The 116,728-nt window shown below is 41.2% G+C and overlaps 1 protein-coding gene across 1 annotated transcript; it reads right to left on the reverse strand.

The window, feature by feature from the left end:
* Positions 1-7,838: 7,838 nt before the first annotated feature.
* Positions 7,839-109,383, reverse strand: SFMBT2 (Scm like with four mbt domains 2). The gene is made up of 20 exons (XM_003201842.4): positions 109,081-109,383; positions 103,206-103,300; positions 100,741-100,981; positions 75,260-75,348; positions 72,370-72,616; positions 66,050-66,147; positions 54,072-54,173; positions 53,318-53,465; positions 47,998-48,080; positions 45,483-45,609; positions 39,676-39,789; positions 38,365-38,407; positions 38,160-38,230; positions 37,004-37,143; positions 30,120-30,229; positions 21,940-22,115; positions 20,256-20,428; positions 17,745-17,993; positions 17,472-17,600; positions 7,839-15,469 (listed from the first exon to the last, which is right to left on the reverse strand). The coding sequence occupies exons 1-20, from the start codon at positions 109,184-109,186 to the stop codon at positions 15,329-15,331; spliced, it is 2,682 nt and encodes an 893-aa protein (XP_003201890.1). The 5' UTR covers positions 109,187-109,383; the 3' UTR covers positions 7,839-15,328.
* Positions 109,384-116,728: the final 7,345 nt, after the last annotated feature.

Raw genomic sequence — 116,728 nt, forward strand, 5'->3', positions numbered from 1 at the left:
TGATAAAGCAAAAAAAAAAAAAAGAAAAAAGTACTCCTAAGAGTGGCATTAACCCAAACATCCTATTTGCAGTCTGAGAGGCAAACTGCTGCTTTTCAGAGTGGTTCCAGGAATCTTTGATGTGATGGTCACCTGGACTGAAAGCAATGAGGCTATCTATGAACGATGAGCAAATTTTAGAAGAGCCTGAGGTAAAAACAAGTCTGAATTAAGCAGAAGGGTACATCAAAACTGGTCTGCCATGGTGATTCTTGATTTCGAAGGACCTGAGGTTTAATAGGTATGTGAAAAGTACTTGGAGTGGGAATGCAGTGGAAATAAATAAATAACTCAGGCAACTAAATCAATTTTTATCCCCAGAGCACCCTTGTGGTGAGACTTCTGACTTCAGCTTTCTGAAATTTAGATACATTGATTATGTTAGTTGTCCTCTGGAGAGGTCTGTCTCTCCCTGTTAAAGAAGACAATTGATCCTGTCCTCTGTAAATGTCTTAAATAGGTGGGATAAACTGCTCTCTGGAGGTGCTTGCCTTCTTACTAGGGAAAGAATTTCCCTAAGTAAGTACTCCTGAAAAGCTAAAATTAGGAAATGCTGATGAATCCTTTTGGGAGGAAATTGGGACCCTGCAAAGGTGAGTGGAAGTGAGGAATTAAAGTATTAATTACCAAAGAAAACAACATCTCAAGGTTACAAGTGTAACAGGGTGAGAATAGTTATATCTCAGGTGGCAATTTCAGAAACATTTGTAATGTATGTACACACATCAGAATATACATAGATATCATCAGAAGCAGCAGTCACTAATAAAGCAGCTTCTTGACATAATTGGTAGTGTCAGATTCATCTAAAGACACTTTCTACTGCCCTTCAGAAAACCCCCTCCAAAATTTTAGAGTTCTGAATTTTTTGGCTGCTCAGATATAACTACATGCTTATTTTGTGATTAGATGGTTACAGCGCTGAGCTGAGGAACTTCCTATGATTTTTGGAAAGGATGAAGCAAAGATCACTTCACTGATGTTCATGCATCCAGGCAGATAGTTAGCCTGGAAAGTAAGCCAAGATGGATTTAAGATGGATTTTTAACAGGGGATAGTCTCCAGCCAGGTGACTTTTCCAACTGCGAAAATATGATGGCAGCACAGGTGAGAAAGCAGACATGACACAGATTGAATATGAGGAAAAATTTATTCTCTGAAAAGCATTGGTACAGGCTGCCCAGGGAGGTGGTGGAGTCACCATCCCTGAGGCTGTTCAATAACTATGTAGATGTGGCTCTGAGGGACATGGGTTAGTGGGCATGGTGGGGATGGGTTGATGGTTGGACTGCATGAGCTTAGTGGTCTTTCCCAACCTTAACGATTCTATGATTCTATGACACAGAGGAGGATGGGACCACTTGTTTGAGTAGAGTGTGCTAGCACTGAGGTAACAATGTGAACTTTTTTGTGGGTCAAGTAAATTTAATTACCCCACGTTTATTATGGATCAAATGCAGGAAGCTATGAGAAGTAAGCAATAGACCAAAGTTCGTGCTAACTCTGATCTAGTTGAACTTTTTTTGCATTTCTGTGCTCAGAAATTACCAGCTGTCTATATCCAGCACAGACTGAGTGACTCAGGAAGAGGTAATGTTGAATAATATTATGTCTTGCTAATGCTGATCTATGAGTGTAAGAGGTATTCTCTAATTAATCTTCTAGAAACAGGCAATTAATACCCTGAAGACTGTATTTTACATAGCTTACGTCAATTTTATCATCCAGATCAGAGGATAAAAGGTAGGAATTACAAAGATCTAAGAAGCCCACAAATATTCACTGAAAGCTCAGCAGTGAGAAAACTAACATTAAACTGCTCATCAATCTTAGAGGAGCTGTCTGGAGCTGTGTGATAATCACCCCACGCATTCTTCCAGAGACAGAACAAAAGGGATGTGGAACTTGGATGTCCCATTAAAGTTAATGGAAGCCACCATCTGTTTACAAGCATGTCTATGATTGCATCTAGTACAGTTAGTGGAATTGTCTAAACAGATATCCATATGGACTTGAACCTGTTGCCTCAACATAGGTGTCTACCGCTCCATGAGAGATCTTAAAATGACACCTCTAGCTCCAAGAGAACATGGTTTTACTGGATCAATCATCCTATTCATGTCCTGGACATCTGGGGTGATTATCTCCAGCCTTGTCTGGAGCTGGGTGAGATACCCTTTTCCCAATCACCTTAAAATTAAATACCATTAACCAGGCTTCTATTTGACTGCTCTTTTCTGATCCTAATCACGTCTTAAGTCCAGGGTGGTCATCACTTTGTGAGATTACTATGAAGCTGCAGGCTGAGGTGACCTATTCACAACCCAAGATTTCCATTAGTTTTGGGTCTGCAGTGTAAGATAGTGTCTAGGAAATGGTTTATAACCTTTTCTTTCCAGCTCTGTATCTTCTGAAATGCCATTAAATTTCATAATTATTACAAACTTTAAGCTCCCTCTCTCTCAGCTTCTAAAAATTCAGCAAGTATCTGTAGGAATATCTGAACCAAAGTAGCCTTTGCATGCCTGTCAATAATGCTAATCATAAAAAAGATGCAGAAGAAGCTTTTTTGTCTATAATGCTTTATCAGTAAAAATTAAAGATACGTTTGTCTGAAATAAGTTACAATTTAGAATGTCTTTTCCTATTGTATGTTAAGGGACTCATCTTCTAAGCAATCTGCACAAATCCTATTAACACCAATGACAGAACTTGTGTGAGTAACTCCCCAAACACCACTTTGAACATTAAGCCCTTTACTTAATTCAATATCAGATAAAAACGATCTAAGAAAATGCAAAGACTTGATATTCTGCTTTGTGTTTCACAATGGGCTGGAGAATCTCACACAGAGACATGCACACACACGTAGACACAGAAGCTTAACAATTGTAAATTGAAACAGAAAGCTGTTTCTTATTAAAGGACTTGAAGAAAAGAAAAAGAAAAAAGGAAAAAGAAAAAAAAAAAGCAGCTCCCACGGAACAATTCCAAGATGCCTGTGCAATAGCAGCTCCATTCCCAGAAGAGACATAAAGCTTTGAAACATGCTGTATTGGGTTTCAGAGGAATCACAACAGAAAATTTTATCCCCTGACATTGGATGCAGCATTCAGTGGATTGTGGTTAAATTTCCAGATTCTTCTTCACTTTCCATGCCTCTCCTTCCCCTGCAATTGATTATCCCATGGGACACCAGACAGGTTGGCTGATTCCAAGCTCCTAAATTCATAGAATCATAGAATCACAGAATGACCTTAGGTTGGAAGGGACCTTAAAGATCATACAGCTCCAACCTCTGCTCGTGGGCAGGTTTGCCACCCACCAGCTCAGGCTGCTCAGGGCCCCATCCAACCTGTCCTTGAGCACCTTAAAGATTAACACAGAATCACAGAATCATTAAGATTGGAAAAGATCTCCAAGATCATCTAGTCAAACCATCAACCCATCACCACTGTGCCCACTAACCATGTCCCTTGGTGCCACAGTTCAGATATCTGATGGTTATTCCAACTATTAACTAAAACGTAACTTATACTTACAACCTGAGATGAGTATCGCATTTTGAGGTGATATCACCCAACACACTCTTCCCTAGCAGTATGTGTTATTTCACCCTGCAGCAGTGGAAACACAGTTTCTGACTTCTGCAGGCTCTCCACATCTCAATGATGAGTCTGCAAGGGTGATAGTAACACTTTCACCTCATGAAAAAGTACTCGTCTGTTGCTGGAGATAATGCAAATTGCCTTGGAGAGAATATCTCCCTAGCACTCTCTCTGTGTGCACACTTGCCTGAGAAAGGTTATACATTCTATTCAACCTGCTGATACACATGGAAAGATCCTATGGACTCTCTGAGATGTTGTCAGCAGAAGGACAAGAATGAGGTCCTTCGTCCTTGTGTATGGGAAAGTACAGTTGTACATAAGAGAGCAATCTGCACCTAAAATAGCAGGACCTCAATAATACCCCAGTAAAATAAAGGTGTATTGCTTTGGAGTCTGAGAGCAAGAGCCACTTGTATATTTAGAGAGTGAAAAAAATGGCATTTGGGAAAATTAATTCAAATAATGCTTACACATTCATACACAGTGAGAAAGCTTCACTACCTCATAGGAATAAAATTAGAAGAAATATATGTATTATGTTTTGTGGTGAGTGGAGTCAAGGTTCCTGCTGTTGAATTCAGACCTGAGTGCTTTCTTCTTTTCCTCTACTTCTCTTTCTCCTCAGAATAAATGTCCATTACTTTGGCATTTCCATCCAGAGCAGGCTTACAAAGTACTAGCAGCTCTTGCAGGAACTAAGGGCCCTTCCCAACTCTCTCTTTAGCCCACAGAGTGAATTATCGTTTCTGGAATGAATACATGCTCAAGCACTGCCAATCCCACATCCATCACAGATATTGCCCTGAAGTGGCATGGCAGAGTGTCCAGTCAGAAACATTTGAGATGAACAGCTGATCAAGACCCTTCCTGATTTTTTGTTGCTAGAAGCTCTTGCTCGAACTACCTTCAGGCATGGCTGGACAGACCCTACTATTTGCAGCTGCCCTTACAACTTCAGATCTGCCCTTCTGTTTCATGCAGCATGACTGAGAAGAGAGCCATTGAGAGCCATTGCCTAGGTGCAGACTGGGAGTTTTGCATTACGAAACTTTATTCCAAAAGACACTTCTCCAGAGATGAGCACAATGATGCTATCACTAGATGCTATAGGGAAGCTGCCTGCAGTAACATCATCTGTTGTAACTGCCAGATCATATGCTCTATGTCTCCAACTAAAAACTCATGAAGAAAATTATTAACATAGCTGTTTGCTTGAAATTTAATCACTCTTCACTGTGAATTTTCCACTTTTACATTTATTAATTGCTACATTTATCTCCAGTCTTATTAAGCTTTTCAAAACGAGATGGCCGTTCAGCGGCGACGTCAACGTGGTAGCTGTGCCTGGGAATATTACACTTCATCATCCAAATGCCATCACTTCTTTTTTATGCTGTAGAAGTGCTGGGGATTCGCTTGTTGCTGGAGGTCTTATTTTGACGCCCATCCAGAGGTCAAGTTAAACAAATGCCAGATACAAGTAAGATTTCTCTAATTGCTCCTGCCTTGTGAAGGGGAAACAGTCAAGCTGACACCTCAAGGTGTCTTGCAGCACTATTTTCTCTACTTCTAAGATTTTATGACTTATTAGAGAAGACAGTGTAATTACATCTTCAGCTGAGATGCAGTTATAAAATCAACTTATGATAATTGAGTACAGACTGCAGCAAGAGGTGTATTGTGCTTAGGTAAATATTGTAGCAGCAGAGGGAGGGAGAATCGTCATTAAATTTCACTGAAAGGCATGAGTCTGGAAATTAAAAAAGCAATAACAATACTAACAACATTAGCAGTAGCAGCAACAATATGGTTATTATTAATTATTATTATTAGTCTTGAAAACCTGTCTAAAAATCCTGGGAATTAAGCAGAATTACCTACATTTTTGTATTAATTCTGTATTCTGTATATATATGAAAAGAAATATGGTATTTCCTCAGAGACCTGAAAATCCAACTTTAATTTTCTGTGTGTTTTTTACGGGGTGGGTAACTATGCGTTGGTGTTCACACTGCTGCTTAATTGAATGCTTGATCTTGTCCACAAATCAGGGGAAGTATCTTTTTGCATGAAAAACTGCAACACTAAAAATGGAGGCCAGCCTTCAACATCTTGGCTTATGAGGTCAGACGCAAGGCTGGTAGATATTTTTCCTGAGGGAACCACGTATGACAACTGTGTTTCATGTGTTGGAAATTAATTTCAGGAACTCAGTTGGAATATATTGCCAGTGTTTTACTAAAATCACTTTGCCTTTTATTTTTCAAAAATTAGCTCTTTGCAGAGCTCCGAGCATGTCTTCCCTAAGATGGGGCAGAAATTTAAAAACTGATGTCTGACCTTTACATTACTTTTAAATGACTGTATAATAAGCTGCAGGGAGATATATGGATTTATTTTCACCCCTGGATTCTGAAGAATATTATAAAATATCCAACCTTCTGCTCTTTTAGTTTTATGTCACTGTCTGATTTGGCTCGGAATTATTTCCTTGTATAAATCCTTCTCATTCTCTACATCACCTTTCAGTGAGGACATCTGTGATCTAGCAGGTCATGAGTCAAAACACGTCACTATCCACTGCCCAGTACTTTATTTTTAAGAGTCTTTAGACATGTCACTTCTCTGACTATCTATGGTGGTGTACTTCTCTAAGAGCTGACTGTGACTGCAGCATCATAATGAGTTGCACAGGAGGATTTTCATTTCAAGATTTGGTGACATCGTAAAGAAATCTCCTGTGGTTTCACTGCTTTCTAAATCACCCCAAACCTTGTCCATGGTTGTTATTTTTGCCTGAAAAAGAATGGTCAGTTCTGCTGAGCTAAGAGAAATAGTGGCCCATGCACAGAGACATTTTGTTTCTCTCCTCTTGCTGTATCCATGAGAGACAACTGAATGGGATTGACTGAGCAACATCAAAATGAGGGCCATCTAAATCCTTATTAGTTAATTTTGTAGGTTCTGTGCTTACTTCCTCCCAGGCATACAGCAATGTAAGATGTAGACATGTAAGAAATACGTTTTATATTGCAAAGCATGCCCACTTCAAGTTGGATATTAGGAAAGACTTCTTCTCAGAAAGAGCAGTGAGGCATTGGAACAGGCTGCCCATGGAGGTGGTGGAGTCACTGTGCCTGGAAGTGTTCAAGAACTGTGCAGCTGTGGCACTGAGAGATATCATTCATGAGCATGGTAGGGATGGGTTGACAGTTGGACTAGATGACATCAGTAGTATCCTGCAACCCTAATGATTCTGTGATGCTATGATTCTTTTTGACCATCAAATAGCTTTCTTCCAGCACTACAGAATGGCTGCTTCCATGTTCAAGAACTGCTGTGCAGCTTAAGAAATTGTGATTACTGCATTTCTGCATTTTGGGCTGTGGCCCGGCTGTAAGTCTTGTCCTGCCACCATATTCCCTTGACTGTTGCTCATGGTATTACATTTACTCCCTTTTTCCATCCTTCTCCCTGTTGCTCTCCTAAAGCATCTTTAAAAGCTGCCCTAGTTTTACCTTACCAACCCACCATTTTTCTTGTTTCATGTTCTCCTGCTATGGGGGAGAATTTGCAGGTATCTAAACCCAAACTCTACAAACAAATGCTACAGTGTGGCAGCTGTAAAAAGATGAACCAGCAAGGCTGCACTGGGCCTTCCTGGAGGTGAATGGGTTCATCAAGGGCAGGAATTAAGTCAAAGTAGATTGGACACAATCTACAAAGTAGATTGGGAAGTGTGCTGCCTGGATGCCATATTGTTTCAAGAGCATGGCATTCTGAGGGACCACAGCCAACATCTGGTTATGACCATCTGCAGAAACTGGCTCGTGGCTTAGGTTCATCCTGTTTGGTGTTAACTTAAATGAAGAATCCATCCAAAGGCAATGACAAAAGGCAACTCCTTCGGGCAACTCAATTTGGCCAGCAGAAGTCGTGCTGCTGGTGCTTCTCTCTAGAGACTATAAAGGGAACCCCCAGATGTGCCTTTAAGTGTTCAACTCTGCAAAGGACAAGTCCTGACTGTCCCTTCCTGGAAAGTGCATGGGGTCACTCGAAACAAAGCCACTGGCAGCAAAGCCAAGAGACTGTTTTCTCACCTTAACTCCTCAGGTAGAACAAATACATCAAATACATCAAAACACAACCTTACTGTCCAATGAAATAAAATACCAACCTTGAGAGAAATGTGATTTATTGTTACTTTATTAACAACGTAGCTTACAATTGCTCAAGTAAAAAGGGGATTTATTTCATTTTGAATAAAAATTAAAATATAACTCTGAATATAGATTTTCACTTATTTACATGAAAACATATATACAGAATAGAATCTTACAGCAAACTAACAACATGCCCTTTGCCCCATGAACTTTAAAAAGTAAAAACACCAGCATTGATTGGTTTATATGTATATATATATATATACACATACATATATACACACACACACACATATATATACATATATATACACACACACATATATATTTGTAACACACCAAAGGGATTATATATACACTGTTTGAATCAAATCTTCCATACAAACTGGAATGCAAAACAATTCAAAGATTTCCAACGTGCATCACCACGAATGGACTGTGACTGCTGGTTGTTGAGCTCATTTCTGCTGTTCCCTAAGTGTCAGATGGGTCTGAGTGTTTGCCTTGCCTCACCCTGGCACAAGAGAAGATTCAACTCAACCTTTCAAAGCCTGCAGTTGAGATCTTTCACCACGTTTGGACTGTATCACAGTGAATCCCTGCCTGTACATTATATCCCTGTATACATTTATAAGCAGATATAATGGTCATAAACTTCAGTGAGACTGGAGCAGCAACAAGCAGATTGGTGACTTGGGAAGGCTGATTTTGTCTTCTCACATCATAACACACAACAGTGTTTTGTAGATCCACAACCTGAACTTAAGGCAGTATCACCTATTTCTATGGGAGAGAGCTCAAGTTTCAGTGCCTGACATTTCCCTTGGAAGTCTGAAAGTTGCCTACAGAAACCAGGAGATGTACAGGAGCTCAGTACAAGGAAAAAAGACTCATCTTCCCTACTGCCCTCCTATCCACCCATCAGAGCCAAATCCCTACATCTCCATCAACAAAACAAGAAAGAAAACTTCCAGCTTTCTAGCTGTGAATATACTGCCTGCTTTCTTCTTCCCTCACACCTGGCCCCTGCAAGGGCTCAGAGCATCTTTATTTACTATGAGCAAGATAGAGATGTCATGAGGAATTTACGCTGATAGACCACAGCTGCCCTTTCCTCACATGAGAAGACCCTCAAACTCAGAACTCCAACCCCCTCTTCTTCCCTGAAAACCCTCCCTGCCTACTCCTACATCTACCTTAGGTAGATATCAAGGTCAGGAATATCTGTGGGTAGGCTGCAATTATCTTGCTGCATTAGGCTACTTGGGCAACATGGCCACGCAACAACAGCATTGCTGGAACATGTCCCTCCATGATGTGTTCTGGGGAGCATGTGCCCTCCATGTTTCACAGAGGACACTGTTAAAACAAGGTACTGAAGTGAGATCTCCTTGTCCTGTTTGAAGTATCTGCTTGTCCACAAACACCTCCACACTCACACATAGTGTGACAACAGATGCAAATGTATTCTGCTAATATGCTGGGCCATGAGCCATTACAGAAGTGGGAGTTTTAAACCAGCAACATGAAAACCTTTTTCCCATGAAAGACTAAAGCAATTAAAAGGGCATACTTAAAACGATGACCCAATATGTTTTTGTGCAGTTCATCTGTCTTCTGCAAGAGAATTCCAGTGCATGGCACCAAATCATTGTAAAATTATTATTCTCCTCCAGGACAGATGACATTTAAAGGACTACTGGTCTGTAAAACTCTCATTCTTTGATGACTGACTCATATCCTAAATGCAGACATTAAGATCATTTGCATTTGCTGCTGGAATATCGTACCAAATAATAAATGAGAACATTAAATGTTTCTGCTCCTTTCATTTGGAGTTCATGAGTACCTAAAGACATGAACCCTCTTCTCATTAAGTCTGGCAGATTTCAGCAGGATATCTGCCTGCTGGAGGAGAGTGGATTTTAAATTTTTTATTAATTAACTGCACGCTTTTTGACTTCTAAGTGAAAGAATTCGATGAAGACCCTGTCCCAAAGCCTACACATGTGAGGACATTCTACTAACCTCGGTCATTTCTGGATTAAATCCTGAGTAACAAATTCCCTTAATCATAGGCCAGCTGGTATGAGAAAATATTATCAAGGGAAAAAATAGGCATGCACTGAAATTTGTAAAGAGTTTTTAAATATACATATACATATATACTGTACAAAATTTCTCAAAAACTCACATGACTGAGGGGAAGGGAATTCATTTGTTGAGTGTATCTGAATTAAAGAACAAGAAAAAAACACAATCATACAATCTTAATATTTAAGATGTTTTTGATACAGAAAATATTTCCTGAAGAGAGGAATCAACCTAGTAATTCCAAGCAATGGAAAAATACAGCATGGCATATTCTAGCACCAAAATGGAGCCCTTGAGACTATAATTATCCACGAGTAATAAAGCTGGTTTTAATGGTGTTCAGTTGCAGCACGTTCTTCTCTTTTGGCACTTGAATTTTGAAATAGGAGGAACAGTATGAGCTGCATTATTCTTCCAGACACTGTGCAGCAGAAAACCAAAAATCATCTGAAATACCTTGACAGTGCTGAGCTTCTAAAAAGCACTGCAGTTACACTGCAGCTTCATCAAAATCAATTTTGTGCCCCAACATGATCAGGGCACAGGCAATCAGCGATTGATTGTGGCAACTCAATGGTGTCTGGCTGGCCTTTGGAGAGCTGAGATGGTGTTTGCTTCAGTCCACATCTATGGACTGCAAAAGCTTGCAAGTTAAAGCCAAGGAATGGCAACATTCCACTTTAAGGCAGATAAGCTGTTTAGCCAAGGTGAAATCTTAATGGACATTATGAATCTTCTACTGAGAACTCTGTACATCCTATCAGACATTTGAATACCTCTGTAAATGTGGATCAGGCTATTTCCACTAGGACATGAATCTGCTAGATGCTTCATCAAGGACAGGGTGTGTAAGCACTTGTCCTGATTTTAGAAGTCAACACTGCATTTATGTGTTTTCTGCACCCTGCAAAACCAAACTCTTGAGATCTATTGCATATGGCTAACACGGTGGAGCTGGAGACCTTGAAACCCTTCTCAGAGCTGCAGTCATCCTAGCACTGAGGAAAGAACAGGGGGTGTGGATAGAGCTGTTTTTTCAATCTGGAAAGGGAAGAAGAGCTCTGAAATCAGAGATCATCTTCCTTTGAGGTGGGAGAGGAGCATCCATGACAGCAGGAAGCAAGCAGGTCTACCAGCTGGGAGCTGTAAGACATTCCTGTAAGTTACTGCTTTAATCCAACCTCAGAGACCAGCATAAGATTACAGACTAGTTGGATTCTGTCCAAGGTAAATGCTGATGGAAAGGGAGCAGGTACCCTTATAAACCTGATCCTGCTCAAAAGAAGCCCAATGGAGATGGGCAGGTACTACACCCTCCTACTCATTGTGTTCCAGAGCACAAAGCTTCGGAAACGTCCATTCTTAGTCCTATGCCTGAATAGAGATCAGCAACAGCTGCCTGATCACCTTTTTTTGTAGAAGAAAGGTGGTAAGTGTGAATGTGCTGAAATTCAGCATCCAACAGCCCAAAGCAACTGTTGGGTTGCTCCTCAGCCCTTGGTAATGGCCTTGGTTAACCATGAATTCATCACTTTAACTGGTAACGTGATATACTTCAGCCCTGTGTATCAAATTCAGAATGAGAAGATGTGCCTCCATCAGTGTCACCAGTATATCTATTAAGTTGCACCAGCTCTGAACTAGACCCAGAATCTATGAAGGACCAAAAACACCTCCAGTGTTCAAGAAAAAAACACAAAAACAAACAAACAAACAAAAACTTGGAAATCAAACAGGATCACATGGAAATTGGTCTGAACAAAATGAAATAAAAGAGGGAAGAGACATAAATACAGCAATCTCTATTTCACAGGTCTTCAATGATCTACCGCCTTCATATAAATGATAACATTGCAGTGCTTAGTACCAGATGGTTTAATTGAATATTGAAGAGCTTCTAGAATTAGCTATGGGAGATTTAAATCACCTGACTGGATACAGAAAGGCTTGATCCAGAGATGGTCAGTCAGTCAAAGAGTGTGGATTCCCCAGGTCTTCCTGATGACTGTCTTGCAAAAGTGCTTCTACATAGCAAAGGTGTCATTTTACCTTAGGAAGATTGCTTTTTTGAAATAAATTACTGCAAACCCTGGCTAATTTTCAGGAATTGGAATGAAGTGCAGGAAAGAGTATGCAGTTCTCTCTGATCGCTGCCCAAGCTTCAAGTGACAATCTGAGTATAATGTTCAATTAAAGCGTGAGAAGCCCACTTCCTACTTGTTTAAGAAACTAAGCGGGCTCCAACTTCTCTGAGAAGCAATCAATTCAACAGACAACAGAAGCCCAATTCTCTTTTTCTTTCCATTCTGCATACTTAAAAAAAAAAACAAACAACACAATAAAGCATCTACCACCCACTCAATGCAAGGTAATTTTAGGATCGAGATTTCAAGCTATCATCTTCTCCAAAAGGATAGGCAGAGATAAATGAGAGGACACTGAAGAATATTAGACTGAAAGACAAATGGTGAGAAGCAAAAATCCTGAGGAAATAAAAGAGCTGGTGTGGGCTAAAATTAAACTTTTTTCTTGTTGTCTTTGCTTAACAGGTGATTTTAAAATACAATTTAACTTCCCTGAAAAATCAGTAAAGACTCCCACGTGCTAGGCTCAATGCTGTATCCATCCCCAGCCTGGCCAACACTAGGACAGGCTGCTCCTTGGCCCAGCCTCCATAATAGTTAGCTGCCATTGGAAAATGTACAGTTACTAAATTGATGGAAAAAGCCTGATTTTGTTTTTCAATGTATCCCCACAAGAATTAAATGTCTTCAACAAGTCCCCACAACCACAAAGTCCAAGGAACATTACAGCAACAAAGGATGCTCAGAAGGTGGACACAGTAAGTAAAGGACTGGTGCTAGGATGTTGTTTTGTGAACAGTCACTCTCTTTCTTTGAAACATCCTTATATGCTGCTTCTTCTGACAGTGAACTTTTGGGGGCTATCCTCTGCTGGCAGATGTGTGACTGGGCTGAAGCAGTGTGGAGCTGGGAGAAGCATTCAGGTTGGATATTAGGAAGAATTTCTTCTTCAAATGACTGGTTGGGCTCTGGAACAGTTTGCCTAGGCAGGTGGTGGAGTCATCGTCCATGGAGGTGTTCAAGGTATGTATAGATGCAGTACCTAGGGAAATGGTTTAAGTGGGGAATATTGGGGTAGCTGGATGGTAGGACTAGATGACCTTGGAGGTCTTTTCCAACCTTAACGATTCTATGATTCTATTCTCTTCTTGCTGGGTGGAATCCTTTTGTCTTCACAGATGAAAAGCAGAGCAATGTTTTTAGGGCATATTTAGAGGAATCCAAAGTAGTCGTCAAACTAGTTGCATGGACTAGTTGCATTTCCTTCTGCTACTGTCAGAAGGAAATCCGGTCTGAAGTCCAATGTCTACAATACTACGGAACCCTATTCCTAGATTTCTTAGAAACAAAAGGAAGCATTTTGGCACAGAGATGACTACGTGCTCCTTCATTTGATTAAACTTGAACAAGATCTTCAGTAGAAGAATATTTTCTGTGAAGTCTCAGGAGCTGGCAGGAATTGGCCCAGCCTGCACGCATCACACTCCTCAGTGGCAAATCAGGAATCCCCTTAAAGATGGACTAGAATGTCTTCACAATGCATAGCCATACTTTTTACCTAATCCATGCCCTGGAGCAAATCTGGACATAGTTCAGAATCTGTATTTCTGAGGCTTTCCACCTTTAAACCAAAGATTTTAAGGAGGAAACTGATGAAGGAGAAAGCAGCAGCTATCGCCTGATGTTGGTCAACAGGTTCTCTTGAGCACACTGAGGCCTGCAGGACCATGTGATCCAAGTCTGCTGTCACCATAACTGTTTGAGATGGGGTTATCTGGCCCTAAGAAATGTCTTCAGATTCATTTAGAAATGACATTTATTTTTGAAGAAATCTTAGCTGAGTAGGCTTTGGCATCACAACACTGTGATGTGATTGTACTATATTTCTAGGCTGTGTTCCCTGAGAACAGGGAACTGGGATTTGTTTCCAGTTTGTAGACAAAAGTCTACTGAAGTCAGTGGTTTCTGATGAAATCAGCACAAACTATCCCATTCACTTTTTGAGGGAAGAATTCACCTGCACCTAAGTCAGAGCAAAATTCAGACTTTGTCTGAAGAACCAGTTTGGTTCTTGCTTTCAGGAGAATTTTACACCAATGTGATGCCACCAACTACTGTTGAGGTCAACATGTGGCACTCACAGGGCCATATATCCCTGTAAAGTAAATGGAAAATACTCATCCTGTATGCACAATTGAGGCAAAACCAAGATGTCTGTCCTGCTTCTTCACCCCCTGTGGTGCTCACCCTACTTGGCATGAAGTAAGCCCCCAGGTTCACTGGCCAGTCTGTCACTGGAACATAGTTGGAGCTTTATACAGCTTGGTGACAGAAGGTGCACTGGCTTGGACGAGTCAGTTGGGCTAAAGCACCATGGTGTACATAGCCTGAAAACATTGATGATTTTTATTCCCACCTAGTAGCCAGACTGACAAAAGTGCAAGTTAAATCAGCGTGTGCTGAACAATCTTGCCATTAAATCTGGACTCCCCTCCCCCTATTTTTTCACCCCTTGAGTTGTAAAGTCTGGCCTATATTTAGTGACCTAAATATAACTGGATAGGCTTGACTTTGGAGGATTTCATATATAGTCCTTCACATGAATGCAGTACTGCACAGATCCTATCAGTGAGACGTTCAGCTCACTGTATACAGCCACCATGGCTCAGAAAGCATTATTATGCCTAAGGTCTGTCAATTGACTGCAGCTTTGTGTGATACCATTCAAAGATGGTGGGTTGAGTCCTGCTTTATAACTCACTCAATAACAAATAGCATATGACTGGTATAACACTTCTTCCTTTTGTACGACTGGAGAGAAGGTGAAAGAAAGCCCAATGATCACTAAGATCAAATTTGCAGTAAAGCCCAGGTAATGCTACAAATTCTCACTTCCATTTCAATATGAAAGAAGTGTGTCAGAGTTGACTAAAACGATTGTTCATGTCCAGAAATTGATGAAGACAAACCATCGTTACTGAAAATGTCCAACTATTCACCGTGGAAACGTATCTGCCATAGGTAGCTTTGCTTTAAAGGACAACAATCCATCTGATCCATGCTGGCCTTGCACTGCAGCAAAACATGCTGGCAAGGCTCATGAGGAGAAATACCAGCGCTCTTTCACTGTGCTTTACAACTACTGAACTGTTAGTTCAATTTGTTGCTAGATTTTTTGTTGTGTTATTTTTCCCCCTACAGATTAATTCCCAGTGCTTCCAATTACATGATTTTTTTTTTTTTAAGAAAAGAGGAAGAGGAAAAAAACTTGAACAAGTTGCAATGTTAAAAAATAGAGGGAAAGAGAAGGTGAACAGAAAGAAACAGAGAAGTGCAGTCAGTTGGCATATTGTGCATAGAATGCAACTTTTACTCGCTCGATCTGGTGGCACAGTTTGATGGCTGGACCAAGCTTCAGCTCCATGCATTCTTGCACCGTGGGTAGCGTCAGCAACAGAAGGGCTTGGCCATCAATGTCCTGAGGAAGAAAAACAGTGGTAATGGTTTTGTTTGTGGACTCTCGAAGGCAGAGAGGTTTTGAGAAACAAGAAAGGAAATCTGCTCTCAAAACTGAAGACGACTTTGTTCTCTGCCCTATTCTCACACTTCAATGCAGCTCATCTCCTTTTCTGGAATACATGACACTTCTTTAGAAGTTATCTACTGTGACCTCACAGGCTCTCATCCATCATATAAGGAAAGTCTAGCAGATCACCTTCTAAAGAAACTCTGCAGAGGACTACAGAGGTCAGACAAACTCCATTCTGTGGCTGAGGAAATGAAGCAAGAACAAGGCTGCAGAGCTGAACAGAAAAACTTAAGTCAGCTTCACAGCACCAAACAAGACCCTTTCTTCCTCTCTTTTGTTCAGCACAGGTTTATGTCTGCCTTATCCCATGCCAAGTCCCCTGAGCCACCTAGAATCTGCCCTGTTTGACATAATCTGCTGAATAATCAAGAAAAATGGACCTGGATCTCCAGGACATCTTGCCAACTCTAACATCACAGAATCTCAGAGCAATGAAGGGCCCTCTGGAGGTCATGTCCCTCCTTCAGGTGCACTCATGCACCAAACTGTCTAAACTAGCTCCCCAGACCAAAGACATTTTATTAGGGATTTCTGTTAGCTTTCTGATCCTTCTTTAATTAAGTGCTCAAGTTCTCTTTATTCTTTAATGGACTAAGAAGCAGATGACTGGGCTACAAAACTGCTTTTTAACCCTTAGGGAAGATCAGATTGGAAATGCAGAAAAAGTACAGTAACTCACAGGCAACATAAACTCCCCAGGAAAGCCCTGATTAGGTAGTGCTAAACAGAGGGAGGATTTGGACACCTTATACACTGCTTTGATCAAGACTGACCATTGCTCAGATCCTCCCTACACCAAAGCTTGATGGTATAATTTAATGGTACAGCAAATAGCAAGGAAAATCTGCAGTCATCTGTGTTTGATTACGGTTACCATAAAACTCTATGGAACAGGAGGGACAGGGTTGGCTTTCAAACCTTGGAGTTTCTCCAGGCTGATTAACAAATGGTTGTAGTGCTGTAGTGCAGCATTTGTTATGAGAGTGTTTCAGCCTTGCTCTACACACACTTCAATTTCTTCCCATCAAACCTACTGTAATCTGGAACAGAGCTATTCACAGTGAGGAATCAGAAATAATAAAATAAGCAGTTTGCCATACAACCAATGACTATGGACTAATGAACCACACTTGCTTCTTTCAAGCCACAATTTCCTAGAACTGTCCTTTACTTTTAGCAGAGGCTATTACTTATTAGCCAAGAAATGTCTGTTCTATATAAATTTTACAAGTCCACTAACTTCAGATGCAGGACATTGGCTTCTACTCCTCCAAACTTATCTATTTAATCAGAGATGTCTGGCATCTCCTAAAATTAGATCACCAAAGGGCCTGCCTACCAGATCTTTCAAGGGATGTAGATGAGAAGTGCCTACACACTTGGAGCATCCAGGTATTGGCACCAAAATTCATGCAGCCAATTTGGAGTTCAGTTGGGAAATTTCTACTCCGCAGGCCAATATTTTAAAACAAAGTGGAACCCAAGGGGCTAGGGAGAGATGACTAGCTATGTAACAAGTAACCACTATCTGCTGGTACACCAGGGTGCCTATGCAACACTGGAATTGTGCCGTGGGTCTTGCCACAGAACCAAAGGTATGAAAGGTGTAAACGTTGTGCTTTTGACAAGGACACTGACTAGGGGATGAAGAGTGGATTTCTGCTCTCTGAGTATCTGACAAGGCTTTGACTTGAATTTCTGAGGGTACTCATGCCTTGTCCAGCTGTTTGCCATAGCTTGGCCTCAGGGGATCTGAAATTTGCTTACAAGCTCTTTGTGGAAGCCCTGGGTCCAAGGCTAGCAATATGCGCTGCTTTATTTATTATTTATTTATTTTTAATGTGAATAAGCACCACAGACACAAAAAGAAGAGTTACATGAAGATCTCTACCTGCTCCTGAAATATTTTGGCAAGGGGTGCACAGTCAGTCAGTTTAATAAACCTCACAACATCAGTCACAGTCCACTCCAATGGATTACTGTCCAGGATGAGCTTCTCTTCTTCTTCGTGCTTAATTTCCTACAAAAAATAGTTATCTTAAAGAAAGCCACGTGGTGTGGAAAGCCATGCAGCTGCACAGTAGGGATGTCCTCCTCCGATGAGAAAGGTTAGGCACTGAAGGACAGTGTAGGGAAAACACTGGTAGCCTGGGGTCATACTCACCTCCTTAACCTGTGGTGACTTCTCCACCTCACTGCAAGACATGGGTTGCGGCCGGCGGCTCCGCCGGGCCCTCTCCATAGGAGGAGGTCTGTCCGACTCAGTGCTGCTGCGCAAGGTAACTGCTCTCCGGGGCCTAGCAGAAGGGACCTCAGCAGAGGAGGTATCCGTCTGATCATCACGGAGCTCTGAGCTCGTCTCCTCACTTCCCGTCTCATCCTCAACTGCATCCGGCTCGTCTTCTTCACTCTCCTGCACAAAGACCAGCAGGAAAAGGGCACCCGGGCTCAGAGACTGATACAGCAGCAGATCAAGGAACACCAGGCCAAACTGCAGGGCCCATGTCATAGAATCACAGAACCATTAAGGCTGGAAAGAACTCTAAGCTCATCTCGTCCAGCCATCAATCCATCACGATCTTGACACTAAACCACGTCCCTCAGTGCCACATCTCCACGCTTCTTGAACACCTCCAGGGATGGTGACTCAACCACCTCATTGGGCAGCCTGTTCCAATACCTCACCACTGTTTCTCAGAAGAAATTTTTCCTAATATCCAACCAAACCTCCCCTGTTGCAATTTAAGGCAATTCCTGCTTATCCTATCAGTTCCTGTGAGAAGAAGCCAACCTCCTCCTTGCTACAACCTCCTTTCAGGCAGCTGTAGAGAGCAATAAGGTCTCTCCTGAGCCTCCTCCGGACTGAACAATCCCAGTTCCCTCAGCTGCTCCCTATAAGACTTGTGTTCCATGGTGGCCTAGAGTAACATTTATTTTAACCAAATATTTCACTGTCATTGTAGTGCCAAGTTGATTAACCTTCAATTTAGATTCATAACAAAATGCAGAATTGAAAAATAGCTGGTGAACAGTTCTTTTTTTGTTTCTAACAAAAGGTCAATGGTAATAACTCATCTGGCACGAAACATTCCTCTGCTGTGTTGGCATCTCAAACCTTACGGCACTGCAGATGTGCATAAGAAGGGGAAATGGAAAATACTTAAAGCATAAAGTGAAACACAGGTTGCCTGAAACGAAGAAAAATCTTAAATAGGCTTTCAAGGAATCATGGAATCATAGAATCATTTGAGTTGGAAGGGACCCTTAAAGTACATCTATTATCTGCAATAAACAGGGGAGTTGAAAATTTTATCTTACTTCATTTCACCTTATTTCAAATGGTAATGGGTGTCACTGGTACTAAATGGAAGGAAATGCTGGTGTCTTTTAAAGATATCTAGATGTACCAATGCGTAGGACTTATTGCTCAGCTGGCATTTCTATAAAATTCAGTACAAAGGATTTCACTTAGATTTCCTGCTTTCAGCCCAACATTTAAGTATTGACAGAGCAGAGTAAATTTTCAGGTAAAGAAAACCACACTAAATTCTTGGGGTTTCTGTAACACAGAGTTTGCAAATATAAATCAACTGATGGAAACTGTGTATCTTGAACTTTATATATAAGTAGCCAAAATGGCTTTGATATCTTAGTTTTGAATGAGGCATGAGCATGCATCCAACACACATGCATAGGTTTTAGCTGAAAGAGCCACTTCAGCCCAGACGAGTTATATTGGTTGAAAGGCTGAAAAACTTGGCTAATGGTTGATTTCAGCTCAAAATGTGTTTATTTCAGCTTAAATTCCTTTCAGGCAGTATAATTTAAGGAAATAAGGCCGAACCACGTCTAAACGAGGACTGAGCCATGAAGATGTAAGCCATCAAGTGACAGTTTCTTAAGCTGCTCCCCTCCAGATGAATTAGAGGGAATTTAACTAAACCATGCTTCCTCACTGCATGAAGCAACAATAAATGGTGCTCAGCTGAGGAAAGGAAACAAAACAAAAACACGTGTTTTGTCGTACTATCACAAGAAAATCACCTGGAAAAGGGTTCACACAGAAGGTTTTTAACCACAAACTACAGGTTTCAGTTGGACACAAATCACTGCAAAATTCAGGATCCTGTATCACACCGCATCCTGAAAAGACTGAGGCCTCAGATACCACATATTTGGGACACAAACTATTTACTTGATTTCTAAGGCTACTAACACTTCTGCTGTTAGCAGTGGTGAACCAAAAATACTACAGAAGGTTAATGAAAAATTAAAAGCCCTTGAAACTATAATGCCAGAGAGTTATTATTATTTACTAGAATATTTTGAGATCTTAGATGATGCATCAAGCACTAAATTGGCCCATCTGTCTGCCCACAGGGCTATAAGGAAGCAAAAGAAAACAAAGATACAGTATTTGACAGTGCAATAGCTAGCAAACCTTATGAAGGTGGAAAGAAAAACAGTATCTTCTAATTCTAGAATGGTCAGGGATGAAAGTCCCTGAAGTGTCCCAGTATAACCAATTTAATGTTAGAAGATGAAGGTGGTAAGGAGGGTTTCAAAATGAGGGACAGAAGTGGTGGGGTTTGCTGAGAAGTCCCTCAAGAAAGAGATGAAGACAGAGGGAAAAGCACGGAGGGCACCTACTGATTTTTCCCAGTGTAATGCATACCTCTGCAGAGCCTGCAGCATTCAAATCAACAGCTGATGACCTTCTTTTCTTCTGCACAAAAATGGATTTCCGCCTTTTTCTGCGTCTGGCAGGCTTGACATGTCCACTTTTCATGTTATTATTTTCCCCAATTGGTGGCTTAATGATTTTTTTCCTCTTTCCATAATAATAAGCTGAAGGAAGGAAATCAAAACGCTTGTTAAAATCTTTAACCACCGAGGGAAGAGAATTCCAGCTTGTTTTTTGCTACTGATTCAGTGTTATATCTAGGTGCACTTTCATAAGGAACTCTAAAATAGCCTGACTTGGAAAAAAATGTCCAGTATAAATAAAAGATACCATTGCAGACTAGCACAAAGTGTTACAACTTTTATGTTTACATTTTTATTGGTGATGAGTGATGAGTTCAGAATTTAATCCCACACTGTGTACTTAGACCAAGTTGAAATGAGAGGACAGCGTGCTTCAGATTTGATCCAATGCTCTTCTGCATGAGTTAAGACACACTTTCATTTGCAAATGGTTTCAGTGGATGGTGGAAAGGGCCAGGTAACCTAAATTGTGTATGTTTCTTTGATGCACAAAGGAGTATGTTTTGCTTTTGTTTTCTAACTTTGAGTATTTTGGCCCAAGTTTAAATTAAGAATGTGAAAGTCCCCTGGCCTTACTTAGTGGATTGCTTCATGTTCTTTTTGACATGTTCTACAGCATCCTCTGGGGCTGACAAGAAGGGTGTCCTGGGAAATGTGGACTGGCACTCACATCAAAGTTTGTAACTGAACTGAGTTTTTCAGTACAGAAAGTTTAGGTCATCTTTCATCTGACCAAATATAAGCACCAACTCTGAGATAAAATAATCACAGCTGTAGATTCCCCAGCTGTACTCCAGTTCTCCATTTGCTACTAATGGGAGCTAGGTGTCCAGATCAAATATAGAATTCTAGAAACTCATATTCAGTCATATAAACCTTCTTCAGCATGTTTGTCCTTCTATCCTGGCACCAAACAGAAGCAAATCAGTTTAAATAAATTGTTTTTTTTTTTTTGCAACTTTTGTGATAGACAGTGCCCACTTCCATTTTTCCTGACATAAAATCCAACTGTAGCAGTAATGCTGACCAGTAATAAAAGTAACACTGACATTATAAAGCACCCAACACATGCTTAACTTCAGCCTTCCTGAATAGGTAAGAACAATTTTACAAACCCTGAACACAGGAGTTGAAGCTACACCAGCACCACAATACTGAGCTGGCATGTATGCTGGAAAATCTTCAATGAGCAGGACAGGATTCATCTAACCTGAAGAAAGTGTCTCAGATGTAGCAGTTTAAATCTCAGCTGACCACTGCAGGTTCCTTTTGTGTTCCTTATATTAACTTTACACACAAAGAAAAGTCAATGCTTCCAAAGAGCAGTGAGTTTCAAAGAGATGTATTAGGAATGGAGTGAAATGGACTGTTTTCTGGAGATGCCCATTTATTTGTACAGAATAACAAAGAAGCTTGCAGTGATTTGGTCAGAACCAAATAACTACAAGTACTGTACCTACTCTACTCTACCTACAAGAGGTGAGTCCCACTCAATAGTAATTACACAACTCTTTTTCCTCATAACTAGCTCACACATAGCATCCCACTGCCCTGAATCCTGGCTAGCAACAAGCCTTGCAGTCAATACTCACTGTACTTGGTTTTAGTATGAATGGAGCAGTTCTCTGGGCAGACTTCAGCCACCAGCACAGGACTGAACAAATTGGGACAGCACTCCAACTTTGCACAGACTCTTCTGCAGAAATCCGCTACCTGATCCGACGTTCGCACAATCTTAACAGTCGCCCTGTATGTCTTCCCTCTGTATCTAGAAATGAGTACAAGGAAATCCAATGTTACCAATCAAGTGTTGTCCTTTGATGCTACACAGCAGACTCTGCCCTCTTTTAGGGAGATATGTTCCCTAACAGCTTTTGGCAGTCTCTTGGGAGGCAGGCAGAATAGTTCTGCTTGCCTACATGACTCTATTTCAGATTGACTTGAAAAATGAGAAGTAGAAGTAGAGTGATCGTGGAAGACTTGAAAATAGAGAAGAAGGGTAGAATGATCCTAGAAGCTGAGGCAAGAACACGGTTTAGAGAGGAATGCATGTGCAAACTGGAAATATGGCAAAAGACAGAAAAAATTCATATTGACTTGGTGTGGATATTATACAGGATATCATCCTTTGAGCTGATGCAAAGTACTGAAGAGACAGGTGATTCTTCTCACATATGGACCTGAGAGAAACTTATATGCCTTGCAGAACTTCCTGGTCACCACCCTGTCTTTAGGATGTAGTGAAGACTATAGCCTGTTAGTCTCCACTCTACCTTTTGTCTTTTCTATTGCTGTCTTTCTCAAAGCAGTTCTCACCTCAAGTTCCATACCACAACACGCTCACATTTTTGTTGTGCCAACTTCAGTCACTGAACACATACACAAAGCAGAAGTATCAAGGTGAAACTGGATTACCTGCCATATGGAGACCAGATGACTTCACTGCTATGAGTTCTGGGTAACATACAACCTGAGGAACTAACAAGGAGTCTACTGAGTGGTTTAATAGGGCTATGAGAACAGGCCCTAAAACCAGCAATTCCTACAGGGAATGCTTAGAGCAGAAATCTGCAATGAAACGTTTGCCTGAAATTTGTTATCCATGTGCTACTAAAACATTTATTCCACTGTTTTATACAAAGTGTTTCTGAGCGATAAATGACTAAGAAAGATTCAGTTACATCCCTGCTGTAATACACTGTAGATGTGAACTCTGAAAAACCAATTATCCCCATTATTTATTGAACAGCAGCACCGAGCTATTGTAAACTGTGAGATAAGGTTTTTAAAACATCTCTTACACATCCTAAGGAGCAACACAAGAGACAATCATGCAAACGCCTGGTGCTTAGGCATTATTAATGTGCTTTAGAAGAGAAAAAAGTAACACACACAAAACTGAAAGAGGGAGAGAGAGTGAAAGACAGAGATTACTGGTTTGGAAGTCATCAGGAAAAACAAGACAAAGGATTTGTGAAAGTACTAAGATCTACAGTTCACTAGTAAGGGAGCAGCTCCTGACAGTCAAATATGAAAGGGGAGCAGAAGGAGAAGCAAAGAAGATGTGGCTGGAGAATCAAAATACACAGCATATACCCAGACCCAATTCCCTCTCTCTGAAGGTTCTACTGAGCTGTGCAAAGCAAGTGAGAAACCAACTCTTCTGGCTCTACCTCCCAACAATCCTTTCTGGAAGCACTGAGATATGGGAAAAGGGTTCAACCCCGTGTTATACAAAGTAATATAAAGGGTAATCAATCACAGAATCATAAAGGTGGGAAAAGACCACTGAAATCATCTAGTCCAACCATCAACCCATCACCACCATGCTAATTAAACTATGTCAAATAAAACTTACGTATGTAAACACCCCAACTCAACCATCTTCATGCTGCAGAAGACTTGATCCAAACTATCACCTCAACACAACACTCTCTTCCAGAATCAAAAAGAGCATCTCTGCAAGGCACCAGGCTCTGACAGCCTATCTGGTGTTCAAACAAGGATCCCAAGTTATAGAGACAATGCTGGAATGAATGCATGAATAAATTATTTTATTAGCCAACCCTTCATGCACCTTGGCAGATAGATGACATAAAATGTGCTTCTTCCAGATAGAGAGCACTGTTATTCCAGCTTCCCCGTAAAGCAGCTGGTTAGCTAAAGGAGGTTTGGCAATACCTAATATAAAAAGAACAAAGTTCACAGGCATTTAAATATATCTACTTATAAATGTTTTCTATTTCTTTTCAACATGATTGAAAAGACTTCTGCCCTTATTACTTCTCCAGGAGCCATTACGTTTAAGGACAGCTTAGACTGTTAGGTCAATAAATCTGAATCCAGTGACAGGCTTAGGAATTTCAGTTACATTCACCCGAACCCTCAACAACTTTGGTTGAACTAGAGCATCACTTCCAGCAAAGCACCAGCTTCCTCTTCATGCTGGAAGAATCCTGGAGCAGGAGCATCTGTACCTATAAGCCTGTTTCATTTTGTGTATGGAAGCACGTGGATTTAACTTACATTTAATTTGTCCTTGTTCTGACTTTTACACTAGGCTGAGAAGATTGCATCTGGTTTTGTTACCCTGCAAAAGCACTGTAATCAAATTGCTTCTTCATCTTCTTTCCTGCAAGCTAAGAGAGCTGCCTGATGGGCATTATTCAAGGATGGCTGACTTCTTCTAACCATGTACTTCCTATTGTGTTTGGCTACCCAGAAAGGACTCATTGTACTAGAGAGCCTGGTGAAAGAAAAAGATGAAACTAGGCAAATGAACAGCTGTCTGATTTCACAGTCTGGTCTGAATGCAATGCAAACAGCAATTAAGAGAACAGGCAGCAAAATGCATCTTAACGTAACTGCACTCATCAGCCTCAATAATCCAACGTGTTAGTGCTGGCAATAGTAAATTTTTTTTACAAGATTTTGGCTATGGCAGCACCTCTTTCAATCATAAAGGTTCTACTAATATTTTCCATTTTCCTTTGTAACACAAACACCACCAAATGTGGTTTAGGACAGCTATGTGGAAAGAGTGCCTCTGGATATCAGAAAATTCTTTTCCATTAGTATCACTCAAAAAATTACCTACTGCTGATATTGCTATTGATGCTCTCATACAAGGACTCCCATTTTCATTAACACTTTTAAGCACTAAGTGCACAGCATGGCAGCACTGCAGTTATGGAGAACAGCTGTGTCAAGCATCATATTTTTAGGTTTTTTGGAAGTCACCGTTCTTTATAAAAGATTTTTCAGCTACAGGTAAATGAATCTCCCTTTCCTGTCCCACTGCCCTGCCCTCAGATCCCAAAACTTGGAGAAAGTATTTTGGCTGAAGTTATTTCCAGGAAAAAATATTCTAAGGATCTTTGTTGATCCATGAGCAACAATACTGAGCTAATAGCAATTTGCTAGCTGTGTCATACTTATTCTTCTTTTGGAATTTAAGATTCATGAGAATAAACTATCTTCTAAGAGCTCCAGCTGGGGTCCATTGTGTGATATTGTGAAAAGCCTCATGCTGAAGACACATCAAACAGCAAGAGCTTTGAGACTACTCTCATTTTCAAAGGTTTCATCACAAGGATACAGCCCACAGTTCTGATAATTTTTGAGACTATTTTGAATAATTCAATGGCTAAAAGCTTCCATTTCTCTCAGGGATCAAAAACTTCTATCTCTTCTTTTGCAAGAGATTTCCAATTTGCTTTAAAAAGCCGAAGTCCACCAAAAATGAGAAATCCCCTAGGAACACTGGCTACCCACAGCAGACAACCAAAGTCTCTCTCCATCTCATCTACTTGAAGCAATTTACCATGACGGCAGCAGAAACTGTCTAACGTCCATTTCATGATGTTTGAATGAGAACCTGCCTGTAGGGAGCACTTGCCTGTAGGGAGCACTGCAACTGCCAAAGAGAAAAAAACTCCGAAGTTTTCATCAAAACTGGCACCCCAAAGCTACTTAGTGTATTCTAAATATGGGGATTTTACAAATACTCCTAATCTGGGTAAAATCAACAGAAATGTGGTAGTTTCCTTCTTCCAAAGCTATCTGATCACCCAGAGATATTTTGTAATATTGAAAATATGATTTGGAGAGGGTACTGAAATTATTCTTATTGAAAATACATGTCTTGGTAAGTTTCCTCATTATGAAAAGGTTTAAGTCACTCCACTGCTGGTAGTGTATTCTATCTCCAGTAATTGGCACAAAAGGCCAAACGATTACACTGATTCACCCTTGCAATGCCTCAAGAAGTATGTGGCAGAGCTGACGCAGAAGACAAATCACATCGTATGAGTTGTAGCTTTGTACTAACATTTGAGGACAACCATTAATAATTGGCTGCCACTTGGACTTCATATCACTGATCACAACCCTTTGGGCTCAGTTGTCCAGCCAGTTTTCCACCCACCAGGCACACATCCAATTCACATCTCCATAGCTTGGCTATAAGGACACTATGGGAGACTGTCAAAAGCCTGGCTAAATTAAACACAGATAAGTTCCATTGCTTTTCCCACAACCACCAAAGCAGTCATCTCATCACATGAGGTGCAACTTGTCCTTTTTAAGTCCACACTGGCTCCTCCCAGTCACTTTCTGGTCCTGCACGTTCTTGAAAATGGCTTCCAGGAGGACGTTGCTTAATAATCTTTCCAAAGACTGAGGTTATGCTGACCAGCCTGTAGTTACTTGGATTCTCCTTCTTGCCCTTCTTGAGGAAGGATCTGATGTTTATCTTTTTTCCAAAAATGAGGAAACTTTCCTTATCACATGAAATTTCAAATTTGCAAGTGGCCTTGCAATGACACCAAGCAAATTCCCTCAAGCAGAACTGGATGCATCCCATCTGGCTACATGCAGTTCCTTACATTCAGTTTGCTTATGTCATCCCGAGGTTATTTCTGTCTTCCACGGCTAATAAATGCTTCACTCCTTCACTCCTTCAAAGAGTGATAGGGACCTGGGAGGCTGAAGCACAACCCCTAACAGCTGTTAAGGCAAAAGCAAGGCAAAGAAAACATCAAATACCTCAACACAAGTGAAAGGCAGTTTTGTAAAGCATTCATGGTGTGAAGACTTTATTGAAAATACAGCTTCATAAATAAGTCACCGTGTCTGTGATTTGGGGTCAATATTTCTAGACTACAGCTGGTGGATTTGAGCAGGTCTCAGAATTTCATTTAATAAGGAGTCCAGGAATACCCGTCTTTCTTAGTTTGATCAAACGGACTTCAAACTAGACCCCAGATAATTTACATACACTGGTATTTTTTGTGTACTAAGTCCTAAAAGAATAGGTAAGCCCAATCAACTACACTTATAGCTCTTATAAGTAAAGGCTCTTACAAAGCATAAAGGCCCTCAAGTCTTTTTAAAATTGGGAAGCCAAATCTAGATGAGGGCACTGAAATTAAAGCATCAAAACCAGAAGGGCTGTCCATAGCTTTGTCTGTTCCTCATGGGAATTCAGGGGATTAGGCCTGACATTTCTAACTCATCATCACCAATAAATCGAGTTTGAGTATTTTCACAGAAAGCCAGTAGTGCTGATGGGAAGTGAATGCCATCACAGACTGCAGACCCATCTTTTTGGACAATCTAAATTGTTTATCTTCTTTGCAAGGTTAGCATAATTGATTCTGTCCTGGTCACTTGTGACAGCAGAGTAAACTAAATGCACCTTGCACTAGGACCGAGATAATGCCTTCCCAGCACTGAATAATTTAGCATGTGGGTCAGTGGGAAAAAATGCTGCCTTCTCACTATCCTCCTCCCTCACCATCTCTCTTCTTTACTGCAGCCATCGCTGCAAACAAACAACAACATTATCAAGATCAAGGAGTTGTCAGTTTATATCAGAAGGAAGGAAGTGACATGACATGTCACATTACAGCACAGATGCTGCAGCTGGCTGTAGAGCTGTCATCATTAGCAACAAGACACCATTGGGAGCCAGCATAGCTGGAAGTCTGCGTAGACAGGCGTTTGCTCGTTATAGGGCTCTGTTTAAGATTCTGGAGCACAACCGACTGTCATACCTGATGTAGCATGTCATGTGCTGTTTGCACATCCCAGGGTATCTGATTTCATCAGCATGTTTTCTTTCCCACTTCTGCACAACAAGAGGCAATTAAAGCCCCAGCAGGGTTGATGAAGCAGCTCAAGTAAACTCCGGAAGGAAAAGAGAAGTCCAAGGGTATTCAGGTAGGGTAAGTCTGACAACCAGTAAAAAGTATCCCAGCTACTTGCAGACAAGCTGGTTTCATTAGACAGCACCACTCCAGAAACCAGATAGATGCACCCATATAGTTTTCTCCAGTTCCATTACAGCTCAGGAGGCAGAGAACAAGGCAATACTGAATAAGAATATCTTTCAGTGCTTAGAAGTGACACCAAAACTTGATGTCCCAGAACTGAGTATGTGAAGACCCATTCTGTGGTTTGATAAAGTCGAAAGATGCTATTTGACTTGTTGAGAGCTGAGACTGCTGCCTGAAAAGATGAGTGGAAATACCATGGGGGATGGCAGAAGAGATGGAGGTGCTCACTACAGTATAGTTAGCACATCAGGTAACATGAGGGAGGATAAGTGGCTGATATGGAACAGATGGGTGATGAGCTCTGGTGGACCATATACTTCTGATTAGGTTGGTCTTCCTGGTGTAAGCATGCCCAGAGCCCACAGACTGCCTGGGATCTCAGTGGATTGGCCAACAGATATAGCTGACTCCTAAGGACAAAACAGCTCTGTGTTTTTTGTTTTGCTCTTGTAAGCAAATTAAATGTTGGTCAGGTTATCTCCTGATAGAAACAAAGGTTGCAAAAGTTACAAACTACATAACATTGCTTTTGCACAAGGCAGATACTCATACTCAAATAAGAAACCCCAACAACCCCAACAGTGTTCTATTCTGAACACTGCTTCTAGGAAAACTACCCATAAGCTTCAGTCTTTGCAGGACAGAACGTAAAGTTGGGGCACTACGACTTGACCTCACAGCTGCTTAGAACCTGCTGCAGCGCATTATCTGTCGTTTGACAGGATCCTGCAATCAGTGAAATCATTGTCCACAACTTCCATTTGTTTTTAATGGAAATCTGCAGGCACAAATACGACTTTTGGATTCCAATCCACAAAGCTTTGTTCGATGAACACAAAAGCATGACCTTCCACATGAGTGAGAGAAGCAAATGAAAACAGTGTTTTCCAGTAGCTTTTCATTTCTAATTGCAATTCTCCTTTAGAAAAAGTTTCTGACTAGGAAGGATAAAAGGTTCTCAATTCTCTCCCTCAGTAAGAGTACATATGAGATTTCTCCAGTGTCTGCATGGCCAAAGAACAAATACAATAGCAATCAATAATTCCATATTTGATGCCAATCATTGTAAATACACAAAATAAAATTGCTTTTATTCGAAAAGGAGTAAAAGTTCAGTACAAAGTGTGAAATTCACTGCATTTAGCATCAGTACTCAAAAAGTCAAAGTGATGAAGCTTGGTTAGAAACAGATTGCTACCTAGAAGAAACTATTTACTGAGTTTGTCTTAAAATGAGATGAACTGCTTTTTGGAAGTATCTGAAGAGAGCTAAAGTGCTTTTCCTGCTTTTAAACAGATAATTATTGAGATACATACTAAATACAGTGCCCACTACATAAAGAATACATAAATGGTTAAATTTTTAAGTAGGAAGGGAAAACAGAGTATTTTCTAGATAAAAAATTTTCTTAAATATTATTTAGACAAGAACTGAAGCATATATTCTGGAAAGACATTAAACCACAATGTGAAACTCAGATCTGCAAATATTTTGTCCCAGACACTCTCCTACTTAAAAATAAGTCCCTGCTATTTTGTTTGCACATTTTGGTGCCATCAATCCTTGCCAGGTTTTTCTGCATTTGCGTTGCAGGATCTATATTAAAAGTAGTAATGCCACTGTATTTAAAAAGCTGGGGATTGAGTGAAATTAGTAATAGCTGAGTTTATAGGAGCCCCTTATCGTATAAGTTAAGATTTTGCAGAATAAACATGTCATATTTCTGCAAAATTTGGATGGCTGCTTGGAGAAAGACAATAGGAATGAACCATTCAGGTGAAAATTTCACTTCTTAAGTTGCTATGGAACAAGTCAAGCAACTCAGTGAAGCAAAATGATAATTTAAGAAACTCTTAGAATACACTTATTTCTTTTCCCAGCCAGCTCCATTTCTGAAGCCTCCCATAACAAAAGGGCACAAGCTGAAGACTTACTTTGCTTTGAGCGTTTCTTCTTGGAAATTCCACTGAGGATCTTCCACTAGCTGCAGTTCTCGTAACACACTCCCTGGCTTGTAAGCTGCATTGATCACCATGCTCAGAACCTAGTAAGATAAAATAAACAACACTGATGGATTTAAAAGCAGTCCTCAACAACAACAAACATGATCTCTGGTGCTGTATAAGCAGGAGAAGCTTACAGATGCCTATTAGGTTCAAGGATGCACAAGACAAGGGCTAGATGCAACAAGAAGAGGTCCCAGATTCAATCAATATGCGAAGTACATTGTTGACAATGCCTCAGTATTGTGCCACAACTGCTTTAAGTGCTGCTGGCTAACCCCAGAGATGTCCCATTAATTGAACCTAGGTGCTGTGCCTTGAGACAGATCTTCTCGCCCAAAAAAAGATTCCATTCCCTGCACCCACAGGGCTCAATGTAATAAAAAAATGAAAATACCTCTGACGGCTCAGCCAAGGACAGTGTTACATGTATTGTTATATAATGAACACTAAAGGGGAAATTCACACATTTAAGGTTGGCAATATGCTTAAGAATCTGAGTGCTGCAAGCCCTGACAGTACTAACAGAATATTAATAAAGTATACACAAAAAGAGTTGGCAGGAGGTGAGCCTAAAAACCAGAGTGCGTCCTCTATGTACAATAAAACACATGTGCTAATCCATTTAATCCAAAGTTTTTGCGAATAAGAATAGTTCCAACAGAGAATCTAAGCTTTAATGGCCTACACTTGGCCTAAGGAGATAAATACAAGAAAAACAAATCTCTTAATAGCACCAGACCATGTGTTTGAACACTCTGCACTGTATGTCAATGAATGATCCCACAGTGAGGCTGGATTGGTTTTGGTATAATTTAGCTCTTTACCTAATGTCTGCTCTTAATTCCTTGAGGGCCTGCAGACATCTTCAAATGATTTCAGTATGATGAACATTAAGTTTCCCCAACATACCCAAGAATATCCTGCATCAGAAATGAAAATCTAACTACATCATATTGCAAAGAGCAACTAGTTTATTTTTACTTTTTACTAAGCAATGCAGCAACCATGATGATTTGATGGCTTTCTGAAAATCTTGTAGGGTGGAACATTATCTGATGAAGGCTTCACTTGATGTTGCACAGTACCAGATAAAATGGAAGTGGTTTGAGTGGCCTGGCTAGATTATTTACTAGCAGCAAAATTTGACTTATCACTGAGAGATGTGGGAGAGAGACTTGGAAATCTGCTGGAAAAAAAGTGCAATAGGAGATATTAAAAACAATGCTTATAATGACAGCATTCAATGCCTTATGCAGTTCTGATCACCTGTACATCTCAAAGCATTCCATGAAGAAGGACAAAAGCACACTCCTGACCTTACACAAGGGGAATCTAAAATACAGATTTACACACAGCTTTTGAGCTGGTTCTTATCTTGTCATGACCCAAAATTCCCAAGAGAACAAATGAAAGCTTCTGAGTGGCTCCATCCAGCTGCTCATCCACATCTTTTCTTGTCTGCTACTCACCATACAGATACAGCACTGACATCCAACACATATATCCAATGCACAGAAGCCAAAGGTAGGTTTTCAAAAGCCACAAAGTCCTTGGGTGGCTCCCATGCTCATATATAACTCAACAGATGCCTTTCTGTCTGAAAATCAGGAAGACCCAACCTTGCAAGTAACTGTTTGGCACTGCTTGAGCATCATTAACTGCAGCCTCACAACACCAGTACTTCTCCTGGAATTGGCTTGTCATCAGCAGAACCCTCAGTAAACTTCTAAAGAAGTTTTTAAAACAGTGTTTATAAGAGAAGCCATTTCCCTTTAAGACAAGAAAAAAGTGTTGTTTGTTTTTGTTTTTTTTTAAAAAAAAAAGCTTTAGCTTTTACTCTTCTTGTATCTCAAATAAGTCACTGAGTCTGGCATTTCACAGTGTGGCAGGAGTCCACTACCATGTTAAATATGTTACTTTCTGATAACATTATTTCTGAATATTACACACTACTAAACACTAGGAAGAAAAAACACACACACACACAAAGCCAGGAAAGAAAAAAAAAAACAACACCATCCAAGAACACTTTATTTATTGCAGAGAAATTAAAAAGCAAAAACATCAAAGAAACCTAGAGCAATTTCCAGTTCTCTCTGGAGATGGAAAGTCCCTTCACATAGGTCAGATGGGTCAAATTTGAATCTGATTCACCAAATTCCCTTTGGCTGGAGTGTGAAGAGTCTGAGATTTTTCTATTTATTTTCAGCCCTCTCCATCAGGAATGGTTTGGATAGAGCCAGCAGTGCCTTGTAGCAGAAGGGTGAATGAGATAACACCAGCCTTTGCTGCTGTACACCTAGTAAGTTTTATTTTGTTACTGCTGAATTTTCTTTGGATTTTCAGAGTCAAACAGACTGAAGCCACACTGGTGAGCACGATCGCACAGCAACATCACAAGTCTCTGCCAAACCTTATAATACCTGAATCTTAGTTAATCAGCTTTCCCACACCAAGAGCACAAGTGCCTTTCCTAAGGATATCTAGAAGTGCCTGCTGCCACTGGGTACTCAGCACCTTTCTTTGCATCACGGATTGGTTGTGATTTTCACATTACCTATCAGCCTCCTCATTGATGATCTCAATCCTGGATGAAGCTTTTCACGAAACAGCACCATGAGGTGATATCACAAAACAGCACTAAGCCTCCTCTCCTGTTCAAGAGCCCATTGCCCATCATCCTTATGAGAAGAAAGTTAGTTTCCTTCCTCTACCTAAGATGCGATCCCACTTCTCCTAACTAACAGGAGAGATGCTAACTCCCAGAATAACCTCAGACGAAATAGCTAAAGTTGTTTTATTTTACTTGAAATAAAGACATAGCTGTGTGGCAAAGAAGGAAAGAAGAACTATTTGAGATTCTTAAGTTAAACGACCAAGCACCTAGTACTGCACTTTTGCCACACACGAGGTAGTAGCACATGAGTGCTGATGTGCTTATGACAGCCTATGAAATTTCAAAAATACAGACAGCCAGATCCAAGTTGGAAGATCCATTATCAATGAGTCAGTGCCCATGAAGCACTCTTGAGGACAACGCTAACGAACCCCTTTGCAGTTTATATCTTTCCAAACTATGAAAGATTTCTGCCATCCTAGCACAAGATCTGATTGCTAATGATAACACCATCAACATGGCTCAATTATACAACGAAGGCTCAGTACAAGCTACACGGTTTTCTGAGCATTTTGATTTAATTACGCAAATTTCTCCTAAGAAGTCATGCTGTGCTGCAAAAAAAAATATCAAGTTGCAGAATGCAATAGCTTTCCTTCACAAACAGTGGCTCATTTTTCCTGCTTGCATCAGTTGAAAACAGTAACAGTCATGATATCTGTAAGTCTATTTTCATCTAGATAGAAAAACAGCTAAGTAGTCTTAAAATAATAACAGCAGTAAACAAAGAATCTAATTAATCTTTACAGCATATTTCCTTAAGATTCGGTGGGTTATAGATCATCTTAAATCTTAAAAAGGCATCTCATTTTATAATGTTGTAGTGGTTGAATTGCTGGCATAGATGAAAGAACCGCTACGTATTTTTGATATTCTGACCCAAGAATGAAACCTTTAGATTAAAAGAAACACATTGTCAGCTAACTTAAAGCTACTATTTCTTAGATATCTTAGCTACTATACAGCCACTAATTTCCAGCCCAGCTGCAGCTGGTTGATCTGTGTTGACAGCTGTCCACTCCACTGTCTCTTGGCTCCAAATCTCAACTTCTTTTCCAAACAAACATCTCAGGAATGAGATAAACTCTGAATCTGATTTTAAACAACAGTTGTTATCATCCTCACTTGCCTCTTGAGGTGAAAGAAGCCACAATAAACCAGAGACTTGTGCTGGCACCAGAAATAATGAACCTCCTGGCTTTAAGAATAAGTTTGGCACCAGGTATGAGAATACCTCCTTGTTTCTTACCTAAGGCTCTACATGGATGGAAGGATGCATATACACAAGCAGACAGAACTGCAGCCAGTATTTTTGATCACACCACCAAATAAGCTGTAATTGCTCTCACAATTTTACACATCTTGCTTGAGGGGAATAATTCTGGGAGGTACCTCAGTTTCCTCACTGCAGAGCTCACAACCTCTTCATCCAACACACTGGAACAAAGCAATTGGACAGAAATAGTGGGATGCTTTTTCTGCTGGAGAAGAGGTGCTGCAAAAAAGCAAGCACATTCATGCTACTGCTCTCCCAAAATCCCTTTGAGAATGGCCCAGACTACTCATCTGGAAGGGGATGTACTACTCCACACTACAAAATTACCTCCCAGACTTCTCTAGTCCAGAGCCAAGTGGTACTGACCATCACATATCTCACTGCAGTATGCAGGCTGGTGCCACCAGTTTGTTTGGAGCTGGATCCAGAATGATGTGTCACTGCATCAGAGACAGATATAGGGAAGGGACAAGACTGTGGGGCAAAAGATGGCTGAGAAGTAGCATGAACCCATCAGTGCCAAACACGGTAACATCTCCATCATAGAGACTGCTGCCCACTGGAGTTGTTCAACTGGCACAGGTTTAAATTTTAACTAGAACAACTCTAAAGGCAGAGTGCTACAGCTACAGACCAGAGTGATCAGACCACTGCTGAATCTGTTCTTCCTTCGTAACTGTTGTTTCAGGTTGTCTTTCCCACACTCCCCTGTGTGTTGCCAAAGTAAAGCCCATGTATAATTTATTTACTCCCAACAAGTTATGCTCATGCATAATTTACAACAGCTTGCAATTTGCATTCTCTGGGCTACATCATCAGTGGGTATAATGCGAGACAGAGCCACCAAGCTTGGTACTGAATACGGGCCAGAGGAATGGGGACCCATCTTTACCATTGCCCATGGCTCTCTGAGCTGCATAGTCTTTCATCTTGGCAGCAGCTGATAGCAAACATGTGTTTCCTCCACAGCTAAACCCTGAATTGTGTTCTCTTCAACCCTTCCAGAATTTGGGACTGGTCCCCATGGATCTATGAGCCTGGATTTATCTTCAAAATACTGCTACAAAACACTGGGGCATTGCCATGGCTCTGCTCCTTGGGAAGTCACTCATGGCTCCAAAAGCAAGATGTCTGTGTCTTGCTGACACTGCTCTTTGCTCTTTCAGCACAGACTCCGGCAAGGAGTCAGAGCAAGGGAAAACCGGATTCCTGTAGGAAACTTCACCTGGTTTGCATGGTCAATAACAGGACCCATTCTTGAGGAATCTGGAGAAGCTGGTGGTAGCCAATGCAACAATACATAGGCAAACAAAGCATGAGACATGAGGGGAGGATCTTACAGATTCTTTGTACTACGTATGTCTTAAAAACCCAAATTCCAGGAAGAAGGAAGAAATGTTAGCTTAACTATTGACTGTGCATGCCTCACGTTTCCCCCATGTTGCTTTTTCACTGCCTGTTTTTCAAGCAGCAGCAGATTGCTAATGCTCCCCATCAGCAAGCCACTGCAGACTGACTTTCAAATTTGGCAGCTGCCAACTTTTGCACCGCAACCACTTTATCCTGCTTTCTGCTGATGGCTATTTTTGATTTGCTTCTTTCAAATCCAAGTATCCACCTGCACAGGCAGCTGAATTATGGGGTTCTCTTTATGGCCCAGCTTTCAAACGTGAGACAACTGGCAGTGCCACTATATGTAAAGCAGTATGTACAGGTTATTAAGGAACACAGGAGTCACTCTACATCACAATAGAAGCATGTTTTGGGAAGCATGGGTGAGTTGAGAGGAATCTCACATTTCCGTTATTTCTCTCAGGAACTTAATCCATCTCACTTTAGGCAACTTCAAACATCCTGACTGAACTGAGCTCTGAAGGGCTCGCAAAAGCATCAGACAAATGGAGCCCTAAAAGTTCCCCCACTGTTTCACCCTATGCAGACAGGGCTCAGATACGGCCCTGCATCAGCAATGGGTAGGATTCATATAGGTACAGACCAGAAAGCTGGAATAGCTGGATTTCTAGAAGACCCAACCCAAGTTGAAATTGTTGTAGTCCTGTGTGGAGCCAGAAGTTGGACTCAAAAATCTTTGTGAGTTTCTTCCAACTTGGGCCATTCCACTGACCGTGGCATCAATGGCACCCTATTTATCCAACAAAACCACCTTGTCCTCTCCCACCTGAAGTCACCTTGCCTCTCAGCTGTACATGGACTGTATACAGAACTGTGCAAAAAATCTTTATGTATTTTTTTTCAAACAAGATAGTTTTGTCTGAGGTCAACAGCAAGCACTCAACTCTCTAGATTTGGCTCTGCAATTGCAAGCACTGATTTGTTTGGGATGAAGTACATAGATGGTCTGCCACACCTGGTGTGTGGGATTAACTCCATGGCATTCAGCTTCCGCTTAGCACATCACACACACACACCTGTGCTTGGCTTTCTGTCCTGGTCACTTTGGAACCCAATAGTTTGGGCCCCATCGGCCCATGGTCACTCAAATAATGGTATCACCCTTACAAATCTGCTGGCTTGTGCCAGGAGAAACAGTCTGATGGGTGCAATCACAGAGATCCTCTTGTAGCATAGCTTTGGCAGGAATACTCTCTTGCACAGCAGACACAAATAGATGAAGCTTGCACCAGCAATCAACATAATTCTCCATGTTTCAAAAATAACTCTTCTCCCATTACAACTCCCTGTGCATATACATATCTTCCCTTCCAAGCTTGCAGTCTTGACTTATGGAAGCTGCCACAGAGCTCTAGGACAATTCTAGTTATCTCTTATCAAATTCTAGGCCCAGCAACCCATGATTCATGTTTCCCCCTATTTCCCCCCAAAATAGCTGGCTCATACCTCTTTAAGGACCAGCACGCACTTGCCAGGCCCGACAGACTGAGGTAGCTCTGCTATTCTGCCTTTGTTTAAATATGGACCTGAGAAGCAGCGGTGGTTGATGTAGAGCTGGGGGCAGCAGTATCTCCCATTGATGGTGCCTGCAAGAAGAAAGTAGCAATGATGTATATGTTTCATTTTTGTGCAATAAATCCAGGGCCTTTCTTTCTCCTAGAAGGGGAAGGATGGGAAAAGAGTGAATGACGATCTTTGAGCTCCCCTCCAACCCAAGCCATTCTACAAAAAGTCTTCCTTAAGATAGAAGATAGAGAAGCCTCTGTTGCTCAAATTTGTCCAACATGGGAAAAACTACATTTTTAATAGCAACCAATATGGTTGCATGCTCTACTGAATGGAGAACTTAGAAAGGACTTCATTCATGACATGACCTGAAGCTATTTCATAACTCATGTTACAGATGGACATGAGTGATGCCATTATGACTTGCCAGAAAGGGACATGTTAGCTGCTTCTCACTTGGTATGGCATCAGCTCAGGGACAAAATTCAGGAGAAGGGCTGTTCAGCTACCCTCCAACACAATGGGAACTGGGGTATTTTTTCCCTGAAATATGGGTCTACAGAACAGTTTTCTGCATCTGGGTTAATCCTTCTGTGCTCTTTTAAAGCACATGGAGAGAAGCAGACACTTCCCTATGCCATCCAACTGGCTGTCCGCAATATTTCAGATATTATTCCCAGAAAGAGACCATTACTCCCAGTGTGACTGTAATGGCACCTGGGTTGCTGCCTCAGATGCTGATGTGTGTCCTGTAATGGGACACAAGGATGGATGCATTAAGCCATGGTGTAAGTAATTTAACTGATGCCAGTTAAGACGTCGCAGCCATCTCCACCACAAATTCATTTGTCTTGCCCTGACATCAGCAGCTGAAGTGGACAAGCTTCAGGGGAAGCCCATCTAAATACTGCATTTCCATGCAGAGGAGAAACCCTTCCATCAAAACCCCTACTCTGTTTGTGAGTCTTACATCCCCTGAGGATGAGTCTCTATCTCCCCATACATATGACATGCTTTCTCCATTTGTAGGGCTGTTCCCCTCCATACAGGCAATTAATCCTTAAGATTAGGATGTGCTGGTGCCAAGCAGCCTTACCTGTTGTGTCTGGCTGAGGAACTGGGCAGAGGTCATGAGGTATTTTCTCAACAGGCACTGAGGATGGTAACCTGTTACAGAGAAATCTGGCGTATTTAACAGTGTCAAATGGGGCTGGCAAAGTCACTAAGCTGCTGTGTATTACTTCCCTTGGAAGACCTGATGTATCACTATAAAAATATCTCCTTAAATAATAGCAACTTACTTCTTTTCCGGTTGCACAACAGCAATTCTTCTCTTCCTTTGCACTGCAAAAACGAAGGAAGAAACAGTTTTGTACTCTTTTGTCCTATAAAATACATCCATAATGCATAAAAAGCTATAAAAATGCACTGACTATAAAATGACTCCTAACACAATGAAATGGTACTTAATTACCATTGCCATCTTTTCCTGGTATTTTTAAGTGAGTCACTACATCATTAAAACCTGCTTTAAAGATGTAATAATACATTTAATCTTTCCTCTGGAATGCTAATATAGTGTTTTATGGGATCAACATAAAAAAAAATTAATAAAAACACAAATATTTTTCCATATAGAAACACATATGGATAAGATTACATTTTACAAGCATGATTACCTCCAGCATAATTTATCCTTAGCCATAAATTGTGACAAGGCTGCATAATGTTGCCATAGCAGTGTTCTCCCAAATTAGGCCCTGGCTGCTTGATTTTTAACTTAAGCATATTTAACTCTTCGAAAGAATGACACATTTTAGAATTTGCCTTTCAGACGTTAATTAATACAAATATTGAGGCTAATTCTTCATCTGGTGGCTTGAGATCAGGGTTGAACAGTCACTACAAGGAACAGAACAACACCAAGCCACTGAGTGCTCATGAACTACCCTCAGATGGGAATGGAAAAGAAAGCAAGCTTAGTGTGCTCTGGATGTAGGGCAAGACTTAATTGCGCCAAGAGAGATTTAAATTAGATGCTAGGAAAAGCCCTGTACTGATAACAGAAGTGAAACAACAGAACTGATATCCTGGGAAGGTGCAGAAACTCAGTTGTAAGAGGCCAGCAAACATTCCTCACATTAGGTAAAGTAAATCCTGTCTAGGGGAAACACGACCTCTTTACGTCCCTTCAGGTTCTGTATTTTACGGGTGTTGTTCTCAATTTTTTCCTGATTCAAGGTCCCATGTCCCTAATTCATTCCACTGCCTCGCTGAACTCAGCTGTTTCACTCTGACAACCCCACTGCAACCCACAAGCCACCGTGTGCAATCCCAAACCACAAATGGCCTTTCCCAGCGCAAACAATCCCATTTTTAGAGAGATTGATCACACAGGCAAGTACAAACCATGTAACAGCAGTGCTGTGGCATCTGGTCACTAATTAGATTTATTACTATTTATTACAGTATGCTCACAGCCTGGTTACTGGTCTGCTAGTTAGGTCAGTAGTTTTAAGAACTGGATTATAGACATCAGAAAAACTCCCTGATAAATCTGTTGATATAATAGGATATAGTATATGTTCTGCTTGAGGTTTCCATGCACTTACAAACAGCTTTGTGTGGTGGAGTAAGGTTATAAGCATTCGCTTCACACCAGCCAACTGGGAAAATGTCCATAGACTCCACATCAACTATGTACTCTGGAGAGGGCATCTGTAAACCTGTAAACACAAATTTATAACACCATTTAGACACGCACTCAGAGCCATTAGATCATTCATCACAAACTGAGAGAAGCAAATGATGGAACATGTAAAAATAAATCTGCTTACTTGCATCAAAATCAGGAATCATTTCATCTTCAATTTTGCAAAGACAGGAATGATACGGCTGCTGCATTTACAGTGTAACATGATTCCAGCAAAAACCAAAATAAGAGCACACTAAGCGTGTGCAGTGAAGCAGGCAAAAGCCTGTAATGTTAAGCATGCATGACTTTCCCCAGCAAGGCTGCCTGATTGACCCACAGGTTCTCTTGTAGAGTTGCACATGCAAAGCAGCAGCAGGACAGTTTGATATTTGTTCTTATAGTTAAGAGCATGCACAGTGGCTATAATATAATTGTAGGTAAAGCGATCAGCCTTTATTTTCTAATGATCCCCTGAAGCTTTTCTGTGTAGTTCTGTCCCTGAGCCACCGTTTTTAAAGGTCTAAGACACCATGAATTCTCCCAATGTTCCCCACAGCACATGAAACTTGAGCTGATCACCCAATGGGGGACAGGCAATATAAAAATCCTGAGCGGTACAGATGCACTACGATCTTCGTCATAACACTGACTCCAAGTTCCCAAAGAAAATTTCTACCTAAAACCAATTTCATCCACTTTGGTTATGATGTCTCCTTCAGGAGACACTAGCCTGTTCTTGGTTTGTATGGATCTCACTCAAAGCCAACTGGAAACATTCTCAATGATTTTGAGGTATTTTGGAAACAACTTTGGGTCCTGATTCAAGATACTATTTAATTATTCCATTTCAAGTCCATCTGCACTAGCACAGCTTCATCAGTAAATTCCTCCTGCTCTCCCACTTCTACACTAGGACCTACAGCTCCAATGCCAGCATGAGGCAATCTCTTAATAAAAGAGACCACAGGATCAGCAGCTTCTCCTGCAAGCATCCTCATCTTTGCATCTGTTAAAGCATCTCTGCCTTCTGCTTGAAGCAGCAGTGTTTGACTGAGCCCAGCTAGATGACTACAGAGAACATCCCACTTACGAAAGTTCATCAACGGCCTGCAGTGCAACTGAAACAGTAAATGAACTTTGTGATGGGAACAGCATCAAGAGTGAGCTGCAGCACTTGAGCGTGTGAGGTTGTATGAAAGTCCAAAGGAAGAAGGAAAACAGTGTTTATAGTGACAGACAAGAAATTTAAAAAAAAAAAAAAAAGAACAACAGAATAGCATTTAAATAAATATATAATAAATAAATAAATAAATAACCCATGCTGTCTGCACAGATGCATGGTTATCTTCTAGGGAGAAGTTCAGGATGGATATAAGGAAAAATTTCTTCTTAGAAAGAGTGGTGAGGTGTTGGAACAGGCTGCCTAGGGAGGTCGTAGAGCCACTGTCCCAGGAGATCTTCAAGAAAAGAGCAGATGTGGCACTGAGAGACATGGTTAGTAGGCATGTTGGGGATGAGCTGATGGTTGGACTAGATGGTGTTAGCTGTCTTACCTAACTGTAATAGTTCTATGACTTTCATAGTATTCCTCTGAGTATTTATACTTAGTTGCTTCCATAAGCAACTAAGCTGCAGTGTGAGGTCTCAGCAGCTGGTACTCCCTGCACAACCACTTACCTCCATCAGGAAATAACAAATGGTCACTGCTCAGTTTGAATCTGACAAAATGATTAAGCAACGGATTGAGCCCTAAACACAACAAGAGATCAATGGTCCCCACTAAAATTTCACAAGATCTGGGAAAATTCAATATTTTCATCACTGCAACTGTTCTATCACATTATTCTGACCCAATAAACAGATGAAATGTACCCTCTTGCTCACAAACAACAATAGATGTGACATAAACTTTTTGTTTTTAACAGCTGCAGTGTCCCGATGAGCAAGAAAGCAACATAATGACTGTTCTCCTGCAGCACCACTATTCTTGTAAGACATGATCACAGCTATTCTGGCCTCACTCACACTGCATCTTTCCTTTGGCAATCAGCAATCCCGTCTTTCACTTCCAACATCTCACTGCTTCATTTGGACTCATTCATGTAAATAGAAACCAGCTTGTTTGAAACTCATTAGTTTAATTTGCTGTGTTTTATGCTGCCATCTTCCCACACCAAGAGATGTCCACAAGACTGGAGAGGTTCAATGGAAAAGCAGAAAACAGAAAGACGGGAAATAGAGTGAGAATTTCCATCTTCTATTACAAATCTTACTGGATAGAGCAGCAACTCTGGAAAACTCAAAGGGAAAGTTACGGAAAACCTCTCTGGAGAAGTGGTTAACAAAAGAATTTTCCTTAAATTCCTGCTCTGTGCAGAGAATGTACATTATCACTTGTATAAATTCACACCAGCAAGTTTCAGCTTTAAAATCTAAAATGAACCCGTAAAAATTAACAATGCAGATGATGAGTAATAAAGTAGCAGAAAGTGATGGGATGTGCACAGCCTCAAATCAGCCCTGCACTTCTTCTTGTCTGCAGGGGAACTATACTGCTGCTCATTAAATGATTGCCCTGAAGTTTACAGTTTTGCTACTGTACAAAGTATGATTTATTAAGCAATGTTCCCTCACGTCTAACTCGACACTGCTTAAATACTATGCCCTGTTTTATGGCTGCAGTTTGGGCTGTCAAACAGTGAAACTCTGAGGGCAACAATGAAAGCTTCAGATGTGCCCATGATAAATGGTGGGATCCAAGGTCTCCAGTGATGGGCTCCCATGGCAGCTGGAAGTCTTGCTGCTACCAGAATATAAATAACCAGTTAGAAACAATAGTGTATTAACGGAGCTGAAAAAAGGATGCCATCTTCCAAGCCACATTTACTTTACAACTCTCCAAGCAGTGTTTTGTGGGGTTTTTAATGCCTGGTTTTAGGCTAACGCTGTGCATACTGTAGATAGGAATTTCAACAACAGCAAAGCCTTCTTTTTATTTCTGCAGCCCTCTGCATCTTTTTTTTTTACTACAGATCATTCTACTCCTGGCATTGAGACATAAAAGAAGTGTAAAACATCTATCTGTAAGAACATCCGTAAGGCAAGGAGATGCACACAGGTTTTTTATTACAAGCTCTGAAAGAAACACATCCTTTAAGAAATTAAGGGAGTAAAAGACAGAGAGAAAGAGATAAGGGAAGGGAGCAGTGTGAGAGCTTTCTCTTTGGTCTTGGGGGACAACTTGATTTGAAGACCCAAGAAACAGCGCTCCTCGTTTACTACTCTGGGCAAGTGTAGTGAATGCTGAGTTCATCTGAGAGCATTAGAGCTTGAAAAAAAAATACAATGGATTCCCAAACCCCAAAAATGAAGGCATCTCTCCATTTTGTCCTGTCCTTGGAGGCATTCAAGGCCAGGCTGGACGGGGCCCTAGGCAGTATGATCTGGTGGGTGGCAGCTGTGGGGTGGGAACTGGATGATCTTCAAGGTCCTTTTCAGTCTGAGGCATTCTACGATTCTATGATTTAAGAATGGGTGTTGTGAAACGGGGCCAGGTTCCTGGACTGGATGGGTGTAAACTCCACATCAGTATTAGTGAGACATGAATTGCAAACATGCATTAATTCCAGCTCTTTAACTAAAATATTTACCAAGTGTCCAGACCAGGCTACAGATAAGCTTTAGCCACCTTGTGTCTGAAGGCAATCGGTTATCACAGAAACACAGAATCATAGAATGGCTTGGGTTAGAAGGGACCTTAAAGATCATCCAGTTCTCACTCCCTGCCACACACTGGGCTGAGGGCTGACACTCAGATCAGGCTGCTCAGGGCCCCATCAAATCTGGCCTTGAACATCTCCAGGGATGGGTGATCCACAGCTGCTTTGGGCAACTGGTTCCAGTTACTACAGATTGAAAAAAACAAAACAAACAAACAAAAAACCCACACCTGCCACTGCACAAAGCTCTATCAAAAAGCAAAGATGTGAAGTTACACCTGCACTGTACATTAGAGATAAATACAGAGGAGACAAAGCTACATGCTGGAAATACAAAAGGAAGATCTCCCCAGATTTTAGACATCCCAAACTATGGGGCTTAGGAAAGACATGAAAAGCACAAGCGATTTTGCCTGCCAAGCTTTAGTTCAGGAGGAACCACTCTTCGGGTAGTAATTGAGGTATAAATCTCTGAGAAAGGGATTTATCGCAGAGGTGCTGGGAGAGCCCTGTCTACCATATAATGCTTCTTCTGCAGAGCTAAAGGCCACAGCACATCTGCCTTTGTTATATTTTAGAGCAAGCTCCTAGCATAGATGAGGCACTTTGAGTTACATGTCAATGTTATTACCAACTTTACAGGCTCCTTTCCTCTCATACAAACTGCACTGCACATTGTCAGACACTAAAATACTTCTGGGTAATTACAATGAACATACTGAAGGAATAAGTAACTCTCCGTATCAGGCAAAGATTAAGCTGTTCTGGTCGATCTGGCTTCCAGTATTTTCCCAGCCCCAAAACACTGAAAGTTCAGCACCCCACATAGGAAAGGACGTGATCTTTTTGTGCAGAACAGGCACAAGACTTCATCTCCAGTGGGATCCCTGCAAGAACCCCTTGTCCAAGCCCCTGTAGAACTCTCCTTTCTTGCTATCATCTGCTTGACTGGGATTTGTAACTCCATTAACATCTTCCTAGCTGTTTTGCCCTGGAAAAGCCAAAATAAACCTGAATTAAGGGTTACAGCAAGATTTTCCCTTTTGGCTGGCAGCATAAGGAACGGCACATCTTCCTTATGCATTCATTCAGAAGCACAGATCTTAGAGCTCGGTGATGAGCTATAGGCCATGTGAATTGCCTTTGGTATTTTCATGGTTCTCCAAAAGAAATAAAAGAAACATATGGCATTTGTAGCCGATCGTGACCCAATAACCATTGATTTCATACAGAAAATGAAGTTCTTATATTGACTGCAGATGAAGCCAGCAGCTTCTAACAACAGTGTGTTAGTTTGATGGGTAAAAATTAAAATATGTTGTGACAAGGATACAGCAGCTTTATGGCTTATCACAGCACTCATCTGAACGCTTAAATTACTATGGCTTTCTACTCTTTAGAACTAACACTCTTCTTAAAACAATACTAAAGATCCCTGTGTGCTTTCTAAACTCTATAATACAGAGTTACTATCTGCAGGCTCAGAAAAGAGAAGGTAGAATGGCTGTGAGCAGGAAATGGCTGAGGTAAGGAGCAGCACATGTTGCTGAGGTTTTAGGGATCCAGATGACAAAAACGAGTGAAAGGAGCAGAAAGGAAGGAGGCTGCAAGTGAACAGAAAATCTCTTCATGGTCAGATATTTTGGTGATCCTGTGTGAAGCTGAGAGTTGGACTCAGTGAATCTTACGGGTAAATTCCAACTTGGGATATGATTCTATTATTCCACAAGAATGTATTTGAAATGTGAGTGGAAGTCTCAGTCACATAAACAAAGCAGGACAGAGATCCATCATTACAGAAATCCCTGATAAGATCCATGTTGGTTGGGAGGGTGGAAGCTCTCTCCTGGAGGGATCAGGGAATGTCAATTCTCAAAAACAATTATTAGTCAATATGTGTAAACAGGTAAGGCCAGAGTAAGCAACACTGGACAGAGTATGAAAGACAGAGTTGAGAGGGTTTGAGTGAACTACACAAAACACAAGAAGCATTTATAGCACATACCTTCGAGATGAAGCCACATTAACCGTCCTTTAACTGAAGTGATAGAAGCAACACATATCTCTGCAGGGTTCCTAGGGTTCACTGCCTCCAGCTTCATGTTCTTTGTAAAACCACGACTGAAGGATGTCTGAAAGAGTCAAGGACCAACAACGAAATATGGCTTTAAACAGACTGTCTGCTGGGAAGAACAACTTCAGCATGCTTTGCTTTTCATTCTAAGTGAAGAACCTGAAGGCATCCAGGTTCAAAACAGAGATGCACTGATCACACACATGGAAAGTCAGAGATGATGACAAATCAGGAACAAGTACAGGAGGTTGGTGGGTGCAGATGGTGCCAGTCATGCTTACTGCCACAGCAGTAAATCTGTATGCTTAAATATACAGCACCAAAGAAAGTCTTCCATGGGTTATCTGAGGTCCCCACTGTCCTCCCCCTCTTCCTGAACAACGGCAAAATCAGGTTCGATGTTGCTGCAATGGTTCCCAAATGAGTAGTCATCTCTCCAAATATGAAACAAAATGATAAACAGGTGAAGTCATGAGCTTGCAAGAACGCAGCAGCCCGCACTGAATGAAGACTTCAGCAGCCAGAGAATCTGCAGTTCCAGCCATTTAGGTACCTCTGCTGTAAGAAAAAATGCCCTGGAAACCTGCTTCAGTCTGAGGTTCCCCAAGTTACTCTTTATTAATTTCCATCCTTACCCTCCATCCCTTCCAGTGCCCTTTCACTTCTCTCTTAAGCTCCAGCATTGTTTGGACTGTCCCAGTCCTCACTCTGCAATAAAAACTGCAACCGGCCAGCAGTACAGAAAAGCAGGGTAAGTTTGTTTAAATGCCTGCTACACTGCCTAACAAAGAAACATCATTTATCATCGCACAGGCTCCTTTCAGTGCACTTCATTGCTGGAGGCTAATTTATACAGAATCAATGACAAAACAGTTAGCTGGGAGTTTATTTTACTAAGCATTTGTTCGTGTCAATCCATTTCATAACTGACTCTCCTTGTTAAACATCCCCCCTAGGGAAATAGCTACAGCATATCCACTTCCAGCACCACGTCTGGCTGCAGTAGGTGGAAAATGTGCCTGCAAAGAGGTTTTTGTTGAAGAGCTGCTCATAGGCATGAAACAAATGGACCAACCTGCACTTACTGGACAACAGTAAGATTACAGCTCTCTGCAGAGAACTGTGTTATCAACACTGAAAGCATAACAGACACATGTTCATCTGATTAACGTTTCCTTAAAATAAACAGCATTTCGACCTGATTTAATCTTTGGAGAATATTACACAGAGGCAGTTTTCAAGGGTGCCAGCGCTGAGATCCATTACTTGACAAAGAGAAGGAAATAAAGAGTGCTTGCACAAGGGAAGAAATGCAGCAGTTGTTCCACTGCATAGGTATGATGCAGCACTACTCAATTTCCTTCTGCACTTTCAGCAATCTCAGCTTGAACTCCAGAGGGTTTTGCATAGAAAGGCACAATAAATGGGGTAAAGAAATCTGAACTTTGATTTGGGCAAAACTCTGTTGATGGTACCGCTCTTCTGAATTCATCTGCTAGAAGTGTTCAAATCCACCAATACAGCATCAGTGGTTTATTCCAGACCAGACTGTCCTTGGGCTGCCATGGATGAGGAAAGCCACTTGACACCTCCAAGAAACCATGCAATAACACAACTGGAGTCTTGTTGGACTTTCTTCATTCTGCTTTTTATAAATACACTGTCATTCAGTCTCATGACTGCTGAGTAGTAATGAAGGGGTATGCAGCTCCCCAAGGAACCTGCTCCCACAATTCACAACACTGCTTTCTTCTGCAAATCCTCCTGTGCTCACTTTAGATGCCACTGAATTTTCAATGTTTTAGTTGTTGATGAGATCTCAATTTGGATAGTAGGAGTAACTTCTCCAAAACAGTGGTTGGGCACTGGAATGAGCTGGCAGGGAGGTGGAGGATTCACTGTCTCTGGAGGTGTTCAAGAAATGTGGTGATGTGGTGCAATTAGGTACCTGCAATTAGGGACGTGGTTTAGTGGGCAATATTGGTGGTAGGTGTGCACTTGGACTGATCTTAGAGGTCTTTTCCAACCTTTATGGTTGAAAATGATGATTCCACCTCAATTTGCCTCAGCTTAGAGGAGCATGAAAAAGAGGTTATTGGCAAGGTAGAACATCAAGGGATTTTTTTTTTTTAACCCGGTTTTATGGGATTTTTTTAATAGCATTACAATTATTTTTAATGGTCAGTGCAGATCCCTCCTGTGCTAAGTACTGTATAAAACCAGAGAGAGAGAGAGATGAAGAGCAAGAAATCCAACTGATTTCAGTAAAGAAAAGAGTAAGATAATATTTTTTCTATTTCAGAAACAGAAATCTGAAACACCTTTCTGGCTTCCTTCCTCAAACAAACTCTTGCTGGTTTGGGGAAAGGTCCCAAAGGCTTGCAGCTTTTCTGTGCAAGCAATCAGGTCTTGACAGGAGCAATGCAAAGTCAAAAAGAGAGCTTACATTTCTAAAGCACAGGTGAGGTGCTGCTTCCGCTCCACACTGCTTCTGATAATCTGCCCAGTCAAAGTCCTGGCCAGAGTAACCTGCAGGACAACAAAACAAAATGTCATCAGCCATCGTCACAGGGAGAGTGCAAACGGGCCCCAAGCAGACAACCATTGATGTCTCAGCATCCCATCCCATATGAGTGCTATGTGCAGTGCCAGCATGCAAGGTCACCACTGTTGGCACTTCTCCAGCACTCACTCACACAACTTCTGCATTTCCCTTTGAAATCTCCGGATCTTCACTATGAAGTAATAAAACACAGTTATTTTCCTCAATTTCCCTTTCCAGTGAGCATCTCTCAGGCTTTAATAAATCTTTAATTACCTAGAAGCACTACTGTTCCCATTTTCTGGGTGGATTCATGGACCTCTTTCTCCATTCGTTAAGTACCTAAAAATTGGGACTTCAGGTCAACAGGAAGAGAATCGGCACAACCAGAAGCTGATCCATCCCTTCTCTTGTACCATGAGATAAATTCCTCTCTCTTTTCACTGTAACAGCTGTACTCAACATGAATGACTTTCCAATGGCTAAGAGTACATAAGCTGAATCCCACTCTATTAAGCATGTCATATGAGGTCATATGGAGACCTGGAGCAGAACAGGAAAATGAACACAGAATTCCCAGTTCCTAAAGGCTTCAGAATAGATGTGGTACTTAGTGGTTTAGTGGGCCATATTGGTGGTAGCTGGACAGTTGGACAAGATGACCTTAGAGGCCTTTTTTCAACCTCAATGACTTTATGATTCAATCAGATAATCCTTTCAGCCTCTTGTTCTAAGCAAAAATGGAAGAAGCAGTGATTGATAGGGGGGGCACTCAAACAGTCCTATCACAGAGACCCAAATCCCTATTCCTCTATATTTCCTACCTAGCAATAAACTCTTGGAGCAGAGGGTTTTGTTTGGCTGGTTGGTTTTGTTGCTTGACTGATTTTAATCTGGTTTTTAGGATTTCCCAGTGCTTCATACCAATGAGTGTTATTCCCTATCCAGAGCCCTGGGATGATGCTGTAATAACATTATTGCAGAACTACACTCACTGGAAAGTTTCAGGAGTCATCTAAAGGACAAATTCTCCCTTTAATCTCCCTGCCTGATATCTCAGACTGGACTCAATCTTACAGAACATCCCTTAATGTCTTTTTCATTGGCAGTCAAAAAGGGACAGTCAAGATCAGATGGCAATTAATCATTTGTGACAGTGAAAACTGTGAATTTTTTTGTAGGCAAGAAAGGACCTGAGCACTGAGTGGAATCACTTATCCATCATCCGGATCCAAAAAAGAGCAAACATTTTGAACATGAAGTCCTGAGCATCCTGATAAGATGCAAGTATCTGGGATAAAATGAGCTTCTACTCCTAACAGCTGCACTCACAAATGAGCAAGATAGAGAGGGTCCTAAAATGTCTCTGCAGGGCACGAACACGCAGTAACAAAACATAATACTGTTTGCAAAGCTAGAAATAAACATGCACAGAGAAGTGACAAAGGGCCATAACTGAATCTTCATTTTTCACATGAAAAATACCTAGCATCTTTTTACATAAATTAACAACAATTTTTTCAACAGTACTGTCTTCTTGTTTCTTCTCTGTCTACTTTTTTTTCTCTCTTGTTATTTCCTTGCCAGATACTTTCAGGCTTCAGAAAATGAAATGGAAAACAGGAGGAGAAGTGCACATTGCATCAGAAGGAGATCCATCTGATCGCACACAGGTGTTGGCAGTGTAGATGCCTTGATCTGGCTTCCCTGAAGCATCAATGGAGAAAGATCTACTGGTGATTTGCATGCCCTCCTTCAGAAGGAGAAGAATCCCTCTACAAGTCTCACTTGCTCTCTGTTGACTCTAGAAGCAGCTATGGTAATGGACTCACATGGAAGCAGCCACAATGCAGATGTCTGCATTAAACAAACCAGGGCACGTCCCAGATGCCAGAGTACACTGCTCACAGGGACCCTAAACTCTGCCCACACTTTGCATGTTCTCAGGTCTCTGATGTAAACCCCTCATGGACAGCTCCTCAATCTTAATTGAGAGCAAAATCTTGGCAGAGTGGATGGGAAAGGCACGTTTCAATGAGGTATAAAAATCTGACTCACGTGTCACCATAAAACTAGCTGCACTATTCAAGATGCGAGGTTCCTTGTAGAGTTCAGTGGGAAGAAAGCCTGGGAAGGCAGCAGTGCAGTTTACCAGAACTTCAGCAGCCCAACAAGGATTGCTGAAAGAAGGCCATACTCAAGAACTGTCATCAAACAAGCCTGGCCCTGTGTGTACCTCATCATGGAGCCTCATGATGAGAACTAAATAGATGCTCTCATTAGCACATATTATTATCCTCTAAAGCTCAACCCTAGTAATAATGGTCAAAGCCTGCACAAATCTGCATGATTATTTACATGGGTTGATAGTGATAGGACAAGGGGGAATGGTTTTAAACTAAGACAGAGGAGATTAGATATTAGAGGAAACTTCTCACACAGAGGGTGGTGACGCATTGGAACAGGTTGTCCAAGGAGGCTGTGGATGCCCCATCCCTGGAGGCATTCAAGGCCAGGCCGGATGTGGCTCAGGGCAGTCTGGTCTGGTGGTTGGTGACCCTGCACACAGCAAGGGGGTTGAAACTAGATGATCATTGTGGTCCTTTTCAACTCAGGCCACTCTATGATGGTTCTATGAATTACCTACTGCTCCCCAAATACACAGAATTTCACTGTCTCTGCTGTCTTGACTCTCAGCATTGAAGAGCTGTTTAAACCAACAGTGTAATCAGAGTCAAATATAACAATACAAATGCATTGAAAGTTTTAGAAATGGCATTTCTTTAGTAAGCCTTGTATTTAAGAGTGCTACTGTGGTATTTTTCCCCTCTCTTAACAGTTCATGAAAAGGAACAACTACTACTCTAAAGGGAAGTGGTCTATAAACCCAAACCCAATAAATATAAACAGTGCTTGTTCAATGTTTATACAGCAGCAGTAAATGGGTATTCATTTTTGGCACCACGCAGGAAAAATTGCTCTCTGTTTCTAGTAGCAAATGTTTGCACCTCCTGTTCATGACTCATCTACTGCATGTTTGGTTTCAACAAAGGCTTGACGGGCAAAAAGGCAAAACAAGAGATATTAAAGAAATAAAGGACTTTGAACCCAAATATCTCAATTTGCAATACTATTCTGATGAAATAAAATCAATTAATTGTAAAATCAGTCAACACCCTGTCAATCATTATTTAACCCCTCCCGTCCGCCCCCCCAAAAATACTAGAATACAGCAAAGACTCTATCCACAAAGACAAAAAGGACTTATGTATTTTTCCCCATGTCATCTGATGGGACTTCAATATTCATGGGAATTTCTTGCCTTTCAAAATAGAAAGCTATGTTTGCAGCACTAAATATTGTCAATATAGTCATGGAGGAGAATGGCCAAATCTGCACATTTAAAAAAAAAGGAGCAAGTCTGGACACCTTAGAGCAGTTATGATTGGAAATGGGGGAATGCCCTCCTCCTTCCTGGACCCACTTGTAGACATATTGCAACCTTCTCCTGTCAGTTCTGACTGCTTCTTCACTGCAAGCTGATGTTACTCTTCTCAGAGAAGACCTCAGTGTGGTTCTGGATGCATTTCTTTTTCTATCGGCATTTTTTTGTGTGCTTTTTTGCTTGCTGGCTGTTTTTTCAGACAGCATTCCAATGTCTAACCACACTTTCATGACTCAAAGTGCATGTTTGCTGCTGGAGGAGTTTTTTGACCAAAAAGATCCTAAGATGCAGTTTAGGCATGCAGCCCTCATATACTCTGGAAGAAGCACAATATATTTTATGCTTCTACTTGCTACTTGATTTAAACCCCTTTTAATAGCTTCTCTCCATGATTTCTGATCTGACAGCAGAAAGCAAAGACTTCTTTCCCATTCTGAGGAGCCAAGGTGGACCCCAACCACTGGACATCACACCAGATACCTGCTAGCTGCTTAGCCTTTCCAGGACAAGTTGAAAATATCTGTAATGACAGGTGGAAGGATGCTATAGACACTTCTAATAATGCAGGCATTTAAAGAGAACTTGCATGTGCTTGGCCCATAGGACAGGTTCTGTACCAGCATGGAGTGGAAACTATTAAGCCATGGCCCTTTATATAGAAACGTCTGGTCTATGGTTAACTCTATGGAGTTAATAAGGTGGCCTGGGGGAAGCTGCATGGGAACTCATGGTGGAAAAATAAAATGCTGACCACTGAGCACTTACATAGTCACAATCTTTACACTTGGATTTAAGCAAGAGGAAGATAAACATCCACAGAGTACATTTCTTTCAGTAAAAGCAACAGATTAATCACAGAAGCACTATATGCAGCTGCACACACAGGGCTCCCAGACTTTGGTGGGAATTTCAAACTGCACATGCTGGATATATACATTATCTATATATCTTATATAAATTTAAGAGGCCTTTAAATCTGGCAGGGAATAGCCCTTCACTTTCTTGGGACCAGCAGCAGCATATTTCTTTCCAAAATGAAGACAAATATGCATGTACACGACTTCACAGGATATTTTTGTGAAGCATTTCTTCTCTCAAGCAATGTCATTTTTTGGCAGAAGTTCGACACCCTGACCAGAATAAAAAAATTTAACATTCCAGAAAGCCGACACATTTTGCAAGTGAAGAAATACTGCTAACACACTGCAGGTGGTTGCCTGAAATTGCAGTTAATTAACTGCACTGCTACAGAGATGGGAAATAGCACGGTCGGATGCTGTTCCTCCTGGCTCTGACCTGAGCACTGCTCTCAATTTGCCCCCGTCTGGGATTTTTTCGAGACAGGTAAGTAAAAATGCCTATGAGCTTCTGGGCAGGCAGCTGTGAGCTAACTGGTGAAGTACAGTCTGAATCCAGGAGACGCTGGGATTTCCGTGTTCTCTGCAGCTCAGGGTTGTTCCAATGGGGATGCTATAAGCGAAGCTACCTGGTTTGTCTCAAACATAATATGGCTCTTAATGCTCCTTTAGCAGTCTGCACACACAAAACATCACCAAGATGTGTTTTACAGGAATTTCCTATGCTTCAGTGCAGTTTGCTTCAGACAGACATTAATCCATCAACAATACATTTGCAGAGATGTTCACAGGCTGTTATGAGCCTCAGTGGCTCAACAAAGATGCTCTGGCTAGAGATGCTTAGCATGATGCTCTGCAGCAAAGAGCAGAGTGGTTTTAGAGGCAGTAAACAAGCTGCAAACCATTGAGAAGTAATACAAACCCTTGGGCGGTGTGAGATTGACTCCATTTTTAAGGCACCACTGTATTGGCAAGATCCCTAAGGAATCCGCATGGCAAAGCATTGAGATTTTGCTGGGTTCAGGTCTCAAGTCATCAATGGTCACTTGCAAATAATGATTGTTAAAAACCTAAGAAATGAAAAAGAAGAAAAAAATCTGATGTTAAATTTGCTGTAGCACCTGCAAACATATAAAACTGAAACAAACTGGAATCAAAGTGCACCTGAAGCAACCCACTCTCACCTAACGCTTTACATCTGTTTCTACCAAAGATATCAAGGCACAGATGGGTATACTGAGGCAAGAGAAAGCACTGTATCTCGAAGTCATTCAGTGTGCTTACAGCTAGGCAAGGACTGTAGGCAACACTGGAGACCCTATAGCCTTCCCTCCTCTTGCTTTTGAGGGTGTGGATAAGATACACAAGTATGCCCTCCAACCAGTTGTTTTATTTTAGATAGAATCACAGATGTGCAGGAAAAATATGTAGACATGGAAAGAAGACAGGGATAAAAGGGATTCCCTTTATCTGCATGAAACTGGCAGATGAAATTCATAGGATGTGTGCATGTGTTACCCAGTGATAAGTGCACATATAGTCAACCAGTGATGCTCATACAACAGAAACAACTGATGAAGAAGGGAACATTCATGGATATTTTCCTAAACATGGTGGAAATCAGTCAAGAGGTTCTTAAACACCTTTTCAGCCCTCATTCATTTTTGGGATCCTACCTTAGTCACTGATGCAGGACAGATATGAAACGGCTCCCTCATATTCACCGCCTCCAGCTTCATCCCCACAGTGAAAAAGTGGTTTCTCAAATCAGCATGGTCCTGGGGGAAAGAATAGGGAAGAGGGATAGGTGGTGTGTCAGCACCAGCCACGAAGGAAGGCTCAACATATTGGAGAATCTATTTGAAAGGTGTTCAGGTGGATCTGTCACTCAGGTGATTAGCAGATTGTCCACTGTCTCCAACTGCATGCTTCTTTACCTCCTGTGGGTGGAAGCAGACCTAATTGCCCCTGATTTGTCCTGATGGATGTCGGGTTCCTGTATGGCATCAAATAAAAACCTGGGCTGGTTTTCATGTACCATAAGATGGGAAGGTCTTCTGTCCCACTGGGAGAATAAAGGTGGAATAAGGCCCAGGACAATGAACTTGAACCCAAAAGGTGAGCAATGAGAGAATCTGTTAGTGGAAAAACACACAGCTGTGTTCAGGTACATGCCTGTCACAACACCTTCATCCAGGATCAAACTTATCTACACAACAACCTTGGGGCATCAGGAGGATGCAGCACCTAACCTCAGAAACAACACAGGTTCAATTCCCTCACTTGCCACAAATGTGTTACATCTATCAAATGACTCCATCCTCAGGGATGGAGTCCTTATCTAACTAGTATAAAGGTTAGCAACCTAATTCCAAAGTAATGATTGTATTTTACACTGAACACTGAATGTAAAACAACATTTACATCTTTTAGACCAACGTTGTCTAAATGACTCATGCATTAGCCAAAACAACCACAAAAAGAAGAGCTGTTATATTTAAAACACACACACGCTGAACTCCAAAATATATGCAGAAAGCTTAGTATCTAATAAGAGGCTAGCAATGTCATTCCCATCTACATTCATTGCTACATGTTGTATTCTTGCTCTAAAATGATCTTCTATTGATCTGAAGTTGTATGTCATTACACTTTCTTTCCTAAGAACTGTTCTCTCTTGTAGACTTAATGACTTCTATTTTGGGATCTTACGTTCCTGGTGCCATTAGAGATAAGGATTTTTACTAGCTCCAATCAAAGCTAAAGGAATAGTTGTTTTCACCTTACCTTATCTTCGCGACATTAATGTATCTTTTATGTGAGAACCAAAAAGCAGCCAAAAAGCTTTCATAATGTCTTCAGTTTCACAGCAAAGGAAGTATATTCCAATGGGGAAACTGAGGAAGACTTAGCAATAATGGGCCAAAACACCACAATGAACTAATGGCTGAGAAAGGAGCAGACATTCAGGAGTTTGGGTGTCCTGCAGTGTAGCATCAGCTGTACTTCCAATTGCTGGCAATTGCTTCCACATTACCAAAGTCCCAGCAAGCCAGAAGACTGATTTCTGGCAATTTCACAATGTTTTGTTGAATAAGAGCTTGATTCAGGGAAGAGAATTTGGCTCCTTGTACAGTGAAGCTGCTCAGTGTAAGCACTGCATTAAGGAAAGGTTATCAAAATTGCCATTGTTACCACTAGGAAAAGATGATGGCTGCAAAAATCAGACCTCACCAACACTGAACTTCCAACCTCCAAAGGCAGACAGCATCCAGACTGTAGAGATATCTCCTCCCTACACAAGGATCCACACCCCGCATCTCTCAATCCTTGGGGTGAGGTTGTAAAGAAAAGGCAACTTTGCAAATCATACATCTGGAAGCAAGCTTACACTGCCCATCAAAAGATCCAGGATTCAATTCACGCTCGCATCCGGCTTCAGTACATAATAAGCCCAGATCTACCAAAGTACTTAATCATGTTTATCCTTAAACATGCAAGTAGTTTCATCAACTTCGTATGTGATTTGTTGATTGAGATCAAAATACTTAAAATGATATTACTTCTCATTTTTATTTGGCTGGGCTCCTTTTTACTACAGCTTTTTTCAAAGGGAAAAAATAATCAAGTAGGAAAAATCATAAAAGTAATAACATTTAACATCATTTATTTTACTTGAAAAGCCTATCACCTTTTGTCCATGTGCTATGTATCTCAGGATCAAATCTCCCTTACCATTCAGCATACCATGTAAACATCTTTCTCATTAAATTAATAGCAAGAGTAAACTCCTGCAGAGAACCCACGGGATCTTCGGTATGTCTCCCTTTTGAGGGAGAAAATTCTCTTTGAGTCAGGAGCATACTTTTGTTTGGAGAAGGGCTGTGGAAGTAAAAAGCTTGTCTGTGTTAAATGTCATTTTTAAGATGGAAAAGCTTTCATGGAGAAAAAGCCTTGATATTGTACCGCCATGGCAAATGGTCAGGATCTGGATATTTGATCTCTTTCACATATTTGTAAAAGAGAAGCATTAAAATTTACTTTAAGAGCCTCAGATTTTTGCAGCTGCAAAAAGAAAAAAAAGATCCCTATGCCGTTCTCCTCAGCCAGCAGGGAATTGCTGAGGATTTGGCATATGCTCCTCTTCAAAATTCTAATTAATTTACATAATTCCTAAGAATAGGTTCTACAGAAGCGAAGGCAAAGCTTTTAATTAGTATTAGACTCAAAGTGATACACTGGATAATGAACTGCACTTGGCTCCTGTTATTCACATTGACAGGAAAGACGCTGTTAAATAAAAGCAGCTGCAAGATGAGGACTGAAGGGGTGAAGCTTTCCCTTCGCTCCCTCCAGAATCTGCAGTACAGCAAAAGCAACACCTGAAATGTTGTCGGGTGGCAGAAACCAACCTTTCCACACTGCGCACAGCGTTCAAAGCCACCTATCAGGATGTCACCAGACATTTATTTCCAGCCACTATTCCAAGCGAGTTTGAATTTGCTTTCAAATGGAGTTGTACAGTCATTTGGGGCATTTTACAGCTTTGTGCATGGTGGATCTCTGCTCCTGCTGGCTGGCTTTTGGTGAGGCTGCACCTCGAGTACTGCATTCAGTTTTGGGGCCCTCACTACAACAGAGACTTTGAAGCCCTGGGATGTATACAGAGAAGGGCAACAAAGCTGTGAAGAGTCTGGAGCACAGATCTTATGGGGAGTGACTGAGGAAACTGGGATTGTCTGGTCTGGAGAAGAGGAGTCTCAGGGGAAGCCTCACTGCTCTCCATAAAAAAATGAAAGGAGGTTGTGGAGAGGTGTTCCCAGGTAACAGTGACAAAACAAGAGGGAATGGCCTCAAGCTGCACCAGGAGAGGCTCAGGCTGGATATTAGGAAGAACTTATTCTCAGAAAGAGTTGTGAGGCATTGGAACAGGTGCCTGGGGAGGTCATGGAGTCACCATCCCTGGAAGTGTTCAAGAAAAGGGTAGATGTGGCACTGAGAGTTGGCATGTGGGGATGGGTTGACAGTTGTACTAGATGATCTTAGTGGTCTTTTCCAACCTGAATGGTTCTACAACTTAGTGCTTCCCAGGAGCAGCTCCACTGCCATGCACATTTACAGGCAGTGAGCCTGCCTCACAAAGCTCACAAGCTCTACGTGGGCAATGGAAATAACCTCCCAAGTCCTCCCTGCTGGAAAGCAGCCAAGAAAACCACTCTGATGCTGAGAAATCCCTTACAGCAAAGTGAAAATCATACTGAGGAACGTACAACGAATTAACGTGGTACAAGAACCAAGCTCATTCATTCAAAGGGTCAAAATCTCTAATATGATGGATTACAGCCCACAAGGGTGCTTACACGTAATGAATGGAAAACTACAGAATCCTCCACTGAATGAACGTCTGCCACTTACAGCCCAAACCCACAGGCAAAACCAAGGCTGTCACAACTCTCACTACAAATCCCGAGAAGCAATTAAAGTGAGCCTCACTCCTGCTATCTTAGAAGTTTTCAGACTTAAAATATAGCCAGGCTTTAAGAATACACAGGTGTAGGTGACAGTTAAATCTTAAAAAAAATCACCAACTTCCTCTAAGCACTGGTCTTCAACTCAGAAAGACATACTGCAAAATCATCATAGTCATCAGCCCTTTTGCTCAAGTCTTTTTACACTCCACTGGGCAGAGCAGATAGTTCTGGGACCTAAGTTAACCTAAATAGCTTTTGCCCATGGCATTTTGGGCAGCCGTGAAATGGACTGGTTGCTCTAGCTGTGTCTACAAATCCAAACAAGGGCATCTCTTCCAGGTTCTGAAATGCTCACTCTTACCCACTCTCCTCAACACACAAAAGTGGAGTCGTCTCATTCTAAGCCCAAAATCATGCATACTGTATAAGCAGAAAAGGCTCTAATTTGAACCCTGATTTTCAAATACCCCAAAACTCAGAGTTCTTTTGATCCAGGATAGTTCCTGCACACCATTTTGTATGAAACTCAGAACTAAGTCTGAGAAGTTGCAAAGTTGAGAGATTGATCATTAATAGCAATTAATAAATGATTGACCTGAGCCTCCTTTAATCCTCACCAGTTGCAACTGTGTGAAACGGTACTGCCTTCAATCACATCTCTCCTGGTTTACCGTGCTGAAGACAGAGAAGAAGTAGGTTCCACCAGGTATGATTGGAAACAAATTATTTAATTCAGTTTTGTTTTGAAAGAAATTGCTTCCTCCAGTGTTTTCCCTAATTCTCCAAGACACTGGCTGCTTCTGATAGCCTAATTTTAATCACAAAGCTCTTAGGTGGTAACCAGTCACAAGCACAGTAATAGCCGTGGTTAAACTGCCTCTACAGGAATCTGGCATTTGGTTTTCAATTGAGCAAAAAGAAAAAAATGAAGAAAGAAACCCTCCCAACTGCAATGCTCTGCATTATTTGCAGATGAATCGGTCTTGTCGTGATTCGTCAGCTCTCCTTGCTAAACGCTGTGCAATTTTCCCTGAAGACACGCTCTGCAGGGACACAGAAATCCTCCCGTAAGACATAACATAAGCAAATCTGCAAGCAAAATGTGAGTGCAGTCACACAAGGAGACCAAAATGTAGAGATGTGAGGTGGGATGAAGAGGAAAAGGTGATGGGAAGGAGGCTTTGAAAGTCCTGAGACCCTGAAGCAAGGAGCATGGCAGCCAGCTATCACAGCTGCACCTACCGAAGAGCCCCTTAAACACTGCAGATGCTTCTGCCTAGGATCAAATTTAGCCCTACAGATTTTAAGCTTCTCTTGTTGAATAAAAATAGTTACCATAGAAACAGCAACATTGCGGAGTAGCCGGTCTAAAATCTGAATACACCTTCTTCGTATGGTTTGGCCTGCTGCAGATGGCACCAGGGCAAAGACCCCCTCCTACACAGTGCAGGCTTTGATTTGCCTGGCTGGTGGAAGCACGGATTGCAGAAGCGAAACGCATCATTTTTTGTTATCATCTCACAGTAGAATTACAGTATCTGGGATTGCCACACCATTTCACAAGTGTTTGCTAGTGAATCCTTGCTGTGTCATACACATTGCTCTCATTTCACAAGTGGGAACACTAATCCAAGTGCTCAAAATGAAGCCATCAGTGCCTCTTCTCACATTTCTAAATAACTACCTTAGCTGTGATGAGGGACTGAGTCTTCACAGAGATGTGCCTGGACAGATTCTGCCCTTAGTAACCTCTCACTACTGAAAAATCCATGGAAATCTGTTAGAAGAGAGAAGATCTGAACAAATTCTATGCACTGAAAACAGATCACAGCTAACTACTGTTTTCTCTCTCTCAAAAAAAAAATGTATTATTGGACAGATCCCTTATTGGACAGATGGCTTTTGGGTATCACCCATCCCCTAAACAGGAGTACCTGTTGTCCAAGTATCACAGAATTGTGTGAGTTGGAATGGATGTTGAAAAGTCACCTGGTCCAACTCCCCTGCAAAGAACAGGGACACCTACAGCTAGAACAGGGTGCTCAGAGCCCGGGCCAGCACACTGACTCATTTCAGTAAAGGAAAAAACACTGCCGTGGAAAAGCTGTGGCATCCAAGCCCAGTCTGGATGGAGCCTTGGGCAACCCAGACTACTGCGTAGGGGGCAGAAGTAAATAAGGTCCCCTCTGTGATTCTGTGATACTTCAGGTACAAACTATCTCATACAGAGCTTGAATGCCATATACGAATTGGATCAGGCCCTTTTCTAACCTCTCACCACCCTGAGAGACCTCTGATCATACAAATGGAGAAAGAAAACCACACATGCTAATCGTGCAGCCAGAGGAATATGGAATACAGCAGAGTGAGGGAGCTGGTTCCTACTCAGCCCATCTGCTTTGCTTGAACTACCTCTAGCATTTCTCTTCCCAACCTAACATTCATACAGTGAGACCAAACAGTCTTCTGTGAGGCATCATAGAAGACTGGGTCTCTGGATTAACTTCATGTACCCTCATGGATCGCTTTGCCTCACCCACTCCTTTGCAATGCCCAATATTAGGACGGAGCTGTAGAGAAGTGAAGGCTTTTCCCATATGGTCTTTCTACCAGATTCCATCTTTAGTATTGGAAACATCCCTGCTTTCAAAAGTTGTAAAGGCAGTAAGTAAAGATTTTTGCAGGATACTCTTAATGATGGTTATTAGGTTTTACAAAGATAAATGGCTTTAATGAGCTGAGACTGGAGTGGGTCAAAAGGCAGACGAAGAGTGGAGGGGACAGGAGGCCATGCATGTAGTCCAGCCAGGTAAAAAGCAGCCAAGGAGAAGGGTTGGCAAATGCTACGGATGGGGAAGAACAGATGGAGTATAAATAATCTGGCAGCCAGCTAACTGCGTGGTGACTCATGGGTTATTAAAGCACAGCATGCACAACAAGGGCCAGCCAAGCCATCAGTGCATGAAGAGGCCAGGGATTGCTAACATTCGAGTCTGGCTTCCATGCAAAATTGAAAGCATGGATGCTTTAACCTGCTGTATCAGCATGTCCTTATCCACTATAGGGGCTGAAGACAGAAAAACCCTGTTAGATTTCAAGGCTGTGCATCTATTCAGGTCAGAATTGTCTTGGTAGAGGCTTAAGGGTAGAAAAGTAGCCCTTGAGATTCTCGTCCTTACACTGAAACTCCTCCAGATGACCAAATAATGGAAGAAAACACACTAAAACACCTAAAGAATGCATTAACTTCTGAGAGATGTTATCTTTTTCTTCAAAAAATAAGTTACAATCTTAAATAAATACGTCAATTTAATCTCATACTTTAAAAGTGCATTTCAGCTGATAGAAAAAAAAACATATCTGGTAGAGGAAGAAGTTCTTTTTAATATTTATCCCTGTATTTTTGATTGTGGAACAAAAAAGCACCCAGTACTGAATTTTAGGAGGCAGCTCTCGACTCACTGATGGATGGTCCCTCCATCATTCTCTATAGGAGATTCCTTCCATCCCTTTTATCTTCGCATCAATTAATGGTATTATTACAAATCACAAGAAACATCCAAATACTCCAAATTAGCACAGTCACAAGTTGTACCAGGGGAGATTTAGTTCAGACATCAGTTAAGAATCTCCTTACAGAGAGGGTTGTTAGGCATTGTCTGCCAGGGGAGGTGATGGTAACCCATCCCTAGAGGTATTTAAGGGATGTGTGACACAGCACTAAGAGTCTAGTGATGAGACTTGGTCATGTTTGGACTTGATGATCTTGAAGGTCTTTTCTAACCTGAATGATTCTATGATCTAGAAATAGGATCTCACTGTGCTGGTAAAGAAACAGTTGTTCCTTAGCTAGAGAGAATAATTACAAATGTGTGTTCAGGGGAAATAAATATTTGGGCTACAAGGTTCTGTGTCTCGAGTTTGGTTTCCTGACGCCAGGCTTCCTCTCAGAAAGCACCAGCACGGCACTGCTGAACTACTGATGTTACACAGCTTTAAAGCTGGCCTTAGTAACAGTCCAGCTACCTTTATTTACACCCAAAGATTTGGTCATTTTTCTCAAGTGTGCTGAGCTTATCACAGGCATTCAGCCAAATGTTAGCATCCCTACTGCATCTCAGAATCAGAGCAGAAACTGTAAAGGACAGGTTTCCTTGGGTTGTGGCTTTCTGGAAGGATTTAAGCTCCTAAATTATTTAAACACACTTGAAAAAACAGTCTGCATTTACTTTTTTTTTTTTTGAAAATCAATTTGTTTTCTAAGAAGAACAGAATGACATATAGTGGATATACATTAAGACATAATGATATAGTGGATGTGTTGCAAAAAGCTTTTTGAAGAAAAACTTTCTCCAGGAGGTGTAGTTTGCAAAACACTATGTTTAGTAGCTATATAACAGTGACATTTTCTAGCAGTTGAATATCACGTTCCTTCTCAAAGGATCCTAAAGTGTTTTACAAATGCTTTCAACATATGGCCAAGTGTAAAATAGTACCAGCAAAAAAAAAAAGAAGGAAGATCTTGCTTGCATCCTTCCCTCTGATTTTTGTAATCAGCTCATAAGGTCTCATTAATGGTGCCATGATCTAGTGGGCATGGTGGTGATGGGTTTGGGTTGACAGTTGGATCTGAGTTGTATTGCCCAACCTTAATGATTCTGATTTCTTGGAAGCAAAGAGGGGAATAATTCGGCCAGGTTGGATGGGGTGCTGGACAATCTGATATAGTGGTCAGCAATCCTGCCTGCATCAACAGGGGGTTGGAACTAGATGATCTTTGAAGTCCCTTCCAACCCAACCCATTCTACCATCAAGGCTGCATTTTTGCAAGACATTTTAGTGTTTTCCTGCTGAAGACCACTACACAAAAGTTCTGCTCTGCTATGCTGCTGAGCAGTGATAATACAGGCTCAAATTCATGGCGTATGAGTTCCCAGGCAGAACCCAATCCTTTGTCACCAAAACCAAATTGCTCCACCACCAACAGTAATCTTGGGCTCATAAATTCTCAAGAGTAGCCACTTTTCCCACTACAGATGGTTATGGTTGGACTAGACAACCCTGGTGGTCTTTTCCAACCTTAACAACTCTATGATTCTACAAATACAGACCTGACTTTCCAGCATCACCACGTGCGACCAGTTTGACACTGCACTCCTGACATTGCCCAACACCATGTACATCTCAAACAACAACAGCAATTTAATCTGCAATCAAGCCAAACAAATGTGTGTGTGTTCACTCCAGGGACTGTTCATACCTGTATGGATTTCTATAGGGAAATGTGGAAATTAATTGCTCAGTTTATCAATTGGCAGTTTATCATGTTTGCCAAAGTAAACATTTTCAGCTTTCCAGAAGACCAAGATCTTCAACAGTTGCAAGCTGCCAAACTCTGTTTTATACCTCATCTAAGACATAACAATTATAGTAGCAACAAGTCCCCTGGCACCATGTAGAGACATTATTTCCATGCTGGTACTAGGAAGAAAAAAAAAAGCCTTTGGATTCAACATTTTTTGCTGGGCTCTTCTGGGATTCTAACTGAAGTTCCCAAGAGTGAATTTTGGCTTGCCTTGAAAGATCAGACAACTATATTCTCATACAGAAAGCCTCTTCTTAACTTATGTTTAAATTATTATTAGAGGAAGGCATGCTCACAAGCACAGACAATCTCTTGTATTTTACCCCTTGATCAAAAGGTAGAGGATGGGGTTGAGTCCTTCTAAAGGCAGAGAAAAAAAGGACACCCATTCATTTAGCCTCCAGCCTCCTCAACACCAATCAAGGACCCAAACAACACCAGACACTGAACTCGGCAATCCTTGTGCTTGGCTTCCACGGTACAAATAAAGAAGCTGTATTGTCCTAATCCTGCCTTTTTGTCATGTATGGCCCCCAAATTTTCTCCTTTTGGGCCATTCAAGCATCCCAAGGCACTGCACTGTCTAAGAGGAACGCCCTTGCAAGCTCTAACCACACAGTGTGGCCACTGGAACTTGCTGAGTTTAAATTTATGACCGTCATGCAATAATTAAAATAAGTGGGTATAAGTCTAGCATGCTGAGAAGAGGCTGCAAAACAGCTGTTACTTGTAAACTAAAGAAAAAATAGGATGCTTTATGAGCCTCATCAGAAAGATTCTTTGTTCTTTCATATAGACAGGAATAAAATTTACACATTAGGCTTTCTCAATTTAATCCCTGACCCATACAATATGCTCTTCATCTTGAAATTGCAAAGTTTAATGGCTTCTGGACTGAAGCATTGTACAAAAAAAGGTGGCAAAGAATCAAAACCACTCCTGCAACAACATGAGATTTTATTTTTTAAGGTGACAGGACGAGGGGGAATGGACTCAAGTTGTGCCAGGGTAAATTTAGGTTGGATATCAGGAAACACTTCTTTACAGAAAGGGTTGTTAAGCACTAGAATAGGCTCCCTACGGAGGTGGTTGAGTCACCATCCCTGGATGTGTTAAAAACCATTTGGATGTGGTGCTCAGGGACATGATTTAGAGGAGAATTATTAGAGTTAGGGTAGTATGGCTAGGTTGTGGTTGGACTCAATGATCTTTAAGGTCTTCTCCAACCTGAGCAACACTATGATTTTACGGAACATCTCAAACCCTTGTCTGTGAAAATAGCCACTGCATACATTTTCCGTATTTCTCTCAGCTTAGCAGGGCTTTCACTAGGTGGCACCAGGTCCCTGTGATGAGCCAGAATGGGGCATGCTGGGTGCCTTCTCCCAGTCACATGTGTGTTTTGGGGTGCCATGCTGCTAATGGGAAGGAATCTAGGTGTCTACACTGGATGAGCCAGGAGCAGTGGTAACCAGTGTGGTTGACCAGGAGGATCTGATGGTTATCAGGTTGGATATTAGCAAAAATTTCTTCTCAGGAGTGGTGAAGTATGGGCACAGGCTGCCCAGGGAGGTGGTGGAGTCACCAGCCCTGGAGATGCTCAAGAAAAGAGCAGATGTGGCACCGAGGGACATGGTTAGTGGGCACAGTGAAAATGGGTTGATGGTTGGACTAGACGATGTTAGTGGTCTTTTCCGACCTTAATGATTCCATTATTCTATGACCTGGTCCACTCCACTGGAGACAGTGGTGCAGTACTATGCTACAACACATCCCCCCACACACTCCTACAGCACACCACTGCAAGGCTGCAACATTAAAAAGGCTGGGCACAGCTAGAAATCTGGATTGTGATCTGGAGCAGCCATGATTAACAGCAATGTGGATTTGGATGGGATATTAAAGCTGATGCCTCAGGGCTGAAGCACATCTCTAACTATTAAAAATCAGATTGAGTGAAGAAAAAATGACACAGGAGAAAATTATCTCCTACTTCCACTACAGGTCCCTGGAGGAGGTTTCTCTGCTTTGCAGCTTAGAATGAGATGAAAATTTGAGCACAGGGCTCACAGAAAGCTGAGTTTTATAAGTACTTTCATTATCATCGCACTGTGCTGTCACAGGTTGTGAGAACTCAGGTCTGCATAATTAAATACATTAGAAATGGTGTTGGAGAAATGCTGATGTTGGAGAAATCAGTGTTGGTCATACCCCTACATTATCTATAAAACAGTGACAGCAAGAAATCAGGTCTGAGAGCAGAGTTCACACAAAACTGCATTTTATACAAACATCCCATTTATGACCTTTGATAGCAATGTACAAGGGCTGCTCTGAAAGTAATGCCTCCTATTTTATTATCTTGGCCCATTACAACAGAAGTGGATGTCGGCAGTATGGCAGCAGAGGTTCAACTTTCCAACCAGTACTCCATTACATTTTGTTTTCACATGACAGATGGCAGCAGAGGGGCAGTCTGACAAAATGGCATCTGACATGGAAGTGCACATGAAGCAGAGGAGTAGAACTGAACTCCTCTATACAGAAAAAATTGCACCCATTGACATTCACCAACCCTTGCTGAATATCTATGGAGACCAAGCAGCGGATGTGTGCACAGTGAGGTGGTGGGTGATGAAACACTGTGAAACAGTGGGTTATCTCCAATGGTGCAAGTTTTTCTGAATGTGGCATGCATGCTGCTGTTCATCGCTGGCAAAAATGCATAGCTAATGGTGGTGATTATGATGAAAAACAGTGTTTTATAGTTGAGAATTTACTCTATCAAATAACTGAAGGAAAATGTACACTTTTTTACCTTGAATACTTCCATTGGAAGAGGAAAATTTGCTGCATCATTAAGGGATTTTTCCAGGGCGCATTTCCACTCAGATATCGTCTTCAGAGAATAGATATCTAAAGCAATCATAACAACAACAAGAACAAAAAAAAAACAAAAACAACACAAAAATCAATTTAAAAAAAATACAAGCTCAAGAAGTAAATGTTTGGGAATCAAAGATTTCTGAAAGTCTTAAGTTACTGTGTCATAAAAATGGAAGGTTCAATTGTAATGAACAGCATGTATATCCCAAGCTGTACAGTGTGGATAAATTCAACAAAAGCAAGGAGCAAAAGCACATTTAGGGAAGAATGTGTTCTATATCCTGGAGTAAAACCCAAGAAAATACACATATTTCATTTTTTGTTGAAGAAAAAAGAACTATATTATCTCATTATTTGAAAATAACAAAAATACCAAATATTTTCCAGTTTGAGAAGCCTCGGGTTAATATTATTTATATTTGAACAAAAACAGAAATACCCTTAACAATTCTTCTGTTCATTGAAAATTCACTATCGCAGAAGTTTTTTGCAGGAGGGAAGGTGTGGGAAAGAACATTTCAGCTGGGTATCTACACAAATCTATCTCTGGTACATGACTGAGCATCACATCAATTCACAGACTTACACTACAGAATTCTAATCATTACACTTCTAGGCAATGGATTTCTTTAAATTAGTTTAATATTATTAAATCATTATATTAGCAAGCCCTTTACAGTTCAGAGCAGTAAAATGCCTATGAATCACCAAGGGGAAAAAAAACATAGGAAACAATACTACGACAAAGAACATTATATTGGATTTACTTCTGTCCTGGAAAACATATTGCTATCCCATACATAACAAGTTACTGCAGAGCATTCACATCAAGGTCTCCAAGAGACAAGATAAGTAGAGAGACTAGTAACAATCACTAAAATGGAAATGAACATTTACTTAATAATAAACATGAACCTTGATAAAGACTGAACAGTGCGAAAATTTGCTTTTGTCAGTGGGGCTTCACTCACTTCCACCACAGTTCAAGTTGGTCTAATTTGCATTTAAATTCTGTACATCTAGGAACCATATATATTTGCAAGCCACCAAAGATTTACTGTGGTATCTTACAATTCTGAAGGAGGAAATAAAAGAAACATATATAAAAAAAGGAATTGGCAGGCACTGTCACCTAGCACTGACAGTACAAGAGAATTTTATGCTCTGATTTCAATAGATTTAAGACCTTATCAAAACAGGATTTGCAGAGGATGTATTTATACTTCCACTATATCAAGCTTTGCTACTTCAGACAGACATCACGGGTATGCATATGAATTTAAACACACTTAGAGGGAAAGGTTAACTCTTCAGGGCTGTAGTGTGAATTCCTCAACTGTCCAGTTATTAGTGGGAACATACATTTCAAGTCTTTGTTTACAGCATGTGTGGTGGTCACAAGTATTAAGAAATTATCTCTTTACCAAACTGTTCACTATTTCATAGTTCCTATTGCACCAGTTTTCCCCTTACTTAGAATCACAGAATTGCTGAGGTTGGAAAGACCACTAAGATCATCTAATCCAACTATTAACCCACGTCCATGACCACTCTAGACCATGCCACTTGGTGCCACATCTGCTCTTTTCTTGAAAACCTCCAGGGATGGTGACTTTACCACCCCACTGGGCAGCCTGTTCCAATACCTCATCCACTTGCAGGAGTCTTGAATGGAAAGAAAATGATTCACTTTGTTTCTCCCTTTTTGGCTGAAAGGATGACAAAAAAAAAAAAAAAAAAAAGCCAGAAATAGTCAATAAGTCATGATTTCACCCCAATCTGTTGCTTCTACCAATATAAATTCTGAGTTTCAGAAAACCCACACAGATGTCTGCCAAACAGAGCAGGCTGAAAATAGAACTTCATTTGCCATCATAATGGCAGTGGAACATGGGAGAGAAAGAAGGGCAACAATGCTGTGAAAGGTCTGGAGCATAAATCTTACAGTGAGCAGCTGAGGGAACTGGGATTGCTCAGTCTGGAGAAGAGGAGGCTCAGGGGAGACCTTGTCACTCTACAACTGTCTGAAAAGAGGTTGTGGTGAGGTGGGGGTTGGCCTTGGCTCCCAGATAACCAGTTGCAGGATGAGAGAGAACGGCCTCAAGTTGTGTCAGGGGAAGTTTAGGTTGGATATTTGGAAAAATTTCTTCTCAGAAAGAGCGGTGAGGCACTAGAACAGGGGAGGCGATGGAGTTACCATCCCTGGATGTGTTCAAGAAAAGGGCTGATGTGGCACTGAGGGACATGGTTAGTTGGTCAGTGGTTGGACTAGATGATCTTAGCGGTCTTTTCCAACCTTAATGATTTTGTGATTCTACAGTTCTAACGTGGCCTTTGGGAGTGACTCCATGCAACAGCAGAGAAAACAAGCAGCAACTTCTCCGGTGTCAACAAGCCTTGAAAGATTAATACAACCTCAATTGTTTCAATAACCAGCAAGCAGTATTACATGCACATTTCATTAGACAGTGGCAGTTAGCTTATGCTGGCAAGTTTATGGACACTAAATCGCATGGTTAAAAGAGCATAAAGTATTTTGTTTAAGTGATAGTGTTGCAGGTAATTGAACAAAGTGTACTGTGTCAATCTGTATTTAGGTTAACAAGGAGTGAGCAATTAAAATCATTGCCAATTTGTCTTTTAATAGAAAGTAACATAAAATGAGACTACCTCTTCCCACATAAACAGTTGAGGCAAAGACTACAGTGGCTCTGTGTCAAGCTGCCTCTGCCAATTCAGGGTAGCAGAGAGGCTTATCTTGGATTCAGATCCAAGTGAAAAAGCAAGAATTGCTATGCTCTCTTTACCACAGCTGAAGAGTCAACAGGACATATAAAGCTGTTGAAAAGTTCCTAGTTGGGAACACAGCAGGGATACCATTTCCTAAGAACTCTCTCTGCACATTCTTATACCTTAAGTTGGTGCTAGGATGCAGTTGGCTTCAAGAAAGAGACCTCTCCACCCAAGATGCTGTAGACATTCAGAATAATGGGATCTCCTTTAGAGGAGAATGTCCTGCATCTTGAAAGACTGACCTCAGACTGCTGAGCAGTGTGATAGTCAACTTGCCAGGTCCAGAGGCAGATCAGCATAGCAAAACCACAACCCAGACACATTGGGAAATAAAGCTAACGGTGCATAAACAGCTTCCAAGTCAGGGTTGGTAAAACACTGTAATAACCTGCCGAGAAGATGTGCAACTGAACATCCTCATTTGATACCAATTAGGCACACAGCCTGGTTTGGAAGTTCTCGGCATCTCTTCATAGGATATTCATAGTAGCTTTTATAAGGAGTCCAAGGCTGCTCCTTTTATCAGTCAAGCAGTCCTCTCAACAGGCTTCAAAAGTTAGACAACCAGCTCTGTGTTCATTCCTCTCAACCCTCTGAGTGGAAGAAAACAGGCTTATGAAGAAGTCACTTCATCTGGCCTATGACAGAATGATTTAGACATACCCTTCTCTCCACTGATCATAAAAAAAAAAGCAATAGATGATGATGAAGCATCATTTCAATGCCCATACCAAGTGAATCTAAACTAATATGTAAAAAACCCAACATACTGCCCACAAATTGTCTCTCTTTCCTAAGATAGTATATACTGGTGACACCAAAGATCTTTCCCAAACTAAATCTCATTTACGACAGCAGAAAGGAGGGAAGCAGATAGGGAGAAATCCCTGGCACAATCTCCTGGTCTGGCATCCTTAGGAAATCACATCCTGTGACAGACTATCATTTAGTATCTTCACCCCTAAGTTTCTTCAGAGCTCTCTGCTGCCCAGCACCTCATTCTGACAACTCACTATGGTCTCCTGTCTGCTTCCTATGCCACAAGTATCACAACAAGCTTTATTCATCCACTGTACTTTATGAATATGCCGATGTTAGGTGGGCATCAAATGGCCAATTTTATCCATGATGTCAGAAGTTGAACAACCAGCATTCCTGCCTCTCAAGATGCATTAGATTCCCATTTCTGACTGGTTACTCCCTGGAATGCAGAACCCAGAAGGGCAAGGAGGGGTTAAAGAAAGATCTCTGGGGTAAAACTTCAGAAGGTCAGGACTCAAAAAGAAAATGGAAAGACTCACACCCAAAGGGTCTTTTCTCAACAAACTCCAGCAAGACAATGTCCTAGGATGTGTAATTTTTTTTTTAAGTCAATGTCATCAAGAAGATATATATCACCAAACTCAATAATAACAATGCTCACTAAAAGGGGAATGGCCAGAGAAACGCCAAGGAGGGGAAACAGATTCTAAAAGAAGACAAGAAAGAAATGTAAAAAGCAGTTAAATCTAGGAGAGGGGAGGAGAAAAATACATAATTTCATCAAATCGAGTCCAATAACAGTTTTAAAGATAAGACAACTGGGAGGAAAAAAATTAAAGAGAGAAATCAGTAAAGAAGGAAACACAAACAGATAAAAGGAAAAGGAAGATGGAATGGACAAAGAAGAAGTACAAATGCAGTTTAGGCCACTTCTGTATTGATTAACCAAACCTATACAGGCCAAGAGGTTTCAAAGATGGTCAATGAAAAGGTGTTTCTCTGTAACACAGATGCTCTGGGAAATAACCGAGTGAGTGATATTCATGCCCTCCAGCATTCACATCTAATTTAGAAGTGATGGAGAACATCGATTCCCACCTCTCTAAGAAGGAAAACATTTCCAAAAAGCATTCAAGAGCCCAAGTTAGACCCAAGACCCATGCAGATTTGTAAAACAGCACATATCGTGGTAACTACTCTAAATAAAGTGCAAGGGATAAAAGTCACCTCAGGAACATTCATCTAAAGGAGAGCTATCTTTCTTCCACCGTTAATTCCCATGGAAAAACTTAATCTATTGCATGAGAAGAATGAAGCACAGACTTGGACAATTTGCCCATTTACACAGGAAAATGTGGTGTAGGCCTGCTGTGCCAGAAAGCATACATCTCAAGGGAAATGGTGGTTGTTGTGAACTCAGCTTAGGTGCAGACAGCTAGCAAATGCAGGCATTACTGCACAAGAATTGGCAAACAGCTTTGGGGCCCCCAAGCATAAACCACAGCTTTAAGAAAAATACAGAGGCTGAATTCTTCCAGCCCCAAAGCAGAACAAACAGACTGTTATGTTTGGTAATAATAATAATAATAATTTCAAGATTAATATAATATATTAATTACAATTTATTAATTATTATAAAAATATTATTATAATAATATAATAATAGCAATAATTTCAAGAGATCTCAAGTCAATCAATTTGACCAACTCAGTCAACTAAAGACAGATCATTTCAAAGTCACATGCCCTAAGTAGAGAGAAACCCAATTTTTAGAAGTTTTCACAAAGTTTTTATTAATAATATTAGTGTGGTGGAGAAAATCCACCATTCCAGTCTTCCTCCAGTGTAATAGCGTAATGGCTGGATGGAATCACGTCTCCATACCCAGTTAAATGTCTCTGCAATAATTTCTCCAGGAGACTGCAAACAGTCCTAAGCCCATCAGCAACTTACTAAAAAGACTATTTCTTTAGCAAGTGGACTTATTCAGGCACGCATTACATCTTCTGAGTTGGTTACACACAACGCAGGTCTTAGATTCTGAACAGCCATGTTATATCTGGATATGAAAGACCTACAATGAAGGGACCATAAATATCCCAGAACACTTTCTCCAGCCCAAAGAAATTCCACGAAAGTACACTGCTATCCAAGAGAAATGTGCATGGCCATAGGAAACAGATTTACAAGTGGTCCTTGGGTGAAGGGAAAGCAAACAGAGCACAAACTATGCTGAAAGATGTCACCTAAATCTTGATTTGGAGAACAGTAAATAGAATTCTAGTGAGTCCTACACTAGGAAGCCTAGAGAAAGACCAAGAAGACCTGGACACCAAAACATTACTTCAAGGGACGGGCAAGCAGGCACATTCTTGGACCACCTCCATCAGCTCTGCCTCTTGATACACAAAGCTACTCTTACTGCACACAATTTCCTTCCAGGAGAGAGCAACACCAAGCTCGGTTTATTAAATACATTTAATACAGTCTACCTGACCCACTACTTTGAACCCAAATCAGATGGCTCTTGCTTGCAATCTGTGTTCCAGTTAAAACCTGCTGACCAAGCAATGTGAATGCTGGAAAAGAAATGTGTTGCACAAGAATCTTAAAACATATCACAATCATAAAAAATATTACAAAAGAAAACAGTATTTTTAGAAGGTTTTTTTTGTTTGTTTGTTTTTGTTTTTTTACCTGCAGGTGGGTCCATTCTGTATTTATTCTCTTGACACCAACCGACTGGTCGAAGTCTGCAATCCAAGTAAAACAACCACTGGTCATAGGATTCAGTCTCCTCCAATCCCACATAGCGAAGGCGTAATCTTCCTCCAACATTTTCAACCACACTAACTATCCAGTACTGAAAGGGATTCTGGGAATCCTGCAGCTCTATTAAGGAATCAACTGTAATGAGGTCTACAGGGTTTTTTCCTCGCAGAGGCTGTTTGAATAGAAGCAAAACTCCTTATTTTAAACTTTATTTGAAGACTTCTCAAGGAAACAGATGACAGCAGAAGATTATTTTTGTTTTTCACACCATCATCCAAGCGATCAGCAAACAGTCTGTTCTTCTTCTATTTTACCCAATGTCTTCCAAGTGCAAATTCAGAAGTAAAACAGAAAACAACAGTTGTGCTAATTTCTCAACCGACATCAACAACAACAACAACAACAAAAGAATAGTCAGAGGTGAAACAGTCCATAAGGCATATCCACTTAGGATGTTCCTGAACAATGCAGAGCTCAGTTACACTTAAAGATTTCAAACCAAATTCTCACTGATAGCAGCTGATAGGAACCGACCACAGGATCAGACCCTGCTGTTTACCTAAAAGGCAACTACTTTGGGCATGATGCTGAAATAGCCTTCTGGACACTGATCTTTCCCATCAAAACAATTTGCCTTGCTCCTACCAGAATGTAGAGCAAATTATTCCCACTGTCATGGATGGAAATGCCTATGGTGGTTTTGCAACCATTCGTATGTGTTTAACTTTACACCTTCAAAGTTGCCAACCGCAGGCATTAAAACAAACGTGTGGTATTTTTCAGAATACCTCCGGGGCTCAGTAATTTTCTTTTGTGAGTGTGAGCAACACTGTGTTGTCAAGCTTTTTCTTGCCAATATGAGGGTTAGAGCTTTTTATTTTATTTTTCTATTTTTTTTAAACCAATTCTTACTCAATTTCTCACTTCTAGGATTTTAAGAACAGCAGTAACAATCGCTCCAAAAGTTGTAAGCATTGCTCCTCAAAGGAAATGTTAAGCACAGGCAAAATATATGAGGAAAAAAAAAATCAGCACAATCTTTCTTGTGTGTGTGATTGTTCCACTTCTTCTTAATTTGACAATATGTACCTTTCACATTTTGATTTTTTTTTTTTAATATTAATTCTGCAAATCAGTGTCTGCTCAGGTCAGTTCCTTCTACGGGTGGCTAGAAAAAAAATAAAAAGGAGGAATAAGCCTTACTTTCCTTTTGTAAAAAAGCTCTCATATTGATTTTTAAAAATATTCAAATTTTGAAGCATACCCAAATTTGACTACACCTCCTTTAAGCCAGAAATATAGGCATCAAAATGAGAATTCGGTAAGAAATAAAAAAGAAAGATCTGAATTGACTAAAACCTTATCACATGTACACTTTTAACCAGACCTATGATTAACAGATATTTCTCAAAATAAAGTATCCACCATTATAAGCAACTCCTCTACTGTAGAAGCTACAGGCACCTGCACAACCTCTTCAAATATTATTTCATGGAAAAATGCACTCTTAAAATGTAGTAACATAATACAAATCTACTTAATTTTTTTTTTTTTTCTCTCATACACTGCTTCATTCCAACAAAACATTCTTTAACATCAAATGGTGGTGTAATGATTTACCTTATTACTACAAAACCTTGGCCACAAAAATGCGAATATCGCTTCCCAGATTTGTGTGCTAAATTCTAAGCCAAAGGGCTGTCGCTTACTCCTGACAACTCAATGGCTAAGATTAATAATTGGCTTGCTTGAAATATTAACATTTACCATAATTCAAGAGCTCTTTATATGCATAGCTAGCATGTTAAAAAAAATTTATCACTGCATATTGATTTAACAGTATAAGAACAATCTGCAGCACTCACAAACAGCAAATCTGTCGACAGGGGGGTAACATACATTGCACAACACAGACAGTACTAAGCACATATATCACATACAACACCAGAATAGGGTGAGAAACTGTTTCAAGCCAAGGCAGTGCGTTTCTGCCTGGGACCTCCTATTTTTGCTGCCTCTAGAATCACAGAATTGAGTTGGAAGGGACTCTTAAGGGCCATCTAGTCCAACTCCCCTGCAACAAGCAGGAGCACCTACAGCTCAATCAGGTTATAAAAAGCCTCCTCCAACCTGACCTTGAATGGGAACAGAAAAGTTCCTAATAGCACTGGCATGCACCAGAGATGGTTGCCTTCCCAATGAAAAGTAGGATGAGCCGTGCTCCCCCCATCTGAAGCTGAAGCTGTGAAATATTAAGATCTCAAGCATGTCCCAGGTGCAAGCCTCCTTGCAAACGTGCTACACAAACCAGGTTCTTTGCTATATGGATGCATCTGACACAACAAGCTCCTTCTTCTTATCCAGTCATCAATGAGCGAGCCCACCACACTCAACTTCCCAGGTTTAGACCTGACTGTTGTCCTCCAGGGACCTATCCATGGTCCATAGCCATGGATGGTTGGACTGGATGATCCTGAAACTCTGCTCCGACCTTGAAATATAAATATATAAATCTGACAATGCTCTCCATCAACCTACCAACACCCGTCTCCAATCTGTGGGCATTCTCCTTCACCTCCTGGCACATGAATATCCAAATTTCTAAGCACCTTTCAACCTAAAGCCAAATAAAATACCCCAAGACTCAGTCAGAAGCAGAGCCAGCAGAATCAAGGCAATGTCGCTCCTAACTTTTGCACAGCTGTTGACACACAGATATTGCAAGCGCACAGCCCTACACATGGGGAGCACAAGCACTGCTGTAGCATGCACACCACAAGACAGTATCAGAGAGAAACTGCAATCTAATACATACGCCTTCCAGTAAATTTGCAGGTGCAGTCCGGGCGCCAGTCAGATCATGGATAAGAAACTCTGTCCAGTCCACATATTTCTCTTTGATTGCTGCAGAGGATGAAAGAAGAAAAGAAATGCTCAGAGAAGCAGATTGCAATGGACTTTTTGTATACATTGTAGACAGACTTATCACTTAGTGAGACTTATCAGCTCTGAAGTTTCAGGTACAGTTGCAATCCTGATCAGGTAAAAAGATGGTTCATTGTCCAAGCTGCTTGAGCAACCCAGACACAGCCATGAGCTTATACCTCTAAAATACGGGAAGGTCGTGCTCTGCTGCAGTGACAGGGATTTACTACAGTGTGTCTTAGCATCTCCAAGTCTCCCAATCCAAACTGGCCACAGCTTGTATAACTACTATGACTATATACTAGTTCCCTGCTTCCCATGTAGGCTTAGAAATGCTTTATAATGTCTCTTTTTATTTTTAATGGTGATCTCAGAGAAAAAAAATATCTGTTCAAACTTTTCAGTTCCTTGACAGGCCTTGATAGGCTCTTTCCCCCTGAAAGCAGAAAACTCAAGCCTGAGATTACTGTACATCAGTCATCGAGTCCACACACTTGTAAGAAGCCTTAAATTATTGACCATGAACTTCTATTTCATTTTAAAAATATTTTCAGTCATTTTTGAGCTAAATGCTGTAAGTGTGCTACTTCGGGATCTGTGTCAATAGAGTTATATAAGATTTAACTAAAAACATAAATGCTGCCTCTGGGATTCAGATTTTGGGTCAATTATTTTTGAAATTAGTGGAAGATTGAGCACTCAAAAGCAATTCAGCAAATCTTAGCTTCAGAGATTCAGACATCGCTTTGAATACATTGCACATTTGCAAACCCAGAGATCAGACTTTAATTCCACCTGTCTATAAATGGAAATTAAATTACATCGGAAACATTTTGATCTCCCCTCTAAAAACTTATTTATGTGTTTATACAACCAACAGTGATATAGATACGTTAATCATACCTACACCTACAGAAGGGAAAAATCACAACCATTTGAAAATTATGACATTAGTTCTGAACAAACAACTGGTTTAAAGACCACTACCCCATAGGGGAGTCCAGGAAGGGCTGTAAATCAACCTGCACAGCTCCAAAATAATTACATTACAGCAGCCCTTGCGTTTTGCTCAGAAGAAACTGAGTCCTTGCTTAACGCTTTAGAGAAATGCTGTGTTAGTCAACCAAGAACAACCCAAATTAAAGCACCCCGCACACAAATCAGAACAAGATTCCTGAGCAGTTTAGAAATGCAGTGACTTCTCAGCTCTTCCAAAGATGTTAATGCTCCAGCAATGCACAATCTGAGGTTAGGGACTCCACGTGAAGTATGAGTAGATACAGAAGTGTTTCAAGTAAGTCAACTCCTCAGGAAGCCCCAACACTCCCACAAAAATTGTTCCTTTAGATCACATGGATCACAGCCTGGGCATGAACCTGAGCTGAGATTTGATACTGAGCTGATGAGCGTTCTGTATACGTGCACCCAGCACACAGGTGTTCATCGGAGGTATTCAATCATGAGCACCTAGCAAACATTGCCTTTGGAGAGAAGTAAAACACAATCCCAAGCTGTCTAGCAGCAAATATCCCCCCAAAGAAGCTATTTCCTTCCACAAACACATTCCAGAGACCCTGAAAAGAGAATGAGTTTCAATTAGAAAAATCATAATCCAGGACAAGCCATGGCTGGCAATACTCACATTGATCCTTGCAAGGCTCCCACAGACCTCACCTTCACTTATATGATATTGCCACAAAAAAGAGGAAAAACGCTTCATGCTTGAGCATGCTTCTTGTTTGGGTGCTTAGCACACCTGAATTTAGTCTAAGATTCAAATCATAGCCTAAATACCTTATGCAATCCACACAGCTGGCTATGGAAAATGGTAGAATTCATGCCCAGCAGATCTTATTTCCTGAATTGTGCTCCTTCCCCAAAAGCCTGTTCTCCTAATGTAACTCAAACCACATATTTATATGTCTAAATGACCTTGCAAGTGCATTTAGATGTATTCAAAGTCAGCAAACTTTAAAGTGCTGGTCACAAGCATCTACAAAATAACATTTAAGCCAGTCTGGAACTGCTCTAAATTTTTTTGTAGTACCAATTTTGTATGATTTGCAGGAGATTTTTCACCTTTATATTATTTAAGATGAAGGAATAGCCTGAGAACAAATGTGTTTTACACGGTGCTTTCACTCTCAACACACACACTGCACACACCTCATCAGTTCCTGTTCACTTAAATTACAACAATAAACAAGCTTAATGTTGGCATCAGTGAGAAGAGAGTAACTGGCATAATGAATGGGACTGGAGTTCTTCATTCAGACTTACGCAAAATGCACTGGGTGCATCAGAGAAGGGTGCAAAACAACTTCATTTTGGCTCCTGCCCACAAAGTTGTCAGCCAAATTTATATACTTTGTCCTCTCTAAGACTTGAACCTCACAGCTTTTGGAGGCCTAAATAAAATGGGGACCCTGTCAATCTTTGAATCTGGATTATGGGTTTCTGCAGTCCAAAAGCAACACGATGATCTCTATTCAACAAAACAGACTCAGCTGAAAAACATGCTACCCCCAGTTTCTAAGTAGTTTTAGAACCATCCTCCCGAAACAGAACCAGTGTGCAGTGTTTTGCTTCATTTTAATCTTCTTTTGCATTGCAGATAAACGTAAAATAATAATAATAATAATAAATCCTCTGGGAGAGAACAGACTAACAGACTGCAAGTTTTAGAAAGAAGTTTTAGAAAGAGGGTTTTGCACATATTTTCTGTGCCTGTAGAGCATGATCAGGATTCTCAGTTCTGCAGTGAAAATCACTACAATGCAAATACTAATTACTAGTAGTAATGAAGTGAATCTGAATCACCATGAGATCTGCAAAAGCCTTTGAGGACCAAGCAAAATGTTAAACAAGAATATTCAAACGAAACAAAATCTACAAGGTAAATGAGAATAGCTGGTAGTATAATGCATCGGTGCCCACCCTGAGCATCCATCTCAGGAAACAATGGTGCTTCTCTGGTATATCTATCCCAGCACCTGTCAACTGAAGCACTGATTTTAAATTGCTAATTCATGCTTCGGCTTATTAGCTATAGAAAAAATACCCAACAAGACCTCTCCTACTGCAGATGTGCTGGAAGAACTCTGCTTTTAGAGCTAGCTGGCCAGTTGGTGGGACAGGATGGTGGATAGGACAGAGGATCATAGGATGACTTAGGTTGGAAGCGATCTTAAAGATCATTGAGCTCCAGCCCCCTGCCATGGACAGGGTTACCCAATCACCAGATCAGACTGCCTGAGGCAAAAATATTTTTTTCCTTTTTCATAAAAATAGTCAGGAGTGGTCCACTGGGCTCAGACATCTGTATTTTCTCTTCCTGTCAATGGATTCATCTTCCAAGAAGACCTCTTTGGAGGATCTTCCAAGGAGAGGGAAAAACAAATTAAATAAAGCAAAAGAAACCTCATCATTAAATACCTTCAAATGGATTCATTTCATGCAGAGAGGCAAACTGTTGTACAAACACCAAAAGCCATAAAGAACAACACGGTTGCTGAAATTGCAGCAATTTATAACTGCGCAGTTGTCCTCATGCTAATTCGTTCCACTCTGGTTCTTACAGAGCTGTGCAGACTCAAAAGTTGACCAGAAATCTTCACAGTTGTTATAAAGTCTCTGGTACTTCTATGTGGATGATACGGGTTTAAACATTTTTGTAATCAGAGGAGCCCAGGAATCTGGAAGAATTTTATCAGTGAATTAAACCCCTTCCAAGCAGAGATGAGTACTCTTTGCACATCCATCCTCCCTCACAAGGCACAGCTCGTTTGTCACGATGGCACCTCATGACAAACGAGCTGTTTGTCATCACATCACAGCAGGAGACCTAATAGGCCCAATAGCAAGAAAGCATTTGAGATATCTTAATTATATTGGGGTAACTTTGGAAGAGATATTCTCAACAGTAATAGCTTCCCTGATCAAGGCATAAGTAATAGTCACACTGACTAGTCCATACAGCATAAGGCTTTGTGAGGACAGAGACTGACCAAGAGTCCCAGAAATACTACGAGAAACAGACCCATCTTAGTGCCAGTCCCACTGTCCTGTGTGGGGTTGGTTGAGAAACTAGGAAGACGAAGTTGTGCAATGGTCTGAGACCCCAGGGGCCAAGTGCCATCAAATGTATCACTAGGGAAATGATTCAAAAGAAGCGAGAGGATAGTGGAAAAAAGACTTGACTTAGTGTTCCCACTGATGCAAAGGCCTCAGCATGGGCTGAACTGAAAGATTAAACAAGAAATACACCGGAGAGGAGCCAGGCATTCTCATCATGGGAAAAGCTTGAGAGTTTGCATGATGTCAGACACAGGATAGCCCAAATGCCAGGCAAGAATAATACCAAGTGACATTCCAAAAATGACAGTGCTCTCCTAACTACTGTTCTTTCCAGGTTTAGGAGGTGACATCACAACCCTCTCTGGAACAGCATCTTGTGCACGCAGATGTGCCTGCTCCCTTTGAGTTGGGCCCAGTTCATCTTGGAGCCAGCATGGGTGAGCGGGTGGATGCTTTCACATCTCTGTGGTTCCAAGGCCAAAGGCTTTAAAAAACATCTTCCTGCAATAAAAAAGATACAGAACCACATGCCTTAAAGCAAGGCAGCCCAAAATCATGGCCAGATCTGCACAGTGCTTGGCCGAGGCATATTCCTGCTCTGCTACAGTCTCTGTACCATGCTGGAGACAAATACAAAGCCATCCTGCCTCCCTCAATGAAAAATACTCATTTAAGAGAACAGCTTCTAGTTCAGTCGATATTACAGAAGATTCTTAAATTAGAAAGAAAAAGGACCCTTCCACATTAAGATTCTATTTATTCCTAATGAAGCGACGGTACAGGTTATAAAACCAAGCTTCCTTCCTCGGGACTGAACTTCATTAAAAAAAAGGACTAAACCCAGTATCCAAAAAATAGCAATCATTCTTCCCATTTTGTTCCCTACTTGATTCATCTTGTCCCCAGCCTCATTTCTTATGTCCATTCCTCTCCTCACCTTACTGCTCCCTGCCATTTTGTCACTTTTACTCATTCATCTCATTTTCCTGACCAAATGACTGTGGGTTGGCAACCCAAAAGCCAACCTCAACACTGCTGCAACATGCTCATTACTCAATGTGCAAAGGACCTTCAGGACTACATGCCAAGCATCAGGTTCTCCCTGTTTTTCACTATTAGCAGCTCAAAAATGGCCCCTTCCCCTTGTATTGTGCATGTTGACCTCAAAAGCCATGCAAACAGAGGGTAAAAGAGTGCACAGCGCTGCAAACCCTGCATCACCACCTTCCCCATAATTGTGCTAACCATGTACCCAAGAACCAAGACGGCTGCTTCCATCCTCTGCTCACTCAAGCACGTAATGTCTGTGCCCTGCTTTAGCCACAGTGTATAATGGGTTCAGATTTATCTGTCTCTCTAGAGAAATAAGAGATTAAAAGAACATTTACAGTCCCATGAAAGCACTGAGCCATAGGCACTCCATACAATGTGTATGAGATACTGTTATCACATTACCAACTCTTGGGATTTTGTCTAGTCTTTAATAGTTGCTCTTTTTCATAAAGCCACTTCTCCTATAGTCATGGGATCATACAAAATCTTCATTTTCTACTTTCCTTTTTTTTTTTTTTGCTCTAAGAACAAAGCACTGCTGAACATGGGGAAAAAAAAAATCCACAAAAAAACTGAAATCAGAAAGACTGGCAGTAGCAAGAATTTGAACTGGCACAGTGTTGAACAAATACCTCACTGGATTGCACCACCAACATAGGCTAGTTCTCCAACAATCTTTACACATGCCATGGACATTTTCACTCTTCTCAGCTCCAAGGGAAGACATAAGAAGCAGAAGCAGCGTGGGCCAAGACTGTGCTTCCACTAACAAGGGATCACTGAGCATACAGAATGTCATTACTTCAAAATAATTTATTGCATTCAGTACACCTGCACCTTGACCATTCCTACAAACATGGCAGCCAGTAAATGGCAGAGGACCCATAGCACTGGGGAAAATGCTGGAATAATGGGCCAAAGACACGTTCAGATCTGAATGAGCAATTCTATATGTTAAGGAACAAGGTAAATACTTATGCCAAACCTACACGTTGAGTAGGTACATGGATGTAAAGAGACAACCTACCAATCTACCTGAGAGAACCTGGCCTTCTGCCACCAGTAACATGGTACAAGACAAGCAGTAGCATCAAATTATGCTTATGTTTTGTTCTAACTAAGAAAAAAAAATCTTTAGACAATAAATAAGTAAATAAATAAATAATTTTTTTGCATTATTTTTATTTTTCCTTACCCAGAATCATAAGCAGTGCGTCAGTATCTCCCCATTAACATCTAAGCATCTGAGTTTCAGTTCTCTGAAGAAGGAACAGAGTCTTAAACAGCTTTATAGAATGGTTTTAAATCTTCGGGATAAATCTGTTAAGTGACACCACTGTCACTGTGGTAACTATCATTATTAAAAATTTACATCCTTCTGGGGAATTGAATGAAAAAAACTGGTTAACAAGAGGAACTATAATCAGACAAGAACCAGGCAATTCTTATCACTCCAGTACAAAGCAAGCTAAAACATCAGAATTTCATGAACAGTAAATTTCTCAAACAAGTATTTCAAGACATTCAAAAGTTTACATGTAGATAATACAGAACTGCAGTTTTCAAAAAAGAGCACGATGCAAACAGAAAGAAAAAGAAACTTGTTATCTTGATATTTTAAAAATTGTTGTAATATACTTGATGAAATATTTTTTTTATAAAGATCTAAACACAAAAGTTGTAAGCATGTTACAAAGGTCTAAATGATAGAGTCAAAATGAGATGTCATTATATCAAAACAACATAGAACACTGAAACAATTTGTTTAGACTTCACCCATCAAAACAATTTGTCAAAACTGACACGTTCCTACAAAATATTACCATTTTGATAAAACAATATTTTGACAGAAAACAGCTGAATCCCAACATTTTCAGTCAGCTTGTTGAACTACACATCCCTGAGAACCAAACTGGAGGTGGAAATGGGTGGGGATGAGGGTGCTGTCACTGCTCAAGGATCTTCCTGTACCTCCAAGCAAGAGGCTCAGGTTGTGTCTACTCTTCCTGACCCATCTCCAAGTCCTTCATGGTAAGCAACATCCTCGGCTGTACCCTACAAAGCCCAGCACAAGACTCCCTATTTGGCATTTCTGAAATAAAATAAAATTTAAAAAGCTATGTAGTGGTTTCATGACATTTTCCATTTTTTGTTCTTTCATGGGCTCCCTGGAAAAAATCAAATGTGGCTGGAGATGCCTTCAAAAAGCTTTCTCATTTAAAGCTTTAAACAATCCACTGTTCTCCCAACAGCAGAGTTCTGTGGTTTGAATCGAATCACAAAATGATGAAACTGCAGGGCCCAAAAAGAAAAAAGAAACCATACATGAAAAGCTGTTGATCTCATTTCTTAATGATGCAGCCTTATATTTCAAGGGATATAAACTCCAGAGCTCAGACACCTCCTTCTAGACACCTGTCTTAAAAAACGAAAGCTTTCAAAGAAAATATTACATAGGGGATTTTCATTGAAAAAAGGAAGCTACAAGCAACTGTGTATCAAGCAACACACGTGTCCAAAATACATTCCTGGAATCAGCAGTACATCATGGTCCCATTCATATGCATGTACAGCAGGTTCATGGATGAAAGTGTGATAACTACAATGGAATGAGTCACTCTTGTGCACTGCTGAAGGATGGTTTAAGCTACTGATTCACCTCCTAGCTCTTAGTTATCTAATTACCCTTTAAAAATAAAACTTTCAAAATGTATACATTTCAAAGTAAATTTCTTTGTTTAGACTGCGTGAGCAACTACACGTGATGAAAATATTTTGTATTCACTTTCTAATTGTCTTCCAAACCTCTTGCAAGCTCCATTTTTCAGGCTACTGAAAACTACACAACCCCATTTCTAATAGCCATGCTGCACTTTTTATGATTTTGACCCAAGAAGAGGTCAACGTGCAGACTTTAACCTTTGTTTACGCAATTCTGCATGCAAGAGCATTCTTCAATTAGAAAAAGAAGTAAAAATGAAGAAAGGCATGAACGTTTCATGTGGTTTACACTCTCACCCTTACCATGCAGTTATACTGAGTTTCAGTATACTGTAACGGCTATCTTTCTTGTTACCATTCAAGGCATCCAGAAATGATCCACTTGCACTCTTTTAGTCAAAGCAAGAAAAATCTTATGGAAAAAAAGGTCTCATTCTTCACAGAAGACTTTACTTCCTAACATCTTTTAGTCCTTCACAGACATAGCATTCCCATTGGGTTTCTCTAATCTTTAATTAACTGTTCTCTTTATAACAATAAAAAAAAGCAATGGGTGGCTTGGGAGTAGCTTTTCATTTTCGTAGCTCACTCTGGTCTGTGCTATGTGCCCAATTCAGATTTGGGAACTATCAGAGGGAGAAGCGGACGTGGGATGCCATGGGAGAAAAGTGTGCATGTGCAGATGGGGCAAGTGGATGCTATTACAATGAAGTTATTTTTCTGAATGACGCCAAGATCTTAGAGAAATAATTCCATTTACTCACTGCAGCCTCAGATATGTGCTGCTCAGCACACTGTAGTTTTGCCATGCAGGAGATGGTAGAGTCACCATTCCTGGAGGCATTCAAAAAAAAGGCAGACACTTCACTGAGGGACATGGGTTAGTGGACATGGTGGGGATGGGTTGATGGTAGGACTAGATGGTCTTAATGGTCTTTTCCAACCTTAATTATTCTATGATTCTAAGAAAAAGCTGGCAGAAGGGTTGCTATCAGCCACTGCTGAGGCATTTCCATGCAGTCGGCTCAGTTGTCTCAGTTTCAGAGACAACATCATGGAAAACAAACACTCTTCTTCAGAACCCACTGCGATGGCTTTCTGCTTACAGTGTCCAAGATCAGAAGAAGATTTGCCTAATAAATCCCAACAACAGCATGGTCACCCTTGTGTCATTAACCTGTACAGCTTGCCTTGATTGACTGAATGGTTTCAGCTACCCATCCTGCACGCAAGCTGCAGTAAATGATCTACTCGTAAGTACTGTGATTAATTACTCTCCCTTACTTAAAAAGTCAATATCCTCGTTGCTCTGGATTGCTTAAAATAAAATTAAAAAAAAAAAGAATAAAAAGGAGAAGCACGTTGATAATGAGAAGTGGTTCTGCTTTATCAAAGTGGCATTATCTATCAATTCCAATGAGATTAAGTACATTAAGGACAGAAGCAAATTTATCAATTCTGTTTGTACTAAAATCATAGGACCGTTTGACTTGGAAGGGATCCCTAAAGGTCATCTAGCCCAGCTCCTCTGCAATGAACAGCAACAGCCTTTCACTGTAACATGACTTCACATGAATAGCAATGCACTACCAAGGACCATTGGGATGCAGCACAGCTCTCCCTTGGGAAAATGGGAACTACTGCCATCCAGCCTCAATAGGGTGGTATTCAATGATTCGGCTTTTTCACTCATTTGCAGTGAGTAAACTTATTTTCAAAGTATTTTTACATTAACTTCATCTGGAATGCTGTTCTGAAATCTTGTCATCTAGGTTAGGCACCAAACAAGAGAAACAGCTCCACTACACTGCCACAAATCAGGAAAGGCAGCTGCCTGGCAACTTACTTGGGAATGCTGAAGTTCCTCCATAGGAACATTATAATTTGGGTCACTTACCTGTTCTATTGTATCTGCAGGTATGAAGGCTGATTATTCTGATTTTGCCATAGGACCCAACATATTAAAAGAAAAATACGTTCTACCTTTTGAATACCTATGTAATGATTAGGAGGAAACCTGATTTATAACCACAAAAATTATACAGACTGAGGCACAATTTCTTGCCTTTGCTCTTATCTAAACAGAGATTGTGCCCTTTTTATGCACAGCAGTAACACTGCTCTCTGCTCAATTCAATTCCAGGTAGAAGGTAACTAAATCTCAATTAGAAATTAACCAGGAATGGCTCACTTAAATGGTCTCATACGTGTACATACACAGACAGAGCTGCTGGGAGGCATTTTTGAAAACCAGGCAAAGCCCAGAATTTGAAAGCTCTGAACAAACCATATAACCATGGGGGTTCCTCGTCATTAGTATCAATGTCCATTAGGGTGACAGCTCACTGTGAAAATAAGCATCCAAACTCCATGATTCTTGCCACTTAACCCCAAGCCTCCGTGTGCATTCCTTGATTACTTTTTCCTCTGCTTGCATTAAGTGCTGTGCTCAATGCACAGAAGAGATGTTTCATGCAAGATGAGAGCTCCAACTCCCAGTCTTCAGACCTAGGAGTGCTAATGAATGCCTTGTCAAATCAGGAGTTTGGGAGCATTCAGGGAAGTGGGAAACCTGGTATGCTGATTGTAATTTTGAAATCCATTTTTATCCCACAGAGATTTAAAAAAAAAAAAAGAATAAGATAAGAACTCTGTTTTCCAGGCAAAATCAGCACCTTAACAAAGGTGCACAGAAGTGGCCCAAGCAGATGCTCAGCTGTTAGTTTCTTCTAAGCTTTATCTGGGTGAGAACTAGGACGTGAAGTCATCTTTGCACAGATAATTTATAAAGTCCTGATTTCTAAATTCCAGCAGTCACTGGGGAGAATGCATGCCTGTTGCTTGCCCAGCAACACTGATTAAGCATGCATACAGAACTTTGTATTCTTTCTGTGCATTCGTTCCAGAAGAAGAACAAGGAAAGAAGAAACACTCATCCACAAAGCTAACTGCTGTAGTTTTCGGATCCATCCCCAACCAAGTTAGATCCAGAACCCATAGCCATGAAGTCATCAGTTTGCTTCATACCAAGTCAGCATCTCTGTCCACCATGAGGCATACAGTGGGCATCATTAGTACTACAGATTATAATGGGACTCTCACATAATTACACAAGTTCCCTCTGATGTTAGAAAGTGAAGCTTGTGGAGGAAGTGAGATTTGGGGGCCACCTGTTCTAGATGATAAATACTATCTCCTTGGCTTGTCTTTGCAAGTGAACGTAAGAGGCATTTTTACATCCTGTCCTGTCCCTTCAGGATCTCATACTCCAGCCTCAAATGGGTAACCTGAAAGTTATGGGCTGTTCTGTAAGTGGATGTCATTGCAATATAAATATTGCACCCAAGGCTCTGACCTTACGCCTTCAAACTCTTCCAATTATCTCATGTATTAAGTGCCTTTTCTCACTTCCTAGTCCTGCAGCTGTATTCTGAAGGAATGTTCTTTGGAAACAGCTCTGTAAAATGAAACAAATTTACAGCAGTACAATGTTCTTACATAAAAAACAAACCAGTGTGGTGCACGATTGCCTCTTTTTCTCCGACAATACCAACAGCCTACAGCAAATATCCAGTATGAAGAAGGCATCAAAAGACAGAAGCACATATATGCAGAGACCCTGATGTCCAAAAAATCCATTCTACGTTTGTTTTTTTTCATTTCCAATTTGCTACAGAAAGATGAGAATTAACGGAGATAACATTTGCAGTTCATTATATGCCTTGCTGCCCAGAGAGATTGTGAAGTCTTTTATGAAGACATTCAAGACCTATCAGGACACCTACCTGTGTGACCTACTGCAGGGAACCTGCTTTAGCAGAGGGGTTGAACTCTTGAGGTCCTTCCAACCCCCATGATTCAGTGATTACATTGTTTAAAACAAAGGAAAAAAAAAAAGCCTTAATTATCTTAAGTGAGAAACATCCCTTAAAAAAAAAAAAGCTTTGTTTACTGGTTACAGCACTAGACTATGAGGAGACTGCTGAATTTACTTCTCTCTTACCAAATTCACAAGAAATGCACGAAAGCAGGAAAACAGACAAAAGCCTGTTTCGTACTTAGCCTTTCTGCCTTTAGATGTCACAAAACTGAATTTGTCTCACCCTACGCCTATCTTCAGGTAAAAAAAAAAAAATCTACAATATCTATCTGAAATTTAAACATCTAGACTCATGCTGTCTGAGATTATCAGGTGCTGAGGCTACAGACAGGTGAAACATATCCCTGACTGGATGGCCACAGACTAGCAGTCTTCAAATTATACCTTCCCTTGAAGACTGTTTGCAGCCTGGACCGCAACCCAATGAATATACCAGAGACAAGAGGCAGAGCAAAACCTTAAAAAAATAATTTCTGGACTCATGCAGGAGGCTGGTGATGCTGTGTTCAAGTCAGTGAGGAACAGTGCTACAAGGTACCAACAGAAAACAAGGAGGCACTAGAAGGATTTAAGGACTTGCTTGCAGTTCTCTGCAAATCACAGAATCATTAAGGTTGGAAAAAACACTAAGATCATCTCAGCCCATCCCCACCATGCCCACTAACTACGTCCCTCAGTGCCACATCTCCACATTTCTTGAACATTTCCAGGAATGGTGACTCCACCACCTCCCTGCGCAGCCTGTGTGAATGCCTCACCACTCTTTCGGAGAATAAATTTTTCTTAATATTCAATATGAACCTCTCCTGGCACAATACACAGCAAACAGCAGAACAGCTTCCTGAGTTTGGCAAAGGTTTCTCTGGATCCATTTTCTCTATCAACTCCATCATGCTCGGAAGTACCAGCATTTTTATGCCATAACCCTAAAACACTGTATTTCCCACATTTCTTCAAACATTCCCAAAAGTGACAGTGTAGAGAAAAGAAGTGTGGGTTTTTTTTCTTCAATACAAACAGAGGACGCAGATTCTCTGCTTCACATCACAAAATAAACCATCAATCAGAAAGTGTGTTAGCGCATCCTGAGGCCAATTTGCTTGTTTCATTTTGGCTTTTTTATTATTATTATTATTCTTTTATGATCAAAATGAAACAGGAAGGAGAATACAGACAGAAAAAAAGATGGGAATCTGAAAAAGAGCTTTCCAATGTCATGTAACGGCAACAGAACTGACTCAGAAACTGGATTCTGGGTTTGATGAAATGCTCTTAAATTCCCCATCAGAAAAATATTTTACAGGACCATTACTTAAATCTCCGCAGCACTTAGCAGCTACCTGCACAGGATGCAAGAGCATATGGTTTGCTTCAGGAAGAAAGCCCCTTCCGTGTTGACTGGGAGCCCACATTATCATGTGCAATGAGAGAAAAATTACATGCAAGTCACAGCTGGTTTGGGATCATGCTGGTGCTCACATCTGCTCCTAGCAGCTTCCCAAGCTTGCTATATGCATGTTCCTCATAAGCAAACTCAATGACAGCATTAGTGGAGCATATGAAGGGATGCTCTGCTGAAGATGAGACACTGGACACGTTGGTTTGTCCTTGCCCTAAATGATCATACAGAAAACCCCTGAAGTCTTCTCAGCTCTAGCAGACATAAATTAACCTTCAACCTGATCAGAAAGATCCACTGAAGGAAATGTGCATGCTCACTTCAGTGTGCTACGGCTCAAATTCCTTGTCCTATTTACCCTTCCCTGCTCCTACAGCAGTGTGCAGAAAGTCACCTCCTTCTCTGATACAAAGGACAAAAGGCTGTGCCACGCTTGGACTATAAATTACAGTTTTTCATTTGTTTTGGTTGGTTTGCTTGCTTTCAAGTCTTCACAGACATTTCCAAGTGTAGCTATTAAAGCCTGCTGATGTTCTATATATTACATCACCACGTTAACTATCTACGCTTAGTCTTGCTTAGTCTGAGATGACATTTCCACTCCATAATTCCTCTGGAGGAAATTGCAGGAAACTGGGTAAGGGAAATTAGGCACAATTACCCAGAGTAGCTACTTAAAGTCTTTCAATTACTATTTTTAAAGACAATTCTATAAAAATGCTTTCAGCTGGACATTCAGTTGACTGTGTCATGTGCTTTGCATCCAGTGTTATTTTTTCTGGGTCAATCTCTTCATTTTTTTAATGGTTTTGCAGCTTTCTAGCTCCAAGTCTGATAGCCCATGCAGAAAGATGCATGACAGTGGAAGATAACCCAAAATAGGCACTAATGGATATTCAAGGCATGCAGAGCTACACATCAGAGCCTACACAAGTGAGGCACACACTTCATTTCTTCAATACAGACATTTCAGTTCCTTCAGTGACAACTCATCACATCTATAAGCAGGGATGTTTGGCAGCAGATTCCCAGGCATTCAACATTTTCTTCTGTAGTTGTACAGTTTGCAACAAACAGTTGGATGATGTCAAATGATGGCTCCAACATATATGCCCAGTGCTCCTAAAACTGACCGTCTCCTCAGCCAAATTTTTATTTAGGATCCTCATCAGGACCTTAGTAGGTCCTGATTTACATCCTTCAATCCTTTGGCACATAAATGTCACGGGAGGAGGATTTTACTGTTCTGTGCAATGGATGGGAGTTTTTTTGGTTTGTTTTACTGTTGTTTGGTTGGGTTTTTTGGACCAATCAAAAGAAGATATTCCCTGAAGCGTCTCGAAAGTACCTTCCAAACATTCACCTTGTTTTACCCGCTGTTAACAAGCAAGGTCACTCAGGAAATCTGTATTCACACAGAAGCCTGATGTCAGCTCACAACCCTTCCCCTTCAATAAACTTCCTTGGAAATACAACTTCTCATTCACAGTCCCTGCTTCATTCTGCAATTACTCTCTCTCTCCCCTATCTTTGTTCCTCCAATATTACCTGCATTAAATGTCAGGTCCAGAACCAATGGTTTTGTCACAGCACTGGCTGCAGCTTTATCTTATACACTGTGATCAGAATTGTGAGCAGTGGAGAAAAAGCCACAGGATCTCAGCTACTCATCTTAACCTCTCTCTCTGTGCATCCTGAATGGAGTTTGAGTTCTATAGAAATCTGTTTTCCTTGCAAGAAGTCTGGAGCCACAACAGAATTTGGTTCTGCAAACACTTTCAGATAAATCAGTCTATTATTGCAGCACAACTGTAAGAAGTCGCCAGTCTTAGCAAAAGTTGAAGCTTTCTGCTGTGCAAAGGTCTTGGATTTTGAAATAGATAAATGTAATCAAACACGTTCTCTAGACAATACTGAAAAAAAAAAATCAACTCTATGTGGGTTTGGACAATCAAAGCCTCTCTCTCTCTTTTTTTTTTTTTGTTACTACCACTGTTCACTGCAACAGGTTGCCAGAGAACTTGTGGATGTCCCACTCCCAGAGGCATTCAAGGCCAGATGGGATGGGGCCCTGAGCAACCTGGTCTAGCATACAGAAACCCTGTCCGCAAGCAAGAGGTTTGAAATTGGTGATCTTTAAGGTCCCTTCCAACTCAAACCACCCTATGATCCTATAAGACCCACCATGTGGCACAAACTTCATGGGAATCTACTCCATACTCCATTTAGCTCCAAGGAGATTACCCACTAAAAATAAATGTGGTCCCAGATTAGTGGGAATAGACAACAAAATGCATTTGTATTCTTTTCTATGGGAAGAAGAGCTGAGAAGTATCTCACTCCATGCACCTGTACCTAATAAAATTTTAAAAAATCCATCACCCCACATGAAGGCGTATGAGGGTGTCCAAGTTTGAGCACATCCTCAGCTCACTGAGCAGCACTGTCCACGGATGCCTTTCCAAAGTGAGCTCTACTCTTCCAAGCACACTTGCTTTTACCTCCCTACTGTGTCTTACTTGCATGACCCTCAGCTACAGCGCTGCTCTTCTCAACAAAAAAAATCAGGTATACATGATTTTTTCCTAAAAAGCATTGCAAAGACATGGTACACAGTGCTAACACACGTAACCTGCTCTCCTTGTCATGACAGTCAACCATTAAGCAATGGCTCCAGCATTCCCATGTCCCAGTTTTGCCAACAGCTAGAGCTAGAGATGCACTTCAACCTCCCTGCATAAATCTGTACAGCAACAAATCCAGTGCAGATGCATGCAAGCCTTTCCGCCCACACGGGGCCAGGCTCCAGAGCATTTTTGTATAGCACAAGTAATAAATTGGATGTTAATGGCTTCCAAAACCCAAATGATATCCACTCACATTCAGAACTGACCATCAAGTGCAGGTGATTTCCCTGCTGGATAACAAAAACTTCACGAGGGTACCTCAGGCTGGACCAGGCTCTGAGCAACCTGATATAGCTGTAGATGCCCTGTCCATTGAAGGGAAGTTGGAGGGAGCCTTTTAGGGTCCCTTCCAACTCGATTCTGATTCTACAACCTGTGGTTGTATGGCCATAGTTGTGGAGGATGGCTGACTCCTCAACATGGAGGACAGGGAGAAAGTCAGGCTGTGCTGTCTGCCTTGAAAAACCAAACACACACCATAGCGGCAGGATGAAAGGAGACATTCTTTGATATTCAAACACCTTCCAAATAGGAAAACAGGTATCAGGAGAAAACAAGCAGATCCATGTACAGAAATGAACTAATATCAAGCTTGACTGAAAAAGTTGATTAAATTAGTTTAATTTGAAAGCCCAAACAACCCCTGAAGGAGGTTCTTTCTTTATTGCTTTTTACCAGTAGCATGAGTTACTGAAGAAGTACCATGTGGGTATGAAATATTTATTCATTAAATCTTTCATAAAGCTCCACACAATCAGTTTCACTCAGAATACATTTAAAACTTGTCAAAGTGCACAAAAATCACTGCTTTTCTTTCCCCTCCATCTCCATCCCCCTCCAGACTGTTTATAAAGAGATTAGGCTTTCAGTTTGCAGTAAGTGTGATCCACAGCTCTGCTGTTGCTTGTACACAAGGTGCTGATTCTTTAATTATAACTGGACAGTTGCAGTTAAAATAGCTCAGCCTCTCCCATGCCATCCAAAAGGGACCACTGGATACGTGCTGCAAACCACACTGCTGCTTTACCATGTTCCTGCTGTGAAAATAGCAATGGCATTCATTTATGAATGCAGGCACTATGAAGCACCTAAAGGGGGCTTATGAGAAAGAAGGGGTCAGACTCTTTAGCAGGGTCGGCTGCAATAGGACATCGGGAAATTGTTTCAAACTAAAACAGAGGAGATTAAGATTGAATGTAAGGAAGTAACTTTTTTTTTTTTTTTTTTTTTACTAATAGAAGCAGTGGGGCACCAGAACAGGTTGCCCAGAGATGTGGTGGATGCCCCATCCCTGGAGATATTTAAGATCAGGCTGGACAGCACTCTGAGCACCTGACCAAGCTGTAGATGTTCCTGTTTGGTGCAGAGGAGTTGGGTCAGATGACCTTTTAAGGGTCCCTTCCAACTCAAACAACGCTGCAGTTCTAACTCATAGTAATAAGTGGAAACAGCAGGACAGCTAGGAGAGATGTGCATGCAGACTCCCCTCCAATGTGAGGCATGTACAGTTTGCGATGCAAGGTGCAGGTGAAGCCTGCACAGCTCAGCATCATGCAGGTGATAGGTTGAGTAGGAAATTACCAAGGAAACACACAAATCTGTGCAGGAATTGTCTGACAAACCCACTAGGTCAGGCAGAAAGTACTGACAAAAACACCATTTGTTTTCCATCAACCATAAGGACACTGAAAAAGGTATTTCTTTTTCTTTCTCCCAGACTCTGACTGTCCCAGGACCGATGGTCCACCCAAGCAAGGGAATAGACATCAGAAAGTACATTCATTTTTCATTGTGTCTAAGTCACCATTAGAAAACCTCACTTCATTAGCAGAACCCCTTCTTGAACCCTTCCTTGGATGCCAGCCAACCTGCAGATTAAATCCATGCTCCAAGCTGGGCCCATAACACAGTAAAATAAACAGTGCTATAGTATCCTCATCTTTAGCTGTAAAACTGTCTGATATCATCTTGCTACAGTTTCACCAATCATACAGTTCAGTCCACTCCAGGAATAAGGATAGGATATATTTAGAAGTACAAATGAAAGTACTTTACTGAATCTGCACTAGGACAGTGCAAGGATAATTTGCATCAATGAATCTATCACTTAAGAAATTGCAGTGATACTTAAGCTTGGCCCACGCCTGCACTATTTTCCTCGTTATAATCACAAACAATTAAAAAAAAAAAGCACCCCAAAATGGATGTGGAGCAGTACTGTGGGCACTGCACAGTTCTAGCAGCCATATGTGCAACTCTTCCCCATTGGACCCATAGGCTGCCCAGTCAGGGCTGCTCCCATTTTGCTTAATCTATTTATAATTTGTGAGAATAAATAAATATAGATACAACATAAGATGATGTTGTGGCCAGCTAGAAATTTTTCTGCTGAAAAAGCTTCTTGCTGAAAAATTACGTTTTGACTGTAGCGTGCTCTTTTCTTGCCTTTAGCAAAACAGAACCTCCTTAATGTACCAACTTTGTTTTTTGGCTGGAAACCTAAACCATCCCCTATGGCTCGAGTTTTTCAAACACCTGAACAGCAGGGCCAGAGTTCCCACCTACTCATACCTAAACCACAGGGTCATTGCAGAGCCAGGGCTGGAAGCCTCACGATGGGTACCCTCCTTAAGGACCTCTACTACTGCACTCCCAAAATACCTGATTTATGGACACAACCCAAAACTAAGGCCAGAGCAGTACACACCTCCATTTCCTTCAGTGTTTCTTTGTCAGAGTCTCGTAACAGTAATACCAGGATAAGGCAATTACCCTCAAGACCACTTTACAAGCCAACTAGCACCTTGTCCGTACAACGCTCTCCATGCAAAGTTCTCTTCAACTAAACCTCTTAACCCAAAAAGATGTACTAAAAAGAAAATCAAATTACACGGGAAAAAAATAAAATAGGATGACTGAGCCCAGATGAGCAGGAGATGCTCAGAAGCAATGCACTTAATGAAATGTATAACTCAAACAATTTGCAAAGCCTTTCACACTGGCCACGCTACACCATATTTGCAGAGTAGCTCAATGTTTGCTTGTGTTCCCAAAAGACACAAGGGGGCTATTACTCTCAGTTTACCCCCAGAAGGGCCTCATTTGGCAACATTAAGTCTCCTGAAAGCAACTAAAGCCAATTCTATGTACAAAAGACCCGCATTTCCACACAGTAGCAAAAAGGCCATTTCCATGATCATGAAAGCATCATCCTGACAGTGTGCAGGAAATGGGCTAACTTTTGAATTTTCAAACCTCAGACTGAGCCATCTGAGTAACATCAAGGGAAGGAAGGAAAATCTCCCATGGATGCTGTAATGTAATATTTTCTTCTCAGGAGAGAGAATGAAGGGACCCCATGGGGCCAGGGGGAGATGCCGAGCCAGGATGTGCTCCAGTGATCTCCAGCTGCTCAAAGACCCAAAAGGCAATGCATCAGTTGATATCATCAGGGAGTCAACTGATGCACTCTTACTAGGCCAAAGTTCAACCCAAATCTTCAGCAAGACAGCATTACATTTGCCTTTCATCCTCTCCTCCCTTCTGCTATCACTAGGAGAGCAAACAACAACAACAAAAAAAGCTATTTTTTATATGCTCGTTAAGCATAATCTGCTAAATGTTCTACAGCAGTGCATAAAGCTGCCTACTATGCTAACAGAATATTTAATTGACATTTATTTGCTGACTAGTTATTTATGCTAACGTCACTCCTGCATAATTAATACTCTGCTGAAGTTGACTTGAAAAACATACATAAAACACTGCACTAAGAGTCATTTGCAGTGTTTAAAATAAAGAATCCTTCAATTTATTTACATTAGGTTAGTCTAAATTTGGCTTTGATGGAATAAGAGGATAAGGATTAAGCAAAAAAAGATTTTTTTAAAAAAATCTATATACTACTTTAGAAACATCCACAGTCCTTCACAGAACAACCTGCCAAAGAAGATTTCCGAGTTTCATTTTACTTGGCTCAAGGGCCCAGTTCTTAGCTGATGTAAAATAGCATAAGCTCAGTGAATGCCTACTGATTTTCCCCAGCCTCAAGCTCTTAGGAAGTAATATTTCAGGTGAGCCTTCAGTTAAAGAGCTAAAGCAGGGCCAGATCTACTCTCAATTATACCCGTTGAAAAGCAAATTTATCTCAGATCATTCAGAGGAGGTAAGCCAACTCCTCACAAAGACAAAAGAAGTTCATCTTGCCCATCTGATCCTTCTACCTGAATTATAATCACTGAGCTGCAGGCATAGTTTAAGTTCTCTTTCCTCTTGAGAATACCAGGGGAAACTTGGCTTCTGTTAAAAAAACAAAACAAAACAAAAAAACACACCCATGATCACCTTTTCTCAGAGAGCAGCTCTGGAGGCCCTCATCTATTTTCAGGAACATCACCTGAGTGACACCTGAAGAACGCCATGGACAAGCTTTCCACATACATGTGATCTCTGAGAACGGAGTTAAAAGGCAAAGAACTGGGATTCATCATCACCACCCGCAGCACTGCTCCAAGAAAAGCCTTCTGTACTCCCAGGGATTCTTGAATGACATTCATCCCAAATCCCAAACCCAAATGACTGCTCAAAACTTGCTCTTCTTTTCTTGCCTCACCATTCCCCCTTGCTGTTCTTCTTCCCACACTCTGCACCATATATTGCTTCAATTCCATTCTTTTCCACTTTAGTCCAGACCTCGTCTCTGTTCTAACATTTATATCCACCACAAACAAAATAGCAGACTACATGTCAGAGTGAGAAATGCCAATCTAGATGGGAATACAATTGTCATTAATCCTGCCAACAGTGGGGGAGTTAGAACAGGGTGATCTTTAAGGCCCCTTCCAACACAAGACATTCTATGATATGAAGGGCAGCCTAGTTTACCATGGCACAAGTTTTATCTATTTTTTTCACCCACACTCTACCCACAACCTCAGAATCTGAGTGAACCATTTGGTGATGGTTGCCTTCACAGAAAGCCTGGATGGGGAAAATGCCTTATACTCAGCACTCTTAATGGCATATTTTACCTAATGAAGCTCAGCACCTTGCAAGAGGGATTCATTACATCCTAGGATCAGGCTTCTGAGTTTTAATTCTGATTACACTGGTACAATGGAGGAGTTAAGGCTACCTTAACTACCTGAAAGGAGGTTGTGGTGAGGTGGGGGCCAGCCTCTTCTCCCAGGTTAACAGTGATAGGACAAAAATAAAGGCCCTAGGTTGCAGGAGAGGAGGTTCACATTGGATATTAGGAAAAATTTCAGAAAGACTGGTGAGGCATTGGCACGGGCTGCCCAGGGAGGTGGTGGAGTCAGCAGCCATGGAGGTATTTAAGAAATGTGGAGATGTGTCACTGAGGGACAAGGTTAGTGGGCACGGTGGGGCTGGGTCGATGGTTGCACTGGATGATCTTAGTGGTTTTTTCCAACCTTAATGATTCTACGAAGGCTGCTTTCCTACACGTACTCACAGTATAACAATCATTGTGATCACCAAATCCATGGCTAGACAGTGTTTTGAGGTTTCCCATCTGTACTGGCTCATGGTAAAACCAGAGCACAGACCCGGTTCTCTCCCCACTGCGTTCCTGTATTCCTTTGCATCTCCAGTCTCTTTCTCCTCCTGGTTTACACTGTGAGCAGACTCGAGATTACCACATGAATCCACGCTCAGAAATGTTTTATTTGAATTTCCATCTGTCAGTAACACTGAAGCAAAAGCACTGCCACAATCACAGGTGTACACAATCATCTTGTTGTCCAGCATCTCTAGTGCATCACAGAATGCCTTAAGATAGTGCCAGGAGAGATTCAGCTCTGTTGGCTCAGCTGTAAACCTGCAATCTGTACAAAACCACCCAAGTGTCAATCAAAAGACGTGCCTGCTCTGTGCGTGTTTCACAATGCATAATTTAGCTACTATCTTTGTCAGGTTCTCCATGCTGCTCCTCTACATGATGGTAAATGTGTTCATGAACCCAACTGTCATCAACAAAAGAAAACAGCACATGGAAAAAACAGGCTAAAGGAGGCGAGAGACCTATTTTCCTTTCACAGTTAAGGGAATCACTACTATGGCAAAGTTAAGTTAGACTTAAATTTTTAATGCTTTATGAGTAAGAGATCTTACAGGATGAAAGGCGCTGAAGAACAACTACCACAGCTCTGGGCTGAGGAGGATAGCATTTGGTAAGGTATATGAGATGATGAAGGCTATCCCTGCTTTCATGCAGAGCAATATAATAGGGCAGTTTTATCCAAAGAATGGAAGACCTATGTTACATCCCACAACTACAGCACAAAAGCCAAACGCCATTCTGTTGCTCCATCCCAGCCACTGTCAATGAACTCTGAAGCACCTCCCCTTATGAACTACTTCCCCATATGAATTTTACAGTTCCCTGACAGAAAGAGTGTAAATTTCATACTCAGCTCAATCAGGCAGAAGCTATCCATTGGAGTACACCACAGTTAATACACAATAAAAAACAAATTTCTGTCCCAGGACGTGACTTTATAGCTGATCAGTGCCAAAGCTACAGACCATACGGACAGCTTCACACTTGCCTCAGCTAGTTCATGAATAAACATTCAATTCATTCAAATGAGTTCTATATTAACTAATTTAAATAATTTTCATTTTGCTTTGAATGGTAAACAGATCTATTCTGCCAGGATATTTGAGTTTGCAATTCAAATTACACACCGATTTGTAATGAGAAAAATATAATTAATGGCAAAGCTTGAAGTAACTACAATTTTACTCCTCTGATTTCCTGAAGGGAAGAGGGTGGTGGAGGGTAAAGCTTATGGGCAGACATGCACTCACACCATCCTTTCATATGTCAATACAATTCACTGCAAACTGGAGCATTTGGCCCTCAGTCCAAAGCATTGCACCACAACATCAGGGGAAGACATAACATGACTTGACATTATACTTGCAGGCACCACGATGCAAAACTAATGTCACCCAGTAAATAATAATGTAACAGTCTGTAAACTAAATGACTTCCTTCTATTGGGATCATAAACAACAATTATTTGGCAGCTGCCCCTTAAAATCTCTGTATGCGCTGAACATTAAATCAAGCTCTATTGATTTGGTAAACTGAACCAGCCCCATTTTTCATCTCTCTTTCATTTAACGATATTCTCCATCCTATCACGCTGTACAGCATTGTCTGGGATCACATTTACAAGAGTAGAGCCAATCAGTCCTATTTGATTACTAAGCAGAAACAAAGCACTGTCCCATTGCTGGTATTCTGCCCACTAAGCCAGTCCTTAGCAGATCTGCTTTTTAAACCAGAGCCCTCAGTTCCTGACAAGGAGCAAATCTTAATGACAGATAACTGGCCATACTGTTTGCCAACAGATCTTGCCAGCATATACCCTCACTGTGATCAATACGTGCAGAATCGGGGCCTTAGAAAATCCATGCAACTCGGAGCTGGCTTTCCTTTCCACAAAGCACTTGACAACAAAATAGTGTGCAAAGCTAAAATGGCAAAAAATCTTCTTGGAGTTCGCAGAGAACAGTTTACTATGTGCCAATACAAGGTTTGATCCTGCAGGTTTCACCAGATGAAACTCTTAGGACTGCTGTGAAGTTCAGCTCATCAAGACCTCTTCACCGACTGTGAATTAACACAGGATGAACTTCAGATATTTGCATACAACGAGGGCAGTGCTCACTGCTTTCAAAAGCTCATCAGAGCTAAGTTCTTCCTACAGCACTCCTGAAAACCCAAACTCTTCCCTGTAGTGCCCCCATGGGAACTACCATCTCTTAGAATCCCACCACGATCAGACCAACATCCAGAGGAGTTCTGTGGTTTATGAATGCATTTAGGACCTCTCTCTTTTCAAACCAAGAGAAGTTCCAAAGGCTCAAATGCTCCCAGGCATTTTAGATGTCTCATTCCAAAATACAACTCAAACTGTTAAATGCTTAAATCTTACAACAGAGAAAGGAAATAAAAAAACAACCAATGAAAGAACAACCACATGTCCAATAAAACAGTACCTACAGTTGCCCAGACATAAGAGTCTGGCATACAATTGCATCACCTGGACAGAGAAGAAAAAATGCATTGCACATTTGCATTCACTCAAGCAAGACAGCTTATGTGAAGTAACCACAAACCAAAGAGCAGATTCCAGCAACATTTTCATAAAAAGCAGTTGCCTCCAGCTATAAAACAATCATTATTTTCTATTACACCAGTCGACGAAATCTTTCACCCCTTGAACCTGGCATTTTGAGATTTAGTTTATGGCACTGTACACCTTTTCCAGTAACACTGATTATAATCCACATAATAAAAGATAGTTTAAGAGACCAATAAAAAAAAACAAAAAAAAACAACCCCTTCTCACATCAGCTTGATGTATTATTCCTAAGCCAACAGATTTCTCAGCCATATTTGTCTTTAAGACTTTTTTAAGCAATCAATCCTCTGTTGTTCTAAAGACAGTCAGACCAGAACAAAAACATAATTGTTTAGCTCTAGTGTTCAGCATAGACAAGGCAAGAATGAGACCATTTCTGCTGTTTCAAAGACTGTATCTACGATCCAGTTTAGCGGGAAGCAAGGCAATATCTACACCAGAAGCCATGCATGACAAAAAGCACATCCGCTTCTTCAGCACCCACGTGAACAGAAAGAATGACTTCAGAAGCAGAGTTCTTAAATGAGACTTTTCTCCAACACATCCATGTGCTGGAGGCCAACCATTCATCTCTTCTTCCCATGACCCAAAAGAAACTGAATATATGGAGGGAATACACATGTGACAAGTATGCCTCTGCCTGGAGCTACATAGAGGTAAGGATGCACAGCTGTTCAGTTCCTGTATAATGACAGAAAAAGAACATCAAAAAAAAAAAAAAAAAATCAAGCATTTTCCTTACGCACTTAGAATCAATTGAGGAACAAACATATTATTAAAAAGCTATTCCAAGTGCCATAAATCTACAGTTCTCGCATTCAGCTTTGGCACACCAAAGAGCTGAGAACTGAGACATACCCTGATCTATAACGATCAGATTTTCCCCACCTTTATTCATGTGGGTCTACTTTTGGAATTACAAGCTGCAGAAGTCTGACAATGGAAAGCGTTAAACTTCAAGAGCAAAGCATCTGAATGTACAGCCAAGTTAAATTTGAGTGTAATCAAAATCAGATCTTGTTTACTTTATTCTCACTCTAAATTTGGTCCTTTCTCTCTAAAAGTATGAGACAACTTGCTTCCCTCACTGGAAGACATGGGCTGGCAATTAGCATTTCTTTAAGACAGCCTCTTCCAAAAGCTTTTGTTCTTACCACTTAGGACAAAATGCCTTTCCTGGAGACTGACTGGCAAATTGAATAACCCACTGATCTACAGAGACCTGACTCTAAGCTGTTATACAACAACTTCAGTGAAACTGCACCACTCAACATCAGCTGAGCATCTGGAGTATTCATTCCATACCAACTGAAAGCCTGGAGATTAACTGTCAGCCCAAGACTAGGGCATGACTCCAGCAAAACACATGCAACTTACCATCTGGAGGCATCAGGACCTTGTTGTTCTGCGTACACCAGCCAACAGGGTGGAGGTCTGCTGTCATTACATCACACCAAAAATCTGCCCTCCGGTCATCCCCATAGCCACAGTAACGAAGCAGTAAGAGTTGTCCGCAGGTTGTGATGATTGTAGCCACCCAGTATGTGTCTGGATTACTCTTGTTGGCCACTTCCAATTTCATCCCTGGCTGAAAACTGCTTTGGAGGCTGATTTCAACCTTACAGAATGAGAAAGGCATAGGTTACTTTTCCTTCTCTACAGGGAGACTCCCCACTTAACTAAGCAAACTAACGCTGCCATTAAAGAGATGATCAGGAGTAAGACGTTAGTTGATCATGCTCCTTAATAGCAATAATACAAGGAGACACAGTCTTAAGCTAAAAGAAGGGAGATTTAGTTCAGATGTTAGGAAGAAATTCTTTACTTAGAGTGTGATAAGGCACTAGATCAGGTTCCCCACAGAAGCTATAGATGCCCCATCCCTGGAGACATTCAAAACCAGATTGGATGGGGCACAATGCAGCCTAATCTGGTGGGTAGCAACCAGCCCATGGCAGGGGTTGGAACTGGATGACAGTTAACATCCCTTCCAACCCCAAGTATTCTGCTATTAATACAACCACCTTCTTCACAACCTGTCTGTGCAGGACCATTCCTACTTCACTAGTACACCCCCATCATACAAGGTCCCATGTACTCCAAAGGGATCCATCGGTTGTGATAAGCTCAGGTGAACTAAATCTGAGAGGGATTTGTAGCCATCTGAGCATCATAAATCTCAACAATGCCCAGGAAAAAGGTGGTGTAACTGCTCTTTGCACAGCTCCATCAGGCAAACCAGGACACATGCAAGGTAGAACAGGCAAGCGCTGAGCACCTCTGGGAGTTAGGCCCAGCCAATATAGGGACAAGATGTTCTTTCCAGTCAGCTACTGGGCCAAAGATAAACTACAACAAAACTTTACCACTGTACTGTGGTTTTCCAGTAAAGAAAATTAGGATCCTTCATCTTGCAATACTCTATCTACATACGTAGAATAGGTAATGGAGGCTGGTATTATTTATTTATTTATTTTTCCGTTGAGACAGGTTTTCCATCACTACTGCTCTTTATCTCCTCAAAACAAATCAAGAAACTACCTGGAGGCAAAAGTGGTTTAATGGCATGAAGGCAGCTATCCAAATGGAGACTTATCTCAAAGCAGCAACAAATTCTTCAGGAAACTTTCCCTTCACTGCAGCACAACTATATGTTCCCAAAGATTTCTGCCAGCAACCAGACTCAGTGTAAGGCAAATGAGAGCATCACATATGAAACACTTCTCTTCCTGATTGAGATATCCACTTCATCCAGAGCATTCAGGTCAGGTGAATGAAGTTGAGAGAAAAGGAGCTGGTGAGTCCTATTACCAGATGCAGCTGCTACCTGCAGCTGATGGGTCAGGTCAGAGGATGAACAGAACCATCTGCACATGACTCACAGTTGAGGACAGAGAACCTCCATGACTGGGCGTAGCTTGATACAGGTAAAGGCACCGTAACATCTGACAGAACAATCCTTCAGCTGACTGAAAACAAGGACCTGGAAAAATATATCGACTACACCCTATGTGCGTGCCTTTGATGATGATGAAGAATCTGTGTACTAGTTTAAGCTCTATCTCAATTCCTCATGTTAAGGCAGACTATGGATTGTGCACACGTGGGCCAAATAGAAGACGTTAAACAACTGTTTGCAGATGGAAAAAATGGGTCCATACAACATCCTTGACAGGCTCTGCTCCTTGACAGGATCCTTCTTCAAAGCATACTCCAATCTTCTCCATCATTCAAAATTTCAGAAGCTCTGTATACTACTGCTAACATGGGCTGCAGCCACCACATCATAACTACCATGACACATACAGGATTCTTTAACATCTGCATATAACATATGCACCCAGGAAAGTTATCACCAACCCCACTGTTTGGTTCCCACATTCCTGAGGCAGCATCTTCAAGAAGGGGGCTGAAGAGATGGATTCCTATGGACCATGCTCTAGTGGTGAGCAACCCTGCTAGTCAGCAAATCATGCACTGAGAGAGCACCTTCAGAGAAATAAGACACTCTGGTGAGATGAATCTCTGCAAGTTGGAAAGGATATACAATAAATTAAGAAGAAGAAAAAAAAAAAAAGAGTGTGTAAGGAGAGCAGAATGAAACCTCATAAATGATATTTGAACCCAGTGGCATAGACACTGCACTCTGAGTGCACAGAGCTGATGTCACCTGACAGCAGCAAGAGGGCCAGGAGCTGCACAGACAACAGGAAGTACTCCATCTTATTTTACATACACAGAAGGCCAAATTCCCCAAAGAATGGGCAGATTCCATTTTGGTTGGTCAGGAACACCAGAAGAGGGAACACATTCAATAGTAGCAAGGCAGACAATACACGTACATGTTTGAAGGAGGTGTGGGGAGCAGCACTGGCTCCTGTTTCTTCCAGGAACTCATCCCAGTTGAAGTCTGCATCCTCAATGCTGGAGCCCTCATCTGTTCAAAAGAAAAACAAGAAAAAAAAGTAGTAGAAAGAAAGGAAAACAGCCCAAAATACAGCCAAAGACGAAAGTTGTATCAAACAGTCCAGGGGAAAAACAGCAACTTATACAAACATCAACCTGAGAGAAAAAGCTTCCCTGAAGATCTGTTCTTAGTCAGCTTGACTGGCTCTTAAAACACTTTCAGCAAATTCTGGGACTCTAGCAGCCAACACCGTGAGACCAAAATTGACCCTGCAATCATCACAACAGGGGAACAAACTCATTATACTGCAACAGGGACTGCTACAAGAGTTGGTTGTCAGCCCGCTATCACAGGGATACAGTGGCCATGCCCATGTTCCAGCCTTGGGTTCCCCCAGACTGCTAATTGCAATAGTGTACTGCTGATAACAATGGATGTTGTTCTTGTTGGCTAAGCAGCATGAAAAACAAGCAATCCAGCCTTTGGGGCTGAAGAGACACAGTTTCAGCTCTGCCATTCTATTTCTCCCTGCTCAGCCTTCCTCTGCCCTCCAACAGCCAAGAACCCCCAATGGAATCCTTCCACCAGCACTGAAGCTGCTTTTCCAAATCCCCAGGCCACTGCTGCATTCTTGTTGCCTGCATTTATCCTTGCCCCATTTCAGATTTGAGGCTCTGCATCATGCCTTCCCCACCAACACCAATGCCCCCTCACAATCCTTCTGTCCCCATAGGGAAGGAGTTGACATTACTCTTTTTTTTTTTCTTTCTTTTCTTTTTTTTTTTTTTTTTAAATTATATCCCCACTGAGCAGAGCAGAGTTGAGGCCTGAAACCATCACTGAAACACACACAGCAATAATTAAGTACAAACTGTCTTTCACTTACAGAAAATCAGCCACATCTGATTGTTTTCATTTTGTTCCCAGGCAAACTCACAAACTCAGTTACATCCCCAGAGCAAAAATATTTACAGTCTAGCAATGAGCTGTTTGCAATAAGCATTTATCAAGGAAAACTACAAGAGACCCTTACCTGCACACACATTTATCAGTGTGGTCATGATGTAATTAAAGTGACTCATGACAAACTGAATTAAGGAACCTCCCCAGATAGTTTTATGAAGAAAATGGCGGGGATAATTTATTGCAATTGTTGCTATAGGTCTCCAGTTTTCAAGACTAGAAAATTATACTGTGCAATGGGAATCTCTCATCATTAAAAGGGGAAGAAATAGGCTTTATTTGCAGACATATGTATGCGAAGGAGGAAAAAAAAATGTCTCAGAGGAGAGTTTTTGAGATAGAGTTGGAAGAGGGTAAAGATTTGTCTGGGAGTTCAAAGAGCAGCACTGAGCTGTCATCACCATTAAACACTGCAAACCGCTGCATCAAGCCTAAGGTCTGGCTTCTTACCACCAACTCAATTAACCTGCTTAAATATGGAGATTTAAATCAACTCTTACTCCCATGTAAGGTGGCAGGGTGGCTTGAAGACGGCTGCCTCCTGGTTACCAGAAAGAACTCCAGGCACAAAATGAGGAGTTTGCTCATTCTTGGCTGAAAGACGAGAACAGCTTAGCCAAAAGAACTTTGTGCACAAATTGAATTGCTAAGACTTTGCTACACCATGCAAGCAAGCAACTTTGATGATCAGGGAAAATTTCAACCTCAAAATCAGCAATCCCATGGAGTTAATTTTTAGAGGAGTCAGGTTCAGAGATTTCAAGGGTTAATAATTTTTTTTAAATGTATGCAAGTTCCTGAGTATATGGGCAGATATGGCTATCCATCAGAGGCTTACAATTACTCCTATGTTTAAGCAACTTTCTAACCCAGGCACCATCAGTCAGTCCTACTATAAGCCAGTAACTTCTGATGTGAAAAGCAAGAGGCAAAAAGCTAAAAGCACACCCCCTCTGCCTGGTTGTTTCCCGTTCTATCATCTGTTTGTGCTTCCAGTGCTGTGGTGGGCTACTCAACAGCCCCAAGGTCATCTCCACCTGAACATACCCCCAGGTCTTTCCCCTCTGCTCAGCTATTTCTGTTTCAAAGCATGAGACACTTCTCTCAGCACACAGTGTTCTCTGTGTGTTCTCAGTTGCCATTCCTTCTTCTTGCTCCAACTTTCACGGTTAGTCCATGCACGTTTCTCCTTCTCTTCATCCTTCCTCAGCATTCTTATGAGAAGGAGTAATATCACAGAATCATTTGAGTTGAAAGGGACATTAAAGGCCATCTGTCCAACTTCCCTGCAATGAACAGGGACACCTACACCTAGATCAGGGTGCTCAGAGCCCCATCCAGCCTGACCGTGAAAGTGTCCAAGGACAGGGAATCCACCATCTCCGCAGGCAACCTAATTTCCACGGAGTGGTAGAAGGACTTTTAAGCAGTTCAATACATACCATCCATGCAAGGAGCAGTATCTCCAGAGAGACAGGATTTGGCAACACTAAGTTAATTACGTTAGCATTAAAGATGCTAGTTACAGATGCAGCAAGTCCTCCTCTCCTTCCTAATGTATTATTGCCCACGACCTACTCTGCTATGTGCCAACCCACAGCCACCAGTCACACTGTTCCCACAGCCTTGCCAACAGATCCATTCACAGGCAGTCCAGCAAAACACCCAAAAGCACTTGTTTTAATAATGACCCTGATCTCTCCTTTCTAAAGCCAAACAGGGAGGTCCAAGATGCCGGGGGAAGTGTTACGAGTATTCTTTCCACAGCAGCGTGAGCTACAACTTTCCCTCCTAGTCAATTCATTTCTCTCTGACACATCAGTAGTCTGACTCCTCTACAGTGTTTTATCTGCAGACTTTATCAGGAAATTACTTTTACAAGGTCTGTAAAAATAATGTTGGAGTACTCATTTATCATGGCATCAGTATTTTATTTTGCTTCATTTTATCACCAAAGATTGTGAAGCGAATGTAAGCTTCCAAATCTGTTTTTAAATGGATTCTGTTCCCTTCTAGAAAACCTGGCAAGGGGACATCGTGAGCAGACTCAGGGCGACCCAGGGTCAGGGGGTACACTCCTACTTACATCTACAAGTACAGCAGTTGGACTGCACACAAATCTTCTTGCCCAATGCAAAACCCCTACTGATGAGGAACACAGGATACCCTTCGCCAGCCTTCCTTGAGTATCTGCAGGTCCCCAATCAAAAGGCAAAGTCTCTCTGAACATACAAAGACAACTGTGCCCACTCAGGAAGCGATGATCCCAAAGGCAATCTGTTAGTCCTCAAGCCACACACTCCTACAACAAAGTCCTGGCTCTGCTGAAGAGACACAGAGCCCCAGGTGCCAGCGTTTTACAGAGCTCCCTGTGAGATGACAAATTTGGCATTAGGCCTACTTTACATATCAGCTCCCTTTCCAATTATTGGTGCTTAGGCTCAGTGCTCTTTTTTAATGAAAGAGTCAAGGCTGGCTAGCCTACAATACGGTGATGTATAAACAAGCCTAGGATGGCAAATAAAATCAACAAGTCATTATCTCTGAGCCCCTGAATGGCTTTAAAGTGCTCTGCAGTCCTTCATGCATTGACACTATAAAAATTCAACTATTCCAGCTGTTATCAGCCTCGCAGGATGAGATAAAAGACCCAAAACCTGTGGCTACAGAAGCTTAGATTTTTCCCAGGCTTACCTGAAGGAGAACATCTTTGGAAATTACAGTATTTGTGGAAATTGCTAAGCTATCTTATTTACAGGCACATAAATATATTCATGACTTTGTTCACTCACAAAGAACTGAAAGGCAAAATGATTTAGGATTAACATACAGGTGAGGGCTTGGGGTAAAGGGGAAATCCTGATCAACAACAAACCTCCTGCACAGCCTTCGGAGAGTCACCAAGACACATATTCTCAAAGACATTTAAGGTCCACAAGCCAGTTTCTGTTGTTCCAAACTCAATGCCTACAACTGATCACCTGCATCTCATCCTAGAGGCTCCTACACCTCTCTCGTAGATATAAATGGATCCAGCAGTGACTAGATAAGGCTGCCCACTCTGGAAACGTTATCTCAAGATAAGGATCCACCTGATACAGTCAACCAGGATCCTGATGTCCCTTTCTATTCCAGCCAGGTGACTTCTCAACTCAAAGGCAACCCAGTGCTGATGTTAAAACGGGATGACTTGTTTTATAGAACTACAAGTCTCTTCAATGGTGATAGCAGCATGGAAGTGTGTGATGGGAGGGTCAGGTTGGGTGTTTGGGAAAGGTTCTTCATTGACAGGGTGATTTGAGGCCTGGAACATGCTCCCCAGGGCAGTGGGCATGGCCACAAGCTGCCAGAGTTCTAGAAGCATTTGGACAACATTTTCAGATACAGAACTTGAGCTGGAGCCAGGAGTTGGACTTTATGATCCTTATGAGTCTCTTCCAACTTGGGATATTCTATGATGACTTTTTTTTCAAGTGTCTTAAGGCATTACAGTTCCATATTCAGCTGGTTAACTCTAGATGATCCTTAGCTCTCTATGTGTAACCCTATGAAAGAGAAGCTCTTTCACATCTACAGCAGAGCCCAGGATAACTATTATGTTTTTAACTAAGGGAGCATAAGAGTTTCTCACTTCTTTTAGGTGGGATGAATCAAGGTTTCTTAACACACACAATTTCTGGGGTGCTCAGTGGGAAAAATTGAGAAGTGGACCAATGACAAAGCTTTGCAAATGACTTGAACATAATGTGGAATCATAGAATTGTTTGGGTTGAAAGGCACCTTAAAGATCATCTAGTTCAGCCACCTGATACAAGCAGGGACACCTTCCAGCACAACACAGCACCATCTGAGAGAACAGATGCAAAAGACACTGAAGCCAAAGCAAAGGACACCAAAGCCAAAGCAAGCTGTTTTCAAGCATTTGCCCCAACACTGTTACCACTGTATTTTTGGAGTTGGATCAGTGATTCACCCCTGGTGTGAGGGCCTACTTCTATGGAAGCAGACTTCAGGCAGCCCTTTAGGATGCTTACATGCAAGAGTAGACTTTCATTTGCCATTACACCTCAGGATCCTTTGATGAAGAACTGCTGTTACAGAAATGCACAAGATTTCTGGAAAAGCATTAAAGCACATTAGCAACAACATCATTACCACAATGCAAAAATGAAACATTTTGTACAGAGTAACTGACAGGTGGCTCAGCTTTGTGCTTCACGAGTTCCTCAGCTGAGCTTTCCTGCATAAACATAGAATAAGGGTGAAGTTACTGAGCCAATTTTACCCAGCAAATCCTTATCGTTCAGTGCCCATCTCGGAGCACTGCAGACATCCAGTCATACTCATGTGCACAAGGACAAGATGCAAACAGCTCTTTGCTGTCTGGGATAACATTTGTGATGCCCTCTCATCTAAAGTAATAAAAAAATAATAATCTGAAGGAACAAAGATAAAGGTTAAAACAAAGGAGAAATACCGTAATTTCTGAACATTCATTTCCTTTCTTTAATCAAAAGAGAGTAAAATAAAATACAAAGTGTGTGGGTGGACAGGAAGAACACAATATGATGTCCCGGGAAAGGTTTTCCACTGCTTTTCATTTAAAGTAGTTAGTACATACCTTAGAAAAGCTCCAAAGAAAAGTCAAAATTTCCCCAACTCATCAATCAACCTGGGAGCTCCACAATATGAGACACACACCCTTCCCTAATCCACAAGACTCAAAAAATGGCCATCAAGGCATCCAACTCTAATGCCACCCAGTAAACAGCTGCCACCTTCCCTAAACTGGTCGTCTGGAAGGCTGTGACCACGTAGGAAACCTACAAGAGAAAAGGAGAGCTCACCTGAATCAAATTGCTCCCCATCACCATTGGCCAGTCCCTGCTCCTTCTCTGGGGATAGATGCTGGCTTTCTTGCATGGTAGTGATGAAAGATGCTCTTGTGTCCATGGTTCAGAGGAAAGTCCTTCCTTTCCTAATTCATCCTGCAGCAGAGAGTTCCTAGGGCAGAAACTAAATGAAAAAGAAACAATGAGCGATTTGTTGTACTTACCCCAACACTCAGCCACTTCTAGTAGGTTTCATGTTATACTATTTGATCTTCAATCTTGCTCTCTCTTCCAAAGTGAAGCCACTGTTGGAAGAAAGACCACAACAGAGGATATCACCTCTAAGTGGCAACAGTATCGTAAGACATTACATACTATGTCAATATTATTTCATACTACATTATATCACAATAATAACAACAGAGAGATCACAGTGTGGTAATAACATCCACAATATTCAACACAAAGAATTCACATCCCAAGGTTCAGACCAGAGCCCTGTGTTACCAGCTGAGAGATGAGGACAAGCTGATAAAGATGCACAACCCTTGACAAAGAAAGGCATCCAAGAAAGGCCAACTCAGTCACCTTCCAAGTCCAATCTTCAACTTCCAACATAGCTCACACAGTGTTAGCAATCAAAATACCTCATTTCAGAAATATTTTCCAGGTTTCTAAAGGAGAATACTTGGGAAAGAGTGGAAGAACCTCTAGAAAAATGAAGTTAAGCATTTATAATGTAGATACTGAAATAAAATTGTGCTGCAACTGCTTTTTGAAGGCAAATTTAAGGGAACTGCGCCATTTAGTGCCATCTAGAGTAGAAAATATTAAGTCAGGTGTAGATCGGGTTGTGATGGCAGAGGAGACTCTTCTGTTTTAAAACTGTTTCAAAAACAGCATAATAAAACCACAAAATAAAAATGTGTGAGAAAGGGAATACAAGACCAACTAGATCTTGAATCAGACATGAGATTGAGAACTGTATTTCTAGCCAGAGTAAGCCATCGGACAAGCAATACCCGGAGATACATATTTAAAAGTAGATTAAAAGAAAGTGAACTTTTCAGTAAAACTTATGATGATGATGAATTACAAGGTGTCAAGGGAGGACTGGAAAAGAGAAACTATGAGCTCGGGTTACAGGCACAGAGGGAAGGCAGCTACTCGTATATACAAGAGATGCTGCAGTGAAGATGGATGGTGAGGAAGGCATGTGTCCAGAACATAGGATACAGAGGACTGGTGCTGCTTATTACTGGATGCCTCCAAGACTCAGGTGACAGAGAGGACACTGCTGGCAGCACCAACACCAAATGCTCTGCAAGAAGCGTGATTAAAAGTAGGAAATAAGTTTACTGCCGGAGTCCATGCAAAGCAGGAGGTAATGAGAGTGTAAAAATATTATGGGATTTTTTCAACTTTTACTACTCAGGAAGATATTTGGGAAGACCATAAAATAGAAAGAGGGAGAGTGCTTTGTCATAGATTTTTCATCCTCAGTTTTTAAGGTTGTTCCAATGAAATGTGAGGGAAAAACAGACACATGAGAAGGTATAGAAGGAACTGAAAAAGATGAGGAACATATAAATTGTAAGGGTAATTTCCATTCACTGAGTCATAATAGGACTGTACGCTGGAGCAGTCACAACAGCACTATTGTGGTGGCAATTAAGCTATGCTAAAACCATGCACGCTTCACAAACCATCACTGGTAGAAGCAAACAACCCTGGAAGGTGATACAGCATTCAGTAGAAGATGGTTTGAGCAATGTTAGACCTCCATCAGTGATTTCTGTTCCTCACTCCCAAAGTACTTCCAAATAAAATAAATATATACATACATTTTTGTTGTTTTTTTTTCAAAGACGAGATTGTAAATTGATTCAGTGCAGTATATTTGCAAAGTGCTCAGTATTCTTAGAACACACAATAAATAATACTGATCACTTCCTCACTGCAATGGACACTACACTACACCTCTTCTTTATTCTTTGTTGACGTAAGACTTGCTAGTGAATTAAGTATAATACATACTATGAGTACTTAAAGTGAAGCTAACCTAATAACATATGTATCACTCATCCTCAGTGTATATTAACTTTCACTTAACTATGAAACTAGAAGCAATCAGTCTATTGTAAGTCAAAAAAACACTTATCTTTCAGTAGAGAATACTTCAATAAACATCATTAATAATAAATTGGTTAAGTATCAGGATTTTATGTCAAGCTTCTTAAACGTGAAAGAAGTGGAAGTGTCAGTTGAAGCTAAGTTTTGGGTAGATTCATCTGTTTTCATTTCTGTCTAAGATCAAACAGCAATGAATGGTAATCTGGGTCTACTGAAAAAGAATTTTAAAGAACAGAGAGAAATCAATTTAAGCACAACAATCTATCATTTTAAACAAAACTCAGGGGCAACAATACAAATACTGAGAGGAAAGATAAGCTACTTGGTATTTTAGTTTAAACCTTCTAATGTTCCCATGATGCTGACTGGGTAAAGTCACAAACTAATATAAAGCTGAAGCTGCCCATTCAAACAATGCCATTTCTTATGCAGCTAAACCCCAAATCTGCCACCAGATCCACAAGAAGGGCCCACTCCCCTGAGACTGGGAATTGCCTGTCAGAAATGGGAAGCAGATGGGAAAAATCAGCATAAACCTGCCCAACAGCCACATCTGGGACTGAGCTCAAGTCCACCTAGACTGAAAGGGAGAAATGCACCATCTGCAGGTTGTGGTGAGCTGGGGGTCAGCCTCTTCTCACATGTAACTAGTGACTGGACAAGAGGGAATGGCCTCAAGTTGTCCCAGGGGAGATTCAGGCTGGATGTTAGGAAATACTGCTTTTCCAAAAGAGTGATCAGGAGCTGGAATGGGCTGCCCAGGGAGGTAGTGGAGTCACCGACCCTGGAGGTGTTCAGGGAACATGTAGATGTTGTGTTGAGGGATATGACTTAGTGAGAACTACTGGCGATAGGTGGATGGTTGGACTGGATGATCTTGTAGATCTTTTCCAACTTTATTGATTCTATGATCTCAGGTTTGCTATTTCAGCTACGGACAACTCTGTTTTTAAGCTATGTGTCTTCTTATACTGGGTATATCTACTTCACAATTTATGGTAGGAAAGCATTTATGTATCTTCCGAACACAAGGCAACAAGTTGACAAAACTCCTATGCAAACATAAGCTTCCAGATAAGTGAGCCTCCTGTTGATACAACTAACTAGCAAAGAAAGCTGACATAAGAAAGGAAGAACTAATACCCTACTAATTGCTGCTAATTAACACTTCAAACAAAGTCTCTAGCCATACTGTTAACAGCAGCATGCCGACTGGCCTGCATCAACAACACTAAACAAGCAACATACAGTGCCATTCCCTCATTTCTGTAGGTCTGAAAGAAAAGTGCATCTCAAATTAAGGACCACAAGCCACGTGGCCAGCCTGTCAACTAGGGAATGGGAAAAAAGCAGCAAAAACCACTGAAGGTGACACTACAATGAGCAGCAGCAAAAAGAAATGGATTATGAAATGCAATTGAAAGAGAGAAGAAAAAATCCCCTGCTTTCATATCCCTTGTTCATTTGGTGGTTCAAACCAGACTGATGCTTCCCCCACACAGCTCCCATTCCCCTGGTACTTCATTCAAATCCAGACTTCTAATTCACAGGCGGAAGAAGGCAGCCAATATAAAAAAAGAATCTCTTTTATTTGCTTCTTCCCACAGCTGTCAGTCTTAGCTGCATCATTATCTCAAACATGCTGCCTTGTCATCTCTATCAATATTGGCTCTTTGAGTAACTGCCTGCGTTGGCTTTGTCACACCATTCTACAATTCTCATCTCCTGTACACTCCTCCTTCTTCTTCCTTCCTTTGGAATAAGCCCCTGCAGGGAGAGGTACCCCAGGCACATACAAATCCAGCATCCCAGGGTCATCCCTTGGAGTGACTCCTTAAAAACTGAACTTCCTCCAAAACAAGGTTAATTAATAGGGACTGACATACTAAAAAGGCAGGCTATCAGAACAGAGGATGCAAAAAAAAACAAAACCAAACAAACAAAAAAAAACCCACAAAACCTATATCCTTGAAACTCCCTATCTGGATAATTTATGTGCATCAATTATGTCAGCATACTGTGGAGGCCTGAAAGGTGGAAAAGTAAAAATACCACTGTTTTCCCAAGGATCTGGCTTCTGCCTCCTCCAATATTCAGTAACACTGCCTTCGCCCCTACATATGTCAGGATGTAAGGAATCTGCATCTCTTTTCCCATTTAAGTTGACTGAAGTGAAATATAGGGGAGATCCAAAATAACTGCTAGTGAATGACCTATCAAAGCTAAGCACCACGTGTCATTTTAGACTCTTCAGCAGAGTCTACTGTGATAGAACAAGAAGAAATGGTTTCAGACTAACACAGGAGATTTAGATTGGATATAAGGAAGATGTTTTTCCTACAACAGGGCAATGAAGAATGGAATGGGTTGCCCAGAGAGATGGTAGATGCCCAATTCCTGGGGATATTCAAGGTCAAGCTGGATGGAGCTCTAGTGTTCCTGTTCATTGCAGGGGAGTTGGACTAGATGACCTTTACGGGTCCCTTTCAACTCAAACAATCCTATGACTTCATGCAGCCTTTGCAGCCTTCAAGCTTTTTGCAGCCTATGAGTGAAAAACCCACTGCAAAGCAATCAAGAAAATTAGTCTGAACAAGAACTGAGACCAGGCCAGCCATCAGGAAACTGCAGCATTTGGTGCTGAGCCTCTCAGTTCAGACACTTCAAAACTCATCTTGAATTAGGCTCTCCCCATTAAGGTGACTCATCGACTCACCCACACCCACCCTGTTCTTCTCACCCTCACAATACACAATCAGTCATCAATGAACAGTCAAAGCATACAGGAATCAACTCCTGCCCTAAAAGATTCTTCTCCAAAGCATCACTTTCCTCTTTGGGATTCACTCCTCATTGGATGCCTGTTTGAACACTCCTGTGGCTCTTCTGGTTGCCTTTAGCATGGAGATATGTACATCCCAGAGCATCCCAGTATCAGTAAATACTAGACTCCTGGTAACCCCACTGCAAATCACAACACACAACCTCCAATTTTTACAACTCAGGTCAAGTCAACGGCATTTTCTCTCAGGTCTAAAAGTCCAAATCTCCAGTCTTTGCTTTAAACAATGCAGGTGACCTTTTTCAATGCTCAGAGACCATCCCCAAAAGCACGTAGGCAACACAAGACAGTAAATTCAGTCTTCAGCTTCCCCAAAAAGCTAGCTGACAGGCAATGCTGCCCATCACCCAACTCCTTTAACATGAGGATGCTCAGGACTAAAGCCGTGGCAGAGAAGAAAAGCTGCTCCTTCAGGCAGAGGTTCCTAAATAAAACCACACTTCATGAAGGATGGATAGTGGCAGCCTGCCACAATATTTACACCCCCTGAGCATCTGCACAATGCAAACGGAGGCTCGTTCAGAAAGGCTATTGAACACATCAAGGAACAGCTTTCACCTCCCAGAGAAAGAGCCTGTCTCCCTTCTCAGACAAAGTACCAGTCGGAATCCTTTTAAGGATCACTTCTTCCCAATTCCTGTCCTTTTACTTGAGGGGTTCCCTCACCAAATATTTTCATTTATATGAAGTGACAATTTCTCCTTCATACTGAATGCTCCACAGGATTTTATTAGGGGCAACTCACTGCTTTGAACAGTGCTGTATTGGTGTGGATGTATTCTGGAGTGGAAGAAACAAATTCCAACTAACCCAGAGAAGCAAAAACGTTCACAATATTCAAATACATTTAAAAAAAAAAAAAAAGTTGAAAAGAGAATGAAAATAATCTGTTTTCCACATTTTTTTGGTGGATAGAATAGGGAGATTTGGATTTAAAGGAGGTACAAGGAGGGTACAAGGGATTTGGGTACAAGGAAGAAAATCACTAATAACGAATCCAATGAATGCAGAAAGGCACAAAACATCCCTGTCTGGAAGGGTCAGGATGATACCTGTCCAGAAGAACATCCCAGTGCAGCTAATCCCTGTCCCTGGGTAAAAGATGGTCTGCACAAACCCTGTAGGTCCCTTCCACTCCAGACACTAAATAGGGCCAATCTTTCTGCTCTTGAATTTGAGCATGTTTCTTTATAGATGTATCACTTCAGTAGCACCACAGAAAATTAACAAATAACTCTGGAGGGAAAACAAGCAAAAAAACAGTGAACGGAATCATCAGAGGGTCTGATCAGCCATCCTGAAGGGGAAAAAGGATGGAAACTAAGCTCTGAAGACACCTGGTGCAAAGCTACCACACCCAGACGTGCTCAAGAAGAGGGGAGATGTGGCAATGAGAGTCATGGTTTAGTGGGCACGGTGGGGATGAGTTGATGGTTGGACTAGATAATCTTAAGCCATCTTTCCCAACCTTAATGATTCTATGACTGGGTAGAAAGGGATTACGTGAGGTGACTGCCCTCTGTAACTCAGCAGGTCACTGCACTCCTTCCTACTTGCCCTGGTGCCAAATGCCTCATGCTTTCAAGGCAACGGAGAAAGACCTGTTTCACAAAGCAATTTTCTCATCCCTTCCACCCAGCACACCACAGAATCCAGGATACACACGAAGATAAATGGCAGTGAGATAAGGCAACAGAAAGTAAAGTAAACCTAATTAGAGCAAGTAAGTTGTTTACAGTGAAAAGCCCTGCAGTATTAGGCAAGAAAAAAAAAAAAAGTGAGAGACAAGAACACCAATGTCTGGCTTAGGTACTCATCACGCTCTTAGCTGCCCTACACTAAGTGCAGCCTAAAGATACAGACTTAAAGCAAACCCCTGCCATGGACTTCACCAAAGACTAGACCAAACCTGTAAAATTATCACAGAATCATTAGAGTTGGAAAAGACCGCTCAGATCATCTAGTCTAACCATTAACCCATCCCCACCACACCCACTAAACCACATCTCTCAGCACCACAACTACCCTGTTCTCAAATACTTCCAGGGACACTGACTTCACCACTTCCCTAGGCAGCCTGTGTCAATGCTTCACCAGTCTTTCTGAGGTGGAATTATTCTACATTAGACTCTGGTTGGGAGCACCCCAACTTCTGGTGTTGATGATAGGATCTGTCCTCAAACCATCCCACTGCACTGCTGCCAACAGCCAGAAAGTTGACCATACGCCTTTCCCCTCCTCTGTGCTTGCATTATTTATGCTCATTCCAAGCAGCAGCAAAATTCTTTCCTGCCACAGCACTGGTATTTTATACCCTCTTTGCATCGATCATAATGTCAGCATAAGGTGCCAGGACAAGGAGAGGGAGGTCACCATGTATTCACCTTTGTCACTTTGAACTGCTCTGTCACCTGCTAGGGAATTGTCATCTTCTCCCTGACTCACTAATTTGGTCCTCCTATAGTGTGCATTTCCACACATGTTGAAGACCCACTGAACACCAGTGGCTTTGGGAACATGGCCTGTTTAAGATAAAGCTGAATAAGTGCCCTGAGGAAGACAGTTGATATCCCCAACGTCCTTTCATAGAATCACAGAATGACCTGGATTGAAAAGGACCACAATGATCATCCAGTTTCAAACCCCCTGCTATGTTCAGGGTCACCAACCACCAGACCAGGCTGCCCA

The sequence above is a fragment of the Meleagris gallopavo genome, chromosome 1 (genome assembly GCF_000146605.3).
Source record: "Meleagris gallopavo isolate NT-WF06-2002-E0010 breed Aviagen turkey brand Nicholas breeding stock chromosome 1, Turkey_5.1, whole genome shotgun sequence".
NCBI classification, from domain to species: Eukaryota; Metazoa; Chordata; class Aves; order Galliformes; family Phasianidae; genus Meleagris; species Meleagris gallopavo.

Excerpts from the sequence above, each read along its gene's own strand:
- SFMBT2 (XM_003201842.4), bottom strand. The coding sequence starts at position 109,186 with ATGGACACAAGAGCATCTTTCATCACTACCATGCAAGAAAGCCAGCAT. Across the intron at positions 38,231-38,364 it reads GTTGTGCAACCGGAAAAGAA|GTTACCATCCTCAGTGCCTG; the intron begins GTAAGTTGCTAT and ends TCTCTGTAACAG. Across the intron at positions 17,994-20,255 it reads ATGCTGCAGGCTCTGCAGAG|GAGAGTGAAGAAGACGAGCC; the intron begins GTATGCATTACA and ends GTCTTTGTGCAG.